This window comes from Urocitellus parryii, chromosome 11 (genome assembly GCF_045843805.1).
Source record: "Urocitellus parryii isolate mUroPar1 chromosome 11, mUroPar1.hap1, whole genome shotgun sequence".
In the NCBI taxonomy this organism is placed as follows: Eukaryota; Metazoa; Chordata; class Mammalia; order Rodentia; family Sciuridae; genus Urocitellus; species Urocitellus parryii.
In genome coordinates, this window is record NC_135541.1 from 123,926,429 (window position 1) to 124,070,607 (window position 144,179).

General features: G+C 41.5%; 3 protein-coding genes and 1 non-coding gene across 4 annotated transcripts; all 4 read left to right on the forward strand.

The window, feature by feature from the left end:
* The first annotated feature begins 30,960 nt into the window (after positions 1-30,960).
* Flg (filaggrin) lies at positions 30,961-65,049 on the forward strand. The gene is made up of 11 exons (XM_077791634.1): positions 30,961-31,098; positions 31,673-31,765; positions 32,189-32,689; positions 32,816-33,784; positions 33,911-34,902; positions 35,020-37,092; positions 37,210-38,208; positions 38,329-39,282; positions 39,400-40,377; positions 40,495-41,083; positions 65,041-65,049. The coding sequence occupies exons 1-11, from the start codon at positions 30,961-30,963 to the stop codon at positions 65,047-65,049; spliced, it is 8,295 nt and encodes a 2,764-aa protein (XP_077647760.1).
* LOC113193496 (U6 spliceosomal RNA) lies at positions 46,023-46,129 on the forward strand. The gene has a single exon (XR_003302155.1). It is a non-coding gene; the product is annotated as a U6 spliceosomal RNA (small nuclear RNA).
* A 608-nt stretch (positions 65,050-65,657) lies between the features above and the next one.
* Positions 65,658-93,776, forward strand: Hrnr (hornerin). Its single transcript, XM_077791635.1, has 3 exons — positions 65,658-65,795; positions 67,406-73,703; positions 93,526-93,776. The coding sequence occupies exons 1-3, from the start codon at positions 65,658-65,660 to the stop codon at positions 93,774-93,776; spliced, it is 6,687 nt and encodes a 2,228-aa protein (XP_077647761.1).
* Positions 93,777-124,858: 31,082 nt separating this feature from the next.
* Rptn (repetin) lies at positions 124,859-128,557 on the forward strand. The gene is made up of 3 exons (XM_077791346.1): positions 124,859-124,990; positions 125,777-126,380; positions 126,750-128,557. The coding sequence occupies exons 1-3, from the start codon at positions 124,859-124,861 to the stop codon at positions 128,555-128,557; spliced, it is 2,544 nt and encodes an 847-aa protein (XP_077647472.1).
* The last annotated feature ends 15,622 nt before the right edge of the window (positions 128,558-144,179 follow it).

A 144,179-nucleotide genomic window follows, 5' to 3' on the forward strand; every position in this document is an offset into this window, starting at 1 on the left:
AGCAGGGCGCACACGGGGACTGGCGGCCTTTTTAAAAATAAAGCTTTGTTTCCTGCTTGAGCGGCTTGTGTTTCTGTGCCCAGCCGGATTGCGGCATTTGGCGGCCCGGACGGGGAACGCCCGAAGCTTAGAGGTAATATCGCTCGCCGCTGAGGAAAGGCGAGAATGGGTATTCTTGTTTTGATTTATTTTGCTTTTATTTCAAGCTCCCTAGCCTTAGAATTTTTTCAGGCGAACTGGGAAAAATGGTTGGCTCAAGGTTTGAAGTTATTCGGCCCTGAGAAAGAGAAAATTGATATAACAATTCTCCTCTCCGTTTTTGTTTCATTCTGTTTTGGCTCTCTTCTATCCTATCTTATTGGGTTACATTACCTTTATAGTAGAATAGAATCTAGTAAAAAACAAACCGAAAAACTGTTAAGTAGATTGTTAGAGGTCCAGGCTATGGTAGAAAACATATTAGGTCAAGCAAAAGAAAAGGTCCCTCAAGCTAGTCAGACAGAGGAAGATTTGAAGAAAGCAAGCTCAGGGGAAAAACGGCCATCAGATAGGGAGACTGCTACTAACTCCGTTCTATCACCAGAGGGCGTAATTCAACCAACTGCTCTACCGGCAGCGGAGTGGCCCTCAGCTTCCATAGTTGATGGACAGAATCCTGAGGCAGGACCCCAAGAGTTAGCATGCCCTGTACTTGAGCGGGCAGAAGGACAACGAGTTTACCGTGCTCTAGATTTCAAAATAATAAAGTAATTAAAGGAAGCTGTAGCAACCTATGGTACTCAAGCCCCCTTTACAATTAGTATGGTCGAATCTATTACCAACTGGGACTTAACACCAGCAGATTGGGCTAACGTGTGTCGTTCTGTGCTAAATGGAGGACAATATTTATTATGGGAAATTGCCAATGAGGAATTTTGCATGGAGACAGCTAGGCGAAATGCAGCAGCCGGTTACCCTGAAAGAAATATGCAAATGCTATTAGGAAAAGGACCTTATGAGGGTCAGAGGCAACAAATTGGATATGACCCTGGTGTATACACACAAATTGCTATAGATGCAATTAGGGCATGGAAAACTTTGCAGAGACAAGGAGATTTACAAGGTCAACTATCTAAGGTAATACAAGGAACTAATGAACCCTATGCTGAATTTGTAGATAGACTTATTCAGACAGCCTCTAGGGTATTTGAAAATACAGAACAGGCAATGCCATTTATAAAACAACTGGCTTATGACCAAGCAAATCGTTGCTGCAGAGAGGTCATTAGACCATGGAAACATGAAGATTTAAACACATATATTAAATTATGTAGAGACATTAATGAACAAGGGCAAGTCTTAGCAGCAGTACAACAGGATTTAGATGCCAAGCCAAAAACATGCTATAATTGCAATCAAACAGGACATTTTAAAAGGAATTGCCCCATGGGAGGAGGGTTTAACAAAGCTAGGTATCAAAGGAATAGAATCCCGGGTATTTGCCCACGATGCCATAGAGGGAGACATTGGGCTAATGAATGCCGTTCTCAAACCACCATAGAGGGTATTCCATTATCAAAAAATGGGCAAGGATCAAGTGCTTACCCACGATATCGTGGAGAAAGGTATCAGGCTCCATTGCGAAAAAACGGATGGAGGGGCCAATGCCCCGGGGCCCAAAACCACAAATATACGGGGCAATGGAGGAACCCAACAGCACCATCAAGGTAGTGCCCAGGACACATTATACATTAAATCCCTCGTCAGACAAACTAGAGGGAATGCAGGGTTGGACATCTGTGCCTCTGCCAGAGCAGTATTAACTCCAGAGATGGGAGTTCAAATCATTCCCACAGGAGTAAAAGGACCTCTTCCCCAGGGAACAGTAGGCTTATTATTGGGACACAGTTCTTCTACACTAAAAGGACTTATGATAAGTCCTGGGGTAATTGATCCCGATTATGAGGGTGAAATAAAAATTATAGCTAGTTCTCCAAGAGGTATATCAGTAATTTCATCAGGAGATAGAATAGCAAAGTTATTAATAATACCCAGCCTACATGATAAATTTTCCAGTTGTAATGTAGAAAGAGGTTCCAAGGGATTGGGCTCCACAGGTGTAGATTGGGCTATGCTGTCTTTAAATTTAGATTCTCGCCCAATGCTAAAATTAAATATTCAAGAACATGACTTTAATGGGCTGCTGGACACAGGTGCTGACCTCAGCATCATATCTCGTCAGGAATGGCCAGAGCACTGGCCATTGCAACAAGCCATTCAAACACTTCGAGGCCTAGGAGTGGCAACAAATCCCCATAGAAGTGCAATGGTATTAGATTGGAGGGATCCTGAAGGATATGAAGGGACTATACAGCCCTATGTATTGGACCATCTTCCCATAAATTTATGGGGACGAGATGTCCTAGATCAATTAGGATTGACATTAACAAATAAAGTCAATCCTAACATGCCCACTACTAGGGCTAAACAAGGCTTTAGGAAAGAAAAGATATTAAGAGAACAAGAACAAGGTATGACAGCACCAATTCAAATAGATCAAGAAATAAATAAACATGGATTGGGTTTTCAAAAAGGGCCACTGAGACAATCAAAATTACTTGGAAATCAGAAAGACCAGTGTGGGTTCCTCAGTGGCCCCTACCTAAAGAAAAGATACAAGTAGCCCATGACCTGGTCAAACAGCAATTAGTGGAAGGACATATACAACCTTCCGTATCTCCCCATAATACTCCCATTTTTGTCATTAAAAAGAAATCTGGTAAATGGAGATTATTACAAGATTTAAGAGCCATTAATAATGAGATGGTTATTATGGGACCTGCTCAATCAGGGATTCCCCAATTGTCTGCTTTACCAAAAACCTGGCATGTTTTAGCTATAGATATTAAAGATTGCTTCTTTTCAATTCCAATTCATCCCGAGGATAGTCCACATTTTGCATTTACTATCCCTGCACTGAATCATGAAGGTCCTGATCAGAGATATGAATGGAAAGTACTCCCTCAAGGGATGGCTAACAGCCCAACTATGTGCCAAATTTATGTTAATAAAGCAATCCAGCCACTTAGAAATCAAAATCCTGAACTACAGATATTTCACTATATGGATGATGTGTTATTGGCACATAAAGATAAAAACACATTGCTAGAATGTTATGCCACGCTTACAAACTTATTAAAAAATTATAATCTAGAGATAGCAATAGATAAAGTACAATTAAATCTTCCAATTAATTATTTAGGAGTTCTATTATCCTCAACCATGGTCCGTCCACCTAAAATTCAAATACGAGTAGATCAACTCAAATCACTTAATGACTTTCAAAAGTTATTGGGAGACATAAATTGGATAAGGCCTTATCTAGGCATACCAACAGGAGAGTTAGGACCTTTATTTGATATTATAAAAGGTCCATCAGATCCAAATTCACCTCACATGTTAACGCCTGAAGCAAGAAAGGCATTAAAAATCATTGAGACATATATGGAAAATATGCATTTGGATAGAATTGATATAAGTTTGCCTTTATTATTTATTGTACTACCAACAAAAAATATTCCTACAGGAGTATTTTGGCAAGAAGGTCCATTATTGTGGATACATTTATCTTATTCTCCTAATACTATTCTTACTAGATATCCTGAAGCTGTAGGGCAATTAATACTGAAAGGAATAAAAGCAGCAAAGGGAGTGTTTGGGATTTCTCCCAATAAAATTATTATTCCATATACTATGGATCAAATTGATGAGTTAGCTAATGAGTTAAATACTTGGGCAATAATCATGTGTAAATCTAGTGTTTCATTTGATAATCACTTGCCATCTAATCCTTTGTTGTCTTTTTGGTCTAAGCATCCTGTAGTTTTCCAAAAATGACAAGAAAAACCCCTATCATGAATGCTCCAAATATATTCACTGATGGGTCAAACAATGGTACAGCAGCAGTAGTTACTCCTGATCAAACTTTTACATTTTTAGTACCCAAACAATCAGCTTAAAAGGTAGAGCTCAATGCAGTATTACAAGCTTTTATGATGTTCAAAGATTCTGTATTTAATTTATTTTCTGATAGTCAGTATGTAGTTAATGCTATAGTATCCCTTGAAGATGCTGGTAGGATTTCTCCTTCCTCTACTGTTTTCTCTTTGTTTTCTGCTATACAAAGTCTAATCTGGGACAGAAAGGATCCATTCTTTATAGGACATATCAGGGCACATACAGGATTGCCTGGAGCCCTTAGTTTGGGTAATGAACTAGCAGATAAATCTACACATGACATACATATTTTCTCCACAATAGAAGAAGCTATAAATTTTCATAAAAGGTTCCATGTCAATGCTAATACTTTACAAAAACGTTTTAAAATAACTAAAGAACAAGCCAGACATATAATAAAACAATGTCAAAATTGTGTGACATTTTACCACAAGTTAATCTTGGAGTCAATCCTAGAGGACTGATACCTAACCATATTTGGCAGATGGACGTCACACACTTGCCAAAATTTGGAAAATTAAAATATTCACATGTTACAGTTGATACTTCTTCTGGGTTTTTGATGGGCTCCCTTCATGCCGGAGAAAAAACTAAAGATGTTATAGCTCATTGCTTACAAAATTTTGCCACTGTGGGTGTTCCTAAACAGTTAAAAACTAATAACGGTCCTGGTTACACCTCGAAGTCTTTTAAACAATTTTGCTCATCATTTGGCATTACTCATATAACAGGAATCCCATACAATCCACAGGGACAAGGCATAGTTGAAAGAGCTCATCAAACTATTAAAATGCACTTATTAAAACAAAAGGAGGGAATTGGAAGGGGTATATATCCCCCAAAGATAAACTTAAAATAACCCTTTTTACTCTAAACTTTCTAAATTTAGATTCATCAGGACTTAGTGCTGCGGAAAGACATATGTATCCGAAAAATGTACATAAGCCTAAGGTACTTTGGAAAGATATTCTAACAGGACAATGGAAAGGTCCGGACCCAGTAATAGTCTGGAGTCAGGGCTCTGTCTGTGTTTTTCCACAGGAAGAACAGCAACAAATTTGGATTCCAGAGAGATTAACTAAAACAATTTCTACAGAAAAAGAAGATGATTTGACTCAAATCCATAACAGCTGATATCCAGAGTTCCAGCTTGGCTATTCTTACATCTGCGACAGTGATTTACCATGGTGCCTTTTTCAATATCTATTTTATTATTTGCATTTTTCCCACATCATAAAGTTCTATTTTATTTATTTTTTTTTGAGCTCATACAAACCTAGGTTAATGTTTTTCTGATCAGTTTTATTTTTTGACTGTGTCTTATTTTTTGACTGTGGAGTTTTTAAACATTGCAATGGAGATTTCACCTAGGTATAGCTACAAGGCCTTTATTTACTATTGTCTTATGTGTTGTATGTTATGTATGCACTGTTTTGTGTTGTATGTCTGTATGTGTGTATGTCCATATTTCATTTATGAGGAGCGCTCATGTATAAATGGATCCAAAAATTTTTTTTTATTCACGTGATTTAAATGGTTTAATTTAAATTAGGTAAACAACTGTTAAAAATTTGTTTTTATAGGTGGTTAACAGATCTATTTGTTTACTTTCACCTTTCCTTTTCATTATATTTAATAATTCTGTTCAGGATAATGTCTCTTTAGCATCATGGCCAGAACTCCCATCTCCATCCCAGTGCCGGTGAAGACTAAGATAAAACCAGACTACAGCTTCTATGATAACTATCGCAGTAAACTGTATAAACTGATACATCAATCAATATAACTCAACAAGTAATGCTCAATCAAGGACTTGATTTACTTTGGGAGGAAATGGACATATTGATAGACTCTTGAACTGCTTACACAACTAGCCTGGACTATGTATCACTTGTATGCATTGTGCTCTATTTGTTGATACAGCGAATTGGTAGTGCTGAAATATCTTAGCTGATATGTCACCAGTTACTATTTTTCCTAAGGAGCCATCAATTGACTTGATGTCGTGGCATTTCTGTATCCTCCTCCCTTCTACTAGTGATGGTCTAATTTTGGGGGCCAACTGAGGTGAGGCAAAGAACCTCACCCCCCCACCGGCACCAAGGCCAAATTTGGGGGCCAACAGAGGTGAGGCAAAGAACCTCACCCCCCCACTGGTGCATAGGCCTATTCCACAGGTATGGCTATATACTGGACCGGTAGTCAGTGACGGGTATGATTCGGTTGCAGTGGTATCAACCTAAGACAGGACGCTGACGCATAAAGGTCAGTTTTCCGATGACGGGTAAGAACCGTATGTTGAATTGGACATACCTAACAGACACGGTCCCTAGCCACATTGCCTGTTGCTTAATTAAACAGAAGGGGGCAGATGCTAGGAGCCACAGCAAAAGTATTATGATACATGGCACTTTTGGTTTAGGTGACTGCCAGCTAGCCATTGAGATGATATGATTATGTTAAGCTTTACATTCATATGGAAATTGGACTCCTGCTGTTCACCTCGGCCTGTTACGGGACTCATGTTACTCATGTTACTCATGTTACTCATGTAATGGGAGAGTTCCCATTGGTTGGGGAAGGATAGTAGGAGGGAATTTCCGGGGGAGGTCCGGGCCCCCGGTTCCGGTGGACACACAGGTGTGTCGACCGGCTTGTTAGCAGGGCGCACACGGGGACTGGCGGCCTTTTTAAAAATAAAGCTTTGTTTCCTGCTTGAGCGGCTTGTGTTTCTGTGCCCAGCCGGATTGCGGCACAATGAAAACTACAGAACCCTAAAAAGAGCAGTAGAAGAAGATCTTAGAAGATGGAAAACTATACCCTGTTCATGGATAGGCAGAACTAACATCATCAAAATGGCGACATTACCAAAAGTTCTCTATAGTTTTAATGCAATGCCAATCAAAATCCCAACAGCATTTCTTGTAGAAATAGAGAAAGCAATCATAAAATTCATATGGAAAAGTAAAAGACCCAGAATAGCAAAAACAATGCTAAGCAGGAAGTGTGAATCAGGTGGTATAGCGATACCAGACTTCAAACTATACTACAGAGCAATAGTAACAAAAACAGCATGGTACTGGTACCAAAACAGGCGGGTGGACCAATGGTACAGAATAGAGGACACAGAAACCAACCCACAAAACTACAACTTTCTTATATTTGATAAAGGGGCTAAAAGCATGCAATGGAGGAAGGATAGCATCTTCAACAAATGGTGCTGGGAAAACTGGAAATCCATATGCAACAAAATGAAACTGAATCCCTTTCTCTCGCCATGCACAAAAGTTAACTCAAAATGGATCAAGGAGCTTGATATCAAATCAGAGACACGGCATCTGATAGAAGAAAAAGTTGGCTACGACCTACATACTGGGGAGTCGGGCTCCAAATTCCTCAATAGGACACCCATAGCACAAGAGTTAATATCTAGAATCAACAAATGGGACTTACTCAAACTAAAAAGTTTTTTCTCAGCAAAAGAAATAATAAGAGAGGTAAATAGGGAGCCTACAACCTGGGAACAAATCTTTACTCCTCACACTTCAGATAGAGCCCTAATACCCAGAGTATACAAAGAACTGAAAAAATTAGACAATAAGATAATGAATAACCCATTCAACAAATGGGCCAAGGACCTGAACAGACACTTCTCAGAGGAGGACATACAATCAATTAACAAGTACATGGAAAAATGCTCACCATCTCTAGCAGTCAGAAAAATGCAAATCAAAACCACCCTAAGATACCATCTCACTCCAGTAAGATTGGCAGCCATTATGAAGTCAAACAACAACAAGTTCTGGCGAGGATGTGGGGAAAAGGGTACACTTGTACATTGTTGGTGGGACTGCAAATTGGTGCAGCCAATTTGGAAAGCAGTATGGAGATTTCTTGGAAAGCTGGGAATGGAACCACCATTTGACCCAGCTATTCCCCTTCTGGGTCTATCCCCTAAAGACCTAAAAAGAGCATGCTACAGGGACACTGCTACATCGATGTTCATAGCAGCACAATTCACAATAGCAAAACTGTGGAAGCAACCTAGATGCCCTTCAATAGACGAATGGATAAAAAAAAATGTGGCATTTATACACAATGGAGTATTACTCTGCATTAAAAAATGACAAAATCATAGAATTTGGAGGGAAATGGATGGCATTAGAACAGATTATGCTAAGTGAAGCTAGCCAATCCCTAAAAAACAAATGCCAAATGTCTTCTTTGATATAAGGAGAGTAACTAAGAACAGAGTAGGGAAGAAGAGCATGAGAAGAAGACTAACATTAAACAGGGATGAGAAGTGGGAGGGAAAGGGAGAGAAGGGAAATTGCATAGAAATGGAAGGAGACCCTCAGGGTTATACGAAATTACATACAAGAGGAAGTGAGGGGAAAGGGAATAATAATACAAGGGGGAGAAATGAATTACAGTAGAGGGGGTAGAGAGAGAAGAGGGGAGGGGAGGGGAGGGGGGATAGTAGAGGATAGGAAAGGCAGCAGAATACAATAGACATGAGTGTGGCAATATGTAAATCAATGGAAGTGTAACTGATGTGATTCTGCAATCTGTATACGGGGTAAAAATGGGAGTTCATAACCCACTTGAATCAAAGCGTGAAATATGATATATCAAGAACTATGTAATGTTTTGAACAACCAACAATAAAAAAAGAAAAAAAAATAAGATTATATAGTATTTGTCTTTCTGTGTCTCGCTTATTTCTCTTAACATCATGCACTCCAGTTTCATCCATGTTATAGTAAATCACAGAATTTCCTCTCTAAATAATTTATGGCATTCCCCTGTGCATATATACCACATTTTATTTATTTATCCATCCACTTATCACGCTTGGGTTGCTTACATATATTGGTTATTACGAATAATCCTGAAATGAAACTGGGAATGCAGATATCTCTTCAACATACTGATTTTGACTTCTTTGGGGTATATATCCAGAAGTGTGATTGTCAGTTCGTTCATAAGTCTATTTTTAGTTTTCTGAGGAATGTCCATGCTATTTTCCAAATTGGCTATACACTAATTTACATCATCACTCCCCTCTGCACCCCCTATCCCGTGCCAGGAATTGAACCCAGGGCCTCAGGCATGCTATGTAAGCATTCTAGCAATGAACTACATCCCTGGTCCCCAAACAGGTCATTTTAACGTGGTACATTTCCCAGTTTGTTAAGATTTTCTTTTATGTCCTCCTTTGTGTTTATTCACTAGGTCTATTTGGAGGAACTTCATCTTCGATGTTAATAAAAATGGAATTTTTCTATTGTATTTTAAATTGATGATTTATTTTTAATTTAAAAAAAATGTTTAGTTGTAGATGAACGAAGTAGTACCTTTATTTTATTTATTTATGTGATGCTGAGGATCAAGCCCAGTGCCCCACATATGGGAGACAAGTGCTCCGCCATTGAGCCACAACCACAGCTCCAAATTGATGATTTATATAAGAGGCTATGAATTTGTTTATGCTGGTCTTGGATTTGATTATTTTGCTGCATCTTCTTTGTTTTTTTAATGTTAGTCAATTTTCTTGGGCTCAATTTGTTGGAAACTAATAAATGAATTATCTTTCTTTACAATATTTTTACTTTATTTCTGAATTTTTACCATAAAATACATATAAAATTTACTGAAAATCATGTCATTTTTAGGCATACTATTCAGTGACATTAATGCATTCACACTGCTGTGTAACAATCACAACCCATCCATTTCCAGAACTCTCATTTTCCCAAACTGAAACTCTACACCCATTAGACATCAAGTCACCATACTCCTCAGCCCCTGAAAGCCATGGTTCTATTGTCTGTCTGTATGAATGTCACCATTGTAGGCACCTCATATAAGTGAAATCAGTCAATATTTGCCCTTTTGTGTCTGGCTTATTTCACTTAGCATAATGTCTCCAAGGTACATCCATGTTGTAGCATGTTTCAGAGCTTTGTTCCTTTTTAAGGCTGAATAATACTTTACTGTATGTACATACCACATTTTGTTTATGCATTAACAAAATGCATATTTGGATTATTTCCAACTTTTGACTATGGTGGATACTACTACTATGAAAATGAATGCACAAATATCTCTTTTTAAGTCCCGGCTTTCATTTCTTTTGTAAATCTACCCAGAAGTAGAATACTCATTTCTTATAGGTTAGGACATTGCATATATAAGTAATGATAGCAGGTATCCTTATCCTGACTTCAATGGTATATTCCCAGTGTTTCAACATTTGAAGCATAATGTTTGCTATAGGTTTTTGTTAGTCTATAAATGCCATCATTAAGGATGTTCTTCAATTCCTAGTTTGCTGAGAATTTTATCATAAATGATCCTTAATTTTGTCAGATGCCTTTTTCAGTTTAGTAAACCAATTATAGGTATTTTTCTACTTATTTTTATTAATTACATTAATTACCTTGATTTTCAAAGATTGAGCTGATCTTGCAATCTTATGGTAAGCTTTATTTAGAAAATAAATATGGCACACTCTTGAAGTTGGTATGTTCATATTTTATCATGATATTTGCACCTCTGTGTTCATAATTGACCTATAGTTTTATTTACTAGGGCTTTCATTATCTAATTTTCACATCAAGGCTATATTAATCTGAATTAGTTGAGAATTTTTATTCTTTTCTGTTGTTTTTTTTAAATACAACCTGGGTTAATATCTTTTAAAAGGATAACCATTCATTTTATCACAGAAAACAAAAAATCTATATAAAATCTAGAGCTAAGGGAAAGTATGACCCAGGATAGCAAAAGTAAGCCTTAACAATAATAGAATTTCAAAAAATTAAATGGCCTAAACTAATTAATGAAAAGACAGAGACTTCTGAATTTGAAAAAGTCATCAAATGGTTGAAAATAAACCAATGATGAATACTGCAATGGTTGCATTTGGTGCTGAAAATTAGGAGAACTGGAAGAAAAAAAACATAATTTATTTATCAAGTGTTGGAACTCTAACACATACTTGAAGATCTCTCTGCAAGAGTAGATAGTTAAGGAAGAAAATCTGAAGCTAAAACCAGAAAAAAACAAGTTTTTGGACAATATATAGATAATCTCATATCTGCTTGTTTTTTTCAAACAGATTACACAAAAAGCAAAAGAAAGTAAAGGATTGGTTTCCCTTCTGTTTTACGGAATTGCTGCTGATCTTTTTCATCTTTAAAACTTGCATACATTACAAAAGTTTCAGTACTTCTCTTTGTGGCATCACTGAATATTTATGAAAATAATGTCAGATCTAGGCAAAATTAATTGCATAACTTCCATGAGTTTGTGTACTACATTAGTTGATAAAGATATGCAAAAGTATTGTAGAGACTTCATAAAAGAATTGTATATGAAATTTGAAGATGGATGTTTTATTAAATTTGTGATGATATATAGATTAGCCCTGTCTTTTATTATAGGTTTAGTAAAATACATAAGAAAATAACCATCATGTTGTGAAAAAGTAACCAAAACCATATACTAAATGCACAGCTTTATGTACCCTGTCCACCATTTTGTACCTCTTCTCCATTTGCCTCTTCCTTCTTAATCCCCTTCCCCTAAGGAAAGAAATGTTTCATATTTGAAAAAATAATGTTAATAGTTAATCACTTATGAAAGTAACCTGAACCCTAATTTTTGAAACTTAACCAAAACAAGACACTTTATTAACTAGAATTTGTTGTTTTTGATACTTAATAAGATAGGATTGCTGATTTCTCTTTAATCGACTAAGAACAGAGTGAAGCTATAAAAATAACCTTGTACTGGGGAATTTTTTAAAAAACTTCCTTTTGCAAAAAATAACCCACTTGGCATTTGAAAGACTAGGAGTTCTGGCTGTGTGTGTGTTAAACATAGAAAATCTTGAGGAAAAATAGAAATTGGGCAGAAAGGAACTTGTTTTCATTCCATATCTGTGTTCTCCCTAGCAGAATAGATTCTTTGAGGAATAGATACAAAAGTGCATTAATTTTGAATAATCATATTATATACACTATATGTTAAGGGGACCATTTGTAGTTTGGTCTCAAGGTTTATTTTTAGTAGTCAGTAGACTGACTTTTGCACAATTCCTTAAGAGAGTATATTAGTATCAGAATCATGAATACATGAGAGACTTTTACATACATAATATCTGGTTATCTTAATCTTAGTACTTTAGTTCACTTGTTCTCCCAGAATTTTCTATAAATTCAATAATTTGGTTTGCAGAGTTTTAGTCATTTGTTAGCAATTTTTAAAAATTTGGTTGGTAGAATCTTCTAAGGGAATCAGTATCAAAAATAATATTAAGATGTTATAAAAGGAAAAAATGCTCTAATACAGCTTACAGTTATTAGATTTGGGCTACTTTTAATCATGGGAATAATCTTATGTATTAGTGTAAGATTTGATGAGTGACTTTGGCTGTATGAATATATAATATACTTCAAAAATTTTGCATCCCTTTTGTGACCTAATTTTACAAATATTTAAAATTGTGTTGCAGTTTTGCTGTTTAATAAAAAGCTGTTTGAGAGGGGAAAAAATCAATATACCCTCTCAGAACTGATAGTCAAGCCAAAAGTAAGCAGAGGTACAGATATCTAAAAAATAAAATATCAATCTCACATTATTACAAACATACAGAACTCTTTACCCACCAAAATGAGAATATGCATCCTCCATAATATATTATGCAATCAAAAATTACACTATTCGGGCCATAAAAGAATAAATTCCAGAAGAGCAGCATCATATAGCCTATGAATCTCTGACCACAATACAATAAATAATAACAAATGAATATAGCTTTAAGAAAAAAAGCTCATGTTCCAAAACACAAGCTTTAGGAGATGGGGTGGGGTGTCAAAAAGAAGTCATGAAGAGGATTGAGAAACACTTGGAAATACATAATTATTAAAATTTGGGGGGAAATGATCAAGCAATTCATAAAAGGAAAGTTTGGCATTAAATATATTTATCAGGAAACAAATAGGGTAAAAATAAATCAAGTAATAATAATAAATCCTAAGCATCCAGAGGAAGGCATGGGTACAGAACAAGAAGAAACAAAAGAATAAATACAAGATCAAAAAATCTATGAAATAAGGAACCAAAGTAGTAAGAATTAATAAAACGCTATTTCTTTTTTCATTTTTTTATTAACTTTTCTTTTTTGGGTACCAGAGATTGAACTCGGGGGCATTCAACCACTGAGCCACATCCCCAGCCCTCTTTTGTATTTTATTTAGAGATAGGGTCTCACTGAGTTGCTTAAAGCCTTGCTGTTGCTGAGGCTGGCTTTGAACTTGTGACCCTCCTGCCTCAGCCTCTCAAGCCGCTAGGATTACAGGCATTTGTGCAGCCCGGAAAAATACTATTTCTTTGAAATGATTAATGAAATACACCCACTTATGCCAAAACCTGAGATACAAATATAGCAATACAAATATAGTGATCCCTCAGTGTTCACAGGGTGAATAGCTCAGTCCCTTAAATACAAAGGTGTAATATTTGCATATGTCCTATACACATCCTCCCATATCCTTTAAATCATTTTTACTTATTACTCATAATACTTAATGCAATGTAAATGCTATGCACATAGTTATTATACAGTATTGCTTAGGAAATAATGTCAAGGAAAAAGCTTATATATTTTCAGTACTGATACAGTTTTTCCCCAAAATATTTCCAGACAGTGATTAGTTAAATCAGGGAATGCAAAACCCACAGGATATGGAGGTCCTGATATATAACAAAGCAAATGCATAATAATAAAGGAGACATGACCACTGAATGTATTAACACTTTTGAAAACTTAGATTAATGGAAGGTAGTCCTGGAAAAAATATAATTTGCCAAAACTGGTACAAAAAAAAAAAGTTCAATTCAACAAGCCAGTAAGTGTTGGAATTTTTAAATAATCAAATATTTTCTTTTCTCATCTTGAAAACAAACAAACAAAAGTCACACTCAAATCACTAAGGAGAAGATTTTAAGGAAAAATTATCATTTTACATAAGTTCTTCCAGAAAAGAGGAAGAATGACTACTCAGCTAGTTTTATGAAGTAGTATAAGCTTGATTCTAGAAGTGAACATGGAAATAAAAGAAAATAAAAGTATAGTTTCATTTTATTTATTAATGTATGCTTTTAAATCCTAAATAAGGACTATTAAATATGATTGGCTCCAACAGTGGATTTTAAAAGAACATTATATCATGATTAACTCAGTTTGATACAAAAATGTAAGTTATTCAAAATCAGATAATCTTTGTAATTTGTCTCTTTAATATAATAAAAGAGAAAAAATGTGTTTATCTCAATCAATGCAGAAAATATATTTTATATGTATCAGAACACATCAAAGACAAAAACTCAGACTAGAAAGAAATGGCAAGTTTATTAAAATGGTAAGTGTTATACATAAAAATCTTATAGTATACAACATAATAATTAAGAAACTTCAGAGGCATTCCCTTCAGAACTAAAATCAGGGACAATATTACTATGAGTGTTTAACCTAGCATAATATATTCTTCTCAATACTATAAAAGAAAGAACAAGCATATTGATTGAAAAAGAAAACATGACATTTTTTTCAGATGATATGACCTTACAGCTGGAAAAAAATAACAAAATCAGCAAATTATTGGAACTAATAATAACATTCAGCAAGTTTATAAGATGCAGTCAAGTGTAAAAATTTAAAACATTTCTCTTACCAATAATAATCACAAAGTTATTAAAAAACAAGATACCATTCAAAATAGCAACAAAAACTATAAGGTAACTAGAAATTGCTGATAATTTATATATCTTCATGGAGAAAAATTTAAAATCTAATAAAGGACATATGAATAAATAGACATTCTATCTTTTTGGGAGATGACTAAATATAATAAAAATACCAGTTCATATTAATTTACAAATTCAACAAAATCACAGATATCTTAAAATATTTTTGTTTACTTCTTTGAGAAAAGTGATAACCTTAATTTACACTTTTATGCAAAAATAAAATTCTATAAATAGGTAAGTCAACATTTCAAGAAAAGGGCAAAGTGGGAAAACTTGCCCTATCATGTATTAAAATATACTGCACAGAAACCATATGACATTACAGACACAAGAAAAAGATCAGTGAACTATAACAGCTTAAAAATATAGCCATGTTTATATGTTTATCTATATGACTATATGGAAATTTAATATGCAGTCAAAAGTGGGTACCACATATTAATGGAAAAAGGATAAATGTTAATAGAGTTGCAAACATAGCTAAAACCATAGATTTTTTTTAAAAAAGTGGATCTTTACCTAAAACCAAAGCAAAGGTAGACTCCAAACTGAATAAAGATCTAAATGTGAAACTTAAAACAACAAAGTAAAAAGGAGAAGATATAGGAAAACAGTAATCTCAGGGCAGGAAAGAATATTGTAGACAGAACTTCACATGTACACATAGTACAAAAATAGATGTGACATTTATTATATCATAATTAAATATTTCTGTTCAGTGAAAAGCAGTATGAACAAAGTGACAGGCAGATGACAGATTGGAAGAAATTATTTGCAATGTCTAAAACCAATAATGTACTAATTAATTAATATCTAGAATGTACAAGGAACACCTCTTAAGCAAAGAAAGAAAGAAAGAGAGAGAGAGAGAGAGAGAGAGAGAGAGAGAGAGAGAGAGAGAGAGAGAAAGAAAGAAAGAAAGAAAGAAAGAAAGAAAGAAAGAAAGAAAGAAAGAAAGAAAGAAAGAAAAGAGAAAAATGGACAAAGTATTTAAACCGGCAATTTACAAAACAGGTAATCAAAATGATTTAGGAATGTACATAGAGAGGCTCAAACTCACTAATTAGGTAAATAAAAACGGAAATACCAGTGATATTGGCTGGAAAATATTAGATAACTGGATAATTGTAAGAGTTGACAAGGATGCGGGTTTATGGAAACCTCATGCATTTCTAGTAGGAGAGTAAATCTATTCTGGAAAGCAATCTAACAGTATTTAGTCAAATCAAGTATACCATCTAGCAATTCTACTTCTTTGTTTATACCCATGAAACATCTCTCAGAGATCCATAATAGATAAATAAATAAATATGTGAGTGAGAGTGAGAGAGACAGAGTATGTTCATCACAACACTGTTTTAGTGCTGAGGAACTGGAAACACTCTATTACCAGGGAAGTGCATAGATACACTGAGTTTATGCACAACAATGGCACAGTAATAAGCAGTGGACCAGATATACACAGAGCCACATGGATGTTGAGTGAAAAAAAGTATGAAAAAGAATGAGATCTACCATATATTGCACTTAGTAAAAGTCAAACTATGTTAACATAAAAATAATAATGTATATTTTACATCAACTCATATAAATTAAGAGATATACAATAAACTTGTTAGAAGCATTGTCTAGTGGGGGAGGAGCAGAAGGATGGAATAAAGAATGAAGAAGTTTATTAATCAACTATTCCAAAGAAGAATCTGCAATAATTATAAAGTACCATGAAGTAAGATATATAACTCAAATCTCTACACCTAGAACTAAAACATATATTCAATGTATATGTATTATATTTATGTGTGTGTGTATAGCTGATGGTCTCGAGTCAGGAAAAAATGGGGCCCAAGCCTAGAAAGGGTTAATTTTTCAGGCTCTCAAAATTGTGAGTAGGGGAAAACATCTTTGGTGAGGGAATAAAGGAAATAAAAGAGCAGAGACCTAAGAAAACATGGGTTCTGGATCTCTGACTTTAGAAGATAAAGAGAAGAAAGGCAAGGAAATATTTAATCAATTTTTAAAGGAGAATGGTGCTCAGATTGCCAGATACTTTGCAATGCTGCACAGGGCTGGGCCAACAAGCACACACTCAACTTTACACAGAAGTTTCTAGGGCCAGACCCCTATTTTCCTCAGAGAGAACCCTGGCCTTGCCTCCAAAGGAATTTATCCTTAAAAATACATAATGTGACTGGTTTGGGTTCAGCCTTTGATTTGGAAGGCAAGAAGAAATCTGAAAGAACAGAGAAGAGGGCTTGTTAGTCCTCTTTCTCCCCTTTCTCTGTTACCACTCTTTTTTTAACATGCCCCAGGTGACCTTGCTATGTTTTTTTATACTTTGGAGAGTGCAGGAAAAGTAAATAGCAACTTTATGTTAGCTCTACTTCCACCTGATGTAACAGAAAAATTCAAACTTTAAAAGGGGAACTTATTGGTTGATGAAATTGAAAAGTATTAAAGTTGATTTACCAGACAGTGTTCAATTTGAAACTCAAAGGATATCATCAAGTTCAGGTGAGTTTCTCAGTCCCTCACCTCTGCTTTCCTCTCTGTTGACTTCATATTCAGATAGGCTGTTGACATATAGTTGTGAGATGGCTGCAACAAACTCTGCCTACATGTTCAAATATCAAGTCAAATCAAGTGTACCATCTAGCAATTCTACTTCTTTGTTAATGCCCATGAAACATCTCTCAGAGATCCAGGGGAAGAATCTCTTTACTGGTGATTCCCACAAGAGTCCTGAGATTCGCTCTGCTTTAGACATTCCACTCACCCCTGCCCACTAATATCCAAGCAACATTCTTCATCTTTAGGGTCAAAGGGAGATCCCACACACCAAACCAATCACAGAGTAAGAATGTGCAATTGGGGATTCCTAAGTGAAAATCAGGGACCATTGCCAGAATAAAGTGGAATGTATACAGTGGAGGCAAGAAATAAATAAATGTACCTAGAGCAATTTCCATCAACTTGAGTAGTATTTATATTCATCGTTTCCTATTCCCCTACTCTTTTCCTAAAACAGATGAAAACCTTCTCCCAGATATTCTAGAGTTAGCAAGGCATTCAACAGATCACACTACACCTTGAAGGACCTTCAAAAACTTCCATAATCTGGTGGAAAGGCAATTAACTCTTGAAGAAAAAGTTTTTGAAAGAGATGTACATTTCTTGCTCCTCCTTTTCAATGGACCACATGGACATGAAAAAAACTGATCAAAATAAGAGTGCCTCACATTGGGTATATCAGTTCTGTAAGAGTTTATAGTTATGTAATACTAATAATTGTCATTTGTTGAACATCTTCTACAATGCCAGGCAAAGTGCCAGATCATTGACATATAATTCATTTAATACCCTCAAGAATCATGCAAAGTAGGTATTATTGTGCTCACTTCAAAGATGAGGAAACAGACCAAGAGAGATTAAGAAATTTACTCAAAGTCATAGAGCTGGTAACTGGAGGAGCCAGTAATCAAAGACAAGTCTGAGAAGTTTGTGAAACTGTGCTGTTACCACTTGGCACTAATTAGGGTACCAATATTATGAGCATAGTGTTACATGACTTCAGCCATTTATGCACCTCATCTCAAAAGTTCTTATAATTAGGAATTTCATGAAAAAATTTTTAAAAAATGATTACTTGAGGATAACTAAGTCCATACTGTGGATAAAAATGTAAAGAGCTTTCTAGTAATTACTTTAAGCACAAGTAAATGAAATATTGTCACAGTATACTCTGCAGGGTTAACTAACTGATGGCCTGATTAGAAAAATGTTAGAATAAGATAAAGAGGTAGATTCTGGGAAATATGGATCAAAATGATTAAACAAAATTTGAGAACAACAACTGAACACCCTTAACCTCTCAAGTAATGCCACCCACAGAAGAGCAGAGAAGTCATCCTGAAAAGAGCCAAAAACTAAACCCTGGGCTCCAGACTAAAATGTTGGGTTTGATAAACATACTGTGAGTGCCATCAAAAAAGCTATTTAATTTAGCCCTTTCTTCCAAGTCGTCTGGATGTGAAAAGATATGAAACTGTGCTGTTAGCATTTGAAACAAATGCTTGAAGAAACTGGGAAAATCATACTTTAGGGGACACTGATAAACAAGTAGAAATATTAACAAACTGAGTCTGCCTATATCTCAACAAGATCACCATTAATGTGAGAATCTATGAGTTAACAAAAAGAGCATCATTCATCTCAAAAGTCACACTTGAAGGACTTTGGAGCCTTCACTCAGTGATTCTGTGGACATATAGTGGTTTAAGGTCCTCGATTGTTTTTTTTAACTTCTTGCTGTAATTATAACTAGCATGTCAATATAACTTCAGAGTGGTCATGATGCTCACCTTCTAAACTCATCTAGTTCCCAGACTATTAGACTGTGTAACCCTTCTGGCCCCATAGCTAAGCCACATACACTATTCTGGGGCCTCCCCTGACTACATCTGTGTAATAGGGGTGTGGTATAGTCAAAGTTTGGTTCTGGGCTATACCAATAATCATGGAGATTATCAATCAAACATCTGCCCAATCTACAAGGTGTAGGTGGTAAGTAGTGATGGATGAATAACCAACCACAAGATTTACAAGGGGGAATAAAATCCAAGTTGATTTAAAAAAAGAGTAAGAACTGAATAGATAAAGAGGCCTACAGGTACTAGAATTTTAGTGAGGGTCCCTATCATTTGTAACAAATACTGACCTACAGTAAAAGGAATTTAAAGATGTTACCTAAAACTCATGAATAAGCATCAAATCACCTATGCTGCTAATCTGGCTTTGATCCCTCTCAAATGATAACAAGACCTCTGCCTGGCTCCTTGTCCTTCAGTGATTCTTTGTTCTTCAGTCTCTCTTGTTAAAATCCTGGCCTAAGAAATGAGCCCTAAATTCCTGATACCCACCAATGTTCCCAGTGCCTGCCCATCTAAACCTCCTGTTTGTGGTTTTTCCATTACTAAATTTTGTCCACCTGTCAGACCCAATTTTACTGAGTTGACCCTCTCTAATCTGCACAACACAGTGGCTTGACAGAGTTCTCACCTACTGCCTCTTGTTCTTCACCATCCATCATTCCCCACATCTAGTGCATCACCAAGGTCGGCTTGTAGAAATGTCTCTTCCTATCAGTACCACTACTGATGCCTTAGTCTGAGACTTCAATATCTCTTCTCTTTTATTTCAATTGTCTATATCCAACTCAATCCATCACCATAGTCCTATCAGTTATTATTACTGAATATAAATCTGATTCTGTTATTTTTCCACTTGAAAAAAACTTCAGTTGCTATCCCTGTAAATAAGATAATATCCACATCACTTGTCATTGATTTTGAGGACTTTCTATACGGTCTTTAAGGTCCATCTCCCTCCCCTACACAATCCAATAAATACATTCCTTAAAGCTCAGCTCAAATATCACCTCTTCTTGACCGCTTTAAAAGAGAATGAGTTGTTTCCTCATCTGTCTTATATTAATTTACAGATACCTTCGTTATAACATATATCACATTGTTTACATGGCCACTTTCCTCATCAGATTATGAATTCTTTGAGGACAGGGAGCATACCTTCTTTATTTACAGGCCTGTGACAAGCACAGTGACTGATAAGTAATCAGTTGGCAACAAATGTTTATTGAATGAATGAATGATCCCTGAACACTGTGACATATCTTAATCTGAATTTCCCTTAGTCACCTGCAGAAATATATTTTCCCTTCAGAATATATTCTCTTATATATATATATATATATATATATATATATATATATATATGTTGTGGGTGGACACACAATATATTTCATTTTTATGTGGTGCTGAGGATCAAACCCAGTGCCTCAGACATGCTAGGAAAGCACTCTACCACAACCCCAGCCCTGAATATATTTTTATTTATCTGCCTGTCCTCTATCTATCTGTAATATACCTATACATAAAGGGGAAAGGTGAGAAAGGAGAGTAGGGGCATATTTTAAGTTCCAACCTCTCTTGATGTTCCACATTCTCCTGTAATTACTGACCTATGCTAGACCCTGTCTGAACATAATATTGGTAAAGCCTTCAGTCAGAAATCACTATAATGTCTCTTTCCTAGCTCACTTTGGAATTCTTTTTTCCAGTTTTCTGATGCTACATCACTCTGTGACCAATCCTTACTGTTTCCATGGGACCTGAACTGATGAATGATCCATCCTTTACTGCTTGAACTGGTTCTAGCTGATGATACAGCCACCCAAAGATCTGTTCATAATCATTCAAGAATTAATTCATGAAGCCTTTCCCCTTAACCATATGAAATGATTAATGGCTTTTCTATTATTTTGTTATATTTTTTGTCCTTAATTGTTAGAGAAAACATTCATATAACACATTTACTATACAGATATGCCTCCCTTCACACTCTCGAATACCCCGAGCCATCTCGGGAGTTGTAATTGAAGGATTTAATAAACCCACATGACTTTTGGAAAAAAATAACCTTACTGATACAAGCACTCCTGAAGAACATCTCTCCACTATTCAAAAAACTCACCTCTGAACATTGTTTTCTCTGTGTCTGCCTTTCTCTCACACACACTATGAATTTGTGTGTGTGTGTGTGTGTGTTTTTCAGAGACTTCTGCATCTATAGAAGCTAAAATAACATGTGTGTCATACATACAACCATCACCACCACCACCACCTATACTGCAGGCTTACTTCAGTTATATTCTCAATTTCTAATTTGTCAGCCATTCTGATTTCCTCTCTTCCATACCTCAATAAAACTACCTAAGTACCTACATGTTGGGCATGTAAAAAACAGATGATACATACTGGCATAAAATGGCTTGCTTATCTCTGGAAAAGTCTCTGTCTTTGTGTGTCTCTCTCTCTCTCATTTTCCTACATCACTTACCTGTCTCTCTCTCTGATTCTCTCTGTGATACAGAGAGAAGAGAGAAGAGAATGATGGGGAGAGATAAGAGGCTGAAGAAAATAAAGTCTGAGAGCACTGAAGGCAATTTGAAAAGTTTATGTGGAATCAACAATATTTTTCCCCACCACTGTCCTTGGAAATTCAAGCAGCAAATAAAGGCATTCTCACCAAACACTGCTCCACCACTGAATGGCTAAGGCAAGAATATCCACTTCAACTAGGCCCAGGAATCCAAGAGAATATTCAATCTGGAAGAATTCTAACCCCAAAAGAGTACCTCCCAGGAGATGACTACAGCTCCTATAGGAAATCACTTAACCACAAATTCCAACTCCCCTTCACTCCTACAGCCTCAGTCACACATCTCAAAGGGTTGATCCCTTGAATCGTGACAACCTGACCCACATCAGCAGCCCAGAGGCCATATGGCAACATAATGCCTTTCCAGCCCACTGGATAGGAAAAGGGAGGGACAACCAATTGAATGATTGTAATTGAAATCCTGTAATTTGTGATTTGTCAATAACTCCTGCCTTTGGGAAGTTCTCTTCACCCCTTAACAAATTCTGGCAGCTACAATATGTAACTAAAAACACCCAAAGCATTTCTGATAGCATTTTATTGTGTGGTACCAATAAGATGAAGAATAAGGTCTCTCTGGGGATTGACTGCCAAGGTCCCGACCAGTTCAACATTCTCTAGGCAGTGAAAAAGAACTCACTATCTCCACAGATAATCATTTTTATGTTTAAACAATTCTATTTAAAAATATACTCACTTATACAAGCCCCAAATATGATTTCACATGAGTTCTACCCATTTTTCTGAGTTCTACCTGCTGTGGAATTATGTGGCCTGAGTAGAATTCTTTTCTATATTACAGCCACTCACATGACTAGAGACAGATATTATATCCTGCATCCATCTATCATTTCACTTGGTTCTTCCTACCACTATCCATTCAATCTTCCCAATTGCATTACTCAAAACACATATCAAGTTGCCTATATTCTTATTGAAAAGTGATCATCAGAACAAAGAGGTATAGAAACAATCTGACAAATGCTGAACTAAGAACACTACCACTTGTTCTAGCTAATGTACTCCTTTATAGTCTACAATAGCACTCATTACCCTTTTGGCTATGACATCGCTGCTCTTGCGACAATATTACTTCTTTTATTCATATCTTTTAACCTGTCTTTATGAAGTTTAATTTAGAACCAAAGTCAGGATTTTATTTTGTTTTAGAAATATTCTTTTATTAAATGTGAATCATTGTTACAACATGCTAAAATCTTCTTGCATCCTTAGTCATAAAAATATTTGCCATCTGTCCACCCTTTCATTCAAGTTATTGATGAAATATAATGATTATGACATGATCAAAAGAACAGACCATTAATGACTATTCTCCAAATTGATATGAATTTGAAAGATTTGGGCCTTCTGGCCATTAAAATGTCAGAGTCCAGATTCCTCATCCTTGCCACTCTTGTACTCTATTAACTTAAGTTCTCTTACATTGGATAGTCTAGTCTCCTGCAATGATTTCCACAGGTAAGTTCACCTAGGACTTGGGGCACTCTGAGAGAAACCACTGTTTTAAAAATATCAAATATAAATAAAGCTAACAAAAGAAATGAAAAAAGCTCATACCGAGAGCAACCTGATATAGTGGAAATAATGTGAGAACAGGAGTCTGAATGACCTGGGATTGAATCCTAGTTGCTTACCTTATCACCATCAGTTCTCTCATCTTTAAATAAGAGATAATAATAATGACCTCACAGGATTGTTCTGAAGATTAGAATACATGCAAAATCTTACCACATTCTTGGCATATAATGAATACACAATATAGATTACTATTATTATTCTAGCAGGGTAGGAGACAATAACTATAATGGCACACAAAGACAATTAAACCCAAGAAGAAAAAATGAAAACATATATTTATTGAAAAGTGATCATCAGATCTCTATATGCTGTGAATGTTAACTGATATTCCAAAAAAGAAGACTTGATAGGCTAACAAGATTAGGAATGAGGGCATTAAAGCTTTTGAAATCTCAGACATATTTTTCTTTGAACCTAAACAAGATTGTCAACCCCTTTCTTAATTGCTCATGTCCCTGGTAATTTTTATAGGGTCTAAAAATGCTAAACATGATTCAGATCCAGTCAATGCCAGAGTAAGAAGAATACAAAATATGGGAGTTGGGGGTTTCAGACACATAAATAGATGATTGAAATATCATCAGCGCTATAAGAAAAGTATATCCAGAACATGTGAGGGAATATCAACCTAAATGAAGATGTAAGTTAAGGCTTTATGAACAAGGTGATGATTCAGGAGGGCATTAAAGGTGGAGATAAGTTAAGGAATGAGGAAAGTATGTAGGTAATGAGGAAAGTATGTAGAGATTGGGGGGCTCTCAGGCCAGTGAGGAGACCTTGTATAGACAAGAACTCTCTGGGCAGAGAGGAGAACACGTGGAGATATTTTTGAAGAGTGGACTACTACAAGATTATCCACAGAATATAGATCCTTCTAGACTGAGTTTTCCATAATAGTCTGGTAGTAAGAGAAATGGATTCATGTCTATTGTGAAGAGGCTTGTATGTCAAGTAAAAGTTTAGAACTCAGCCAGCAAATGGAATGACATTTTAAGATTAAAAGATGAATTTGGCAAACTAATAAAGAAAAAAAAGGCTAGTTATGATACTTTTTACAAATACCCAATTGAAAGCTAGTGAGGTCCAGAACTAAAATTGCAGCACTGAAGATAGAGTAAGCTGCATAAAGAATATTTTAAGTCTGGGAAGAAATGACATGGGCAGGGAAGTAAAGGAAAGGAAGAAATGAAAAATGACTTTGTCTAGTTTGAGATGTTCAGTGGATGGGGATGCTATTAATCAATATGTTGACTTCTAGTAGGGAACACAAAAATGAATTGTTTTGACCAATGTAGACTAAAGTAATAAGGGGCATCCAAGTGGAGATGCAATCTGTTCAACATAATGGTATGGATTATCGAGAGAGAGACTAGGGAGTTTGTTATTCTGGAATATCAGAAAACCAACTGTATAAAGAAGAACATGTCTCTGATCCCCAAACGTAATAACATTAAAAACAAGGTTAACTTAGACTAATAATTCTTGACTAATAAACTCAGGCTCTTCCTAATGACTACTTCTAACACATGAACTCACATTCTTGCTCTTTTGAAAAAATCAAAAGTAAACTGGCCGTATCTTCTTCACTCATCATAATTTCTAGAATATCAGCATTCATCTTGTGGCAAGTTCTCTCATTACCCAGAGATGGAATTCATAGATTAAAAAGGGAGAGGTAGGCACTGGTGATGTTTTTCTATCACAGATTGAACTTCAGTTTTTAAAAAGTTTATAGTGTACCCTTATAGAGACAAGGATCAAGAAGTACATTTATCAACAGGTATTTATCAAGGTCAAAGTAGGGATCACCAAAAAAAAAAAGTAGGTATGTGTCTTGCACACAAAGAATCTGCAATAAACAATCAGACCCTTCCATAAAATCTCCAATACATGGGGCTTATATAAATCCAAATTTGAAGCTTGCTAAAACAAGTACAGATGAGTACGTGAGGATGTTGGGAAGTAAACATGTCACTGGAGAAATAGAGGTGGAGATATGGGTGGATCTGGGTTTGGTTAAGAATGAATCAGATCATCCCACAGAGGGTGGCTCCTCCCTAAATGGACTTGCTATAAAAAGGCCATTAACCAGACTTCAGTACCCAGCAAGCTCCTTCAGCTGCATTCTATTTGCTCTTCTTGTGAACAGGTAAGAGGGAATACATTTAACTTTGCCTACTTAGTGTTAACCAAAGTGGAAATCTGGATGAATGTGTACTCTGAGGAAAAAAAAAGTACTGGTGTTTGGGGTTTTTCCTTTATCTTTGGTGTCACTATCACTAAAAGTTTATTTCTATGTAGAAAGAAAATGAGGGCAAAAATCTATTTTCCATGGGACGTTCAATAATCTCTTTGTGTTGTTAGACTGTCCTCTTATACATTCATATAACAAATATACATCATCTATCTTTGTATTTGCCAAGTGCTGCTCTTGGCACTGGTTTTTTCAGAAGTGAATTATATAAACTCCCTACTCTGAGAGGCTTACATTTAGTAGGGAGAGACATTCAGTAAACAATAAATAAATGAATAAGATAATTTCAAATTATGTCAAGAACAATGAAGAAAATAAAAGAGTGGTAGAGTAATAGGAGGAAGGGAGTATTTTAAATTGTAAGGCCAAGGAGGACCTTTCTAGGAAACTTTGTTTGCCTGTTGAATAAAGTTTCTTTTTTTTAAAATTGGCACATAATTGCACATATTTGGGGGTAGATATGATATTTTGATACATATATACAATGGGTCATGATCAAATCAAAGTAATTAGCATACCTATCACCTCAAACACTTATCATTTCTTTGTGTTGGGAACATTCAAAACCATTCTCTAGCTATTTTGAAACATAAAGCAAATTATTGTTAACTATGGTAACCCTATTGTGCTATAAAATATAAATACTCCTCCTATCTAACTGTATGTTTAGTTTCCACATATAAGTGAGAATATGTGGTCTTTTTATTTCTGTGACTGGCTTATTTCACAAACTACAATATCCTTGAGGCTCAATCCATGTTGCCATAAATGACAGGACTTCATTATTTTTTTATGACTAATACTCTATTGTGTATGTATGCCATATTTTCCATATCCATTATCCATCAATGGATACTTACTTTGGTTCCACAGCCTATCTATTATGAATAGTGCTGCAATAAACATGGGCAGGCAGATATCTCTTTGACACACTGATTCCATTACCTTTGGAATATATACTCAGTATTGGGACTGCTAGATTATATGGTAGTTCTACTTTTAGTTTTTTGAAGATACTCCATACTGTTTTCTCTAATAGCTATACCAACATTCCCAGGAACAGTGTATAAGAGTTCCCCTTTCTCTATATCCTTGCCAGCATTTGTTATTACTTTTTCTAACTGGGATGAGATGACACTCCATTGAGCTGAGATCTTAAAGATGAAAGACACTAACCAAGGCAAAGGGCTAGATTCTAAAGCAAAAACTTATTTCAAATTAGAAAAGGAGCCTACAGCAAATTTTAAAAGGGGAATAGTGGTATGTGGTGATATCAGAGAGCTAAACAGGTAGAGGCCAAGTAAAAAGGGGCATAATAGCCAGTGTGGTGGTACATGCCTATTATCTTAGCAACTCCAGAGGTAGGCAGGATGACCATAAATTCAAGGCTAGCCTCAGAAACTTATCAAGACCCTGTCTCAAAAAAATAAAAATGGCTAGGCATTCGACTCAGTGCTTAAGCATCCTTGGTTCAAACCCCAGTCCCAAATTAAGGTGGTGGGCATAATAGAGTGGATATATTATTTTATTTTTAAAAATATTTTTAGTTGCAGATGGACACAATACCTTTATTTTATTTATTCACTTCTATGTGGTGCTGAGGATCAAACCCAGTATCTCACACATGCTAGGCAAGCGCTCTACCACTGAGCTACAACCCCAGCCTCTGTACATTATTTTAAATACATGAAAAGTCACTAGAGGGTATTAATCAGGATGAGCAAAATAATGTAATGTTTCTAAAAGATCACTAAATTGCTATGTGGAAAACAGGGTTATAGGAATGCAAAAGTGGGATTAAGTTGATAGACTATAATAGTTTAGGTGAGAAATGGAAATAATAAAAAAATCATGAGAAATATCTGTTTGTAGAATCCAAAAACTTTTAACTTATCTTTGATACCCTGTCTTTACACCACACTGATTCATTACCATGTCCAGTCAGCTCTGCTTAAGCAACATGTTAAGTCCACTTCATTTGTCTCCTTTAGCACTATCATCCTAGTCCCACCTCTATTATATTACATGAAAATACCACAACTTAATTCATCATTTTTCTAATGATAATTATTTGGGTAGTTTCTATTTGAAGAGGTATTATAAATAACAGAGCTATAATCATTTTGTGTGAAACTTTTAGTTACATGTATATATGATTTGGGGGGAATATGATAGAAGTAACTGCTGGTTCTCAGATATTACCAAGAAATTTTTCAAAATGTTTCTTCCAGTTTATACTCTCTTTAGCTGAAAATAAAAGACCTCAGTTCTCCACATCCTAATATTTGCTGACGCCAAGTTTCCTTTTTATCTTTTTAGTCATTTTGGTGGTTATACTGTAGTTCCACAATATAATGTCAATTTGTATCTCCCTAGTGATTAACCAGGCTGAAAACTTTTATATATTTATTGGCCACTTGGATATTCTTTTCTGTAAAGTTCCTGTGGCAGAGACCCAATTTTCTGTTGGCTATCTGTATTTATTTATTTATTTATAGGAGTTATTTTTCAAGACAAAGCATTTTATTGGTTATATGTGTTATTTATGTCTTCCACTCTATGGCTTGTCCTTCTCTCCTTTAAAGGTAATTTTTAAATGAAAAGACAATCCTACTTTTAATGCAGTCCAACTTTCTAATCATTTTATGAATAGTACTTTGAGTTCTATTAAGAAGTATTTACCTACCCTGAGGTCTTGAAGGTAATTTATATCTTTTATGTAAGATCTATTTTTATTCCATATGGAAATTCTCTTAACTCAGAACAATCTACTCAGAAGTTACACTTTCCCTACTGACTGAACTACCATCTGTGTCATAAAACAAAAGCCCAGAGTGATACAGGTCTGATTTTGGACTACTAACTTACATTGTTCCTTTTGTTTAGCCATGGACCAATGCCATATTGTCTCCCTTTATAATACACATTACTATCTGGTATATCCTTCAACTTTTCCAAGATTGTTATATCTAATCTTAGTTCTCTTCATTTTCATATCAATTTTAGAAATCATCTTATCAATCTTTACTTTTAAAAACTTCAGGGATTTTGAATGTAATTTTATTGCCTCTGTAAATAAATTTCAGGAGATCTGATATTTTAACAATATTGAAGCTTTCAATGCACAAATAAGGTCTATTCTTCTATATTCATCATCTGTGTTCAGATCTTTCATTAGATTTCTAGAAATTTTCTATTTTTTATGTATATTTATCTTATAAATATACAAATATACAAACACTGATAATTTTACTTATTCTAAGAGTTTAGCTGTACATTCTTTTTGATTTTCCACATACAAAAATATCATTCTGTAATTAAGGAAAGTTTTATTACTTCTTTTCTAATTACTCTCTTTTTAATTGCTTTTGTTTATTGCTATGGCTAGGACCTTTATCCCAGGGCTGAATAGGATGAAAGCAGGTATATTAAGTCTCATTCCCAAACCTGGAGGTGAAATTTTCTACATTTTAACATTAAATATGATTTTTGCTATAACATTTTCAGACATAATTGATGTGTTTGGTTTATAAATCAGAATTAATGTTGAATTTAAAGGTTTATTTATTTATTTTTAAATCTCGAGAGGTTTATATAATTTCCCCATTACTTTAGCTCTGTAGTTGATTGGTTTTCCAATATTAAATCAAACTTGAATTTTTTGAAATAAAACTTACTTAGGAGTGTTGCAAATTCCTCTAATAAAACATTGAATGATGCTTACTATTATTTCCTTTCAGATTATTGTACCTATATTTTTGGGAAAAAATATACTGAAAATTTCATTTCTTTTAATATGGTTCTGAGATTTTTAATGAATTGAGAAATTAATGTTTCCTCTTTTTATTTTCTCTGAAACAATCTGTGTAATGTCTGTATTGTAATGATTTTTGGATATGGTCTTAAATACTATCATAAATAAGAAGGGCTGAAAAAATATTAAGTTTTACAAGGCACATAACTGTATTTTATTATATTTTATGCCTTAACATAACTGTATTTTAAAAATTCAGTATTTATAATCTTCCACAAAGCCAAGATCTGGTCTTCTTTAAATACATTAAAATTAATAATAAAAGTATATATAATTCTACTAATTTATTTCCTACTTTATATTAATCATGCTTCTTTTATGTTTTCTCGTTCTTTCTTTTCTTTTCTTCTTTCCTGACTTATATTGAATTACTGGAGCTTTTATTTCCTCTTCTCCTCTAAAATAGTTTAGAAGATGTAAATTCTATTCTTGTAGTGAACAAACTTACCAAAATGTACATTTGATTTAACCAGTTAAAATTGATCAATATCTATTTCCTCTTACCAAGAATCCAAGGCCCACAATTACTTTAATTATGATTACTACATATACATTTGTGTCTTTCACATTGCTTTCTATACTATTTTAGATTCACCTGTTTTTAATATAGTCATTGTAACTATTTCTTAAAATCAATGTCTATTTACACTTATTGAGACATTTATTAATTTTTTGACCATCAATGATATAACTGCACGTTATTTCTTAAATTGCAAAATAAAAACAAATCAAAACCAAATTTCTTTTAATATTAAAAAGCTACTGAAGTCACACTATCCAATTAAAAATAGTTTCAAATTTACAAAATGTTTTTTAAAAAGGTAAATTGAATATTCAGTTTTTGCCCTGACAGTGGGCAAACTGCATTTCTCAGCAACTTTACTGTTTATAAAAATCATCTTTTGGGGGCTGGTAACCAGGGCTTGAGCCCAGTGGCACTCAACCATCAAGTCACATCCCGAGTCTTTTTTATTTTTGAGATGGGGTCTTGCTAAGTTGCTAAGGGCCTCACTAAGTTGCAGGTAGCTGGCTTTGAACCTACAGTCTTCTTCAGCCTTCCATGCTGCTGGGATTAAAGGTGTATGCAAACATAACCAAGTGAAAATCAGCTTCTGATAATTGATTTTCAGCTAATTATTCTAGTAAATACTCTAGTTTTTCTAAATCTTGTATGAGCAACAGCCATTAATACAAGGGGATTATCTTACGTTGAGCATAAAAAGGTCTATAAAGCTACAAAACTACTGTTGCAAATGGGTTCAAGTCCCAGAAATTAGCAGTCTTAGGAAATCTGTCAAATACTTTCTTAATTCTACGTGGATGAAATTCTAGATGGACAGTAAAGAGATTTCATGGTCAGCATTTGTTTACAAAGATAGACTACATAATTAAAACAATTTTTTAAAAAATGAAGTATAAGTAAACTTTTATTTCTTCTTTCTAGGTTCACATATACTGCCTAAAGATGTCTACCATCATGGAAAACATCATTGCCATCATTGATCTATTCCAAAAATATTCAGAAACAGATAAAGAGACTGAAACTCTGACCAAAAAAGAGCTGAAGGAACTTCTGGAAACAGAGTTTCAGCAAATTCTAAAAGTAAGAGCTTTGTGATAGGACCATAATAGAGATTTCCTGATCTTCAGCAATGATCTAACGAAGTATTGTCCTGAATGTTTTTTGAATCATTTAATTTGGAAGTGAATCTGAGTAAGACTTATTCCAAAAGAAGTAGAAATTTTTTTCATTTACCTGTAAGTAAACTGCATGTACATGCACAAGCACACAAAGTGAAAGAAACATTGATGTTTCCTTCTAAAAAATGAATGCCAATGAGTTACTCTATATATTGTTCTTCCCAAATCAAGTTTAATAATAGGGTATAATTTAAAACATTAATTGTTATTTTAAATCATGACTCTTAAATAATAAAAACACGCATTTATCACATAAAAACTTTAAATTCTTTCATACTAACTCTTTAAAACTTACCTAAACACAGTATCTACAAAACTTATCTAAGTCAAGATGAGGTAAAAATATCACAGAAAAAAACGAAGGCTCTGGTATCATTTTTTTGTAAAAAGCGTTCATATAACGAAAATGCATGCTGATTTCCTTAGCTGACAATGGGAATAACAAGACAATCTCCTTCTATCATTTCTCCTTACAGAATCCAGATGACCCTGACATGGCAGATGTCTTCATGGAAATGCTAGATATAGACCACAACGAAAAAATAGATTTCACAGAATTTCTGCTGATGGTATTCAAGCTAGCTCAAGCATATTATGACTCCACAAAGAGTCAAAATTACCGAAAATCAAGTTCAAAAGGAAAAAGGCATAGTAATCTTGATGACAATGAAACAGAAGATGGTGAAGAAGATGTGGAAAATGAAAGAAAAAGAACATCAAGGCATTCAAGAACAGATAGAAAGTCAAGATCCAAAGGCACAACAGGAAAAGGAAAAAACAAACACAGGACGAGGACTGGAGAGCGGGGGAGAAGTGACTCAAGCAAAGGAACGAGAAGAGAACATACACAAAGACACCATGATACAAAGGTAAAGAACAAAAAAAGGTCTAACTCATCTGAAGTCAGAGAGATAAGAACAGGCCCCAGGGCAGGACAGGAAACCCACCGCGAGCACTCAGCGGACAGCTCCCGGCGCCACGGCACGGGGCAGGGGCAGTCCACCTCCCTGGGCGACAGACGCCGAGAACCCAGCTTCAGTCAGGCCAGCGACAGCGAGGGGCACTCAGAAGACTCGGCCAGGCAATCCCCATCCGCCCACGGAAGGTCCGGGTCCACGCCGAGGACCCAGCAGGGATCTACCCAGGGCCACGCAAGAGACAGCTCCAGGGACACCGGGTCGCGTCAGGGGCAGACTGCTAGACGACACACGCAGTCCGACACCGCTCACGGGCAGTCAGCCTCCAGCTCGAGGGGAGGACAGGGGAGCCGTCACCAGCAGGGGCCAGACAGCTCCAGGCACCCGCAAACCTCCTCTGAGGCCAGTGGCCGCGGACACAGCGAGGCCAGTGACAGCGAAGGCCAGTTGCAAGACTCAGACAGTCAGTCCGACGCAGGCCACGGCCGGTCCGGGTCCCGACAGGGCCACCGCCAGGAATCCACCACTGGCCGGTCCGGGGAGAGGGCCAGGCACTCCGGGTCTCGCCTGTACCGTGTAGACACTCAAGAACGGTCCGAGTCCGCCAGCAGACAGGGCCAGTCCGGTGCCAGGGCAACACAGAGCTCCCGCCAGGAGCAAGCACGGGACAGTTCCAGACACGGGGCCTCCCAGGACAGGCAGACGTCCACCGGCAGACACGTCGACTCCTCCCGTGGAAGGACCGGAACCAGCTCCGGCCGAACACAGGGATCCCGCCACGAGCAGGCCCGAGACAGCTCTGGGCACTCCGAGTCCGACGAGGGTGAGGTCACCGCTCAGGGGCACTCAGCATCCGGCAGTAGACGGGGAAGACAGGGATCCCGCCACGAGCAGGCACCGGACAGCACCGGGCACTCCGGGTCCCATCACCGCCAGGAGGGCTCCCAGGGACGGTCCGGGTCTTCCCGCGGCCAGTCAGGATCCACCAGTGCAAGCAGACAAGCCCACGGCCACCCGCAGGCAGCGGACAGCACCAGGCACTCAGGCACAGGCTCCTCTCGCAGGCAGGCTGAATCTTCCCACGGGCACGCAAGAACAGGCCCCAGGGCAGGACAGGAAACCCACCGCGAGCACTCGGCGGACAGCTCCCGGCGCCACGGCACGGGGCAGGGGCAGTCCACCTCCCGGGGCGACAGACGCCGAGAACCCAGCTTCAGTCAGGCCAGCGACAGCGAGGGGCACTCAGAAGACTCGGCCAGGCAATCCCCATCCGCCCACGGAAGGTCCGGGTCCACGCCGAGGACCCAGCAGGGATCTACCCAGGGCCACGCAAGAGACAGCTCCAGGGACACCGGGTCGCGTCAGGGGCAGACTGCTAGACGACACACGCAGTCCGACACCGCTCACGGGCAGTCAGCCTCCAGCTCGAGGGGAGGACAGGGGAGCCGTCACCAGCAGGGGCCAGACAGCTCCAGGCACCCGCAAACCTCCTCTGAGGCCAGTGGCCGCGGACACAGCGAGGCCAGTGACAGCGAAGGCCAGTTGCAAGACTCAGACAGTCAGTCCGACGCAGGCCACGGCCGGTCCGGGTCCCGACAGGGCCACCGCCAGGAATCCACCACTGGCCGGTCCGGGGAGAGGGCCAGGCACTCCGGGTCTCGCCTGTACCGTGTAGACACTCAAGAACGGTCCGAGTCCGCCAGCAGACAGGGCCAGTCCGGTGCCAGGGCAACACAGAGCTCCCGCCAGGAGCAAGCACGGGACAGTTCCAGACACGGGGCCTCCCAGGACAGGCAGACGTCCACCGGCAGACACGTCGACTCCTCCCGTGGAAGGACCGGAACCAGCTCCGGCCGAACACAGGGATCCCGCCACGAGCAGGCCCGAGACAGCTCTGGGCACTCCGAGTCCGACGAGGGTGAGGTCACCGCTCAGGGGCACTCAGCATCCGGCAGTAGACGGGGAAGACAGGGATCCCGCCACGAGCAGGCACCGGACAGCACCGGGCACTCCGGGTCCCATCACCGCCAGGAGGGCTCCCAGGGACGGTCCGGGTCTTCCCGCGGCCAGTCAGGATCCACCAGTGCAAGCAGACAAGCCCACGGCCACCCGCAGGCAGCGGACAGCACCAGGCACTCAGGCACAGGCTCCTCTCGCAGGCAGGCTGAATCTTCCCACGGGCACGCAAGAACAGGCCCCAGGGCAGGACAGGAAACCCACCGCGAGCACTCGGCGGACAGCTCCCGGCGCCACGGCACGGGGCAGGGGCAGTCCACCTCCCGGGGCGACAGACGCCGAGAACCCAGCTTCAGTCAGGCCAGCGACAGCGAGGGGCACTCAGAAGACTCGGCCAGGCAATCCCCATCCGCCCACGGAAGGTCCGGGTCCACGCCGAGGACCCAGCAGGGATCTACCCAGGGCCACGCAAGAGACAGCTCCAGGGACACCGGGTCGCGTCAGGGGCAGACTGCTAGACGACACACGCAGTCCGACACCGCTCACGGGCAGTCAGCCTCCAGCTCGAGGGGAGGACAGGGGAGCCGTCACCAGCAGGGGCCAGACAGCTCCAGGCACCCGCAAACCTCCTCTGAGGCCAGTGGCCGCGGACACAGCGAGGCCAGTGACAGCGAAGGCCAGTTGCAAGACTCAGACAGTCAGTCCGACGCAGGCCACGGCCGGTCCGGGTCCCGACAGGGCCACCGCCAGGAATCCACCACTGGCCGGTCCGGGGAGAGGGCCAGGCACTCCGGGTCTCGCCTGTACCGTGTAGACACTCAAGAACGGTCCGAGTCCGCCAGCAGACAGGGCCAGTCCGGTGCCAGGGCAACACAGAGCTCCCGCCAGGAGCAAGCACGGGACAGTTCCAGACACGGGGCCTCCCAGGACAGGCAGACGTCCACCGGCAGACACGTCGACTCCTCCCGTGGAAGGACCGGAACCAGCTCCGGCCGAACACAGGGATCCCGCCACGAGCAGGCCCGAGACAGCTCTGGGCACTCCGAGTCCGACGAGGGTGAGGTCACCGCTCAGGGGCACTCAGCATCCGGCAGTAGACGGGGAAGACAGGGATCCCGCCACGAGCAGGCACCGGACAGCACCGGGCACTCCGGGTCCCATCACCGCCAGGAGGGCTCCCAGGGACGGTCCGGGTCTTCCCGCGGCCAGTCAGGATCCACCAGTGCAAGCAGACAAGCCCACGGCCACCCGCAGGCAGCGGACAGCACCAGGCACTCAGGCACAGGCTCCTCTCGCAGGCAGGCTGAATCTTCCCACGGGCACGCAAGAACAGGCCCCAGGGCAGGACAGGAAACCCACCGCGAGCACTCGGCGGACAGCTCCCGGCGCCACGGCACGGGGCAGGGGCAGTCCACCTCCCGGGGCGACAGACGCCGAGAACCCAGCTTCAGTCAGGCCAGCGACAGCGAGGGGCACTCAGAAGACTCGGCCAGGCAATCCCCATCCGCCCACGGAAGGTCCGGGTCCACGCCGAGGACCCAGCAGGGATCTACCCAGGGCCACGCAAGAGACAGCTCCAGGGACACCGGGTCGCGTCAGGGGCAGACTGCTAGACGACACACGCAGTCCGACACCGCTCACGGGCAGTCAGCCTCCAGCTCGAGGGGAGGACAGGGGAGCCGTCACCAGCAGGGGCCAGACAGCTCCAGGCACCCGCAAACCTCCTCTGAGGCCAGTGGCCGCGGACACAGCGAGGCCAGTGACAGCGAAGGCCAGTTGCAAGACTCAGACAGTCAGTCCGACGCAGGCCACGGCCGGTCCGGGTCCCGACAGGGCCACCGCCAGGAATCCACCACTGGCCGGTCCGGGGAGAGGGCCAGGCACTCCGGGTCTCGCCTGTACCGTGTAGACACTCAAGAACGGTCCGAGTCCGCCAGCAGACAGGGCCAGTCCGGTGCCAGGGCAACACAGAGCTCCCGCCAGGAGCAAGCACGGGACAGTTCCAGACACGGGGCCTCCCAGGACAGGCAGACGTCCACCGGCAGACACGTCGACTCCTCCCGTGGAAGGACCGGAACCAGCTCCGGCCGAACACAGGGATCCCGCCACGAGCAGGCCCGAGACAGCTCTGGGCACTCCGAGTCCGACGAGGGTGAGGTCACCGCTCAGGGGCACTCAGCATCCGGCAGTAGACGGGGAAGACAGGGATCCCGCCACGAGCAGGCACCGGACAGCACCGGGCACTCCGGGTCCCATCACCGCCAGGAGGGCTCCCAGGGACGGTCCGGGTCTTCCCGCGGCCAGTCAGGATCCACCAGTGCAAGCAGACAAGCCCACGGCCACCCGCAGGCAGCGGACAGCACCAGGCACTCAGGCACAGGCTCCTCTCGCAGGCAGGCTGAATCTTCCCACGGGCACGCAAGAACAGGCCCCAGGGCAGGACAGGAAACCCACCGCGAGCACTCGGCGGACAGCTCCCGGCGCCACGGCACGGGGCAGGGGCAGTCCACCTCCCGGGGCGACAGACGCCGAGAACCCAGCTTCAGTCAGGCCAGCGACAGCGAGGGGCACTCAGAAGACTCGGCCAGGCAATCCCCATCCGCCCACGGAAGGTCCGGGTCCACGCCGAGGACCCAGCAGGGATCTACCCAGGGCCACGCAAGAGACAGCTCCAGGGACACCGGGTCGCGTCAGGGGCAGACTGCTAGACGACACACGCAGTCCGACACCGCTCACGGGCAGTCAGCCTCCAGCTCGAGGGGAGGACAGGGGAGCCGTCACCAGCAGGGGCCAGACAGCTCCAGGCACCCGCAAACCTCCTCTGAGGCCAGTGGCCGCGGACACAGCGAGGCCAGTGACAGCGAAGGCCAGTTGCAAGACTCAGACAGTCAGTCCGACGCAGGCCACGGCCGGTCCGGGTCCCGACAGGGCCACCGCCAGGAATCCACCACTGGCCGGTCCGGGGAGAGGGCCAGGCACTCCGGGTCTCGCCTGTACCGTGTAGACACTCAAGAACGGTCCGAGTCCGCCAGCAGACAGGGCCAGTCCGGTGCCAGGGCAACACAGAGCTCCCGCCAGGAGCAAGCACGGGACAGTTCCAGACACGGGGCCTCCCAGGACAGGCAGACGTCCACCGGCAGACACGTCGACTCCTCCCGTGGAAGGACCGGAACCAGCTCCGGCCGAACACAGGGATCCCGCCACGAGCAGGCCCGAGACAGCTCTGGGCACTCCGAGTCCGACGAGGGTGAGGTCACCGCTCAGGGGCACTCAGCATCCGGCAGTAGACGGGGAAGACAGGGATCCCGCCACGAGCAGGCACCGGACAGCACCGGGCACTCCGGGTCCCATCACCGCCAGGAGGGCTCCCAGGGACGGTCCGGGTCTTCCCGCGGCCAGTCAGGATCCACCAGTGCAAGCAGACAAGCCCACGGCCACCCGCAGGCAGCGGACAGCACCAGGCACTCAGGCACAGGCTCCTCTCGCAGGCAGGCTGAATCTTCCCACGGGCACGCAAGAACAGGCCCCAGGGCAGGACAGGAAACCCACCGCGAGCACTCGGCGGACAGCTCCCGGCGCCACGGCACGGGGCAGGGGCAGTCCACCTCCCGGGGCGACAGACGCCGAGAACCCAGCTTCAGTCAGGCCAGCGACAGCGAGGGGCACTCAGAAGACTCGGCCAGGCAATCCCCATCCGCCCACGGAAGGTCCGGGTCCACGCCGAGGACCCAGCAGGGATCTACCCAGGGCCACGCAAGAGACAGCTCCAGGGACACCGGGTCGCGTCAGGGGCAGACTGCTAGACGACACACGCAGTCCGACACCGCTCACGGGCAGTCAGCCTCCAGCTCGAGGGGAGGACAGGGGAGCCGTCACCAGCAGGGGCCAGACAGCTCCAGGCACCCGCAAACCTCCTCTGAGGCCAGTGGCCGCGGACACAGCGAGGCCAGTGACAGCGAAGGCCAGTTGCAAGACTCAGACAGTCAGTCCGACGCAGGCCACGGCCGGTCCGGGTCCCGACAGGGCCACCGCCAGGAATCCACCACTGGCCGGTCCGGGGAGAGGGCCAGGCACTCCGGGTCTCGCCTGTACCGTGTAGACACTCAAGAACGGTCCGAGTCCGCCAGCAGACAGGGCCAGTCCGGTGCCAGGGCAACACAGAGCTCCCGCCAGGAGCAAGCACGGGACAGTTCCAGACACGGGGCCTCCCAGGACAGGCAGACGTCCACCGGCAGACACGTCGACTCCTCCCGTGGAAGGACCGGAACCAGCTCCGGCCGAACACAGGGATCCCGCCACGAGCAGGCCCGAGACAGCTCTGGGCACTCCGAGTCCGACGAGGGTGAGGTCACCGCTCAGGGGCACTCAGCATCCGGCAGTAGACGGGGAAGACAGGGATCCCGCCACGAGCAGGCACCGGACAGCACCGGGCACTCCGGGTCCCATCACCGCCAGGAGGGCTCCCAGGGACGGTCCGGGTCTTCCCGCGGCCAGTCAGGATCCACCAGTGCAAGCAGACAAGCCCACGGCCACCCGCAGGCAGCGGACAGCACCAGGCACTCAGGCACAGGCTCCTCTCGCAGGCAGGCTGAATCTTCCCACGGGCACGCAAGAACAGGCCCCAGGGCAGGACAGGAAACCCACCGCGAGCACTCGGCGGACAGCTCCCGGCGCCACGGCACGGGGCAGGGGCAGTCCACCTCCCGGGGCGACAGACGCCGAGAACCCAGCTTCAGTCAGGCCAGCGACAGCGAGGGGCACTCAGAAGACTCGGCCAGGCAATCCCCATCCGCCCACGGAAGGTCCGGGTCCACGCCGAGGACCCAGCAGGGATCTACCCAGGGCCACGCAAGAGACAGCTCCAGGGACACCGGGTCGCGTCAGGGGCAGACTGCTAGACGACACACGCAGTCCGACACCGCTCACGGGCAGTCAGCCTCCAGCTCGAGGGGAGGACAGGGGAGCCGTCACCAGCAGGGGCCAGACAGCTCCAGGCACCCGCAAACCTCCTCTGAGGCCAGTGGCCGCGGACACAGCGAGGCCAGTGACAGCGAAGGCCAGTTGCAAGACTCAGACAGTCAGTCCGACGCAGGCCACGGCCGGTCCGGGTCCCGACAGGGCCACCGCCAGGAATCCACCACTGGCCGGTCCGGGGAGAGGGCCAGGCACTCCGGGTCTCGCCTGTACCGTGTAGACACTCAAGAACGGTCCGAGTCCGCCAGCAGACAGGGCCAGTCCGGTGCCAGGGCAACACAGAGCTCCCGCCAGGAGCAAGCACGGGACAGTTCCAGACACGGGGCCTCCCAGGACAGGCAGACGTCCACCGGCAGACACGTCGACTCCTCCCGTGGAAGGACCGGAACCAGCTCCGGCCGAACACAGGGATCCCGCCACGAGCAGGCCCGAGACAGCTCTGGGCACTCCGAGTCCGACGAGGGTGAGGTCACCGCTCAGGGGCACTCAGCATCCGGCAGTAGACGGGGAAGACAGGGATCCCGCCACGAGCAGGCACCGGACAGCACCGGGCACTCCGGGTCCCATCACCGCCAGGAGGGCTCCCAGGGACGGTCCGGGTCTTCCCGCGGCCAGTCAGGATCCACCAGTGCAAGCAGACAAGCCCACGGCCACCCGCAGGCAGCGGACAGCACCAGGCACTCAGGCACAGGCTCCTCTCGCAGGCAGGCTGAATCTTCCCACGGGCACGCAAGAACAGGCCCCAGGGCAGGACAGGAAACCCACCGCGAGCACTCGGCGGACAGCTCCCGGCGCCACGGCACGGGGCAGGGGCAGTCCACCTCCCGGGGCGACAGACGCCGAGAACCCAGCTTCAGTCAGGCCAGCGACAGCGAGGGGCACTCAGAAGACTCGGCCAGGCAATCCCCATCCGCCCACGGAAGGTCCGGGTCCACGCCGAGGACCCAGCAGGGATCTACCCAGGGCCACGCAAGAGACAGCTCCAGGGACACCGGGTCGCGTCAGGGGCAGACTGCTAGACGACACACGCAGTCCGACACCGCTCACGGGCAGTCAGCCTCCAGCTCGAGGGGAGGACAGGGGAGCCGTCACCAGCAGGGGCCAGACAGCTCCAGGCACCCGCAAACCTCCTCTGAGGCCAGTGGCCGCGGACACAGCGAGGCCAGTGACAGCGAAGGCCAGTTGCAAGACTCAGACAGTCAGTCCGACGCAGGCCACGGCCGGTCCGGGTCCCGACAGGGCCACCGCCAGGAATCCACCACTGGCCGGTCCGGGGAGAGGGCCAGGCACTCCGGGTCTCGCCTGTACCGTGTAGACACTCAAGAACGGTCCGAGTCCGCCAGCAGACAGGGCCAGTCCGGTGCCAGGGCAACACAGAGCTCCCGCCAGGAGCAAGCACGGGACAGTTCCAGACACGGGGCCTCCCAGGACAGGCAGACGTCCACCGGCAGACACGTCGACTCCTCCCGTGGAAGGACCGGAACCAGCTCCGGCCGAACACAGGGATCCCGCCACGAGCAGGCCCGAGACAGCTCTGGGCACTCCGAGTCCGACGAGGGTGAGGTCACCGCTCAGGGGCACTCAGCATCCGGCAGTAGACGGGGAAGACAGGGATCCCGCCACGAGCAGGCACCGGACAGCACCGGGCACTCCGGGTCCCATCACCGCCAGGAGGGCTCCCAGGGACGGTCCGGGTCTTCCCGCGGCCAGTCAGGATCCACCAGTGCAAGCAGACAAGCCCACGGCCACCCGCAGGCAGCGGACAGCACCAGGCACTCAGGCACAGGCTCCTCTCGCAGGCAGGCTGAATCTTCCCACGGGCACGCAAGAACAGGCCCCAGGGCAGGACAGGAAACCCACCTAGAGCACTCAGCGGACAGCTCCCGGCGCCACGGCACGGGGCAGGGGCAGTCCACCTCCCTGGGCGACAGACGCCGAGAACCCAGCTTCAGTCAGGCCAGCGACAGCGAGGGGCACTCAGAAGACTCGGCCAGGCAATCCCCATCTGCCCACGGAAGATCTGTTTCATCACATGAGTCTGTACCCATCCATTCAACTGATAGCCCCAGAGAGTCTCTCTATGATCAAAGAGTGATGCATGATCAGCAGGTTTCTGATTCTTCTCCTGAAATATCAGAATATGATACAGAAAATCAAGGTGATCATTTTCCTATTCATCCTAAATCAGATCATATTTCAGGAGTAGAATCTTGTGGTGATCATCACAGTTCCGAAGTTAATCATTTTCCCTCATTTATCAGTGAAAGTCGTCACTATGGATCAGGTATAGGTTGGAGGCATGGCAGTTATGGTAGTGGTGCATATGAATATGGTCAGTCAGGATTTGGGAAATCTCATGCTAGATTCATTAGTGAAAAATGCAGTCCTGTGGAATTAACAAAGAGATATGAAAATAGAAAATCACCTGGATATGGAATACAATATATGAGATCCAGTATATTAGGCAGTAATAGAGAGCCAGAAATGCATAACCGTTCAAGTGATATGTCAAGACAGCTGGGGTTCATTCAGTCCCCAGGATATTATTACTATGAATGAGAAATCAGTAAGCAATCAGTTTAAATAGAATTAAACCAAGTAGTAGGAGAAAGAACCTATTAACACTTTGTTCTAGAAAGTTTACCTATTACTTTCATAGAAGTTTCTTATCTATTTGAAATATGCTATACTCTTTCATTACTTTGGTGGTAGTTTCTTTTTATTCTCTAGACCTTTTAGACCTTATATTTAGAAAATATTAAGGAAATTAATATCATTCAAATCTAAATTTGCAGAACTATTAAGTATGTGTAGTTGAAATAAGGATTCTTTTTTTCAAAACTTTAAATGTGAGATCCTCTCTCAATTAATATATGAATTTTTCTGAAAAGTATCTAAGGAGGTAAATATGCTAAATCATTCTTTTGGAGGCCAAAGCCACTATATCACACCATGGCTCAGCACATCTTCTCATATTATTCTTCTAGTGGAAGTCTGTTTACTTAGCATTCAAAAAAATCACATTGGATTAAAAATTGTGCAAGGTATAAAACTCAATAAAAGTTGATCTTGTTACCTAGCTTGTCTCTTTTATGCTTTTTTTCCTTAAGTGCAAAAAGGGTTTTTTTTTCCATATGTAGGATTTAATCTCTTTTGTATACCATAGGAAATCTGAACATATAGGAATATTTACTTTGCAAAAGTAATAAATAAGAAGGAATTTAATCAAATCATATGTGTTCCCCAATATAATCATTGTCCCACATTATCACCTTTTCAAAGTTAAAACACTTTGTTGAATCATAAATATTCCTACCATTAATATGAAATCACTAATTCAAGTGTTTAACAGCCACATCAAAGCAAGAATTATTGACTGTGGGTCCTTCTGCCAAAGACGCTGGCAAATGCTTTCAAGGGAGTCTAATGAAAGTAAAGAACTTAGCTGAAATGTCTTGACAACACAAAAGCAATTTAAAAAATGCCTCTGGGTTGGGCAATAGCTCAGTGGTAGAGCATCTGCCTCGCTCGTGTGAGGCACTAGGTTCGATCCTCAGCACCACATAGAAATAAATAAAGATATTTTGTCCATCTACAACTAAAAAATATTTTTAATAAGTAAAAAGAAAGAAAATGCCTTCCTTTCCTGAAAGGACAACAGATGAACTTTTATGATTTAGGCAATTAGATAAAGAAAGGGCAGGGGGAAAAAAAAGAATAGTACAAATGTCAACAATTTTCTTCTACTAGAAGGAAAATCCTTCTGTGAGACCCCTACCAATGTTTACTTCCCATAATATCCAACTGGTGGTGGTATGTAGGCCAGTGTTCTCATTTTGCCGATGAGTCTATCACACAAATAACGCACACCAAAATATTAATTAGATTTCAAATCTTCAAGTTCAAGATTGACAATTTTATAATAGAATTTATAAAAGTTTCCTTTCTTGAACTTTTTTTTTTATAAATTAAACTGAATTAAAATTGTCAGTATTTAAATGATCTCAAAAGGGGACAGGAACTGAATGAAAAAGGAACAGGCTCACTTTTAAATTAGCCTCAAATAATAAAATGTCTATGTTTGCTCCCCACAAGCCACTTAAAGGTAGTACTTCTCTCCTACCAGTGTTTCCATGTACTTTGAAGTACAAACCCCATGTATCCTTACTAAGCAACAAATTTCATGAAATACCTGACCTGCAGGCCTCCCAGAGCTTTAACAGACATGGGTGCCCTAGTCTCAGTTTATTCAGCTCTCTCCTGTAGCCCCACTCTAAAGGAGTCTGGCCTAACTGACTGAAAAATACAAAAACTGTACTGAGGAAACAGTGCAGACCTGGCCCTCCTAAACTTGGGAGGTATTTATGGACACTAACAGGCATTACAAGAGAGACAGATATGTGTGCCCTATGAGAGCAAAACTTCTCCATAATGAAAACATATACAACTGAAATTGTCTTCTTTCACATCCCCCTACCCACTAAGGACAGAGTTACTTGAAATTCCCTTTTGTTACCTGACAGAAAATCAGTTTACCCAATAAATTGAAACAAGATTCACTGGAAACATGAATTTTCTCTGTTCTCTTCCCTTATAAAATTTCTTTTTGTCTTTATTCTTTACTCAGTTGACCAACTCTCTCAGTAAATTATGAATTTCCATGCAATATAACTAAATAAGTTTTTCTTTCACTGAAATAATCTCAAGGGACCAACTATGTCTTACGTCTCTCTTTTCTCTACACAAATATTTTCTCAATGCACATCAATCCATGACAACCTTATCTACTGGGTAAAGTCACTCACAGCAGAAGAACTGGAAGAAGACAAAGACCAGCACAAACTTAACACTCATAATCAGTTGTTGACTGCTCATTTGCAGTGTCCTGTGAGAGGGTTCCTATAAGTGCAGTCCACAAAAAACTGCACTGCTGGTCTGCAAACCTTATTAGTGGTACACAGCAAGATAAGCACAAAATCAAGGATAAGGATTTAGAAATATTTTATAACAATTTGGCATTGACACATTTGAGGGTGTGACCATTTTTTAAATTTTATAAAGTATCAGTTCCTAATAGATTAGAAATATTAACCCTGATCTTTCACCACAGATAGAATAACACTGTTCTATGGTTCTCACTACAAATGGATGAGTTTGAATTCTATCCAATAGAGAAGCTACTGAAGACTTATGAACAAGGGAACACTCTAATCAAATGTATACATTAAGGATCTGGGATGGTCTAGAAAAGGTAAAAGATAGGGAGGTCTGCCTGTAACAAGGCAATGGTCCAAGGTAAAGATAAAATGAGTATGAATGAGTCAGTGGTAGTATGATGTTTGAAAAATGAGGTCAACTAAATTTGATCATTAATTGAATCTGGAGAGTAAAAAAGAGAAAAACATTGAGGATTTTTCTAGATGCTTATATCTATATTTCAAAAAGGAGAATATGAGTCTTCAGCATATGTGTAGCTTACTGAACTGGTTAAAAGTACGGGCTTTGAACCTAGATGCTATCTAGGCAAAATCTCAGCCCTAGCAATTAACTAGGGCTGTGTGGATTTTGGAAAACTTACTGCAGATTTCTATTTCTTGGTTTCCTCTTCTGAAAAATTCCATGTAATAACAGTACCTACCTTGGCATCATTACAAAGATTGAGTTGATACATGAAAAGCACTTAATATGGGGTCTGGCACATGTTAAACACTCAATAAATGTTTGCCAATATGGATGAAGCTATAGGCATGACTGAAATGAGAAAGTGAAGAGTGAGAGCCAAAGATAGAATATTGAGAAAAATCCACCAAAGTTCTTCCCACAGTCAAATAACAAATATGTGATAGAAAGAAGATTTTCAGCCTGGTTCTGATTTCCAATCCCACGCTCTCATCACTAAAAAGGAGTGTTTTCAAAGTTTAAGTATGCCAAGAATAGTCAAGTAAAGTCAGAAATGAAATATGGTCTTAGCACAATGGTGCATGCCTATAATCCCAGAGGCTCGAGAGGCTGAGGTAGGATCGCGAGTTCAAGCGAACCTCATCAAAAGCAAGAAATTTAAGCAACTTTGTGGGAATCTGTCCCTAAATAAAATACAAAATAGGGCTGAGAATGTGGTTCAGTAGTCAAGTGTCCCAGAGTTCAATCCCTAGTACCCCAAAAAGAAATATGGTCTTTAATATCTTGACATTTGTGATCCTGGAAAAAGCCATTTCTGTGGAGAGAGAATGATATAAACAAACTGTTAGAAAACTTAAGGGTAACTGATTTTTGAGAAATTGGACACAATAAATACAGATTACTTCTGTGAGGAAGCAAAAAACTGCTTTCTAACCAAATCCTTTAGTTTTCTCCATTTCTAGCGTCCTTGGTTGTGGGGATTCTAGAGGTAACAGTCTGCAGGAGATAACTTCTGAAAATTAAGCAGAGACAAGAGAATGGGGCATGTAAGAAGCCACAGTAAGGAGGCTGAATTTTTGCCTCCCTCACTTTATTAAGGAATAATTGACAAACAAAAATTGTGTGTTTATTTATATACACACACACACACACACACACACATTGTGAAATGATTGCCACAATCTAGCTAATTAACATATCCATTACCTTTCATAGTTAACTTCTGTGGGTGTGTATATGGTGAGACTACAAGATCTACTTTCTTAGCAAATTTCAATATATAATTATTAGCTACAGTCAACAGACTGTATGTATATTAAGTCTCCAATAATTATTCATCTTAAAAATTAAGGTTTGTACCTTTTCTCAATATTTCTCCTTTTCTCCCATGCCTTTAGTCCCTGAAACCACCATTCTACTCTCTGCTTCTATGAGTTTGACTTTATATTGAACTTCAAAATTCTCAAAGTGAAAGTTTGTTTTAATCTAAGCTGGGATTTTCCTTTTGATTCCCAGGCACATTTGATTCCAGAAAAATGAAACAGTTTCTAAATAATGTGTAACAAGTATAAATATAATAGTGCTCCCTTCCAGAGCACATATAATAAAATTAGAACGATACAGAGAATATTATTATGGCCCCTGTGCAAGGATGACACGTAAATTCATGAAGAGTTCCATAAGTTTAAGGAAAAACTAATCAAAGGAGAAACCAAATCAAGTTAAATACCAAAAATAAACAACAATGGCTGGGAATACAAATCATGTCTCAATAATAACTCTGAATGTTAAACTAAACAATCAATCAATGTTAAACGAAACAATGCCTAAACTCAACAATCAAAAGACACAGACTGGCAGATTGGATTAAAAAAAAAAAAGACCCAACAATATGCTGCTTCCAAGAGACTCATCTCATAGAAAAAGATATCCACATACTGAAGGTGAAAGGTTGGGAAAAATCACACCGCTCACATGAACTATGGAAGCAAGCAGGGGTTTCCATCCCCGTATCAAATAAAGTAAACTTCAAGCCAAAGTCAATCAAAAGGGACAAAGAAAGATATTTCATACTGCTTAAGGGAACCATTCATCAGCAAGACATAACAAATATAAATATATATGTCCAAACCAATGGAGCATCTACATCCATCAAACAAACTTTTCTCAAGATCAAGAGTCAAATACACCACAACACAATAATTCTGGGTGACTTTACCACACCTCTTTCACCACTGGAAATGTTGTACAAAAAAAAGTTGAACAAAGAAACTACAGAATTCAATAATACAATTAATAACTTAGACCTAACTGACATATACAGAATATTTCATCCATTAATGAACGAATACACTTTCTTCTCAGCAGCAGATGGATCCTTCTCTAAAATAGACCATACATTATGCCACAAAGCAATTCTCAGCAAATATAAAAAAGTAGAGATACCACCCTGCATTCTATCAGATCATAATGGAACGAAATTAGAAATCAATGATAAAATAAAAAATAAAAGCTACTCCAACACCTGATGACGAAATAATATACCACTAGTTGCAAAAGACATCAAGGAGGAGATTAAAAAATTCTGAGAGGTGAATGAGAACACAGGTACAATGCATCGAAATCTCTGGAACATTATGAAGGCAGTACTAAGAGGAAAGTTCATTGCATGGAATTCATTCCTTAAAAGAAGAAAAAGTCAACAAATAAATGACTTAACATTACATCTCAAAGCCCTAGAAAAAGAAAGAACAAATCTACACTAAAAGCAGCAGAAGACAGGAAATAATTAAAATCAGTGCTGAAATCCATGAAATTGAAACAAAAGAAACAACTGAAAAAATTGACAAAACAAAAAGTTGGTTCTTTGAAAAAATAAATAAAATTGGCAAACCCTTAGCCATGCTAATGAAGAGAGAAAACTCAAATCACTAACATACATGATGAAAAAGGAACTATCACAACAGACACTACAGAAATACAGAAGATAATTAGAAATTATTTTGAAAACCTGTACTCCAATAAAATAGAAAGTATCGAAGGCATGGACAAATTTCTAAAGTCATATAATTTGCCCAAGTTGAATCAGGATTTAAACAGATGAATTTCAAGCAATGAAATAGAAGACGCCATCAAAAGCCTACCAACCAAGAAAACTCCAGGTCTGAATGGAACACAGCTGAGTTCTACAAGACCTTTAAGGAAGAAATAATACCAATATTCTTCAATTTATTTCAAAAAATAGAAAAAGGGGCAGCACTTCCAAACTCATTCTATGAGGCCAATATCACTCTGATTCCAAAACCAGGCAAAAACACATCAAAAAAAAAAAAAAAAAAGAAAGAAAGAAACTTCAGACCAATACCTCTAATGAACATAGATGCAAAAATTCTCAATAAAATTCTGGCAAATCAAATACAAAAACATTTCAAAAAGATCATGCACCACGATCAACTGGGATTCATCCCAGGGATGCAAGGTTGGTTCAACATACGGAAATTGATAAATGTAATTCATCACATCAATAGACTTAAAGATAAGAACCCTATGATCATCTCAATAGAAGCAGAAAAAGCATTTGACAAAATATAGCACCCCTTTATGTTCAAAACACTAGAAAAACTTGGGATAACAGGAACGTATCTCAACATCAAGAAGCCTATCTATGCTAAGCCCCAGGCTAACATCATTCTAAATGGAGAAAAATTGAAGGCATTTCCTCTAAAAACTGGAACAAGAAAGGGATGCCCTCTTTCTCCCCTTCTATTTTACATAGTTCTCAAAACACTGGCCATAGCAATTAGACAGATGAAAGAAATTAAAGGGATACACATAGGAAAAGAAGAACTCAAATTGGCACTTGCTGATGATGATTCTATACCTGAAGACCCTAAAAGTACCACCAGAAAACTCTTAGAACTAGAAAATGAATTCAGCAAAGTAGCAGGATATAAAATCAACACCCATAAATCAAAGGCATTTCTGCATATCAGTGAAAAATCCTCAGAAAGGGAAATGAAGAAAATTACCCAATTCTTAATAGCCTCCAAAAAAATAAAATAAAATACTTAGGAATCAAATTAATGAAAGAAGTGAAAGATCCATATAATGAAAATTACAGAATCCTAAAGAAAGAAATCAAAGAAGACCTTAGAAGATGGAAAGATCTAGCTTGCTCTTCAATAGGCAGAATTAATATTATCAAAATGACCATATTTCCGAAAGCACTATATAGGTTTAATGCATTCCAATCAAAATTCCAATGACATTCCTCATAGAAATAGAAAAAGCAATCATGAAATTCATCTGGGAAAAATAAGAGACACAGAATAGCTAAAGTAATCCTTAACAGGAAGAGTGAAGCAGGTGGCATCACTATACCAGACCTTAAACTATACTACAGAACAACAGTAACAAAAACAGCATGGTATTGGCACCAAAACAGACTGATAGACCAATGGTTCAGAATAGAGGACACAGAGACTAACCCACATAATTACAGTTTTCTTATATTAGACAAAGGTGCCAAAAACATGCATTGGAGAAAAGATAGCCTCTTTCTGGGAAAACTGGAAATCCAAATGCAACAAAATGAAATTAAACCCCTATCTCTCACCATGCACAAAACTCAACGTGGATCAAGGACCTAGAAATTTAACCAGAGACTCTCCATCTAACAGAAGAAAAAGTAGGCCCGAATCTCCATCATGTGGGATTAGGCCCCAACCTCCTTAATAAGACTCCTGTGGCCAAGAATTAAAATCAAGAATAAATGAGATGGACTCAAACTACAAAGTTTATTCTGAGCAAAAGAAACAATCTGTGAGGTGAATAGAGAGCCTACCACAAATATTGGCCCAACTGTAACTCTATCTTGGGAGCAAATCTTTGCCCCTCACACATCAGATAGAGCACTAATCTCTAGGGTATATAAAAAAAAATAAATAACCGAATCAATAAATTGGCCAAGGACCTGAAAAGAAACTTCTCAGAGGAGGATATACAATCAGTCAACAAACATATGAAAAAATGTTCATCATCATTAGCAACTAGAGAAATGCAAATCAAAACTCCTCTAAGATTTCATCTCTCTCCAGTCAGAATGCCAGCTATTATGAAGACAAGCAACAATAAGTGTTGGTGAGGATGTGGGGGAAAGGTACACTCACACATTGCTGGTGAGACTGCAAATTAGTGCAGCCAATACAGAAAGCAATATGAAGATTTCTTGGAAAACTGGGAATGGAACCACCATTTGACCCAGTTATTCCTCTCCTCAGTCTACACCCAAAGGACTTAAAAACAAAATACAACAGGAACACAGCTCCATCAATGTTTAAAGCAGCACAATTCACAATAGCTAAACTGAGGAACCAACCTAGATGCCCTTCAGTAAATGAATGGATAAAAAAAAATGTGGCATATATATATACAATGGAATATTACTCAGTGATAAAAGAGAATAAAATCATGGCATATGCAGGTAAATGGATGGAGTTAGAGAAGATAATGATAAATGAAGTTAGTCAATCCCAAAAAACCAAATGCTAAATGTTTTCTTTGATATAAGGAGGCTGATTCATAATGGGACAGGGAGAGGGAGCATGGGAAGAATAGATGAACTCTAGATAGGGCAGAGAGGTTGTAGGGGAAGGGATGGGGCAATGGTTATTAATGATAGTGGAATCTGATGATCATTATTATCCAAAGTTCAGGTATGAAGACATGAATTGGTGTGAATATACTATGTATACAATCAGGGATATGAAAAATTGTGCTCTATATATAAGAATTATAATGCATTCTGATGTCATATATAAATAAAAAAAAGAAATAAATAAATGAAGACCAACGGAATGAGAAAAAGCAAATGCTATTTAAACCACAAATACTAGCTCAACTGTAACTCCATGCCAGGCCAGGGACTACAACAAATACAAACATATTAGAGAAAATACATGGGGGAAAAGGTGGGGAAAGGAGCTTAGTATGAATGGACAAAAAAGAAAAACAGAAAACAACCCAAGTAAATATTTCTGTTAACTGCCACAGAAGAATTTTAATAAGAATAAAAATTCAGTAACATAACATATTCAAGAAGAGATTAATTTAAAAAGAGAGAGAATGAAAGGGAAATTGGAAGTTAAGGAAACCAAAAATAAATACATTTGTAAATCTAAAACATGAATTACTGAAAAATCAAGTTACTAGCAGTGTGGAAAAGGCTTGAAATACTCCTAATGAACGCACAAGAAAATGACAAAGATTAAACTCATTAATGAGAAGTTGACAGACATGAAACAGTTAATGAACCTTCATCAAGCACCAAATATATGGAGTAGAAAAAGTATAACCAAATATATAATATAGAAAAATTCCCTGAAATGAAAAAATAGCTTAATACAAAGAAAAAGCTTGCCATATACCCAGAAAAAAATGAATATAAAATGACCGATACATAGTCATATCCTAATAACTTTATAAAATTTAAAAGATGAAGAATTTTGAGCCTGTAATCCCAGTAGCTTGGGAGGCTGAGGCAGGAAGATTGCAAGTTCTAAGCCAGCCTCAGCAAAAGTGAGGCACCAAGCAACTCAGTGAGACCCTGTCTCTAAATAAAATACAAAATAGGGCCGGGGATGTGGCTCAGTGACTGAGTGCTCCTGAGTTTAATCTCCGGTACCAAAAAAAAAAAAAAAATGGATTTTGAGAGGAAAGCTGCATTCCAAGCTGTGCTGTAGCTTGGGACAAAAGTAGCAGGTACACAGCTTCTCAGCAAGTTGGCTGAAAGAGGGGCTTCTCTAGAATTTAATATTGGACAATCAAAATGGCTTGGAGACTCAGAAATTTGGGTACAATAAACAAAGAATTTATCAGTGTTGACCCAGCAGTACCCGTGGGCCACCAGCATGGATTCACCACAGGAGTGAATCAAATTCACCACAGAGGGTGGAAAAATACAGTTTGGGTACCCAGAAAAAAACTGAGATCAAAAATGCTGCCTAATCTTAGCTGATCCAGAGACTACACTGTATGCTGTTGCCTGAAAAGCACGCTTTGTACCTCAACTGCCACACAGAGCTGAGGAGGCAGCATCTTGGGGCAAGCAAACAATCACAGCAACTGTGGGACCCTGGAGATCAAGAAGAAAGAAATGACAAGGCCACAATACCCTGGCAGGCGCCTATCAAGTGACCAAGGCTAGTTCTGGTGGAACATGAGTGAAACAGGCACAGAGTAGACTGTACCCTGGGGGATTTAAGTTGGAAGGGCAAAGGAATGCCCTCATCACTTCTTCTTTGAGTCTGGCAGCTCACGGGCCAGGAGTCTGAGCAGGCAAGGGTGAATATACTCAAGGACTAAGCCCAGAAAGGCTGTGCTCATGGAGCATTAGCTCCCCTGCACCAAGATTGGATTTCTTGGGAGGCTCCTGAGAACTAGGATCACATCAGAGATCAGCTTGTGGATCTAATCTCTCCCAAGCAGATACCACCCAACAAAGTCTGTAAGGCCTGATTAGACCTAAGCCCCACCTATTGGAACTCCCCTCACAGAATGCTACAGAAACTATACTCTAAAAATGCACTAAACTGGTCTTAGTGGAAAAAACACCAACTGACAGTACTTCTTAACCCAACCCACCTCATACTACTGAGAAGGGAAACTAAGTGTTAATACCAAATGGTTTTAATCTTAAGCTGCTCCAACTGGCAGCTCAGAGATCAATACAAAAACAAAGTTCTCTCAGACCTTTACAGAAGAACTAACACCAGTCTTTCTCAATTCCATGAAACTGAAAGAGCGGGAACACTCTCAAATACACTCTATGAAGCCAGTATAACCCTGATAGCAAATCCAGACAAAGATGAATCAAGGAAACTACAGACCAATATCCTGATGAACATAGATGCAAAAATTCTTAATATTAGCAAACCGCATTCAGAAACACATCAAGGGCTGGGGTTGTAGCTCAGAGATAGAGCACTCACCTAGCATGTGTGAGGCCCTGGGTTTGATCCTCAGCACCACATAAAAATAAATTAATTAATTAAAGATATCATATTCAACTACAACTAAAAAATAAATATTAAAAAAAAGGACTAACCTGTATTCCTCCCTACCTTTCCTGTTCCTCAAACCATTGAGGACTCCTTGGAAATTGCTTCCCAATTCGGCCTTCACTCCCACATGTCAAAATTAGATTTCAGTGCCCCGAATGCTGAAGACCTCAAAATGCCAGAAAGTTTAAGATAAAGAGAGTTTATCAAGATAAAGAAAGTTAATCAAGCAAGATAATGAAATGATCACAGGAGTTAAGGGGAACACTCTAGTATAGTGGGAAAGCTTAAGAGAAGAAAAGCAACCTGGGAATTAGACTTGGGAACCCTGATAATTGAAGGGCTTAATGGAAAAGAAGAAAATAACCACAGGCTATAACTAAGAAAAAGGGGGGAAAAATATTAGGGCTTAAGCTGCAAAGCAAGGTCCACATCCTGGGCTCTGCAGCTAGGAAAAAATATGGGCCACAAATATACAATCCTCTCTGCTGAAAAGTTTCCGTAAGTAGGCCTCCAAAATCCCAGAGAAGTCTCCAAGTATGTCTCCCAAATGAAGCCACACGAAATATTTATGAAGTGATTTAGATGGCAGATCACATTAATTTGAAAGAATGAAAGCACAGAACACATTATGGCTGAAGTCAGCCAGGGACAAAAAAAGAAAAAGATGAATACAACTTTTTAGATTTTAACTACTGAGTTGCTACTTTCATCCTCAAGTTTCTTCTTATAAAGTGCCTAATTCTTTTGCTGTTTTTCCTGTAAGGTTTTCATCCATAAGGTTTGAAAATACAGAAGAAATCAAAAAGCAAATGGCAATATTTAGAGGTATTAATCTCACAAGTCATAATTATCTGAAATTGTGCTCTATCTTTTAAAAGACATGAAAAGGGCCAGGCGCAGTGGCACACACCTGTAATCCCAGCCTATCAGGAGTAGGCTAAGGGAGGAGGATCACTCAAAGCCAATCTCAACAATTTAGCAAAGCATTAAGCAACTCAATGAGACTCTGACTCTAAATAAAATACGAAATAGGGCTGGAGTTCAATCCCCATACCAAAAAAAAAAAAAAAAAAAAGACATGAAAATGTATCATGGTATTAAGTAGTTTAGAAAGGAGTCCTACTCCATAGGACCCTCATCCAGAAAGACATTTACACTCACAAACATTTCCTTATTAGAAAGAGAAACAAGTATAGAAATTCACCCAATTAAGACAACCAAATTAGGATAACAAACTTGGAGAAGTATAAAATAATAATAGATATACATTTCAATATAACTAAAATTTTAGGTACATGCCAGATAATTAACACAATTAGCTTATCTAATAGGTTAATAGCCTTTAAAATAGGCATTATTATCCTCACTTGAAGCATAAGAAATCAGAGTCAGAGCTCCAAGTCAGTGACTGGAAATGAAAGGGCCAGAGGCAAATTCAAATGGTTAGTGAGCCAAATTCCAAAGCCTTTACAGGTGACATTGTTCCAAGATGGTTTATGACCTAATAAGTTATGATGGTGTTATGATGGTGTTATGGTCTGAGTTAAGATTAAGTTATAGGTTACCGATTAGAAAATACAGATGAATAAAATAGTAAGTATAGCCATAGTGACTCCATCTTTATGGGTCCTATGTGAAACTGTTATATAAGCTGTTGTTGTTGTTAAGATTTCTTTTTTTAAGGTAAAAGAAAGATGGCAGGAATGAATCTCATGAAAATCAAAGGGTAGATCAACAGAATAGTGGAAAGATACCCAAGGAGGGAGGAGGGAAGGGAATGGGGAAATATTGGAGAATGATATTTGGTCAAATTATATTGTTATATTGTACATGTACGAATATGTAACAATGAATCCCACCATTATGTACAACTATAAGGAAATAATAAAAAATATGGAAAAAAAATTTCTTTTTTTAGTTGTAGATGGATACATTTTTATGTATCCATCTGAAGATTGAACACAGTGCCTCACACATGGTAGATGAGCACTCTACCACTGAGCCACAGCCTCAGCTCCAATAAAAGCTATTTTTAAGAAGTACTAAAAAATTGTTTTTCTGTGCTTCATATACCTGCAAATGTACTCGAACCCAGGCTGTACAACCTCAACTGTGCTTGAACCCAGGATGTGGTTGTCTGATTCTACTCTGCTAACTGCTTTTTTTCAATCCTTGTAACCTGCTTGCTTGGAATTCACACATTCTATAGGTTTGGTTTTCTTCCTTAAATACTGGAACCACAGACAGCCTGGCACACTTCTATCAGAAGGTCACTTGGGCTCAGCAGAAGCATCCCCAGCCAGGAAAAGATAGAAAAAATAAAATTCTTTAATTTGTTTCAAAATTGGTCTTTGTGTGTTTTCTAAGCAGTCACCCTATAACAATGGTTTTATTTAAGTCAATCCCATCATATAAATTTACCTCAAAAATACTTTTATTAAGAATTATAAAATAAAAATTCAAGTATCAGTGGAAACATACCCACACTACCAATTAATTCAGTGCTACTTATTTTGAGTGATAATATACTCTGCATGAGTACTAATGGGTCTCAACAAAGAAACAGTGAAAAGTAGAAGAAGAGTCAAATTCCAGGGAATATGGATTAAAAGTTTTGAAGAGCACAAACAATACTCCTAACCCTTTGTGAAGAATTCCAGGGGAGAAGGGAATTCACCCTGAAATAATTAAGACTCAAAGGGTCTATTATACATAATTTTGCTGCTGTGCTTACCACTACTGGGGATAATCTTAAGAAATACATGACCCAGCCTTGGGAGATTGTTCCAAGTTGTTTGGTAAATTTTAAAATAGAGACAATCCCTGGGAAACTACAAGAAACTATGAAAGCTAGTCACTATTCAGGGATGCTAAGAAGCAAAATACTGATGAAGAGACCCAGCAGGTTTTCATGACCAGAAGATTAGAATTAATCAAGGAATCTATGGCTTCAACATAAAAGTACATCATTGGTGACATAAGGCCATACTTGAAGGAATTCTGAAGCTGTATGTATCTCAGTGATTATTCTGGTTATATAGAAGTTCTCGGCTCTAAAATATTTTTTTCTACTGTTAAATTATCTCCTATTGCTTAACTATCCTCCCCCAGGCTATACCAAGGCAAGAAATACAAATACAAAACACAAATAAGCTGGTGATTATGTGTAACTACAATTAACTAATTCTCTTGTCTCCACAAAAAAGCCACTGGCCAAACAAATTTATTTCAGGCCCTCAGACTAATGATCTTCAGTCTTTCCAAGTGATTTGCCTTAAACAGGATATTTCTCACATCAAAGGACTATAACTTTGATTGCAGACTCAATCTCTTTACTTTGCCAACTGAGGTTTGTCCACTCCCAAACCCTTCATAAATACTGTATAGAGCAGTCAACTCCCCTCCTAAACTATAAGCAATAGTGCATCCAGCTGTGCCTGACCAAGGCCAACCTTTTCACTAGTACAGGAATCTGGGACTATATGTATCTTGCATTCTTAACTCTTATATATTTCTTCTCTGTACCTGCTAGGTAATCCATGGTATTTATTCTCACTTTTTTGATATCCACAGTAAGCATGCTTCAAATTGTCTACAACCCTCTTTCAAAGTAGCAACCAGCATTGAACACATAATTCAAGTAAGGTTTTAACTAGTATAGATATAAAAAGAATACCACAGACCACCCCTTCATCTAGATGCCATACTTTTATAAATGCAGTAAAAAATTACATGGACTTTTTGGATATCATATAATATGGCTGGCTCATTTAAACTATTCTGTCTCTCTCTCTGTCTTTCTCTCTCTCTCTACACCACAAATCTTCATTCATTCTGGATCTCATAATACAACCTATTTGTCATTTATTCACATTGTCATTCAAGTCACTGGTTAAAATGGTAATTTACATACAATCAAGGAAAACAGCCTTTCAAAATAATAACTAACTACCCTGTAAACTGTTAATAACCTATGAATTAACAACATTCAAAAACTTATTTGTTGTAAGGGTTAAATCCTGAGTTATCAGTCCCTTGAGGGTCATTACCATAAATTTCCAACAAGATTGCTAGTCTCATTAAATAGTAAAAGTCTCTGAAGAGATAAATAGGGAGAAGTGAAATGTAAGAGAAGCTAATGATGCTGACAAGAAAGCAAAAACATGGATTTATGTTCATCCTTTTGTGCATGTGTGTGTTCAGGCAATATCTGATACACAGCAGCATTTCCCCTACTGAGTTCCTTAACTAAAAACTAATGTTCTTCAAAAAGAAGAGTTCCAAGGGAAATTCTGGGGAACAATATTGAGCAAATTATATTGTTATGTGGCATGCATGTATGAATATGTAACAACAAATCCCACTATTATGTATAATTATAATGTATTATCGGGGTGACCAACACCTGGACAGGGTAGATTCCTGCTCAGGAGGTGTGAGTCATCTGGGAAATAAAAAGTCTGAAATAATCAGTAAGAAATAAAGTCAGAGCCAAAAATTAGACATAAAAGGGGAGCATCTGATGGGTCTTCCAGTCCTGACAGGAGCTGGAACTGAACAACTGAAAAAGGGCCCCTGATTCTTTATTTAAGGGGGAATAAATCAAAGGCAGAGATAATGTTTCAGCGGGAAGAGTCTTGGTTCAGTGCTTGGTTCTCAGTGTGGCAGAGGTCTTGCAGTAAACAGATTGACTGGCATTTTAGCAAGCCACACCCATCTCCGAGAGGCTGTGTGGCTGAAGCGGGTCACTCCATCTCTGGTGCTGTGCTGAACTTGAGATGGAGCTAGGCAGGACACTACATGAAACAGACATTCTCAAACCAGCAGGGTTGCTACTGGGAGTTCCTGAGGAGACTTTCCGGCCTAATGATTTCAACATCGCTTTTGTTCACACACAGTTCATGGATGGCTCCAGGCAATGTATTAATAAAATTATGGAAAAAGGATTCCAGCGTTTAAAACATTTAAGAAACTCCAGTAAGACACAGAGTCTCAGATATTACAGAGCTTTTCAGAGTCAGAGCCTTTAATAGGCTATCATACATTGTGGATCCAATAAGATAGTCTATTACTTCCCTACAGTTCCCAAACCATTATAAATTATTTCTCATAGAATATCTATTAACCATATCTTACTGGAATGGATATGAGGGTCTGGGGATGGGGACTGTTGACTGACAGACATATGATCAAACAATTATAATGTATGACAAGTGCTACAGGAGAACCCTACGTTGATGCAAGTTGATTTCACTAGAGGGAATGACTTGAATTGCAGGAGAAGTCAGAGAGAGTATTATAAAAGAGAAGACATTTCCAGCCAGATCTTACAAATATATAAGAGAATTTGTCTAGTGGAGAAGAAAATTATAGAGAAAATAGCATTTACAAAGATATTAGGCCATAAGTGATCAAGGATGGTTGGTACCATTCAAAGGAACAAATCCCATAAGAGACAAGTAGTAGGGAAGGAGGCTTTAAAAAAAAAAAAAAGATTCATGCCTGATTTTGAGGTTTTTATGCCAACTTAAGAAATTTGGAATATATTCTATAGGCAAAGGAGATTTAAGGCAGGTGAGATAATAATACTTGTTTATTGGAAAATGAATCCAGCAGGGGTGTAGGAAAAAGACTGGTGTGGAGAGACCTTAGATGTAGGAAAAAGCTAATTATAAACCTTCTAGAAATAATCCAGGTGTAAGATGGCTAGGATCAGAATAAAATCAGCAGTAGCGTAGACAGCAGAAATCTAATTGTACTCAGTTTAATGATAAAGGGCAATCAGGAGACTAAGATAGCTAGTCACTCTTTTCTCATGGACAAGCTCTATATGAACATGGGCAGTATGGATCCAGCATAATAAAAAAGATGGTTCTAGCCACAAACAGTCAAAACAAGCCAGGTACGCATAAGGATTGTCACTTACTCAGAGGCAACCCAGATATTCCAATGAATAGCCTGTATTAGACACAAGGGAAAGAAATGGGTCCACTTATAGACAATCAAAAGGCAGTACTGAATCTTAAGGGTAAAGTTACAGACAAGTATTATTAACACATTCTGGATTCACTATAAGCACATGTCAAGGATTCAGTTATAATCAGGACAATGATGACAAAATATAAACTGTGGACAGAGGGAGAGAGTCAGAATCAACCAACGGGCAGTCTGAGTATGAACAAAGACAGATGGGCTCTAGCACAAGAGGGGGAAAAAAAGAAAAAAATCCACTTACAGAAACTTAAGAAAATCTCTATCACTTTCAATTCTAGGTCTTTTTAGAGCCAGATATCCACTAATGGTCAGTCTGAATCTATACACAGCTGATCAGAACCCAACACCAGAAAGAAAGAGCCAGCCATGAACAGATAGAAGATAGCTCTGGATGATTAGTTCTGTCTTAAAATGGTCAGACATAAATTCATGGATCATTTGGGTCTAATCATGGAGAATCTGAGTCCAGTAAAACACTAAGACACAGAAGATAACTACAGATGCTTGGAGTCTGCTCCTAGACAGTCATTACCAACACAGTCTCAAGCCAGTACAAGTAGACAAGAATCCACTTATAGCAGGCTGATGAAGGACAATCAGGAAACTCAGATGAAGAATCAGTATTAACCCATGAAAAGTCTGTTCCAGCAGAAAAGAGAGATAGGATCTAACCATGGATAGGAGATAGCAGTGAACATTCAGGATCTACATCCACATAATCTGTTACTGGAGTAAGCAGCAAACAGGCATTCAGTTGTAGTCAGTATAGTGATGGTGAATGACAATCAGGAAGACTGGCATAGACTGACACCTTTCACCAATGATCATCTGAACATTATCATAAGCAACCATGGTTCAACACAGGAGGAAGTCAGGATGATAACCATAGAAAGTGAGAAGCCTTTTCTAGGCAGTCAGGATGTTAACATAGCCAGACAATAATTCATGGATATTATGGATCCAGTCAAGGAGAATCTGAGTCCAAAATAACATGTAACTTTTATGAACAACCAGGAAATTGTTCTAGGTATTCCATATCTTCTTGGAGATAATCTGTATCTATAAGTTTTGGATAAAGTATATACACACACTGAAGATCCAATTATAGTAGTGATAGTAGTATAGGAAATTTGTGTAGAAATTCACCATCCATGGATAGACTGAGTCAGAGTATAGAGAGCAGAGACACAAGATTCAGAAGATGGGTCTAGACATTCAGACTCTTATCAAGAACAGATATTAGAAGGTAATCTGGACCTACACATGGATAGCCAAAATCCAGCACCAAAAGTATACAATTTAGCCATGGGCAAATAAGAGACAGCTATGAATACTCACAGTCTACTCACACACAATCATTTACACAGACTGAGACCAACATAAGTAGACAAAGAGGATCTAGTTATAGTCAGTTCAGACCCAGAAGGAAAATCAAAAGACAGAGAAACAGAGTCATTTTCTTCCCTGATAAGTCTAGGCATGGCATGGCCATAGGGAGTTTGATCTAGCACAAGAGAAAGAGATTACTTCAGCATGGGAAATCAGAAGACAGCCCAGGATTCTATCAAGGGTAGACATCTACTCATAGGCAATCTGGGTCTATTCATAGAGAATATAATCCCAATACAAGAGAAATATGAGTCTATTTATGGACAATCTAGGTCATCTCATAGACAATCATCTATACAGACTGAATCCACAACAAGAAAACATCAGAAACCCAGTATTAGTCAAGACAGTGGTAGTGAAAGACAATGGGAAGATCAGAGTCAGAACCAACACATGGATGACACAAGTCCAATTCAAGAAAACAATATGAATCTACTTATGGCTAGTCAATAAACAGGTTCAGACATCTGGGGCCTCATATAGGTCACAGAACTACCAATCAACATTATGAATCTGCCCAGTGATCCTCAGAACCCAATACAGAAGAAAATCAAGGATCCTGCCATGAGAATCTCTGTCTCTAACTCCCCTTCTTCCATTTACACTTCAAACCTTTACAATATGATTTTGTACCCTTTCAGGCTTTTGGGGGGGGTTCCTCTACTACAGCCTGCACATGGATGTTTTGTTCTCCAATGCTCCATCCTTAATTCTCTGCCTGTTTGGTTCATTTTCCAGTCTTATCATTCATAAAGTTGGGTAATTGAACAGAAAAAGTAAAATGCATTTATAAAAATTTATAGATTGTTATTAGCAATTTCTATGTCTGAAACAAGAGCCTTAGAAGTTCTATCTATAAATCTAAGATATTTTAATTGGTCACAGTGATCTGATGATACTATCAAACCTAATATATATCTATAACAGTGATATGTAAGATCAAATTGGGTAGAAACTTCAAAATTGAAGTTTCATATAGCTTAACACTGTAATTGATCCCCAAACAATAAAAAATTTGATATAATATTATTAAAATTTAAATGTAACACATGAGAATGCCAAGGAAGACAAGTATACACTGTCTTTTAATCATAACCATCATAGTAAGTGTGTGTGTGTGTGTGTGTGTGTGTCTGTGTGTCTGTGTTTTCATAGGGCCTAAGCTACAAAGAACTCTCAGAAGTTCTTTGAGATGGAAGATGTGGGGGAAAGGACAGAAAGAGCAAAGAAGAAAAAATATATGTAGAATTTCCCTTAGACTCAGCAGATGGTGCTATAGGCACATCCTTCTGCCATGCACACAATCAGGAAACAGTGAGTATTCAAAGATGGCATGAGAACCTGGATATTCCTAGAAAGAAGCAGATAAGTTTGAATCTTCTCTTCTCCACTCAAAACCTAAGTGATAGGAAACAAGTTATACATTTTCTCTGAGCCTCAGTTTTCTCATCTGCGAAATGGAGGTAATAATACCTAAGTCATGAAATTGTTATGAAGATTAATGAAATGATGTACATCAGCACACAGAGCGCTGTGGATGGCAAAAAAGAGAGCATAATTTCCCTTCTTCTGCCAACACATGGAAAGGAGGCACTGAAAAATCTTGAGCCTCAAACATACCAAAGAAATATTTTCTCATAAAGCCAAATGTTTTGAGAGGGAAAAACCACTAACCAAACTTATGATGGGAAACTCTTCATGCCAACCCTGTAAACTGTGGAATACATACCAGAGAAATCATAAACCTACTACCCCACATGCCAATATTCACAGATATGTGCCCTTTTACCTCTCAAAAAAAAAAATGAGTGTCTTTGATGTTCCACACTTTCCAGTCCTTCTCTTACCCGTGAGATTCTCATCTCCTGAAGAATCTTCCTGAAAAGTAAATAAAGGAGCAGAAAGTAATAAGCTATCTCAAACTTATCATCAACTTTAGGCCATAGCTAAGAATGTTCTCTACATCTGTAGCTGGTTGAAAAATATGACATGTTAAATTGTATAAAATTCAAAGATCAATTTCCATAAATAAGTTTTATTGAAACACAATCACACTCATATATGGTCTATGGCTGTTTTCATGCTGTAACAGCAGAGTTAGTTGAATAGTTGCAAGAAACACCATCTGGCCCACAAATCCTATCAATATTTATTAGCTAGTCTCTATAGAAAAAGGTTGTTAATCTCCTCATTTAGGAGAATGCTGATATCAAGGGCATGTTCACCTGGCAGTCTTTACTTGCAACCCCTTTCCTCTCTCTAAGACAACAGCTCACTCCTCCAGGAAATTAGTCTTTGCTCAGCAAATTCCACCTCCCCTTCACTCCTACAGTCTTGGTCACACCTTTAAAAAGGTCATTGCTCTGATGAAGCACCACAACCTGGCCCAAATCAAGCATCCAAAGGAAACAGACTACAGAATGAATACTGACTCTACCTCCCTCTGGGTAGTTCTTAGAAGAAAACACATAGCCTAATGATGACAGAATTTGAAATCCTGTAATTATCATTTGCCAATAGTTTCTTCCACTCCTTCTCAAACTCTGATGACCATATTGCACAAATAAGTTTTAAATCTATGTAACTTCACTCATCTTTAGTTAAAATTTGTGTTATACATTCACAATGGATAAAATGCAGAGCATTGCCTTCAGGGATAAGCAAAGAGCCATTCATTGATTACAAAGGCTAAGATTCCATTTATATTCAGGTGAAATCATGTCTTCTGAGATAAATATGGAAAGAGCAGGCTGTGAAAAAGTAGAAATTGGTCAACATAGAGGACTATTAGTCAAGAAATTACTCCTCTTCCAGTTCAACACAAACTGACATTAATTGGACACCTTTATGTACCAAGTAATACATTGGGTCTCTAAGTAATACTAGGATAAATAATGCCCATTCCCTATTCTCAAGAAGCACATAGTCTGGAAGGTACATAAGCACATAAACAAATATGTATGTGTGAAAAAATAATTAATCAAATAATTAAAAGTGAGCCAAATAATTAACAGTAGCTATTTCTGGCTAGTACATTTACAGATATTTTAATTTTTCTTCACTTATCAAAATGTTTTCTAATTTTTATAATATATATCAACTGCATAATAATTTTAAAGATTACAATATAGTGTAACTAATATAACTACAAAATTATGAACAAATTTATCATTTATACCTCTTTCTTGAGTAACCCAAGAAAAATTTCCTACAGGGTAGGGGCTAAAGTAGATTGAAGAATTAATATTTCATTAGGTAGATAATGAGAAAAGGTATTCTAAGAAAAAATATTAAGTAATATAGTACATTCAGGAAAGTGGAAATAGTTAATTACAAGTGGAACAAAAAGGGGAATCTGGAGAAAAGAAAATGGAGGTTGGAGAGAAGACACAACCCAGATCATGAGGGATTTTGAACACTGTGCTTGAGAACATGCCTTTCTTCCTAAGGTTATATGGCTGTTCAAATGAAAGCTACAATGATGAATGGTCACTAATGTCAAATAAACTGAGTCAGTTAAACAGATGAAAAGGAGAGCCTCTACAGCCATTATCCATTCCAAGAGGTAATAATAAAATCATGGATAACACCCTGACTGAGAATCTCATATAAGAAAATTTAGCTTTCCCTTCTCTCTTTCTCTCCCCCCACTCGTCTCTGTATAATGTTAATCTTTTCCTCATGCTCTTCCTCCCTGTTCTGTTCTTAGTTGCTCTCTTTATATCAAAGAAGACATTTGGCATTTGTTTTTTAAGGATTGGCTATGGAAATGGTAGGAGACCCTCAATGTTACACAAAATTACATATAAGAGGTTGTGAGGGGAAAGGGGGGGGGGAAAGGGAGAGAATTGAACAACAGCAGATGAGGTAGAGAGGGAAGATGGGAGGGGAGGGGAGGGGGATAGTAGGGGATAGGAAAGGCAGCAGAACACAACAGTCACTAATATGGCATTATGTAAAAATTGTGAATGTATAACTGATGTGATTTGTATTTGGGGTAAAAATGGGAGTTCATAACTCACTTGAATCAAATGTATGAAAGACGATATGTCATGAGCTTTGTAATGTTTTGAACAACCAATAAAAAAAAGAAAAAAGAAAACTTAGCTTAGAATGGGAGTATGACTAGATGATATTTTTAAATATTTTTTTAGCTATAGATGGACATAATATCTTTATTTTTGTTTATTTATTTTTATGTGATGCTGAGGATCAAACCCAGTGCCTCACACATCGAAGGCAAGTGCTTTGCCACTAAACTACAACCCCAGCCCCTAGATGATCTTTAAGGTTCCTTTTGAACATTTAATTCCATGATTCTTTGACATTTGGTCCCTGATGTACCTGCACATACTCCATCCAACTTCCATTAAAGTCCACACAATTTTTTGTTGTTGTCAATGCACTGTGCTACATAGTTGGGTGAATATACAGAGGCCTTTCTGCAAAGTGTCCTGACATTTTGGTAGGTGGGGCTGATACTAGCCCAGATTTGGGAACTGCTATTGCAATCTCAGGTGAACATGTAAGGAAGTAAGAAGGTAATCATCTGGGAGGTGGAGATGGAGAAGGAGCAGGACTTGTTTAGGAGTGAATTAGGACATCTCAAAGAGTGCAGCTCCTCCCTAAGATGACCATTATTTTCATTATAAAAGGGCCTCTATCCCCAAACTAGAAGCACCCTGCAAGCTACTTCAATCTCCATCCTATTGTTCCTCTGGTGCACTAGGTAAGTGAGCAGGGATTAAGTTCTTCTACTCACGGGTACTTAGGACTATAAATTATGAAAGTCTAGGATATACTTTAAGGCAAAGAGGCACTGGATACCAGTCTTCTTTTTAGTATACTATTAGGAACTTTGGTATAAGTTAACTTTATTGAGAAGGAAAATGAAGCAACATCTAAACTCTATATAATAGTATCTCATTTCTTTGACATCTTCCATTAAGATCATGGGAATCTAGTTATCCATTAGATTGGTTGTTTCTTTTACTACTGAGCTTTTTCTCTCTGCTGTACAACCAGTATGGCCTAAAGGTCAGTGACTGCTTGAAGAATAAAAACAAAAGCTAAATCTGACAGCAGACACCCCAGCTACGTATTACCTAGGCCTGTGGTTGGCATTGCCCACTATGTCTACTTTCCTTTGTCTAGATGTCTTGAGGGTCCAGTTCAGCTACAGAAGCTCCTTAGCTGTAGTTAGGTACACCATATAGATGATAGACTTGTTTCTTAAAGTGTGATGACTAAGACCTATTTTTAAAAAAAAGGGATTGGGATATAGCTCAGTTGATATAGCTTATTTTTAAAAAATAAGGGATTGGGATATAGCTCAGTTGGTAGAGTGCTTGCCTCATATGCACAAGACCCAAGGTTCAATCCCCAGCACCACACACACACACACACACACACACACACAAAAAAAAAAAAAACTAGTAAGTGAAAGAATTGGCACACAGAATTTCTATAGCTCCAGAACAAAGCTCATATTCTTTACTAAAAGTAGAGAGTCCAAAACAGAAAGTCTTTGCTCCTACATTCATTCAGGAAGGGAAATAAGATATGGATTGTGTTCCTGATTTCATCACTCTCTTGCTTCGTGGCTTGAACAAGTTGCTCAATTCTGGATTAGTTCTTGATTACAACAGGATAAAATTAATCACAGCTGATAATTACTAAAATAATTGGACCTATTTATATGTTTAAGAAAGAATAATAATAATATTTTTCCTCCCTTAGGTTAACTTAAATTTGAAAAAAAAAAAAAAAAGATGTCTAAACTCCTACAAGGCATTGTCACTGTCATTGATGTTTTCTACCAATATACCACCCAACATGGGGACTGTGACACGTTAAACAAGGCAGAGCTGAAAGAACTCTTGGAAAATGAGTTTCACCAAATTCTGAAGGTAAGAACTCCATGCTAGGACTGAATTTTCTAGCAGTTCTCTTCTTCATCACTTTCTGCCTTTTTGTCATATATGCCAAACACCCTAGAGAATTCACCCTACGTGGTAATAATGAACTAGGTTTGGTAGGATTGAGGTACCATCAAAAGTTGAACCATATGCTTTCCATAACATGACCAAAGTCAAACAATAGAAAACATACATAGATTTTTAGATGTCCTATCTATGGTGTAATATCCTATATTAAAATGTCCTACCTATGGTTCTCAGAAAAATTGCAAAGTAGTTGACATGCATCTCCTTCCCTTTGTCTTTTCATTTTGAAATGTCTAGACCACTGCTCATTTCTAAGATTCTGGTACCATAAGGCCTCTAAATTCAGAACATTTGTACTCATAAATCACTAAAAAGAATGTGCACCACTTTAAAATTGTCAGTTTTAGAAATAAGTTGTTTGGGAACTTAAATTTAGCTCTTCAGTTTCAACTCCTTAAATTTAACTGCCTACTGAATATTGTTATTTGGAATTCTTTAGATGTTTTAAATTACAGGTGTCAGATATGAATCTCATCGTCTTCTGTTCTAAACTCATTCCTCCTTCTTTTTGTCCAAGGTAGAAACCTGGTGCCATTCTTCATTTCCTCATCCTCAGCAGGCAGCACCACCTTCCATCTAGTTCATCTACAGATTTTAAAACAGCCCATTTCTCTCCATCACTATTCTTAGTCCCCTAGTTCAAGCCATTTCCTACTTCCAAATCTCAACATTTGATACTCAAAATCCTCCAACAGCTCCCATCTGCTCATAATCTAAAGTCCTAAACTTCTTAACATGGCTTAAAAGTTATAAACTAGACCTGATATCTCTCTAGTCACATCTCTTGAGTCCTCAAACTCTAAACCTAGAAATCTGGATTTCCTTTCAGTTCTTTGAATGAGCCATACCTTCTCTCACCTCTAGCCCTTTGTTCAAATCATTCCCTCTGCCTGGAAGAATCTATTGCACCCTCTTCTTTCCTTTCTATCCCTTCATTTGGCTTATTTTAATTCTTCCTTCAAAAGGCAACACATCCTCTCATTAACCTTTCTTGGATTCTTAGTGGTTACCCTCTGATAACCACTCATAGAAATTTTATTACAATAAATTATAAGTTGGTGTATCTGACCCATTTAACTTTAAATTTCATTTTGTCAGATCCAAACTTGTTCACTGCTTTATTTCCTCATATAACACAATGCTAGGCAGATAAGAGTAAACAATAAATCTTTCTTGAATGAATAAATTAATTAGTTAACTATTAAATTTGACATATAAAGAAAAGCCACATATGATTAATATGGGAATCCAAAATGTTCCTATTTGACCATTCTTCTACCAACAATAATTGTTTCCCTTTCATCTTTCAGTTGTAATCCCTTCTAACTATTTCTCTCTGCATTATTCATTGCATATTCCTTTCTCTTTGGGAGTAATCTAGCCCAAAGGACTACATGGTTGAGCTCCACTTAAATATGCCAACCACTCACATTTCTACAGTTTTCCTTCAATTGGTTATCTGAGTGTGTAGTCCATACTGACAGAGATGCTCTCTGTACCTTGTTCCTATACAGAATCCAAATGATCCAGACACTGTAGATATCATCATGCAAAGTCTGGATCAAGACCACAACAACAAAGTGGATTTTACTGAATATCTTCTGATGATATTCAAGCTGACTAAGGCTTGTAATAAAATCATTGGCAAAGATTACTGCCAAGCTTCAGGGTCAAAGCAGAGAGATCACAGTCACCAGCACCAAGAGGAACAGAGTGAAACAGAAGAAGAGAAAGACAAATGGCAAGAATCCTCTTCCAATTATTCAAGTTCAAGTGCAGAAGAGAATGATTCCTATTCCAAAAGCTCCAGAGGAAACATTAAACACAGGCCTAGGTTCACATCCAGAAAAATGAAGGAACAAGGAATTTTGTCTAATTCTGGGCACTGGCAAAGCTCTGGGGAAAGGCAAGAGTCAAGTTCAATCCACTTTGAGCACAATAAGCATGGTACTCATCAGCAAGAAAGAGCCAACCCAAAAGAATTTTTAGGGAATAAACAACATAATAAGAAATCAGGCCTGTGCTCTGGTAGGAAGCATCATGAATTCAGCTCAGGGAGTTATGAAGGACAAGACGACGGGTCAAACTCAAATGACCATTCTGGTTATGCTAATAAGTCTAGCTCAGGCCAGCCTTCTCAACAGAGATGGCATGAACCAAATGTAGAATCTCAATCAGGAAACTGTGAAGAACAAGGATACTATTCCAGTTCAAGTGAGTCTTCCAGTTATGGAAAATATACGTCAAGCTCAGGTCATCCCCCTACTAAAAGAAGACATACATCCAGCTCAAGTGAGTCAAGGAGTTGGGAAAAACAAAATCAGGGATCTAGCTCAGGCAAGTCATCAAGTTGTGAACAAGATGGATCTGATTTAGATCAGTCATCACAATATGAAAAACAGGGCTCTAGCTTTAGTCATTCTTCTAGTCAAAGGCAACCTAGATCAAGCTCAAGTGGTATATCAGAATACAGGCAGCAACAAAAATATGGTTCTGGATCAAGACAGTCCTCAAGCAATGAAGAATATAGGTCTGCATCAGGCAAGTCCATACGCAGTGACAAAAATCGATCAAGCTCCTATCGGTCCTCTACTCAAAGAAAACACAGAAGCACCTATACTCATTCATCAGAAAGTGACAGAAGTCAAAAGCATGGCTCTGGCACAGGTCAGACCTCTGTCTTTGGTCATGAGAGGTCTTGCATGGGAAAGCATACTAGCCATGGTCACCAAGAGACTGGATCTGGAGAGTCTTCTGACTATGAACAATGTGGGTATGGATCCAGCATTTCTTCCAGGGAAAAATACCATGAATCCAATTCAGGCTGTCAGTCGGGGAGTTCTACAAGACAAACGCATAGCTCTGGATCAGGCCAATCCTCTAATTATGGAAAATATGGAAGTGGCTCAAGCCTATGTTCTAGTCAGAAACACCATGAATCTATCTCAGGTCAATCTGCTAGTTACGGTCAGCATGGTTGTGGGTCAAGTGAGTCTTCTGGTTCTGCTCAACAAGAGTCTGCATCTGGAGAGTCTTCTGCATTTAATCAAAATGGAATTGGCTTAGGCCAGTCCTCCAGTAGTGGACAACATGGCTCATACTCAGGTCAGTCATCAAGCTATGAACAACATGGGTCCAGCTCAGCTCAGTCTCCCAGCTATGGCCAGCACAGATCTGGATCAAGACAATCTTCCAGGCAGAGGCACCACAGTTCTGGTTCAGGAGGGTATTCAAGTTTTGGACAAGGATCTGGTTCAGGAGAGTCTTCTAGCTTCAGTCACCATGGAACTGGCTTAGAGCAGTCCTCCAGTAGTGGACAACATGGGTCCAACTCAGGTCAGTCTGCCAGCTATGGACAGCATGGGTCTGGGTTAAGTCAGTCTTCCAGCTATGGCCAGCACAGATCTGGATCAAGTCAAACTTCTAGGCAGAGGCACCACAGTTCTGGTTCAAGAGGGTCTTCACATTTTGGACAAGGGTCTGGCTCAGGAGAGTCTTCTGGCTTTAATCAACATGGATCTGGCTTAGGTCAATCCTCTGGTAGTGGACAACATGGCTCATACTCAGGTCAGTCATCCACCTATGGCCAACATGGGTCCAGCTCAGGTCAGTCTGCCAGCTATGGACAGCAGGGGTCTGGGTTGAGTCAGTCTTCCAGCTGTGGCCAGCACAGATCTGGATCAAGACAATCTTCTAGGCAGAGGCACCACAGTTCTGCTTCAGGAGGGTCTTCAAGTGTTGGACAAGGGTCTGGCTCAGGAGAGTCTTATGGCTTTAGTCACCATGGAACTGGCTTAGGCCAGTCCTCTACTAGTGGACAACATGGCTCATACTCAGGACAGTCATCCAGCTGTGGCCAACATGGGTCCAGCTCAGGTCAGTCTGCCAGCTATGGACAGCATGGGTCTGGGTTAAGTCAGTCTTCCAGCTATGGCCAGCACAGATCTGGATCAAGCCAAAGTTCTAGGCAGAGGCACCACAGTTCTGCTTCAGGAGGGTCTTCAAGTGTTGGACAACGGTCGGGTTCAGGAGAGTCTTCTAGCTTTAATCAACATGGAACTGGCTTAGGCCAGTCCTCTAGTACTGGACAACATGGCTCATACTCGGGACAGTCATCAAGCTGTGAACAACATGGGTCCAGCTCAGCTAAGTCTCCCAGATATGGCCAGCACAGATCTGGATCAAGTGAAACTTCTATGCAGAGGCACCACAGTTCTGGTTCAAGAGGGTCTTCAAATTTTGGACAAGGGTCTGGTTCAGGAGAGTCCTCTAGCTTTACTCACCATGGAACTGGCTTAGGCCAGTCCTCTAGTAGTGGACAGCATGGCTCATACTCGGGACAGTCATCCAGCTGTGGCCAACATGGGTCCAGCTCAGGTCAGTCTGCCAGCTATGGACAGCATGGGTCTGGGTTAAGTCAGTCTTCCAGCTGTGGCCAGCACAGATCTGGGTCAAGCCAAACTTCTAGGCAGAGGCACCACAGTTCTGGTTCAGGAGGGTCTTCAAGTGTTGGACAAGGGACTGGTTCAGGAGAGTCTTCTGGCTTTAGTCACCATGGAACTGGCTTAGGCCAGTCCTCTACTAGTGGACAACATGGCTCATACTCAGGACAGTCATCCAGCTGTGGCCAACATGGGTCCGGCTCAGGTCAGTCTGCCAGCTATGGACAGCATGGGTCTGGGTTAAGTCAGTCTTCCAGCTATGGCCAGCACAGATCTGGATCAAGTCAAACTTCTAGGCAGAGGCACCACAGTTCTGGTTCAAGAGGGTCTTCACATTTTGGACAAGGGTCTGGCTCAGGAGAGTCTTCTGGCTTTAATCAACATGGATCTGGCTTAGGTCAATCCTCTGGTAGTGGACAACATGGCTCATACTCAGGTCAGTCATCCACCTATGGCCAACATGGGTCCAGCTCAGGTCAGTCTGCCAGCTATGGACAGCAGGGGTCTGGGTTGAGTCAGTCTTCCAGCTGTGGCCAGCACAGATCTGGATCAAGACAATCTTCTAGGCAGAGGCACCACAGTTCTGCTTCAGGAGGGTCTTCAAGTGTTGGACAACGGTCGGGTTCAGGAGAGTCTTCTAGCTTTAATCAACATGGAACTGGCTTAGGCCAGTCCTCTACTAGTGGACAACATGGCTCATACTCAGGACAGTCATCAAGCTGTGAACAACATGGGTCCAGCTCAGCTAAGTCTCCCAGATATGGCCAGCACAGATCTGGATCAAGTCAAACTTCTATGCAGAGGCACCACAGTTCTGGTTCAAGAGGGTCTTCAAATTTTGGACAAGGGTCTGGTTCAGGAGAGTCCTCTAGCTTTACTCACCATGGAACTGACTTAGGCCAGTCCTCTAGTAGTGGACAGCATGGCTCATACTCAGGACAGTCATCCAGCTGTGGCCAACATGGGTCCAGCTCAGGTCAGTCTGCCAGCTATGGACAGCATGGGTCTGGGTTAAGTCAGTCTTCCAGCTGTGGCCAGCACAGATCTGGGTCAAGCCAAACTTCTAGGCAGAGGCACCACAGTTCTGGTTCAGGAGGGTCTTCAAGTGTTGGACAAGGGACTGGTTCAGGAGAGTCCTCTGGCTTTAGTCACCATGGAACTGGCTTAGGTCAGTCCTCTACTAGTGGACAACATGGCTCATACTCAGGACAGTCATCCAGCTGTGGCCAATATGGGTCCAGCTCAGGTCAGTCTGCCAGCTATGGACAGCATGGGTCTGGGTTAAGTCAGTCTTCTAGCTGTGGCCAGCACAGATCTGGATCAAGCCAAACTTCTAGGCAGAGGCAACACAGTTCTGCTTCAGGAGGGTCTTCAAGTGTTGGACAAGGGTCTGGCTCAGGAGAGTCTTCTGGCTTTAGTCACCATGGAACTGGCTTAGGCCAGTCCTCTACTAGTGGACAACATGGCTCATACTCAGGTCAGTCATCCAGCTGTGGCCAACATGGGTCCAGCTCAGGTCAGTCTGCCAGCTATGGACAGCATGGGTCTGGGTTGAGTCAGTCTTCTAGCTGTGGCCAGCACAGATCTGGATCAAGCCAAACTTCTAGGCAGAGGCACCACAGTTCTGCTTCAGGAGGGTCTTCAAGTGTTGGACAAGGGTCAGGCTCAGGAGAGTCTTCTGGCTTTAGTCACCATGGAACTGGCTTAGGCCAGTCCTCTACTAGTGGACAACATGGCTCATACTCAGGTCAGTCATCCACCTATGGCCAACATGGGTCCAACTCAGGTCAGTCTGCCAGCTATGGACAGCATGGGTCTGGGTTAAGTCAGTCTTCCAGCTATGGCCAGCACAGATCTGGATCAAGACAATCTTCTAGGCAGAGGCACCACAGTTCTGGTTCAGGAGGGTCTTCACATTTTGGACAAGGGTCTGGTTCAGGAGAGTCTTCTGGCTTTAGTCACAATGGAACTGGCTTAGGTCAGTCCTCTAGTAGTGGACAGCATGGCTCATACTCAGGACAGTCATCCAGCTGTGGCCAACATGGGTCCAGCTCAGGTCAGTCTGCCAGCTATGGACAGCATGGGTCTGGGTTAAGTCAGTCTTCCAGCTATGGCCAGCACAGATCTGGATCAAGACAATCTTCTAGGCAGAGGCACCACAGTTCTGGTTCAGGAGGGTCTTCAATTTTTGGACAAGAGTCTGGCTCAGGAGAGTCTTCTGGCTTTAATCAACATGGAACTGGCTTAGGCCAGTCCTCTACTAGTGGACAGCATGGCTCATACTCAGGACAGTCATCTAGCTGTGGCCAACATGGGTCCAGCTCAGGTCAGTCTGCCAGCTATGGACAGCATGGGTCTGGGTTAAGTCAGTCTTCCAGCTGTGGCCAGCACAGATCTGGGTCAAGCCAAACTTCTAGGCAGAGGCACCACAGTTCTGGTTCAGGAGGATCTTCAAGTGTTGGACAAGGGACTGGTTCAGGAGAGTCCTCTAGCTTTAGTCACCATGGAACTGGCTTAGGTCAGTCCTCTAGTAGTGGACAACATGGCTCATACCCAGAACAGTCATCCAGCTGTGGCCAATATGGGTCCAGCTCAGGTCAGTCTGCCAGCTATGGACAGCATGGGTCTGGGTTAAGTCAGTCTTCTAGCTATGGCCAGCACAGATCTGGATCAAGCCAAACTTCTAGGCAGAGGCAACACAGTTCTGCTTCAGGAGGGTCTTCAAGTTTTGGACAAGGGTCTGGTTCAGGAGAGTCCTCTGGCTTTAGTCACCATGGAAGTGGCTTAGGCCAGTCCTCTAGTAGTGGACAGCATGGCTCATACTCAGGACAGTCATCCAGCTGTGGCCAACATGGGTCCAGCTCAGGACAGTCTTCCAGTTATGGTCAGCATAGATCTGGTTTAAGTCAGTCTTCTAGCTATGGACAACACACATCTGGATCTGGCCAGTCTTCTATTCATAGGCAACATGGGCCTGGTTCAATAGAGTCTTCTGGTTTTGGTCAACCCAGGTCTGGCTCAGGTCAGTCTTCTAGCTTTCAGCATGGGACTGGATCAAGTCAATCTTCCAGTTTGGGCCAACAAAGATCTGGCTCAGGAGAATTTTCTGGCTTTGGTCAACATGAATCTTGTGCAGGAGGTTCTTCTGGCTTTAGTCAGAATAGATCTGGATTAGATCAAACTTCTGGCTATGGACAACAGGGTTCAATATCAGGACAGTCATCATGCCATGACCAACCTTGGTCCAGCTCAAGTCAATCTTCCCACTATGGTCAACATGGGTATGGTTCAAATCAGTCTTCTAACTCTGGCCAGCAGAGATCTGCCTCAAGTCATTATTCTAGCCATAGCCAACTTGGATCTGGCTCAGGTCAGAGTTGTAGCTCTCAACAATACGGGTCTGGTTCATGTCCTTCCTCTATATCTGCACAACCTTATTCTGGATCTGGTGAGTGTTCTAGTTCTAAACCGTATGTGTCTGGTTCTTGTCCCTCATCTATCTCTGGACAATGTCGTTCTGGATCTGGTCTGTGCTCTAGCTCTCAACAATATGAGTATGGCTCATGTCACTCATCTAGATCTGGATCATGTAGCGCTGGACCCAGTCAGTGTTCTACTTATGAGCAACATGAATTACAAGGGGGATGTGGAAACCAGTGTGAATCAAACTGTAACCATTCAAATTATAATGAAAGACAATCAAGAAGCAGTTACAGACCAGCAGAAAGTTCCTCAGGTTGTACCTTTGAACAATTTACACCCTGTTATGGACAGTCTAGGTCCAATACTACCAATACGCTGCCATTATACAATGAGGACAATAGACAAGGTGGCTGCTGCTATCAAAGAGGAAGAGTAAGTAACTATGGAGGGGGAAGTTTAGGTTCAAATTCTCATAGTTTTAATAGTAGCACTCCACTTTATGAATATGTCCAAGAGCAGAGGTGCCAATTCTAAGAATGAATAATAAACAGAAGTTAAAATAACTCAAATAGCAATTTAAGAAATGAAAACTTTGCAGATAAGCAACTCATCATGAAATTTCTTTCTCAAAGTAGATATATCTTTTTCTATTCTTTTCTCTTAAAGCTATAATGTACTCTATTCCTTATTATGCATTCCTTCCAAAGAATGTAGGATATTTAGGCTAACTCTGTTAGGAAATATTAGGTTGAATAAATGATTAGTGTTGCGGGTTAAATTCAGAATAAAGCAAAAGTATTTAAGAGTATGGGATTTAGTTAAGGTATCTTTGAGAGGTCATTGTATAATTAGAGATGATTCCAAAACAAAGCTTGTAGCTTTATAATGCTATATAGTATAAAAGCATTGCTAGTCCTGGAGCCAAATCTTTCTATTAAAGCAATACATACTCTAATTTTTGGTGTGACCTACACTGAACAGTAGCAGAAACACAAAAACAAAGATGCAGCCTTGGTAGCTTCTTTGTTTCTCAAAACCACCATACCCCTATTTTGGGGTATACCAGTACTAAACAGTGGCATTAAAAAGTTGCCCCAAATGTTTCTCCCTAGCCAACAATCAAGATTATGATTTGTTTTGTTTTGTTTGTTTTAACATACTAGGGATTGAACACAGGGATTCACACATGCAATGCAAGCACTCTATCACTGAACTACATCCCCAAATGCCCTTCCACCCCAACTTTTTAAATTTTATTTTGAGACAGGGTCTTCACTAAGCCAGCCTCAAACTTGTGATTCTCCAGCCTCAGCCTCCCCAGTAGCTGGAATTACAGGCATGGGCCACTGTGCCCAGAAAGATTATTTCTTAAAGTGCAGAGATGGATCAGTTCAGGATCAAATGATCCAAATGTGGGCTTAAGTTTGGGTCAGCAAGAATGATCTTGGCTCCTATTTCTGTGAAATTGTTCTGAACTGGAAAACTTTAGAGGTGCTAAAAAATAGAAATATAATTCCTCCTGTCATTTACTATCCTTTCCATGTAGGGAAATATCATCAATACCCAACTAGAAAGGAAGACTGTCACAGTTATATATATATATATATATATATATATATATATATATATATATATATATATATATTTCTTTGGTTTGATTGTAATGTGTTTGTTTTAAGTCTTTGGATTCAAATGACTGTATTACATTAAAATTAACAATACATACATGGTGATCAAATACTGAGTTTTGTCTCATCTCTGCTTCATTCCATTTCTCTCACATAGGTGGTCAAACTAAAAACTAACAAGAATAACCTATTTCCTGAAGTCCTATTCTTCACAAACAACTCAGAATATCTGAAAAGTTTTTAAATCTTATAAGACAATTTAATTTGAAAATGGGAAAAATGTCCACTTTCACCACTCCTATTTAATACAGTGCTAGAAATTCTAGCCAGAACAATTAGGTAAGAGAAGTAAATAAAAGGGATAAAAATAGAAAAGGAAAAAGCCAAATTAGCATTATTTGTAGATGACATTATCCTAAACAGAGACAATAAAAAAAAAATCCACCATAAGACTGCTAGAGCTAATAAAAATTCAGCAAAATAGGGTTACAAAATCAACATACAATAGCTTTCCTATATACCAACAATGAATCTGATGAGAAAGAAATCTCATTATAATTCCATTCATAATAGCTTGAAAAATAAAAATACCTAGGAATAAATCTAACCAAGGAGGTAAAAAAACTCTACAATACTATGGAACATTGAAGAAAGAAATCGAAGAAGATACAAGAAGATGGAAAGACCTCCCATGCTCATGGATAAGCAGAATTAATATTGTTTAAATGGCCATACTACCAAAGGCACTATACAGATTTGGTGCAATCCCTATCAAAATATCAATGATATTCATCACATAACTAGAAAAAAAAAGTCCTAAAATTCACTTGGAAAAATAAAAGACCCAGAATAGCCAAAGCAATTCCAAAAAAAACAAAGAAATGCTGGAGACATAGTAACCAAAACTGCATTGTACTAGCATAAAAACAGACACATAGCAGCAATGATACAAAAATAGAATACACAGGGCTGGGGATGTGGCTCAAGTGGTGGCGCGCTCGCCTGGCATGCGTGCGGCCCGGGTTCGATCCTCAGCACCACATACCAACAAAAGATGTTGTGTCCGCCGAGAACTAAAAAATGAATATTAAAAAGTCTCTCTCTCTCTCTCTCTCTCTCTCTCTCTCTCTCTCTCTCCTCTCTCACTCTCTCTTTATTAAAAAAAAAAATAGAATACACAGAGAGGAACCCACACATCTCCAGTCATCTGACCCTTGACAAAGGTGCCAAAGACATACACTTGAGAAAAAACAGCCTCTTGAACAGATGGCGCTGGGAAAATTGGTTATCCATATGTGGAAGAATGAGACTATACCCTTATCTCTCACCCTGCACAAAAATCAACTCAAAATGGATCAAAGACCTAAAAATTAGACCAGAAACAATGCAACTCTTAGAAGAAAACGTAGGCTCAACAATCCGGTATATGGGCACAAGCAATGACCTTCTCAATAGGACCCCTAGAGCTTAGGAAATAATGCCAAAAGTTAATAAATGGGGTGACATCAAATTAAAAAGCTTCTGCAAAGCAACGGAAACAAAAATGTAAAGGGAAAACCCAAAGAACAGGAGAAAATCTTTGCTAGCTACTCCTCTGACAGATTAATACCTATAATACATAAAGAACTCAAAAAACTTAGAACCACAAAATAAAAACAATTAATAAATGAGTGAATGAATTGAACAGACACTTCTCAGAAGAAGAAATACAACTAGCCAACAAATATATAAAGAAAAATAGTAAACATTATTGGCAATTAGGGAAATGCAAATCAAAACTACACTGAGATTTCATCTCATACCAGTCAGAATGGCAGTCCTTAAGAATACAAACAGTAATAAGTGCCACAGAGGATGTGGAGAAAAAGGAACACTTTTATACTGCTGGTGGGTCTGTGAATTATTACAACACTATGGAAATCAGTATGCAGGTTCCTCAAAAGACTAGGCATGGAACCACTACATGACCCATCTCAGTATTTAGCCTAAAAAAGTTAAAGTCAGCATACTATAGCAATACATGCATAACCATGTATAACAACAGCAAAATTCACAACAGCCAAACTATGGAAACAGCCTAGTTGTCCATCAACGGATGAATGGATAAAGAAAATGTGGTATATATACACAATGGAGGTTTACTCAATCATAAAGAAATATGAAATTAAGTCATTTGCAGGAAAATGGGTGGAACTTAAGACCATTATGTTAAGTGAAATAAGTCAAATTCAGAAGGTCAAGGATCATGTCTTTTTTCTCAAGTTCGAAAGGAAAAAGCGAAAGAACAGTTGGGCAGGGGGAAGGTAATCACATGAAAAGCAAAGAGAGATCAATAGAATAGAGGAAGGGAACCAGTCGGGGGAGAAAGTTCTGGGGAGGTATGTTGGCCAAATTATACTGTTATATTGTATGCATGTTCTAATATGTAACAACAAATCCCACCATTATGTACAACAATAATGCTCCGGATCAAAAAATGTGAAGAAAAACATTTTTTGAAAAACCAGGAGGATATGAAGAAAGGGTTTTCACAGGCAAATGTCTATTAGTAACTATCACAAAGATTCTACCAAGACCACAACCTTCCACAAAAAATACTTCTACAAGGACATCTGCCCAGCAATTTTCTGTTCAACCTTGTACTGGCACCATTCTTATTAATCCTGTGGCCAAACACGGTTGTTCCAAAATATCTTACATAATCCTCCTCATTTTTGCCTCTAAAATATTCTCCTTGCCTCAGTCTCCTTGAATACACCAATAGATTATTGTGGCGTGTATATTCCTATTACAATGCTCTGCTATCCCCGAAATAAATAACATTATTCTTTGGAAAATTTCTCTTTTATTTAGGTTGACAGTTTACTATAGGACCTAGAAATTCTATTCCTAGATAAAATAACAGCATATGTCCACATGAAGATTTTTACATAAATATTAATAGCAGCTTTAATAATAACAGCCCCCAAAATGGTGCTGGGAAAACAGAAAACCCATATGTAATAAAATGAAGTTAAACCCTATCTCTCATCCTGCACAAAACGAAACTCAAAGTGGATCAAAGACCTAGGTAGTAGACCAGAGACCCTGTGCCTCATAGAAGAAAATGTAGGCCTAACTTTCCATCAGGTTGGCTTAGGAACTGACTTCCAACAAGACTCCTAAAGCACAAGTAAAATCAAGAATCAATAAATGGGATGGTAACAAACTAAAAAGCTTCTTCACAGCAAAGGAAACAATCAATAATGTGAAGACAGAGCCTACAGAATGGGAGAAAAATCTTTGCCACCTGCACCTCAGATACAGCATTAATCTCCAGCATGTATAAAGAACTCAAGAAACTTAATACCAAAAAAAAAAAAAAACCGCAAATAACCCAATCAATAAATGGACAAAGGAACTAAATAGGCACTTCACAGAAGGAAAAATACAATCAATCGACCAATACATGAAAAAATGTTCAACATCTCTAGCAATTAGAGAAATGCAAATTAAAACTACACTGAGATTCCATCTCACTCCAGTCAGAATGGCAGTTATCAACAATACAAGTAACAATAAATGTTGATGAGGTTGTAGAGAGAAAGGCAAACTCATACATTGCTGGTGGGACTGAAAATTGGTGCAACCACTCTGGGAAAGCAATATACAGATTCCTCAGAAAACTTGGAATGGAACCTCCATTTGACCCAGTTATCTCACTCCTCAGTATATACCCAGAGGACTTAAAATTAGCATACTGATGCAGCTACATCAATGTTTAATAACAGCTCAATTCACAACAGCGAAGCTATGAAACCAACAGAGGTGCCCTTCAACAAATAAATGGGTAAAGAAAATTATACACACAAACACACACACAAAATGGAATATTACTCAACCATAAAGAAAAATAAAATTATGGCATTTGCCAGTAAATGAATAGAACTGGACGCTATCATGCTAAGTGAAATAAGCCAAGTCCAGAAAAACAAAGGCCAAATGTTCTCTTTGATATGGGAATGATAACACACAATAAGGGTGGGAGAGAACAGAAGTTCAATGGATTAGACAAAAGGGGAATGAAGGGAAGCAGGAAGGGAGTGGGGATGGGGGAAGAAAAGGAAGTAGAATGAATTAAACATAACTTTCCTATGTTCATATATGAATACACCACCATGTGTAACTCCACATCATCATGTACAACCACAAGAATGGGAAATTATACTCCATGTATGTGTATGTCAAAATACACTCTATTGTCATGTATATTTTAAAAAGAGCAAATAAAAGTTTTTATTAAATAAACAAATAACTATAAATAAATAAATAACTCATTCTCAATTAATTTCACTGTCTCACACTGACTTCACCTATTCAGAACAACTAGGCTACAAAGAGAAAAGGAAAACGGCATCATACAAGGAAAACCAGATTTCTAGTAAAACAAGGGGTTGCAGGGAATACGCTAAGAAAGAATAAAGGACATAGGGACATTTCTTGAAACAGAACTAAAAAGAATGAGAGAAAGATAATGTGGTTAGAAGGCAGCAAATAGTAAGCAATAAGTAGCTATAAATATTTTGTCTGTCGGTTAAAGGAATGTGTGCATGGGAATAGTACAGGTGAAGGGAAAAGCTGGGTGGAGAAGGAAGAAGAAAATGAGATTAGCCCATTCACCATCATTGTCTTGTGACATCTCCAAAGCAGACAGAGTGGGAAGCAAAACACCTTACAAGCTGTGCCTAGATAAAAAGAGCCTTGTGCCTGGCATAAAGAAGCTACTCTCACTGCATCCTTAATCCAATCTGCCTGCCTTGGGGGAATGAATGATCTACACAACTAGATTTGCTCTTCTTCTTTGACATGCTTACACATTACTGACACAACAATCACAAAGCACTACAATTGAGGTCCACAATATTAAAAATGTGCTAACAGAATCCTAGATAGATATGAAAGAAGCAGAGGGGGGGGGGAGATTGACAGCCTAAAGAAAATAGAGACAAAATAAAGAACAGGTTTGTTTTTAAAATGCATATCTTACCTAACAGCAGTTCTACTCCTAATCTTATATCTCAGAGGAATTTGTACATTTATGATAATAGTATTTATAATATCTGTATTTATATAAAGCTTACTGTGTTGCCAAGCACTACTATATATATAAAACCCTCTTGATTATGAGACAGATCCTTCCATATCCCCATCTTACTGATGAGGAAATGAGACAAGAGCTTAACCAATTTGCCATAGTTACATAGCTAGCATTTAAAAACAAGGAGCATAACTCAGAAGATGGTATTCATAACTAAGGGTACCACATATGGCTATGGTTTGTCCATTGTCCAGAAATGCTCAGAGGGAGCCAGTGGTGCAGAAATCAAATCCACTTAATAACCCATGCATCTCTAGTTCAAAGCTACATCCACCTGAGTATAGTCATCCCTTGGTATCCTTGAGGAATTAGTTCCAGGACTCCTTATCTCCATCACAGGTATCTAAATCCATAGATGTTCAAGTCCCTTATATAAAATGGTATAGTACTTGCATATAACCTACATGCATCCTCCTGTATACTTTAAATCATCTCTAGGTTACTTATAATACCTAAGCTAAGTAGAATGGAGGGAGAAATCAATTAAGTGTAAGAAATTAAGTGTAAGGATACAGATACATCACCATGGTTGCTCAGTTTTCTAGGATGATAACAATAGCCAGGGTAGAAAGGAAGAGAATTGCCAAAGTCCTCACTGAATATAGTTATAGAGCAAAGAGATTAACCAAGGCAGGGAAATGAGGATGGAAAGAAGGTGGGATGTATGTGTATTAATGAAGGAGTGGCCATTGAAAGAAATCACAATGGTAAGCAAAAAAAGCTTGCTCAGACCATTTCCATGCTATAACACAATGGAGGAAGAATGAATACTCTGCCCTTGAAACTGCTGAAAGGATTATCACTCAGGGAAAATATGATTTCAGTTAAGATAAAGAGGTAGTTACATTAAAAATCCTATTGAAATTCTTTGTAATTCACTGACATAAAACTACATGTGCAATCAGAAAAGAGAAGATGATTTAGCAACACACAAAAAAGAAGAGAAGCAAGAGGAGGGAGAGAAAGTGGAGAAGAGGAAGAATAAGAACAAGAACAACCACCAAGGGCATATTACACTGGAAATAAAACAGACAATTGTGCCAAAAAGGAGGGAATGCTGAAGGATACCGTCACAATGCCAAAATTCAGATGATAAGTAAAATATTCAATCTTGGGAAATCAAGTTGGCACAGAGTAAAATGACCTAAGGGAGCAAATAAAAGAAATTTCAAATATCTTAAATAAAGAGATGACTATGATTCAAGAAATGGTTTTGATTCTGGAAAACAGCTCTGAAGGAATCAATAGAGAGCAAGTCATATAGGAAGATACCCAAAGTTTATAGAATCCAAAATGGACTTAGGCAACAAGGAAAACACAATATACTGAGACTTAACTCCTTTTAAAGATAGAATTAGGGGGCTGGGGTTGTGGCTCAGCAGTAGAGCACTTGCCTAGCACATCTGAGGCCCTGGGTTTGATCCTCAGCACCACATAAAAATAATTAAATAAAAGAAAAGATATTGTGTCCAACTACAACTAAAAAATAAATATTAAAAAAAGATAGAATTAGAAAAAATAAAGATAGGATTAGAAAAGTAACTAGATCAGAATGTGAAAAAGGAAACACAAGAATCCAAGATGAGAACAAGGATAATTTTTGGTGCTTTCTGATGTTCTCTTATCCCACTGTAAGGCTGGGAGAAACTCAGCCCTTTGAATTTTCTCTAACACTCATGACAAGACCACATTTTCTACTCCATACCACCGAAGGTCCTCTCTACAAAGCCTGCAGTCATCTTAGTGACACTAGGAAAAAGAGGCACATGTCCTCTCAGTTCTGAGATCTCCACAATTACAAAGAGGTTTGCTATGTACCCATTCACCACTCTTCACCTTAGTCTGGGGTAGGACAGCCACACAAACATCCCACTCCACTTTTTCTCTAAACTCCCCTCCACTCCCATTTAAGTGATACTTTTCCTATTCTGGATAGAGGTGGAATAGAAAAAAAATGTTCTGCCCAATAGCATCTTTTTTCAAATTTTAATGTCTCGTACCTGCACTTTGCCTTTTGAATTTAAAAAGAGGAATGCTGACATCTTTGTTCTTGGGTCACCCACTTTGGACTGAGACTCTCAAAGTACACCCTGTAAGCCCAGATAGAGGCTGGGAAGGACTTCATTCATAGTAGGACTTTATTCATAGTACACAAATCTGGCCACAGTTGTTTTTGTAGCTCTAAAATATTTCACTTCCAAGTATCTCAATATTCAGTAAAACAAAATCATTCTAAGGTATAAAATAATTGCCATCAAATTCATCTTTGTTCAGTTGGCAGGAAAGAGATAGCAAGAATGCCAACTGACTGAAATGACAAAAGGACATGGGAGTAAAAAGTGACTCTTTATGATTAACCAGTTGATAAAATCACCAAATATTCGTGTTCTACCTCAATAACACACTACTCTTAGAATGAAAGTCCCACTGTGTTCAGAGAGTGAGAGAGAAACAGAGAGTGAGAAGAGAATGGGAAAGAAGAGGGCTTTGTTAAGGCAATAACAACATTCATAATTTTTCCAGGCTTCAGACTTGGTTATCCTCTCCTATAAAAGGGTAGAAGCAGAATTCTTTCAGATTTCTGTGCAGGCCTGAAAACACTGATACTTCCTTACTGAATCAGGGAATTCACATGTATATTCTACCAAAAATAATCCCACCTGCACCTGGCACCTCCCTCTGTAGAAACTGACATCTCCTGCAAGGAAGTCAGTCCTCACTCAACAAATTTGAACTTCCCTTCAAACCAATAGCCTCAAATCACACTTTGCAAAGATCATTCCCTAATGAAACATGGTTGCCTATCTGATTAGCAGCCTAAAATGGCAACTATTAAGTACTAATAGTTAATAACATTTATTAAGCAAATACTATGTATTAGCATTGCTCTATGGACTTCCTGTGTATTAATCCCCACACAAGCCTGTGAGGTATTATTCCTACCCTTTTATTTCAGATGAAAAAACTGAAAACCAGAGAAGTTAGCAGCTTTCCCAAAGATATATAGCTAGTAAGTGACAGAGCCAGGATTTGAACCCTAGTAGTCTTAACTCCAGGGGCCTATCCTCTTAACCATTATGTGACTCTCCCCCTTAGAAAGAGACCTAATATGATGGTATCATTTAGAAATATATAATTTACAATTTGCCTATGGCCTTGCCTCCCAACGACTTCTTACTCCCTAAATCTCACTGTTTATATTAGCTGTTTTCAGTCTTTACATCTAAAATGCAACAGGGTACATTGTGTCATCTTGACATAATGGAATACAGAACAAATCTTCAGCAGGAATATAATCTTCATGTAAAATTCAGAAACAGGCAGGTCCTGCGCTCATACGATCATCAAGGTTTACTTCCAAGTTTCCAGTGACATTACCACTAACAGAATTCAAGCACTTGGAAGGTAGAATAAAGCAGGTTTGGAGAAATAAACTTAGTTTAGGGCATTCATTCATTCATTCTCAAACACTTTTAGAGCATTAGACACTTACTTGATACTGTGCTGGATTCTGGGCATTCAATAGAGAACCAGTCTAAGTTGTTGCCCTCTGGCAATATTCATGCTAGAGAAGATTGAGAATAAAAAGAGAAACAATAAGTAAGAAACAGGATTCTGAGACCGGAGGAGGAAGCCCGGCGCCAAGCCAGACCGGAGGAGGAAGCTCAACCCAGCCATGCGCGCTAGTCCGGAGGAAACCCATCAACCCTTAAAACCCATCAAAGGGGATTCAAGCTCCGGTTCGCCTGCTTCTCGTGACTCAGCACCAACGATCCCGCTGAAATAACTGGTCGGCCCTTCTGAACTTACAAAGGTAAAAGCCAACCGAGCCTTCATAGGCAGTGGCCACAGGATTGAAACGGGGCTTGGGAGAAACAGTCAGGACCCACCGTTGCATTGGTCACCCAGCAAAGGGAATGAACGGTCACCATTTGCATGGGATACCACCATGGCAGAGAACTGACGTCACTCGGCGGAGGAGATAACTTCATTGAAATCAGTGGCGACAGCATCAAATAAATTTATAAGAGTAAACAGTAACTCAGCAGTCAAACAGAACAAGAAGTAACATGAGCAGCATAAAAAAGCAAGGAAGAAAAGGAGTACAAACAATGAAGGACAGCCTAAATATTCAGGAGGACCTACAGTGATCAGAAAAATGGTCATATAAAGAACTCAAGGAATACCTTAGACAGATGGAATGGAACCTTAAAGAGGATACAAGACAGCAAATCCAAACAGTGAAAGAATACATTGAAAATGAATTACATAAACAGATAAAAGAAGAAGTTAAGCATCTTTATCAGGAGATAGAGATTATAAAAAAATCAAAAAATAATTCTAGAAATGAAGGAAATGATAAACCAAATTAAAAACTCAATTGAGAGTATCACTAACAGAGTGGAGCAAGTAGAAGCCAGAACGTCAGATAATGAAGACAAAATATATCATCTTGAAAAGAGTCTAGCCAACTCAGAAAGGCTGGTAAAAAAAATCACGAGAAAAACATCCAAGAGATATGGGATAACATAAAAAAACCGGGGCTGGAGATGTGGCTCAGCGGTAGCGCGCTCGCCTGGCATGCGTGCGGCCCGGGTTCGATCCCCAGCACCACATACCAACAAAGATGTTGTGTCCGCCGAGAACTAAAAAATAAATATTAAAAATTCTCTCTCTCTCTCTCTCCTCTCTCACTCTCTCTTTAAAAAAAAAAAAAAAAAAACAAACTTACGAGTCATCGGGATAGAGGAAGGTACAGAGATTCAAACCAAGGGAATGAGTAATCTGCTGAATGAAATAATTACAGAAAACTTTCCAGAAATAAAAAAGGAAACAGATATACAAATTGTAGATGCATACAGGACACCGAGCACACAAAATCACAGTAGACCAACGCCAAGACACATTGTTATGAAGATATCCAATATACAGAACAAAGAGAAAATATTAAAACCTACAAGAGAAAGGAGGCAGATTACATTCAGGGGTAAACCAATAAGGTTAACAACGGATTTTTCATCACAGACGCTGAAAGCGAGAAGATCCTGGAACAATGGTATTTCAAACACTGAAAGACAATGGATGCCAACCAAGAATTCTGTATCCAGCAAAATTAAGCTTCAGGTACGACAACGAAATAAAAATCTTTCATGATAAACAAAAGCTAAAAGAATTTGCAGCCAGAAAACCAGCATTGCAAAGCGTCTTGAGCAAAACACTACACGAGGAAGAAATGAAAAACAACCAAAACCATCAGTGGGAAGTGCCTCGGTAATGACAGAGGGCGGGGGAAAAGCTAATCATGGAGAAACAAACTAAATTAAAAAAAAAAAAGATAAATAATCAAACATGGCTAGCAGTACAAACCATATATCAATAGTAACTCTAAACGTTAATGGCTTAAACTCTCCAATAAAGCGACATAGGCTGGTAACATGGATTAAAAAAACAAATCCAACAATATGCTGCCTCCAGGAGACACATCTGACTGGAAAAGACATACACAGGCTGAAGGTGAAAGGTTGGGAAAAAATATACCATGCACACGGTCTCGTAAGCAAGCAGGGGTGGCCATTCTCATATCGAATAAAATCGACTTCAAGACTAAGTTAATCAAAAGGGATAAAGAAGGACATTATATACTGTTAAAAGGAACCATTCACCAACAAGACATAACAATTATCAATATTTATGCACCAAATAATGGTGCTTCGATGTTCATAAAACAAATTCTCCTCAAGTTCAAGAATCAAATAGACCACAACACAATAATTATGGGTGACTTCAACACACCTCTCTCACCATTGGACAGATCCTCCAAACAAAAGCTGAATAAAGAAACTATAGAACTCAATATCACAATCAATAACCTAGACTTAACTGACATATATAGAATATATCAATCATCATCAAGTGGATATACTTTTTTCTCAGCAGCACATGGATCCTTCTCAAAAATAGACCATATATTATGCCATAGGGCAACCCTCAGTAAATATAAGGGGGTGGAGATAATACCATGCATTTTATCTGACCATAATGGAATGAAACTGGAAATCAATGTTAAAAGAAGGAAGGAAAAATCCTACATCACATGGAAAATGAACAATATGTTACTGAATGATCAATGGGTTTCAGAAGACATAAAGGTGGAAATCAAAAAATTCTTAGAGATAAATGAAAATACACACACAACATATCGGAATCTATGGGACACAATGAAAGCAGTTTTAAGAGGGAAATTCATCACCCGGAGGTCATTCCTCAAAAAAAGGAAAAACCAACAAATAAATGAGCTCACACTTCATCTCAAAGCCCTAGAAAAGGAAGAGCAAAACAACAGCAAATGTAGCAGGAGGCAAGAAATAATTAAAATCAGAGCGGAAATCAATGAAATTGAAACAAAAGAAACTATTGAAAAAATTAACAAAACTAAAAGTTGGTTCTCCGAAAAAATAAATAAGATCGACAGACCCTTAGCCATGCTAACGAAGAGAAGAAGAGAACTCAAATTACTAACATATGGGATGAAAAAGGCAATATCACAACAGATGCTACAGAAATACAGAAGACAATTAGAAATTATTTTGAAAACCTATATTCCAATAAAATAGAAGATAGTGAACACATCGATAAATTTCTTAAGTTATATGATTTGCCCAGACTGAGTCAGGAGGATACACACAATTTGAACAGACCAATATCAGTGGATGAAATAGAAGAAGCAATCAAAAGACTACCAACCAAGAAAAGCCCAGGACCAGATGGGTATACAGTGGAGTTTTACAAAACCTTTAAAGAAGAATTAATACCAACACTTTTCAAGTTATTTCAGGAAATAGAAAAAGAGGGAGCTCTGCCAAATTCATTCTATGAGGCCAACATCACTCTGATTCCGAAACCAGACAAAGACACCTCAAAGAAAGAAAACTACAGACCAATATCTCTGATGAACCTAGATGCAAAAATACTCAATAAAATTCTGGCGAATCGGATACAAAGGCACATCAAAAAAATTGTGCACCGTGATCAAGTAGGATTCATCCCTGGGATGCAAGGATGGTTCAACATACGGAAATCAATAAATGTTATTCACCACATCAATAGACTTAAAGATAAGAACCATATGATCATCTCGATAGACGCAGAAAAAGCATTTGACAAAGTACAGCATCCCTTTATGTTCAAAACATTAGAAAAACTAGGGATAACAGGAACTTACCTCGACATTGTAAAAGATATCTATGCTAAGCCCCAGGCTAGCATCATTCTGAATGGAGAAAAATTGAAGGCATTCCCTCTAAAATCTGGAACAAGACAGGGATGCCCTCTCTCACCACTTCTATTCAATATAGTTCTCGAAACACTGGCCAGAGCAATTAGACAGACGAAAGAAATTAAAGGCATAAAAATAGGAAAAGAAGAACTTAAATTATCACTATTTGCAGAAGATTCTATACCTAGCAGACCCAAAAGGGTCTACAAAAAAACTACTAGAACAAATAAATGAATTCAGCAAAGTGGCAGGATATAAAATCAACACACATAAATCAAAGGCATTTCTGTATATCAGTGACAAAACTTCTGAAACGGAAATGAGGAAAAACACTCCATTCACAATATCCTCAAAAAAAATAAAATACTTGGGAATCAACCTAACAAAAGAGGTGAAAGATTTATACAATGAAAACTACAGAACCCTAAAAAGAGCAGTAGAAGAAGATCTTAGAAGATGGAAAACTATACCCTGTTCATGGATAGGCAGAACTAACATCATCAAAATGGCGATATTACCAAAAGTGCTCTACAGGTTTAATGCAATGCCAATCAAAATCCCAACGGCATTTCTTGTAGAAATAGATAAAGCAATCATGAAATTCATATGGAAAAATAAAAGACCCAGAATAGCAAAAGCAATTCTAAGCAGGAAGTGTGAATCAGGCGGTATAGCGATACCAGACTTCAAACTATATTACAGAGCAATAGTAACAAAAACAGCATGGTACTGGTACCAAAACAGGCGGGTGGACCAATGGTACAGAATAGAGGACACAGAGACTAATCCACAAAGCTACAACTATCTTATATTTGATAAAGGAGCTAAAAGCATGCAATGGAGGAAGGATAGCATCTTCAACAAATGGTGCTGGGAAAACTGGAAATCCATATGCAACAAAATGAAACTGGACCCCCTCCTCTCGCCATGCACAAAAGTTACCTCAAAGTGGATCAAGGAGCTAGATATCAAATCAGAGACTCTGCGTCTGATAGAAGAAAAAGTTGGCTCTGATCTACATATTGTGGGGTCGGGCTCCAAATTCCTTAATAGGACACCCATAGCACAAGAGTTAATAACAAGAATCAATAAATGGGACTTACTTAAACTGAAAAGTTTTTTCTCAGCAAGAGAAATAATAAGAGAGGTAAATAAGGAGCCTACATCATGGGAACAAATTTTTACTCCTCACACTTCAGATAGAGCCCTAATATCCAGAGTATACAAAGAACTCAAAAAATTACACAATAAGATAACAAATAACCCAATCAACAAATGGGCCAAGGACCTGAACAGACACTTCTCAGAGGAGGACATACAATCAATCAACAAGTATATGAAAAAATGCTCACCATCTCTAGCAGTCAGAGAAATGCAAATCAAAACCTCCCTAAGATACCATCTCACTCCAGTAAGATTGGCAGTCATTATGAAGTCAAACAACAACAAGTGCTGGCGAGGATGTGGGGAAAAGGGTACTCATGTACATTGCTGGTGGGACTGCAAACTGGTGTGGCCAATTTGGAAAGCAGTATGGAGATTCCTGGGAAAGCTTGGAATGGAACCACCATTTGACCCAGCTATTGCCCTTCTCGGACTATTCCCTGAAGACCTTAAAAGAGCATACTACAGGGATACTGCCACATCGATGTTCATAGCAGCACAATTCACAATTGCTAGACTGTGGAACCAACCCGGATGCCCTTCAATTTAGATGAATGGATAAAAAAAAATGTGGCATTTATACACCATGGAGTATTACACAGCACTAAAAAATGACAAAATCATGGAATTTGCAGGGAAATGGATGGCACTAGAGCAGATTATGCTTAGTGAAGCTAGCCAATCCCTAAAAAACAAATACCAAATGTCTTATTTGATATAATAAGAGCAACTAAGAACAGAGCAGGGAGGAAAAGCAGGAAGAAAAGATTAACATTAAACAGAGACATGAGGTGGGAGGGAAAGGGAGACAAAAGGGAAATTGCACGGAAATGGAGGGAGACCCTCATTGTTATACAAAATTACATATAAGAGGTTGTGAGGGGAATGGGAAAATAAACAAGGAGAGAAATGAATTACAGTAGATGGGGTAGAGAGAGAAGATTGGAGGGGAGGGGAGGGGAGGGGGGATAGTAGAGGATAGGAAAGGTAGCAGAATACAACAGTTACTAATAGGGCATTATGTAAAAATGTGGATGTGTAACTGATGTGATTCTGCAATCTGTATTTGGGGTAAAAATGGGAGTGCATAACCCATTTAAATCTAATGTATGTAATATGATATGTCAAGAGCTTTGTAATGTTTTGAACAACCAATAAAAAAAAAGAAAATTACTAGCAAGAGAACTTGGGCTGGATTTAAATCCAGAACGATCAGGTCTCAGCCCATTCTAATGTACCATTACTTCCCACATGTATTTCTAAAGAAATAAAGATCTGGAACACCCCCCAAAAAAAAAAATCAAAGGGGGCATGGCTACCAGCATGGTTCTGCGGCTGATCCAGGTACCCAGTTTCCAACTCCCCCACACTTAGCTGCAACAACTCAAAATATTTCCCACAAGCTTTTTGGGGGTGTAGCTATCAACACAAAACAACAACTGTACAGGCACCTGGTTTCCATCTCAGAGACTAGAGTAGGGAGGATACAGGTAGAAGCTCATATCCTTTCACACTGGCTATATCCAGAAACAGGATGCTGGGACAAAATTACCAAGGGAATCTCTTTTTTGTGGGACATTTTGGGATATAATAAATTTGAGATGCTCAAAGATATGCCGGTGCATATACAGGTCCTAATGACACGCTGTCATTATGCCTTGTGTCAGATTCCCAGGAACATCCAGTTAAAAATATCTCATGATGCTACAATGCAAACTTCTCAACCAGATGCTCCAGGCCCTGCTCCAGCGAGCCCTGCCCCTCTATTCTCTTACCACTGCCATTCCCAAACACACCCTCTCCATTTCATTTAGGCTAATTTTCTCATTGGCCCATATTAAGATTACTCCCACCCTTTTCTCTCCCTTACACCTATCTTTCCTTCTACTTATCCTTCCAGACCAAGTAGCCCCCACCTTCCTCATTCTCTTCTACTGAGAATTACCAAGCTTCCCTCTCCTCTAAACTACTAGTTCCCAGATAATAAATTACCTAAAAATATTCTGACCTTTGCTGCCATTTTACCTGTGCGATAACCCAAGACTTTAACACATAGCATCATAATCTCACAGCACCTGAGGGCAGTAAGAGAAAGGGATATGGCACAATTCCAGAATCCTCAGAGACAAAGGTGGAGAGAAATTACACAGGCTCAAAGAGGCAGCTTGAAGGTAAGGGGCACAATTCCCAAGTAGAGGAGTACAGAGTCTCCAATCAAGTAAAAAGACCCCAACAATGGAGAATACAGGTGACAATACAGCTTAAGAAGGGAACTAAGAATCCAGGTGAGATTGTTAATTGAGGAGTAGAGAGAAAAGCACAAGGCCAGTCTCATAAACTGGTCCAAGACAGGGTAAACTGGTCTGAGACAGAGTACAGGTAATAGAGACTTGTGACTTGGGGATAACTATTTGGACCAGATATTGACTGGAAGCAAAAGGAACCTGGGAAAAAATTCAGGAATTTAGGAACCAAGAATGGATGACCAAGTTTAAGAACATGCCTTAATTCTAAGTTAACTTTTGGACTTATTTTGAGAAAAGTGAGAATAGATGAAAGAGATGAAAGTCAAAAAATGTTTATGTACAGACCATTAGACCTTTAAGGGAATTGGCCATGTCTTATGCCTCACTTCTACCCTCCATAGCACTTAGCAAAATAAATATTTGCTGATTACATTTTAAAAAAAGATCACAGTTTGTGTATTACCCAATGGAGGGTAAGTATGCCAAGATAACATGAGTTATCACTTAGCAGGCATGCATTGTGTAGGTTTACGAGAAAGTTCTATCTCTTTGGCAATCAGAGTGGTAGTATTATCTGGTGAATGAACACAGGACTAAAAATGAAAACATAAAACTAGATCAGCTTTATTAACAATCTCTTAAAAGACCTTAAACAAGTCCCTTCACTTCCCTGAGCTTCAATTACTTCATCTATAAAGAGGTAAATATAACTGCTCCAACTTTTTCAAAGTATTTGGAACACTTTTCCTCTAGATTTCTGCTTAACCAACTTCATTCCCTTTTTGAATCCTAGTTTAAATCTTGCCTTCCTACTGAGGCCTATCCTAACTAACCTATCTAAAACTGTAACCTGCCCATCTCAATATGCCCACCAACCCACTCTGATCTTTTTTATTTTTTCTTAACACTTATGACCTACTACCTAATTTGTTATCTTTATTTATGCTTGCTAGAATGTAAGCTCCATAAAGGCAAAGACCTCTGTCCTATTTGCTGATGTACTTCAAATCTCTGAATGATGTCTCAAACAGAATAAACAACCAATAAATATTTGTTGAATATACAAATTAATCTAATAATGGGTAAAATCTTATGAAAGAAAGATTAGGATAATAAACCACTTAAATTCTCCTTGAGGCCAAGATTTCCTGTTCACACCATCAAGCATTCTAATAATATCTCCGGGTACCCTGTACCATAATGTGGGATTGGTGTTCAAAATTAGAGGAACCAAAGGGCAAGTACAATCACAGTGCTCTGGGGCCCCCTGCTGACAACTCTTAGTCACTACCCAAACAATTAAACTGACAGGACTTTTCATAGGTAAATGGGATTATCTAAACTTTCCTGGAAGAGATAGAGATAGCTAGAAGCACTAACCTCTTCTGAAGGACCATACAGCTAGTGTTTCCTAGAACTTATTGTCCACTTACCATGATAAATTAAGCTCATGCACCTCATGAGCTCTTTTCATGGGTCAGATACTATTTTTTTTTGGGGGGGGGGGGGCTCACTGGGAATTGAACTCAGTGACACTCGACCCCTGAGCCACATTTTGTTTTTTCAGACAGGGTCTCACTGAAGTGCTTAGCACCTCCCTAGCCGCTGACCTGACAGGTGTGCCACGCACCCGGCACCAGATACCATTTTAAGCAATTTCGTGGTGGGTGCCTTGTTTGGCGGTAGTGGGGTCTGAGGGTGGGGGGCGTTTCACCATGGGGAACTATGTGTCCCCAGCCCTTTTTTTTTTTTTTTTTTTTTTTTTTTTGAGACAAGATCTCGCGCTGAATTGTGCAGGCTGGCCTTGACCGTGGGGCCCTGCTGCCCCCGCCGCGTGAGGGGGCCCCAACCCGGCCACAGGTCGCGCTCGCTGCCCCCCTCCCCTCCCACGGACGGAGAAGCTCCCAGACCACCCTTTTACCTTCCGACACTTCTTTGGGAAATAACCTATTTAAATAGATAAATCACTGAGGCGATCTTAACCCAAATGTTCACAAGAATCCTCGAGGCGCGGTGGGAACGCTGTCCGGGGAGCCCGGGCCTGGCGCGGGGAGACCCCCGAAACCCCCCTCAGGAGACTCCGCCAGGCTTCAGCCTACTGACCTCCCCTCCAGCCAGGAACGACCTCGCTCCTGGGCTCGGGGTCCCGAAGTCCACCCCGTTTCATTTGGATGACTTCAGAAAATGGAGGATGCGGCCTGTCCCCACAGAGGGCCACCACCGAGCCCAGTGAGAAGCGCCTCGCTCCAGGCCGCTCCAGGGGGAGTCCGTCTGCGGGCAGCGCGCGTCCCGGAAGTAGCGCTCTCTACTTCCTCCAGCACGGCGCGAGAACGTGCACCGCGGCCTGCGGCCCGGCGGGAAGCCGGGGAACCTCCTGCTCACGTGTCCCGTGCGCACTGCCTCGAGGGGCCCAGGGGATGAGAGGAAGACTGCCGGGCGGATCCTTTCTTCCTTCCCGCAGCCGCACGGCCTCCGTCGCGGAAAGGCCTGTACGGAGGAGGCCGTGGTGCTGAGGGAAGACGCTCGCGTGCTGCGTGGCCCCGAACGGGCGGCCGTCCAGTGCGGCTAACGGAGAATGCGACACAGCCCCTGCGGGGACCTCTCTTGGTGGGCCAGCGCCCTGGAGGCCCTTCTCCGGCCTTTGCCGGGGTTAGGCATAGAAAAGGGCTTCCCTCGCGCTCCACGTGTCCGTCCGTCCTCTCCAGGCCTCGGGCGACTGCGCCCCCCGGTGGCCAGGTGGCGCCTCAGGCGCCTTGGTGCTCTGGACAGCCTTGATGAATGGAGTCCCGACCCGGGCTCAGGTGCTGGATGCGCTTTGTAAAAACGGTTAAGAATTCTTTGTCCTTTCTTTCTTCGTTTCTTTTCTTTTTTTCTTTCCTTCCTTCCCATTGAACCCAGGGGCGCTTAAGCACTGAGACATCTGCAGCCCTTTTTTATATTTTATTTACAGACAGGGTCTCCCTAAATTGCTTAGGCTGGCTTTTGAGCTTGCAGTCCTTCTGGGATTATAGGCGCAGTGCCACAATGCCTGGCTCGGAATGATCTAGTCTTATATCTGTTTTATTTAAAAAAAAAAAAAAAAAAACTACAGCAAACAAAACAAACCCATAACTTCGAATATTATTTGAATATAAGGCTAAGTTTTTGAGTAGTTGACATGGGTTTAAAGAAAATGTTAAATTCAGAATACAAAGATATTGCAAAATTTATGTAGGTGGTACTCAAAGGAATAACAGCAAACAGTTTAGCTATTGTGAATTGTGCTGCTTAAACATTGATGTGACTGTGTCGCTGTAGTATGCTGTTTTTAAGTCCTTTGGGTATAGTCTGAGAGAGGGATAGCTGGGTCAAATGATGGTTCCATTCAAACTGTGGAGCCAACCTAGATGCCCTTCAGTGGATGAATGGATAAAAAAAAAATGTGGCATATATACACAATGGAATTTTACTCAGCATTAAAAGAGAATAAAATCATGACATTTGCAGGTAAATGGATGGCGTTGGAGAAGGTAATGCTAAGTGAAGTTAGCCAATAACCAAAAAAACAAAAATGCCTAATGTTTTCTCTGATATAAGGAGGATGACTCATAGTGGGATAGGGAGGGACAGCATGGGAGGATTAGATGGATTCTAGATAGGGAAGAAGGGTGGGAGGGAAAGGGAGGGGGCAGGGGATTAGCAAGGATGGTGGAATGTGATGGTCATCATTATCCAAAGTACCTGTATGAAGAATCAAATTAGGTGTCAACATACTTTATATATAAACAGAGATATGAAAAACTGTGGTATATTTGTGTAATAAGAATTGTAATGCAAGAAAAGTACATGTATAAAGGCATGAATTGGCATGAACATACTCTATATACAAAGATATAAAAAATTGTACTCTGTGTGTAATAAGAATTGAAATGCATTCCACTGTCGTGTATTTAAAAAAATAAAATCGATAAAACTAAAAAAAAAAAGGAATAACAGCAAACAAAACTGACAGTCTCACAAAGTCAATAGAAGGAATAGGTGGACATGATGGTTAATTTTTGTGTGTGAAATGTTAAACGTTTTTGAATGAGATTAATATTTGAATTTGTGAAATAGGTGAAAGCAAATTGCCCTCAGTGTGGATGGGCCTCATTCAATTAGTTGAAAGCCTGAATAGAACAAAACGACTAGCCTCCCTGGGCAATAGGAGAATCTCCAACACACTCCCCTCGGATTTCATCTGCACCATTATTTCTCCTGGTTCTCTCGCCTGCTGGTGCACCATTATTTCTCCTGGTTCTCTCGCCTGCTGGTCTCCAGTGCAGATTTTGGACACACCAGTTTCCATAATCACATGAGCCAGTTCCTTTTAATAAATCTCTTTGTAGATAAACACATCCTATTGATTTGGTTTCTGTGGGAAATCCTGGCCTGAATACAAAGGGTAATTTCAAAGAGTCCTTTGTTTGACATTAAGTGTTTAGGAGAAGACTTGACTAAAACACGAAGCTCTGAAATGCTGAAGGTGCTACCCCATCACCTATCCACTGGGCAAACTCACCCTAGCTTGGGTGCTCATCTCTTCCTTCCCCTTCCCACCAGGTCCTAACAGCTGCTCACTTTGCCTGGACGGGAACAGTGCAATGTTATATAGATGGAGCTCTGGACCTAAATCAGGATATCTAGTGTCCTGGTTCAGTCTCCTCACAGTTTGCAACATTAGTTTATCAAAGTTCCTCCCCACTCTCAAATTCTGTTACATCTATGTGATGAGAGGGTTCGTAGATGATATCAGAAATCTTTTTTGGAGGTGAGCATCTTTTCCTCATTCCTGGTCTCTCTCGGCCATTTTCTTCATTTTGCCCCTGAAATGGTAGGATGACTTAACTGATTTTGTAAAAATAATTGGCTAGGCCCTGCCCTGCTTCTACTTGAGAACTGAGAGATGATCTGTATCTTGATAGGGGCCTATCCCTATTCACTGAACCTTCCCCAGGGAGCATGCCTTAGCCCAGGCCTACCGTGATTGGGTGGGTAAGTCCCCATGATTCTAGGGTCTAAAATGAACAAGCTCTAGCTAATAGGCCTAGATTCACTGCCTGTTATTTAACCACTATTGTGGAAAAAGGTGGCATTTTGGCTGCCATATTTTCTGTTTTATGTTTAAACTTGTTCAGAACAAAAGCAGGAAAATAAAGTAATGCTTTTTATTGAGCTCCTTTTCTAGCACCTTTCAATTCTTACATTAAATAAGACGATGAAAACATAATGAATAAATACATATTAATGGGCCAATTTAACTCTTTTTAGGATATGCACATCTTAGGAACACTGTAAGGCTGGGGATATAGCTTAGAGTGGTTGCCTAGCATGTACAAGCCATGGGTTTGGTCCCCAGAACTTAAAAAAGAAAAAAGAAAAAAAAAACACTATAACTGCTCTGAGAAAATGAAAAATGGCAATGTTTTATGGTAAACATCATACAACTAAACTCCCCAATGGAAAGTATATTTTGAAGACCTTTTTAAAGATGTATCAAGTAACACAAATGTCTGTCAATCAGTCAACAGTTTTTTAAAGTTAAAAACAGATTATGAAGTTGAACTGTCTGGATTCAAATCCTGTCCATGTCCCTTACTAGCTGAGTGACCTTGAGTGGTTTTGAGTTTTTCCATCTACAAAATAAAGGTGATAGTAAGAACTTGAAAAACCTTGGTAAGCACCGTAACTTCTGTTATGTGTCAGGCACTGTGTTAGTCCTAGATCTGAGGAATTTTGCCTCTAGATTAAAAATCTATGAAACCAAGAAAAAATTGATTGAAGAGTTTGTGGGAATAGTAAAATTAAATCAAATGTGAACATTTGGTCCCGTAACAAGGATAAATTCCTGGACAAACCTGACCTAGAAAACAGGATCAAGATCATCTTCCCAGGATGAATGCCTAAGATTGACACCAGTTAGACGATCAACTTCCAAACCCAGGAAGTTTTTTGGACACCTAAAACAAGGTAAACAATGTACCCGGGGCTTTGCTTCTGATGATACTGAATGCAATTCCTCCACCCTGCCACCAGGTGTCTGTAGACACACTTCCCCTCTAATACTATAAGCAACAAATATGGGAGCTGAACTGAGACAAAAGTAACTGGCCACAGGGCACCGTTTGTTAGTGATGGACTCTGCCCTGGCACCAGGTTCAGGTGACTGGTGAGTACTCAGCCCCAGAGTCTCGGTCGAGGAGAAGAAACAGATGTCATTACAGCTAAAGAGGAATCTTCTACTCCACCAGCAGAGGGGTTTAAATCCCGCCCCAGTCTCCTGAGCCTCCTCCCCAAGGTCTGACACTTTTCACTGTTGAAAAGTCATGTGTGACTGTGTCTTCAGATGTCAGTGCGGAAATTCTCAGCTTCTATTGCAAGCCCAGATACACTTCTTCCTTGTGCCTTCGATGTCCCTCTCCCTGTGAATGCAGAAGCACCTTAGCACTGTTCAGTGCCAGCAGAGGTGTCATGTCACCAACTGCAAGCATTCACCTCTCTCCCCCTTCTTAGTTCCAGCTGTCGACAAACCTAAAGGTAACTACATGCACCTTTTTTCCCCATAAGCACACTGTTCTTGTAGCTCAGGCTCCACCATTAGCTACCAATCAAGCTTTGGTTTGCCCTACCACTGCATATGTGTTTGTCTTGCTTCTGTGAATGTACTCCACCACCACGACTAAGTGGTAAGTTCCTGGAGGAAAGGGATTCTGCTTTCTATTCCTCCTAGCGCTACCAGGGGCAGCTTACACAAGGAATGCTTAACACACTGACCTCAGTGGTGACAAACATCAGAAGTTTGTGTGCATTCTGGATGATGGGGTTTATGTCCATGTTTCTTCTCTACCTACAAAACTGCTTTCTGGGAAATGGCATGTCACCCTAGTGGCAACACTGACTCTGGCTTTAGACATGTCAGCAGTATGATACATGGCACAGGACCCTAGATACTGGGTCAATATCAGGCTGAACAAATCTGAGGAAACAAAGGGAGACATGGGCACAGAAACTTCTAGAGCTTGAACATCCCCTGAGTCCCTACAGTGGTCCAGGAATGTCAAAAGCTGCCCTGGTCATGTTATCCAATCAGTCACTTGCCACCTAGATTCTGGCGTTCATTGTTCTCTGCACCAAGTCTCCCAAAATAAAGCCATCCCATCTTGTTCCATGGGAGCCCACCTCGTCATTTGCAGGCCAGTCCCGCCAAATCCTGAAGCCCCCACTTCTATGGAGGGCAGTCAGAATAGCGTCAGGACCCAGGACCACATTAGAAGCTAATAAGTGCCTGCTCCATACGTGTTCTGTGTGTTCTGCAGCAGTATGGTAGCTGAAAAGAGATCTCTTTAGAACCTGGTGAGTTTTCATTTACACTCTTGATCATAATAGCAGAAAAGAAAGACCACAGAGGAGGGGTTCAGAACAAAACACATAAAAATGCCAAATTTCGGGGCAACTCCATGAGCTGGTACCAGTGATTAATGTAGAGACATGGGTAATCCACCTCGGCTCCCGATATTCTGCCAAGATCATGCCTGGAGTATCTTAGATCCAAGATGATAGCATTGGATGGGACCAATACCCTCTTGTCTCCTTGCCACTTTCAGCCACTTTGCACATAATAAAAGTGAGAGGCAGAGCGGGAAAGACATCTTCCCCACGTCACATGGCTGATCAATGAAAGAACTGGGATGTGAGCCCAGTTTTTCTGACTCTCAGTACAAGGCGTTTCCACAGGTGCCTAGTGTCTTAGAGAGGCTCCGAGGCCAAAGAAACTTGTGAGATTTCAGCCAGGGGTTGCTTCAGAGAGAAAGCTGCAAAACTAGCATAAAATATCTAGCTCCAGGAAATAATCTGACTGAGATATTCCACTGGTAAGCTGATTGCTAAAGGAGTCAGTTCATGGGTTCACCCAGGGGTCCCGAGGCTCCAGGGAGCTGATTCACACTAGCCACCATCAATATTCCCTGACTGGTAAGCCAGACACTAACATTCACGTGTAAAGACTTTAGGCCTCATCACCAGGCCGGGACACTGGGACGTGTCTGTCACGGTGCAAAAGATCACTCTGACGCCCACACCATGTATCAGAAGTTTATAGGGGGGACAGAGAGTCGGGACAGGTAGTATTTTTCACTTTGAGAGATATTTAAAAATAAAGAATCAGAATGTCCTTTCCCTCAGTATTACTGGTGGAAATTTTAGACCCAAACTTCTCTCACTCTTCCCCCCCCCCCCACTATGGTACTGGGGTTGAACCCAAGGACACTCTCCCACTGAGCTACATCCCCAGCCCTTTTTTAATTGTATTTATTTATTTATTTATAATTTCCAGACATGGTCTCATTAAGTTGCCCAGGATGGCCTCAAATTTGGCAATCCTCCTGCCTCAGCTTTCCGGGTCCCTGTGCTACAGGTGTGAGCCACACCTTCAGCTCATTCTCCTTAACCACATGTTAAGACATCAAGTTTGTTGGCCCTTTTCACTCCAACATTCCCCAAACCACGTTACCAAAATTCTATACAACAGTTTCCAAGCCTGCGGACTGGTCTACCCTGATTTCAGACCAGGAGGACTGTTTCTAGGTGTTTCCTTACAGAGCCACTGTGAACTCACCCAACAAAGCATAGCTCAATAAATTCCCTCTGAGAAGGCTTCTCAATAAGTCAAGCAGCTAATCCTCCTCCAAAATATGTGACTTTTCATTAGCCTTAAAGAAGATTGCTGTGGGTCTTGTGTTCTCTTCCACACTTTTTCCTCTATTATTTTTAGCCTAGATCTTGAGCTTTTGCGACCCAGTTCTTTAGTGCCTGGAGAGGGACTGAACATTGAGGGGGCCCCCTTGCTCCCTGACCCCCCACCAAGGTTAAGATTAAGCTCTGTTCAAATCCCTGCCTGAAGCCATTCAGCCTTCTCATCCCAAAGTGTCTCAATTTTGCCACTGGCTTCAGCTCTGTCACAGGCCTTACTCTCCAGAACCTTTTAGCAATGCTCTCAGGCCCAAGGACCTGGGTAAGATAAAGCTCCTCTTCAGGTTTTGCAGGGACCAGAACAAACAGGGCACAGTAATAACAGTAATGATAATGTAAATAATAAGATAGCAACAAGAGTACTACTGGATGGTCTCCTGTCATTTATGAGCCAAGGGGAGGAGACAAGCCTTCTTCAGAGCAGGGTCTCCTTCCACTACTGTATGTGCCAAGCGCTCTGTGCCTAAGGCTTTTGCTGCTCTGAGGGTAGCAGGAAGAGCCAGAGTGACCTCTGTTAACTACACCCAGAGTGGACGTCTAGAGCTCAGAGGCACAGCCAGAGGGCCTGCCAGGTACAGCTGAGCCATACTGGGCCCAAACTGGGTTTCCAGGGCCAGGAAAGACAACAGAATGAACTGTAACCTGTGCTGAGTGGTGGCCCTTGAAATCTATACAGAACAAAGGCCTTCCCAGATACAGTGCTCCCCAGAACTGACTGAGGCGGGGGGGGGGGGGCTCAAAACTGTGGCAAAACTCCAGAGCCCCTCCCAGGGCTCTTTTTTGTGCAACTTTGGCCCATCTCTGTCTATGTCTTCCCCAGAAGAACAAAGTAGGATCAGACAGACAGACAAGAGATGAGACAGAGTATCTGACTTCAGCCCACCAGGTCAGAAGTAACTGAAAGTCTTCCCTCTTTGGAAGAAAGTAGTCTAAAAAGTACGCTTAAGACCCTCTGGAAAGCCCAGGATTTGCCACCCTAAGTCTCCTGAAGGGCCTGTGAGGCTCTGGGTCTGTCTCCGCAGGCCAAAGCTAACAACAAGCAAAGAAGAACCTTCTCACAATGCACCACTCTTCTTCATATCACTTATCACAGCTTGTGATCATTGTGTGTGTGTGTGTGTGTGTGTGTGTGTGTGTGTGGTGATTTTGATTATTAAATTAATCAAACAACACAGAGTCAGGAACAGAACCTGACCATGTATCCCCCAGGTACTTGGCCGAGAGTAAGTTCACACAAATATTTGTTGCATAAACAAACACAGGAATGAGCGAGTGCAGCTCTGAGGGCTACGTTTTAGAAGAGGAGTTGACACACAGCATATCCAGAGGTGGCAGCCAGGACTGTGAACGTCCAGGAGATCTTGTCCTAGAAAAAAAGTTGAAAGAACAGAAGCCACCGAGACAGAGACGAGCAGAGAGAGAGGAAAGCCTGGCCAGCTATCTGCTTCTGTCACGTGGACGAAGGACCTCTAAGCCTCCATTCACATCGTTCCCGAAGGCCAAGTGGACGTCTGGGAGCAGAGAGCTCAGGCATATTGTAGCTCCACGAAGATGAATATTCCCCATAGCCCGGACTACCCCGGGATGGGTCAAGATCCTCCTGAGGGGGGCCTTGTCCACCAGAGGGAATGTCCAGGCAGAGGCTGGATGCTTCCCTTGGTGTGTGGGGTGGGCGAGGATGGGCCTCCTCCTTGTAAAAGGCTGACCACTGAGATTATTCCAAGTTTATTTTCCCTGGGCCCAGGAGAACAAAAGGACAAGTGTTCTGTGATGTGAGACCCCAACCAAAATTATGAGAAAGGGAACATCTTCGTCACAATACTTTTCATTAATGAAACCTCTAAGAAGAAAAGAGAGGGAAAATCTAACTTTCGCCTCCCTCGCTAGCCTTTTCAGAAGATTTATTCCTAATGCTAATGCTTATCTTGGATACAAGAAAACTAAGAACTCACTCGAGGATGTTAATGCCTTGACGTGTCAATATATATTTTGAAAGAGGGTGCATCAAGAAAGCCATAGGCAAGTCTTATGGTAGGGCTTGCAACACAGAGGCATTAGAGTGGGAAAATCTCCTTAGACATCAGTTGATCAACCACAAGGGCCCTGAACTTACCCTGTGTTCATCGTAGTGTTAGGCAGAGGGAAAGGGCAGTGGATTCAGAGACAGAAATCCTGGGTTCAAGTCCTAACTTAACTTATACTACGTGATCTTGATTAGTTACTTGCCTTCTCTGAACCCCATTATCTTCATTTGTAAAAATAGAGTTACTCATAATATGTATCTCACAGCATCGAATCAGATACTACGTAGGAAAGTGCTTTATAAAAATGCAAAGTTCTATGTAGGTAGCATTATGGTGATGATGATTATTAGACATCTGGGGGAATACAAAGCAGTATAAACTAACCTTTCTGTCTTTAGATAGCTCCTCACACGGCAGACCTAACTCAGCTACTCTTATTCCTCGCTCTCCTTTTTGGAAACTACCATAGCAGGGCAGGAGTGGGGCACAGGGAAGGAGACACAGGAGCTCTGGCTCAGAGAAAGGAACCTGCTGAGTCTGGTCATGGCCATTTCAGGAACAGAGCTTGTCCTCTGCTTCTGCTCTCTCCATCCCTGCTTCAGAGACAGGCAGCTCCCAGGGAAACACAACCACCCCTGGACCAACTCAGGAAGCTGACCTCTGGAGTTTCTTTATTACCAATATAGTGTTTCACAATCATATTGCATAGAACTGACTCAGAGCAATTTAAAACTGATTTTCACAATGACCTGGTGACCTCACTCTTCCCTAGTAACGAGGCAGTACAAAAGGAGATCAGCTGAACTGCGGGACTGAGGTTTAGCTGAGATTCAAAATTACATTTCATGATTTAAAAAAATATATAAAAGTGGAATCCGATAGTTATTGACTGACGGTCTGTATGTCTGTCTGCATACTGATTTGTTTGTTGTTCTGGTATAAATTAAATCAGGCAAACTTGTTGTAAAAAACAGCTAATGAAAATCTGAGGTATTTGTGAGTCAAGGATATCACATAGGCACTTATATATCATAGGAAATTATATATTTGACAAAATCCAAAATATACAGATAATAATAATCAAATTATTATTTTTATTTGATTGTTATTGTAATAATCAAATAAAATTTGATGATTATTATTATTATTGTAATACAGATCTAACAATAAGAAAAATAGAATTTTTTTTGAAGGGGAGGGTAACATTTCAACTAATTGGAGTCCAATGTTATCCTCTATCACAAAAATCTATTACAAGGGCTGGGGTTGTGGCTCAGAGGTAGAGAGGTCGCCTAGCATGTTATGAGGCACTGGTTTTGATCCTCAGCACCACATAAAGTAAAATAAAGACAATGTGTCCACCTATAACTAAAAAATAAGTATTAGAAAATCTATTTTACAAATATTCATCTATTGATGCTGATGTATAATGAGATTTTTGTACATTCCTTTTCTTAAATGCCTTTTCACACAGATACTGCTAAATACTGATATCCAAGACATGATTCTAATTGAACATGTTCATCATGTGGAAGATACTGAATAGGATTCTACTAAATTCTACACTTCTTGATGCTTGCCTTATAACATTACATTAAAGACTAATCATTCCCAGTGGAAGGTTAGGGGAAAACTCTTTAATTCCATGGTTAAGTAGATTTTGGAATATGGAAATTTCCTCTGTACTTGTACTGTTATCCAAATAATGCTGTTGGAACTGTAGTTTGATTTCAGAAAATACATGAATTACAAATATGTGTGGGAATATATATTCCGCTTCCTACTAATATAACTTTTGACAGCACAGGAGTTTTGACATTGCTTGTGATTTAAACAATATTAGTCATCCTTGAAACAACAGGAGCTTCACATTTAGGCACTGTTATGCCTTGTAATTATAGATTAAATTCATTAAACACTGTCAAGTCGGCCACAAAAAAAATTAACTTCCAAAGCCATTCAGTGTTCAAACATAGTCAATGGGGGTGATTCATCTTATTAAAAAAAAACATTCAATCTCAATCATGAGCTCCAAACAATAACAATAAAACTTTACCACGGTAAGCCATTAAGCCGTGGTGTGGAAGAGGAAGTGAAGATATATAACTTCTAGTTCTGGTTGGACTAAAAAGTCATAAAACTGACACTCATAAAATCACAAGAACCAAAGAAGTTCCACATTACCACCAATGAAAGATCTAATTGTTTTCTTCAAGTACTTGGCTACTTGGGCTAAGAGCAGTGACTCTCCCTTTTGGCCTGCAGATACCCTGTGGGTAACTGCAAGCAGGATAAAGCTTGGCTTATCTGTCTTTGTTTTAGATCTGTCCCTGCTATCACCTTAAATTCCGTGACCTGCTAGCTAAACATGTAGGCACGTTAATCATTTAAGGAGCGTTCACCTAAAAACAGATGGTACAAGTTTACTAGTCCTTAATTTACTTCCCCTATCTCATCCCCCTTCAAGACTGAGGCAAGATTTGCAGCATCCTGTGTCGGACCCCCTTGGAAAGGGTTCAGTTGTCCTACACCTTACAGGAAGAGCGAGAGTCAGGCACATAGTCCCACAGAGGTACTGCCCCTAAGAGGAGCAACCAGCTCACGGAAACCTAATCGCCCCCTTCCAGGGTCACATTCTCATAGATAAACACCCAACATTCAAAGTGTATGGAAAGTGGGGAAATATGACAGTGGTCCACTTTATGCTTTGAATATATAGCCCTTGCTTCTCTGTCAAAAAGAAAAAGGGATAAGGACTTCTCCAGAGCTACATCACAGAATCAGAATTGAGAAAATGATCATCCCAGATCACAATTTGACCTAGACTGCCTAATTATGCATACCTCCTTCCCCCAATTTTACTTCTGTTTAAACCTAAAGCTCATTTGAGCATCCCTGAAACAGGGCTGAGATTCTGGGTCTCACTTTGTCTTCCTCATATGGCCATATTGATTCAAAGTTTCTCTTCTGCTTTGCTGTATTTCTTTTTCAGTTTGGTAAGCCCTAGTGGTCAGACCTAGTTTACCGGGACTCCCAGAGCCAGGCCTCTGGTCTAGCTAGGACTCTGATAACCACCTACTAGTGAATAACGCAATGAAGAATCAGAGGCTTTAAACAATACATTTTCACAAGCTTTGAAAACTTTTCCATTTAGACTTTTTCCTTTTCACGTGTATTTTAGTAATTGTTATAATAGATCTTAACGGATCTTACTTCAGAAAAGTAGCATTTTCTCTACTTTGAAAATATTTTTGCATGCAGTTGTTCCACACAGACTATCTATAGAAGCTATTTCTTTGGTCACTTCAAATTTAGCATTAACTACTTGAAAAAACAATGAGTAGTATCAGAAACATCTGTAAACTTGCCAAGAAGAAAATAAAATCACCCCAAACCATTTGCCTTATTAATCAATTGACAATTGATGGTGCTCCCAATGTCCCTTCTTACCCTTTGTCAGTGGTCAAAAACAAGTTTATTTTCTGTGAACCCACTTCTTCAGTGGCTGCAATAGAGTATGATTTAATAAATTCACCATTGGCAAACAGCTTTCTTTGCTTGGCTAACAAATGAACAAACCAGAAACTTATTTTGATTGATTGCAGTCTTGTTTTGACTTTTTTGTATAGAAATTCTGCTGTGATTTCATTGTAAATTTCTTATTTTTTCTGATCATTGTTTCCTGTGAACTGGGAACTTTGTAACAAGGGCTTACACTTGTCTGGCAATGTCAGAATATTATATTGTAGTATACATTGTTTTAGCACAGCTTTAGTATCATTGCATAATAAACATAAGGCTTTTCTACCTAATCTGTAACAACAGAAGTACTTTTCTGTGTCTTAAAAGTAAGACATTTGAAGTCCACTTTCTTCTTTTTTTGTTTTGACGTGATGGGCATGCGCTGGTAATAAAAAAAAAATGTATGGTACAGCAGTAAATGTGACACTCTCAACAATATGAAGCTAAAACCTCAGCATTGCAGTTTATATCACATTCCACTGCAATGTGAAGCCATTGTCACAGGGGGCCTGCCATAGGCTATAGAGTACATAATGAATGAGCATGGCTATGTCCCAGCAAAACTTTAATGCACACTAAAATTTGAATTTCATATGACTTTTATGAGTCACAGAATATTGTTCTTCTTTTGATTTTCTGACAAACAGTAAAAATGTAAAATCATTCTTAGCTTGTAGACTTTATAAAAGCAGCCAGCAAAAATGTGGGGAAAATGTTTAATTTTTTAAAAAAATAAAGACTGAAGTTAAATTTTTTTTTTTTACAAAGTGGTCAATGGGCTTGACAGGGTCCACAGGCCATAGTTTCCCAACCTGTGAATTAGATGGTTGCATTTCCTTAAATGTTTTAGTTGTAGTTGAGACTTGGAGTCAGGGAAATGGGCCAGATGACTTCTAACTTCCCCACTGACCAGAGAATCTGCTGCACGTGTCACAGACCATGGGCACAGTGATGCAATCAAGATCGTCACTGGCTGAGCACTGGTATCCAGCGTGCTGGGGCAGCGCAGGAGGGCAGGAGCTGGTAGATGCAAGAAAGAAAACAAAGGATCTGCCCTCCAGCAGCTTGCGTTCAAGATTAGAAGATTAGACTTCCATGTGGTGACATTAAGAGAATAGGCAGTTTTAAAATACACCTTTAACATTGTCTAATGTCTACTGAATATAGTTGGCAGCAAATAAATATTCAATGAAGGAAGCAGCAAGTAAATAATAAAAAAAAAATGTCGCTCTCTCTAAACGTAATAGAAGCTCAGTATGGCAGCAACAATTAAGCCCCTATTTTCTGGGCTCTGATTGCCTGACTCAAATCTGACTACTGTTATTTATTGTCTTGATGACAAATTATTTTATAACTTTTAGCCTTCATTTTCTCATCTATAAATTATGAGTGAATAATATCCATCTCATAAGCACTTTATAGGCATCAGATGAGATAATAGGTGTAAAGCAAGAAGCCTAGAGTCTAAAAAGCTCCATAAACATTAACTGAAAGTGTTGTTATTAAAGAAAGGGAGATCTGTGGGAGCCCGGGGAATTGGAGAAGGTTTCATGGAGGAACTAGAGCTTCAAAGAACATGGGTAAGGAAGAATAGAAAGGAGAGTGCAGCCAGCAGACCAGACACAAATGTGGGAACTTTGTTAGAGGGGATTAGGTTTCCCGGTGAACCAGCTTCGAGACCAATGCTGGAGAGACCAGGGAGTAAGGGAAGGGCTGGTTCGTGGTAACCTTGCAGGTAACCAAAAGGAACCCTCTAAACTGATGGCCCAGCTACTGCCCTGGGCATGTCCACGGAGGGCCACAGAACCAAGGAGACAACCCTGGAGGCCTCTGGGGGGCTTGCTAGATGTACAAGTCACCCTTATCATTGCCATCGGTGGCAGCGGCCAACGTATATTGAGCAGGGCATCGTGCCACAGTTTACTTGAGATAGTAAATTATGCAACATACACAACTCCATAGGTCTCAGGGGACTGGGATCCTGATCTCAACACTGCCTAGCCATGTGTCATATACACTGTGGGCCTCCTTTTCCGTGTTACAAACAAATCAAACTTGATACTGTTATTTTCAAGCGGTTTAACTGCAGAAATCTTTCCTCAAAGTCAAGCTTAAAATGTTTTACAGATTAAAAACCAATAGTTGAATGGGTATAAGCAGCAGAGTTCTACCACCAGGTCCCTTCCCTCAGTCCCTGACAGTTGCCAAGGAACATAGTTTGAAAACCATTTGGTTAGAGATAGGCAGAACTGGTTTGTCCCAGCTTGAGGATTCTCTATAGAGGTAAATATTTCTCTAAACCCAAGAAGCCTATGAAAGGTAGGATGTGCCCTGTAAGGGAGAGAAATCACCTCTAGATCACTACTTTCCCCTTAGTTCATTGGGTTTTTTTGTTTGTTTGGGGTTTTTTTTGGTACTGGGGATTGAATTTAGGGGCACTCAACCACTGAGCCACATCCCCAGCCCTATTTGTATTTTATTTAGAGACAAGGTCTCACTGAGTTGCTTAATGCCTCGCCATTGCTGAGGCTGGCTTTGAACTTGTGATCCTTCTGCCTTAGCCTCCAAAGCCCCTGGGATTATAGGTATGCACCACTGTAACCAGTTCCTTAGTTCTTATGTGGGTTCTTCAACTGGATCTAGGAATCAAATTAATGTAGGAGCTGATTAACAAGAGAAAAACATTAAAATGGTATTAATTTTACATGTACATGGTGTCTTTACAATGTTGTGAAAGTCCCAAGAGGTGTTTAAGGTATAATGCTTTTACACTTTTTACATTAAAATATATATACATACTTTTAGCCTGGCATGGTAGCTCATTCCTGTAATCCCAGGGACTCAGGAGGCTGAGACAAGAGAATCACAAGTTCAAGGGCCTCAGCAACTTAGCAAGGCCCTAGGCAACTTAGAGCTGTCTCAAAATAAAAAACTGGGGGCTGGGGATGTGGCTCAGTGGTTAAGTGCCCCCAGCCCCCAGTACGAAAACAAAAACAATACTGTTGTGAAAGAGTGACAGGGACCTATAGACTTCCAGACTAGGGCAGTCAATTGTAGGGATGTTACTAAGAGAATGGGAATGGAGTAGAAACTAGTGGAAGATAAAGGTCATTTACTCAGGTTTGTTGCAGCCCGAATTACCAGTGTCTGGTGATCAGGGCTGTTACCGGGCTTTGACATGCACTGGACATCCCTTCCCAAAGAGTCTTTATGGTTTGCTGCATGTCGGGAAATACAGGTCAAATGGCCTTTTCCGAAGCCCCTCAAGTGATTAAAATAACGAAGACATCAACACCCCCATTAGTAATGTTCCATATTATAAGATGGCCCATCTTTAACTCACCCCCAAGTTCAGTTCCAGGAGAGATCCAAGAATAGCTGCAGACATGTGGTTGTTGTGGACACTGAGGGGTGGGTAGATTTAAAGAAACTGGGAGGAGAATGGAACATTTTAGAGAGGACTACCACCGGAGTAGAGGTGTGGAAGTGGTCCCAGGGCTCGGCATAGAGACCATTTTAACCAGAGCTGGGAGTCTGGGAGGGAAGATGGAATTAGAGGATGAAGACCCAGACAAGCCCAGGCCCCTGGTGCCCATCCGGATCAGTGAGGTGGTGCAGGCCCCTTTGTGACAAGGAACCAGAGGGATCTTGAAGAGTCTCTGGCTGTGGTGGACATCAGCAAACTTTCTTGACACCTGTGATACCCCTTACAAGTTCATCAGGTGCCAGGCGCCTGAGCTCTGTTGTCGGGAGACCCATCAGGGAGAGAGGTGGGCTCCAAAAAGTGTTTGCAGGCCCAAGGAGAAACAGAGCCATGGCCACAGGGAAATCGGAGGCTTAGCAATGCATTGTGTCGGGTAATTTAGGAGGAGCTAAAAGCCTTGAAACTACATCCTATCCTTCATTCCAAAACGCCACTCATCCTCTGTAACATTCCGGCATTCTTGAGAACGTGTGGGCGGCAGCAGCTATTATCCTCATTAAACTGGGAAGTGAAGGCCAAGGAGGACTCAGTCACGATGCCTAACACAACCAGAAATGTGAGATGAGGAAGGAGTGGAAATGTGGAGAGACACTCAACAAAGGAAGGAATGCATAGAAGCCAAACAGCAAAGAACTTCAAAGGAAGACAGCCACAAGCTCAGGCGTCCTTCCCAGCCAGCAAGATGCCCGGGAGCCCCTCTAGGTAGGACGGCACCCAGTTCTGAACCGCCACCCACCTAACCATCCCAGCACAGCGTTCCACGTCCGGTTGGGTTTCCACTTACCTATTTCCTTTCTCACCTTGAAAGGTCCACAGAGGTATGGATCCTTGTCTGTCTTGTTCATAGTGTGTCCCCTCATGTTTACTCAGTGAGTGAGAGAGCTGGGACAGGAAAGAAAATGAGGATCAGAAGCACTCGCTAAATGTCAATACCAGGCTAAATGTCAAACCCACGGGGCCTCTGGTTGGGGCCAGAGAGAGAACGTCACCCCTTCAGGCCATCGTTGGATCTCACCTTCCCTGGCCACCCAGTTACAGTCACAATCCGTCCCTGCGCCCCATTCCACCATCCCAGCCCTTCTCTTCTCCTGCCTTCTAAGTTTCTCTCCAAAGCACACGGCACTGACATATCAGGCACATAAGTGACGGCACTGACATATCAGGCACATAAGTGACGGCACTGACATATCAGGCACATAAGTGACGGCACTGACATATCAGGCACATAAGTGACGGCACTGACATATCAGGCACATAAGTGACGGCACTGACATATCAGGCACATAAGTGACGGCACTGACATATCAGGCACATAAGTGACGTGTCTCCCTACCCTAGAATATGAAAGTGGATGAGGGCATTCCAAAGCAGTGCCTGATGCAAAGTAGATATTAGTAAACACCGTTGACTGAATGAACTGTGAAATGAATGAGCCTCTTCAACCCAAGGCCTATGAGAGTCTCCCAATTTTTCAAATGTAAACACTCCCTTCTGCGTTTCTTCCCTGTGTCTCCCACTCGTGAACACCCCAGTGAGAGGTAGACCCCTTGTTCCCCACTCTTCCTCTTCCCAACACCCCTCCCTCCTGCTTGCTGTGAACAACCCTTACTCTTTGCCTTCTTCCTTCTTTCTCTCATTACATCTGAAATGGCCAACTGGAAGCCAGCCCTTTGTGCACTGATCCGAGAGTCTGCCTGTAACAAAGGCCGGGGCACTACTGAGACAGACAGACAGACAGACAGACAGGAAAGGCACCCGGGCTATCAACAGATTCTTTTTTAAAGAAGTTATACAAATTGATATTGTATTATATCATATAAGTGTATTGTATTATTCTATGTTATTTTTTACACGTACGCGTTTTATTTTTATTGACATACGGTGATCATACACATTTCTGGGGTGTGGTGTGGCATTTCAGTACACACATGCAGTAATGTAATGGCAGATCAGGGCGACTGGGATGCCCATCACCTCAAATGCTGATCATCTCTTTGTGCTGGGAATGGATTCTTACTGTTCAGCTGGTCCCACATCTTGGAGAAGGGAGTTCTACCAAATTATGACCTGTTGTTAAAATGAAACTTCATTTTGTTTGTCCTAAACTTCCCTGTCTCACCTTAAGGCATAGGGACTTTCTCATTCTAGTGTTTCAGTACTTTCGAGCATAGCACATCCCATAAGCCTTTCCTATCTCACAGTCTTCCTCTGTACCCCTTCCCTGGTGTCATCCTCTCCAAATGAAGAGACCATTTTGCCTCAACAAGCTTTTACCCACCCGGTCAGGCCCTGTTCTAGGCACTGAGGCTGCAAGTTCTTACCCTCCAATAGCTAAGAGGGGAATGATAAATGAGCAAACGTGGACTCCACAAGGTGATGGTGGGAAGTGCTAAAAGAGAAGCAAAGCAGAGGAGGGAAGAGAGCGTTAGAAAGTGGTGAGAGGTGGGAGAGCTTCGGTTCTCTCTACTGAGTGCCCAGGGAAGCCTTTTCTAATACGATAACGTTCAGTAGAAATGAGGAATTGAACCGTGGGACTCCGAGGTGACAGCCTTCCACACAGTGGAAGTACCTAGGCCTTGAGGTAGGAGATCCCTTATCTCCACCTCCTACTCGCCTTTACCTGAAACTTTCTGATCATGTTTTACTGAAGGATGTGGAGATGAAACCCTTAGGAGACTCACAGTCTGGCGAGGAGGGTTGTCAGGCCAGAAGACAGAGCCCAGAAAGCGTGCTGATGGAAGGTGGCAACACAGCGTCAGAAGACACAGCTAGGAGGCGTGCAAACACATGCCCGCACACAGCCACGTCCTCGAGAGGCAGTACAGATTCCTGGGGTCCCTTTCCTGGGTCAGAGACTGCCATTCTATACGGATAATTTGGCTGGTGTTAGTAATGATAACTACAATAGCCACTATGCATTCAGCAACCACACGTCAAGAGGCATGCTAAGACTTGATATACAGCAATAGTGCTAAGGGCACCTAATATGCTCCAGTGCCTCCTAGGTGCCAGCAGAGTTCTAAGCACTTTGTTGTCATGACAGCTCCATGCTGCCGTAAGGAAAAGAGACTCTGCAGAGGCCAGGATCTTGTATGTTCACAGTCTAGAGGTGGTGTCTGCTAAGTGACAGGAAGATACTGCGTCTATTGAGATCAGCCTAAAGCAAAAAGACTGCATTCTTTCATGCATTCTGAAAAGACTGAGGCAGAGGGACACCAACATGAGAACAAGGTCCTATAACAAAATCAAGCCGAAGCTGGCTTTTCAAAGGAAGGACACCACCTGAAGCTGAAGCTGCTGATCTGGTGTCTGGGACTGAGCCACCCAGGCAGGAAGGCACTGCTTGGAGACCGGGGGAAATGTGAGCATGTAATGACTGAGCGACAGCTGAGTCAGCAAATGCAGCTTGCAGCGTCGGCAAACGTCTACTGGAGCACACCACATCTGCAGAACTCCCCTCAGTCCTCCCTCTCCATCTCCGAATGAGTCCTTCAAGTTTAGTGGGAGTTCGCAGAGCCAGGAACGGAGATCAACTCTTCAGACTCCAGCTCTAACTTTTCTCCCCCACAGTGCAGTTCCACACAAGAAATAGTCCTCCCTAAATGTCTTATTTTATATTTGGCCACAATCGAAATTCATGTCACTTTCCTGCTGACTTTCTGAACCAAAGAGATGGTGGCCCAAAACCTTAATCACCACGGAACAAAGGATGGAAACAATCTGAATTTCTTCTCTCTGTCTTCTCCTCATCCTATTGGTGGTCCTTCCTTTGTGAGCATCCCCCCTCCTCTTCTGTAAGATGCACTCCTGTCTCACAAGCCTTTGGTGAGAGCCTTACCCATGACGCTAGGCGGCCACGGGGATGGATTACGAAGGGCCAGGTTATAACAAAAGTGAGAGGGCAACAAATTCTATAAAATGGTATTCTCTCAAATTAAAGGCACAGATCTTGTTAGCCTCTCAAATTCCCTCCATAGCTTCTCAGATAGGGTGGTGCAGGCAGCATCTCAACACTGTGGATGATTAATGTATGGAATAAAAGTAGCAAGCTCTGCTCATAAAGTACTTGAATTCCTAACACACTGTATACAGGGAGCCCTAATGGATGCAGCGGTGTGCCCTAGGGGGTCAGCTCTGATGCCCAGAGAGTATCTAGAAAAGTGACAATGGCCAAGCCACCTCTGGAAGGAAGGAGAGCATCCTGTGACTGACTGCACCATCTCCTGTGCCAAACACTAGGCCAAACTCTCCCTACACGAGCCTGTTGAATCTCTACCACAATCCTGGGCACCTAGGATCTCCACACCAATCTGCCTGACCCTCGAACCTGTGCTCTGTCTGCCTTGCATTGGATTAGTAAATGTAACCACACAAAAAAGCAGAACGTAAACTCTCAGGACAAGAAAGGGCCCACAACACATGTTAGAAAATCTGGATTCTAACTCTAAGTTTACAGTTGACCTCTTGTGTGATCCTGTATACCCTGTAAAAATCCCATCTTCTCTCCTGAGACTAAATGTTTTCCTTTTCAAAGGCAAGAAAACTGGGAGTACTTGAAAATGTTGTTTGGAAAGTTTTAAGGGGCAGAGTCTCTGGTCCCTCAAGATGACAGGGAACCTCCTTGCACTCACCTTCCATAGCCTACATTCCCATGGTACCGAGATGGGCTCTGAGAGGCCTGCCAAGGTGTGCCTCTCCCCTTGCACACCAGCACACAGGTGCTCAGATAGAGAGCCGGCCTCCTGCTGAGTTTGACCTGCCTTGGTACCAGGAGCCCACCTGGGTGTCCCCTCTGCCGCCACTTCTCCTTCCTTATCCCTTATCCCTTATTCCTCCTTCCTTATCCTCCCCTCTGCTCTTGGAACTGGAACGTGCTGCTGTTTCTGCTGCAAGAAGCATGATTTCTTTCTTGCAAGGTGACTGGGGTCAGATGGAGCATTTGTGACCACAATAAAGAGGATGGAGATTAAAGGAGGATGCGTAGGCAGGACCCCAAGGCCAAGTGGTTCAGTAATTAAGCCAAGTCATGATAGAGGCACACAGAAGGGTGTGAGGCTGCTGGAGCCCAGGCACTGGGGGTAGGAGCTATGGGAGAGAAAGTGCATGTCTGGACTAGTCCCACTGACGGGGGAAAAATGAGTGATGATGCAATTTTGCTTTTACCCCAAACCTGACCCCCAACTCTGCCATAACCTCTCTTAAAATCCTTTGCAGCCCAGCACGGTGGCACATGCCTGTAATTCTAGCATCTTGGGAGGCTGAGGCAGGAGGATTGAGAGTTCAAAGCCAGCCCCAGCAAAAGCAAGGCACTAAGCAACTCAGTGAGACCCTGTCTCTAAATAAAATACAAAATAGGGCTGGGGGTGTGACTCAGTGGTCGGGTGCCCCAAAGTCCAGTCCCCAGTACAAAAAAACAAAAAAATAATCCTTTGCTAATAGGTCTGTCTTCCTCACCAAACATTTGTTAAGAGAATAAATGAGGGAATGAACCAGACAACCAATGAAGAAAGCTCTTGCTTGTCCTCTAATTCTTCACTCCTTCCTTCTTATTTCTCACCTGGGCCAAGAGTTTGTTAGGAGGACATGACAAGGAGGTGTATCATTCAAGCATTAACTGCCCTCATTTAGGGGACCAGGCAACAAATCACAGAGGATTGGCGACAGCATTCCTCCTCAGTTCCAGATAGTCTCCACCAAAGCCCCTAGGCCATCCCTGGGCCTCTAACACTCTAGCTGAGTTTTTCTGGCAAAGACTTCAGAAGGATTAATATCCTGACTCAGCAATGGAAGCTTTGCCATAGGTCCCTGCATTCACCCTGAATCAAGCATCCTACTGTGCCCAAATGAGACACAGGGAATGGGACACAGGCATTAGCTTCTCAGGGACAGAGGACATCTGTCCCTCTGGGCAGTCTTAGAATTGACAGCTGTCAAGAATGGCCCGGGCATCAACCTACCTGGGTGAGATGCAGGGCAAGAGGAGGGCCTCTGGAGCCCTGATGAGTCAGTTTCTCACACACACTAAATTCAGCTTGTCCACTCCAAAAACTGCCTGTACACAGACTGGCCAGCACCACAGAAGCACTCAGCGCCCTACTGACCAGAGCGGTGTGGCTCCTGGGCTGTGACTCAGGTCCCACCTCTCAGCTGGGCCCGGAAACATCAGCATCCAGCTATTTCTGAGAAAACTGAATTCTTCCCGTGTATAAACCTTTTACTACTCATTCCTTAGACCTTTTGAAATTATGATGGCCCAGCCTTGGTCCAACTTCCAACCCTACCTTTCTTCCGCATGCTATATAAGATTTTTCAATGTTCACACATTATTCTCTTTATTCCCAAGAATCAACAAATTACAATTGGGGTTCTTCTGCAGAGGCAAAAAGTCAATCCCATTCAGCCCCCTACCAACAGGGTTCAGGGGAGAATCCAAAGAAGGGGAATTGAGGTTTCTGCCCTCCGGGAATTCATCCTTTTATTCAGAGGCAAGAGTTACACCTGGGGAACAACACAAAGTGCTAAAGACACATGAAATAAGAGCTTGCATGTTTTAGAACCCTGACTCTTCTAGAGTTACAAGAGCTGGAGAAAGTCAGCTGATCTCACATTTAAATCACTCACCTGTGGATGATGAAGAGAGAATGTAGGAGACAGCAATATTAGGAGAAATCTCCCTTCCTAGAGCTCAAGGTCTAGTGAGACAGGCAGACATGAACAGACACCTGTCCAATAGTAAAGAGAACCTTATCAACATGGAGAGAGGACACAGAGTGCAGAGTAAGGACAGAGAACAAAGAGGCGAGTTCCCGCCAAGACATGGAAATTTTTGCATAGGAAAGTATCTAAATGTGTTTCAAATGGGGGAATTTTAATAGACTGAGATCAGGAGTATAGGGTCCAGGAGGAAAAAGCAGTATGAATAAAAAGAAAGAAAAGAGCTAGGGATAGTGTGCACACCTGTGATTCCAGGTACCTGAAGCAAGAGGATCGCAAGTTCAAGACCCACCTTGGCAACTTAGTGAGACCCTGTCTCAAAATTAAAAAATAAAAAATAGAAAGGGGCAATATAGGGTTTTGTTAAAGAACATAAACAAGTCCCACGTGTTTGGAAGAAGTAAGAATACATCACACTGAATAGATCTGCTTTTCATGAAAGGCTTTGAATCGTATGTTAAGAATTTTGGACTTCTGGAAAACAATAACCTTCTATTCATATTAAAAATGGTAGCACTTCTTGAGAAAAGAGAATTGTTCTGCTAGTGTAAAAAAATAAATAAATTTGAAAGGAAGATTGCAGACAGAAAGACCTCTTGAAAGTTACACAGTAGTCCTAGCAAACAGAAATGTGAACCTCTTCTGAGCAGTAGCAGAAACAGAAAGAAGAGAGAGACAAGAAACAAGTCCATACAGAATCTCAGCGTGCACAGGGACCTCAGGAGCACAGACTTGAAGGGGTGGGAATCGTCCAGTTCAGCCAGCTGTCACTTCAAACTCCTCCTGGTTTTATAGATAAGGAGGGAAATCAAGTCACAAAGCTGAAATCTCTTTCCAAAGTTCACAATGAAAGTGCGCCTAGGGCTCTGATGAGAACCAGGGATTCCAATTCTCAATCCAAGTGCTCTCTGGTGCCACAGGCTGGGGGTCCAGGAAAGGTAAGAGGAAAATCAGGACACTTGACCGTTCTTAAAGGGAAGCAGGCACACGCCTGAACATGCTTCCACATACTAGATTTTCCAAATTCACCCGTTCCCATCCTAATGTAGTTGACCTAGGGGTGGCAGGTGGGAGTGGGACAATTGAAGTTTGTGATCTAATGAATCAGCAAATAATACCTAAATGCAATGAAAACTTCACAGATTACAGGCATATTCACCTATCTCCACCACCCCATTTTCTCCACTCCCACCTTCCCTCAGGACATATCCATTCCTCTGGTCAACAAATCTTTATCAGTTGCCTACTACTGCAGTGCTTTGGTAGCTTCTGGGTTAGGAGATTGTGCAAGACCTCTGGAAAGTGCAGAACAGCAGCTCTAACTCCATATCTCTTACCTCTGCCTAGCTGCATCTTAGCCAGGCAGACTGAGCCTGTTGGCATTCTCAAGTCAGTGTTTTTGAATCACTGTTCCTCTCCATTGTTTTGTGGTTTTTTTTGTTTGTTTGTTTGTTTTTTTTGGTCAGGGGGATTAAACTTCAGGGGCATTCGACCACTGAGCCCCATCCCAAGTCCTATTTTGTATTTTATTTAGAGACAGGGGGTCTCACTGAATTGCTTAGTGCCTCACTTTTGCTAGCTTTGAACTTGCAGTCCTCCTGCCTCAGCCTTCCAAGCTGCTGGGATTACCATGCCTGACCCCTCTCCATCTTAACTCAAAACAATGTGGCAGGGCTGGGATTGTGGCTCAGGGATGGAACACTTGCCTAACCTGTGTGATGCACTGAGTTAGATTCTCAGGACCACATATAATAAATGAATAAAACAAATGTTCATGAACATCAAAAAAAATAATTAAAAAAAAAATTTGGCAGTTCTTCAAAAAGTTCGAGTTCCCATGTGACCCAGCAACTCCATTTCTAAGTGAAGAGAACTTAAAACATAACCACACACACACAAAAAAAAAAAAACCTTGTACAACAGTGTTCATAGCATCATTATTCATAATAGTCAAAAGGTGGATCTGGGCACCTCTGTAATCCCAGTGATTTGGTAGGCTGAGGCAGGAGGATCTGGAAGTTCAAGGCCAGTCTTGTCAACCTAGCAAGGCCCTCAGCAATTTAGCAAGACCCTGTCTCAAAATAAATACATAAATAAAAAGGGCTGGGGATGTGGCTCAGTGGTTAGGTGCTAGTGGGTTCAATGTCCAGTACCAAAAAAAAAGAACATGACAAATGCCCATCAGTGGATGAAGGGATAAGCAAAGTGGGGTATATTCATACAATAAAACACTATGTAGACATAAAAAGGAATGAAGTACTACTACATGCTACAATGTAGATGAACCTCCAAAACATTATCTGGAGTAAAAGAAGTCTGTCAAAAAACACTACAAATTGTGTGATTCCATTCCTGTGAAATGATCAGAATAGGTGACTCCACAGAGACCAAAAGTAGACTAGTGTCTGACAGGGACTGAAAGAGGGCGGGGTGGGGGATGACTTCTAGTGGGCACAGGATCCCTTTTAGAAGGACAAAAGTGTCCTAAAATAGATTTTGGTGATGGTTGCACAATGCTAAAAGTGTTAAATCTCACACTTTACAAGGGTGAATCATACGGTGTGTGAATCAACTCAATAAAGCCCTTTAGCAAAAAGGAAGTGGAAAAAAACCTCATAAACCTGATCAGAATGATTCAAATCTGTCACTTTCTTTCTTACTTACTTTATTTATTTACTGGTGCTGGGGATTAAACCCAGGGTCTGGTGCGTGCTAGGTCAGTGTTCCACCAATGAGCCACATCCCAGCCCTCACCCCCTTTAAAGACGTCTCTTATTGGTCTGTGGTACTATTAACCATGCTCTAAAATCCCATCAGCAATGACTTCTGACTTTTTAACTCATTTCATTTGGGAGAAAGATGTGGACTGAGACATTAGGAAGGGAGAGATAGTGGACTCCGGTATCCAAAAACAGAATCCCATGACAGAAGAGACTTGGTCATGTAGTGGACTCCAGGACCACAAACCCAGACTAAAAACCATGCACTAGACACCCCCCTCCCCAGCAAAAACCCTAGGCCTTCTTCATTTGGCTCAGAACACTTTCTCTGACAAGGCTAAAATATCGCTGAGGCCGGTGTTACCTTCAAAAACCACTGACGCCTACAGATGTCATTAATAGAGAAATGGCCTGTAATTAAGAGGAGGGAGCTTGACCTGCAAGGAAAGATTTTAAAGTGAGAAGTTATCTATGTAGATGATAATAAATGACCTTTCAATCTCGAGAAATCTGAGGGAGTTTTTATGTCTATTAATTCGTCCCACTCCTCTCCAGGGGAAGGTGTTGTTCATTTGCCTGATCTGCAATTTATCCACCTGCTGAATTCCAAAGGGCTAGCAGAAATGAGGTGTCTGCCCCAGCACGACACGGGAGGGGGGGGGGGCTTCCCTTGTAGCACAAACAGCCATCTGCTGGACCCTGTGGGTTTCTTTGCACTGGAGAGGCACTGGATACCCCAGTAGAAGGAAAAAGGAAGTCTGAGAGTTCCCTGATAATTATTCATAATGATTGGACCAAAATACAACAAGGAAGCATTCTGCAACCTCTATAAGCTCAAAATTGCACCTGTCACCAAGGTCTGCAATGGAGATCAAACTATAGGGACTAAGCAGTGCATCTTCAGTCTCGCTCCAAACCAATCTCCAGAGCCATCAATTGTAAAAACAGAGGGGTACATTTTCTATGTAGGTTTTTTTAATATATATAAATAAAAGCATCTGTCCTCTCTCACCGAATGAATAGATCACAAGGTTTGTCAGTATTGGGACCGTTGAGGTATGGAGATGCCCAGGAAAATAATAAATATCTGACTAGCTAAGTGCAGGAAATCCTCGTTTCCAGGATGGATTCCTTCACAGCATGTCATTAGGACATCACTTCTGTCTATGTGGAAAGCTATTTCTCTGGTTGAGGAATAGGCAATTACCAGTTGTGTTCCAGAAGAGGCCAGGGACTGTGGATAAGGGCTTTGGAATGAGGAAAAGATGGATTCAAACCTCATCAGACAGTTGTAAGCTGTGTAACTTGAATAAATTATTTATCTGACCCTCAGTTTCCTTCTTTGGAAAACAAAGTTAATGCTTTCTTCTTCACGGGTTGTTCTGCAAATTAAATAGGATAACATATATATAAAACGCTTGGCATATAAAAAACATAGAGCCTAGCACACAAGACTTCAATAAAATGTAGCTTAGAAACCTCTTGCCTTGGAGACCAAAAGACCACACTCCAACATGACTGTATGCAAAGTATCAAAACACACTGGAAAACAATGAAGAAAAAGAGTGTGTGTTTACAGATGCTAATGAGGTAACACAGCAGCCATATTGGCTTTCTCCATTTCCCACAGAGAAAGATAGAGAAGCACAAAGTCCTGAGGCCTCCATCAAATTTGTGAATTGAGCAAAATTAAAAATATTACATCTAAGGCCCCAACTAACCTTGATTGGAATCACAGAATCTTAGAATGTTGTCGCCAAAAGAAAGCTCCAAACCTCTCCTTTTACAGATGAAGACACTCAAGGCCAGGGGGTTAAGTGATTTGCCCCAAATCATCCAGCTCATTCCCCAATTCCTTCAATACAATACACATAAGAAAAATCTACATTATTTCTATCCACTGCAGCTTCTCCTTCTTCCTTGTAATCAATGTCCTCCTACCCTAACAATGACAATCAGATTTGGGAAGCAATTTGAACCACAGACAATGATCTTGTGTGTATTCAATCACCCAGTGAGATTGAAAACTCTTTAAGAACAGTTTGTCTCTTATCTCAGGGCCTACAAAAGGGCCTCTTATATGCTCACAAATACCCATTTATTAACTGATTGGCTGATCAACACAGTTCTCTGCCCATCCTTAAGAACTTATTAAGTGTTAAATGACTGCATACACAGAAAATCCTACTGTTAAGAACATATTCTCTCTCTCTCTCTCTCTCTCTCTCTCTCTCTCTCTCTCTCTCTCTCTCCACTGCAGCATCACTGCCCGTCTAACCAAAAGAAATAGTTGCTGGGGAGCCCTGGAACATAGCAACATAAAGGAGCATTGCTGCTCTCTCTCATGACGCACACACCCCAAACATACTGTCCACCAACTTCAAAGAAAGAACTTGGAGACATTTTATCACTTACTCTTTGGTGGCTGCAGGCTGAGACACCATGGAGGGGTGCCCCACACGGACAAGCAGGGGCACAGTATAGGGTAGACTGCATGCCCACTAAATCCGTGCAGGAGGATTCCCTTAGATGCTTTATGAGGACATTCCTTTACCTTGCCATCAGGCCACTCTGTTTGGATCCTCTCCTAAAGACTGGAGATAAGGAAAGTTGCCAGTTCCCCCTCTTCATTGTCTTCATTATCACATTTTTAGAGACCTTGTTGTCTCACTGCAAGCTTCCCTCAGCCCTGATTACTGTTTAACCCAACACAGGATGGTATTGTCTTTAGCCCCTACCTGCCCTGCCTCCACACCCCTTATTTGCCTCTAGGATTAATCAAACATTCACAAGAGAAATAAATGAAGAACACTAAGGAGAGGTACAAAAGCATAAAGAGAATCTTCATGTGACCTAGTTCTCAAGATTTATAAACAGATTTAAGCAAGTCCTGACCGGTACTGGAAGACTTCCAAGAACAAAGGACGTAGGCTCCTACAGGGAGCATAACCAGACTCTGAAAAGCAGAAATCCTGGTGAACGTCGGTCAGGAGGGGCGCGGAGCATTCCGTGCTATCAGGTGCCGTGTAGAAATCACGTTTCCTCAGTGTGCCACAGTTCCTGCGGTCATCAAAACTTGAAGACTTTGAGTTACTCCTGACATTGACGCGTTCTCTGCCCCTCATCTCATCTGCCCCCACACCGTCTTTTTTTTTCCTCCTATTATCTATCCACCTCCCGAAAGTTTTGACCTGCTGAATCCAGGTCAAAGCCCTCATTTCATTTCTCACCCACACCATATAAAGGACTCCTAACTGGTATCCCTATTCTGAAATTCCTCTTTCCAATCTGTCTTATGCATCCCAGTCTAAGGTGACAAATTTGTCCCACGCTTCCCAGAACTCTCCCAATTTTAACACTGAAAATCTCACGTGCTGGGAAATCTCTTAGTCCCAGACAAACTGAGGCAGCTGGCTACCTACTGCAGTCAGGTTAAAATCTTCCCCCAACAATGCCTGGATCAGGTCACTTTTCTGATCAAAATGGTCCCTGATTCACATTTCTCATTAAAATAAACCCTAGAGTCAGTCCCAGGTCTATACCAGAGAGTGTATAAGAAAGCAGATTGGACTGGGGTTAGAAGATAAGTGTGCTGGGCCTGGCTTCTGTCACAGTCCTGGGGGCCCTTGGAACATCACTCGGTCCAACTGAACTCAGCTTCCTGATCTGTAAAAAAGGAGTCTAAGACTAGATTTCCTTTTCAGCTCAAAAATCCCCTAACTCTAGTTTTCTATGTACCCTCTCTTTGTTCAGACTTAGTTCATCCTAATTCAAACACATGTGTATTCTCACCTTTATGCCTTTGGTCCTTCCCTTCTCCCCACCCAGAATTTCTTTGCTTTCTTTTCTGCCTACCTGAAGCCCAAGCCCAGGCCATCAGAACACCACACGCACCTAATACTCAACACCGACCATGTCCCACCCCTGTTGTTCAATTTTTTTTTCAATATGAAACCTCATTATTCCAGGTGGACGAAAATCTTCCTGTACTTTTGTGATTCCTATGTAGAATTCTGAACATATCATAAATAATAACAAGTGACTTCTACTAATAACTGATTGGTTGATAGATATATAGGAAAGGTATAACCAGAGACCTAGATGTGAGACAAAAACTGAAATACAGATAACTGTAGAATTCTTTGTACCTTACACAAAACTCTGCAATGCAATAATTAATTTACCCCAAGAACATTTACTAAGAATCTGCACTGAAGACACCCTGCTGGCAAACACAGATGTAGAGACGAGGAATAACTGGAGACCTAGGTCTCGGACAGTGTCTACCTCACAGATACGACAAGCTTGCAACACGTCCCTCACCTCTAACATTTTAGTAAGAATTAAAAGTCTCAAGTGGTGGCCGTTTCACCATCATAATCCCCCATAACGTGTCCCCAAATTGATCATGTATCTACTTCTCCCCTAGCTTATTAACAGTGGGGCTGTTAAATGAAAAAAAAAAAAAAAAAAAAGCAATTCAAGGGCTGGGGCTGTAACTCAGTGTGCCTAGCATGTGTGAGGCACTGGGTTCAATTCTCAGCACCACATATAAATAAATAAAGATCCATTGACAACGAAACAATATTTTAAAAAAATAGCAACTCAAAATAGATCAATATGGTAAAAACAAATATCTGCTTATTTGAAATAGAAGAGTCTAAGATAAATCTCTTCCAGGAACAATATCTTGGCCAAACACATAAAACCTCCTAATCCTTGCTTTGACAGGTTTTCATCATGTAACCAGGTAGATACCCTTCTCTGTTATAATTTGACTGTTGCCTCCCATTAGTCTTGACAACTGACATTTATTAAGGATGAACTCAGCGTGCACCTGTCTTTTGGGACCCCTACAGCATACATGTATGCACACTCCCCTAATTAAGTAGGGCTGAGACTTGAAGAGTGTCAATCTTCTGCAATGACAAACAGGTTCATGAGCAACTGGGGGAAGTAAATAAACCAAACAGTTTACAGAGAGAGAGGTTAAGCTGGGTTGAGCTGGGTTGGACCCAGAGTGATTCAGGCTTTACCACAGTAGGGTGTCTCCTATGACGACCTAGAAGGACAATTAGAACCCCTTATAAATAAGTCGAGTTTGCGGGTCTCCAGTATCCTTCCTGACTTCTGAATCTTCTGCTCACTCCTCTTCAAGAAGGTAAGACATTCACGGGGGAGCAATGGCAGTATCTGCAATGTTCTTGCTGTCGTACGCTGGGCTGGGGAGGCCTGAGACTATTCCCTGTGGGTGATAGCCAGGGGTACCTTCCATTTCTGGGCTCTAAGAATATGATGATAGCTAGGGTGGCCTATATCTGAGCTTGTAAAATACATGGGCCATTACTTCAATATATACTAGGCATCCCAGAACTAAGGGTTAAGATTATTCATGGATAGCTGAGTCTCCCATAGTGGAGCATTTACCTTCTGTGCCTGTTAGGCAAGACCCAAGAGTTTGGGGTTCCTGAAGGTCAAGCCCCTGGACCATGGAGCCTTAACAATACTCAAGTGTCATTGCAAGAAATCTCTACAAAGGACTCTGTTTGTCCCGTGCAATTCATTATTTACTACTCATCCTCATCGGCTTCACTGTCTGCTGTTGGAAGTACAATGTGTTCTGCAGTCAGGGCTTTAGTTTGGAAGCCCATAAACCCAGTAACTGGAAATTTTATACCACAAGAGGAAATGCCATTGACCTACAGATCCCAAAAGACCCGACCTCCCAGCATAGCCCGTATGGACTTAACTGACAATATATACTTCCTGTCGTCTATGCAGTGAATTTGGCTACGTACCCACTTGGTATTTTTATCCGTAACAGATCTGTGTTTACTGATTCCGTTTTATACACAGGTCCCCAGATGACTATTTAGGCCAGAAGCACTTGCTGGAATTTAGCCTTCTAGAGAGCTTACTTAGATCATTGCGAGAGACCCTTAGCCTTCCCCTTTGCTTAAGAAAAATCCATTAGAAGACTGAGACCTGTTGGATGGGGTCTAATCAGTGTCCCCTCCAGTATGCTAACTGTTGGTAGAAAACAATATTCTACTACGCTGCTTCGGGCCATGCCTCTATGGGCTTCCCGACTGCCTTCCTTTTTGTTCTGATATGAAAGTTTAATCTTGCAAGTTCTGCCCAGGATATAGCATGTAAAGCACCTACCATACATTTTTTTGTTTTTTAGTAAGTTTTCTCTTTTCTAGCAGGAAAACCAGTTTGTACCACTTCTACCTTCGCACATGATATTTGGAGCTTGACTTTGGGTATAGCTAAGAGGGGGCTCCATTATTTCTTAAGCTTCTTTTCCAAACCAAAAGAGGTTACATTCTCTCTGGAAATGGTATCTCCTGGTCCTTATCTCAAACACAGACAAAATCTTTTTTTTTCTTTTTCTTTTAGTTTACCTGCATTTTCCAAAATGGCTGAACTCCTGAACAGCATACTCAATGTGATCAAAGCTTTCCATATGTATGCCAAAGAGAACTGCACTTCACTATCCAAGAAGGAGTTGAAACAGCTGCTCTTAACTGAATTTGGAGACATCCTCCAGGTAAAATACATAGGCACTTGGCCATACAGAGTCAAGTGTGAATGATTCTGACATTTGCAACCAGAGTTTAATGTTTTATTTCATTTGATTTCATGCTCCACCCTGGAACAAAAAGAATTCAGGCAGCTCCTTAGTAGTTTTCTCCCAGCAAACACCACACACACACACACACACACACACACACACACACACCTCCCTCCTTGTGTCTGAGCTTGAATGAGAGACAGTACAACTTCAAAGTAATAAGCAATAACTATTCAGAAGAAAGTCTGAGATTCATATTTTGATTTCTATATTTAATGCTGTCCATACATGTTCTCAAGTATGGTTTCTTTCTTTCGGTAAAGATCATTGCATACCTACTCTATGCCAGCACAAGCCTAGTCACTAGGGATATGAACATGGATAAAACTAGCTTCTCCTTGCAGGATTTTACAGTGTGGTGAGAAAGAAGTTGGTGAACAAACATTCAGGATATGGAACATTAAGGGATGGAATAACTTCCTCAAATGATTCTAATTAATTATTAATAGAACTGATATTAAATAAGTCTTTCTACTCCCTAGAGTCATTTTCCTGCTAGTCCAGCAAGGGATGAGGTTCTGAGAACCAACTGACCATAGACTAGAACAAAGCCCAAGCTACTTCAGATTAATCCATTTGTCAATAAGCAAAAGCCCTTGTGTGAAATGAATGGATTAGGATGTGAGCATTGATATGCATCTCAGTATCCATAAGAGAATATCTGATTTGGTTCTTTGTTGTTGTTTTTTTATCTTCTCACAGAGACCAAATGACCCAAAGACTGTGGAAAACATACTGACCCTCTTAGACCTAGACTTAAATGGACAGGTTGATTTTCAAGAATACCTCTTGTTGGTGTTCCAGTTGGTCCAAGCCTGCCACCGAAAGCTAGGTAAGAAGTCATGTGGTCACAGAACCTCCCAGCAGGAAGAGGGGCAAGAAGTAACCCAAGACACGGGCAGAACACACAGGCAGAAGCACGAGGGAGAGAGGCAGAACCCCTTCCACCCACAGTCTGAGAGACAAAGTCAGGATGCCCAACACGATCAGTCTGAGAGAAAAGATAGGGATTTCCATCATGGTCCAACTGAGAGACAGGGCCAGGACTTCAGCTATGATCAGTCAGAGAAACAAAATAGGGATTCGGACCATGGTCAGTCAGAGGGACAAGACAGGGATTCCTATCATGGCCAATCAGATCAATATGAAAGACAAGGTCAAGATTCTGACTGTGGTCAAACACTGAGTCATGAGTCTAGCACTGGCCTGCCAAAAGAGCAAGAATACATTTTTGCTTGCAATCTATCTGAGAAACCAGTTCAGTATTCTCACTACGGTCAGTCTGAAAGGCATGAACAACAATCAAGCTGTGGCCAGTCTGGGAGACTCAGACAAGACTCTCACTCTAGCCAGAGCAACCAACAGGAATCCGATTCTCAAAGTAGACAATCTGGGGAGCTGACTGAGGAATCAAGCTATGGTTGGACAGACAGACAAGGACAGAGTTGTCACTATGGCCAGACAGACAGACAAAGACAAAGTTCTCACTATGGTCAGACAGACAGACAGGGTCAGGGTACCCACTATGGTCAGACAGACAGACAAGGACAGAGTTCCCACTATGGTCAGACAGACAGACAAGCACAGAGTTCTCACTATGGCCAGACAGACAAACAAGGACAGAGTACTCACTATGGCCAGATAGATAGACAGAGTTCTCACTATGGTCAGACAGACAGACAGGGTCAGGATTCCCACTATGGTCAGACAGACAGACAAGGACAGAGTTCCCACTATGGTCAGACAGACAGACAGGGTCAGGGTACCCACTATGGTCAGACAGACAGACAAGCACAGAGTTCTCACTATGGCCAGACAGACAGACAAGGACAGAGTACTCACTATGGCCAGACAGACAGACAAGGACAGAGTTCTCACTATGGTCAGACAGACAGACAGGGTCAGGGTACCCACTATGGTCAGACAGACAGACAAGGACAGAGTTCTCACTATGGTCAGACAGACAGACAGGGTCAGGGTACCCACCATGGTCAGACAGACAGACAGGGACAGAGTTCTCACTATGGTCAGACAGACAGACAGGGTCAGGGTACCCACCATGGTCAGACAGACAGACAAGGACAGAGTTCCCACTATGGTCAGACAGACAGACAGGGTCAGGGTACCCACCATGGCCAGACAGACAGACAAGGACAGAGTTCCCACTATGGTCAGACAGACAGACCGGGTCAGGGTACCCACCATGGTCAGACAGACAGACAGGGACAGAGTTCTCACTATGGTCAGACAGACAGACAGGGTCAGGGTACCCACCATGGTCAGACAGACAGACAAGCACAGAGTTCTCACTATGGTCAGACAGACAGACAGGGTCAGGGTACCCACCATGGCCAGACAGACAGACAAGGACAGAGTTTCCACTATGGTCAGACAGACAGACAGGGTCAGGGTACCCACCATGGCCAGACAGACAGACAAGGACAGAGTTCCCACTATGGCCAGACAGACAGACAAGGACAGAGTTCCCACTATGGTCAGACAGACAGACAAGGACAGAGTTCCCACTATGGCCAGACAGACAGACAAGGACAGAGTTCCCACTATGGTCAGACAGACAGACAAGGACAGAGTTCCCACTATGGCCAGACAGCCAGACAGGGACAGAGTTCCCACTATGGCCAGACAGACAGACAGGGTCAGGGTTCCCACTGTGGTCAGTCACAGACTGGGGAAACTGAAATACTAGGACAAAACAGATGCTCCCAAGGGACTCGGGGAACAGGAAGAAGCTCAGATGGTGAACAGTCAGGAAAGTCGGGGAGAGGCAATCAGCAGAAGCAAAACCAGAGACAGGAGTTCCAGCCCAGGGAGGAGCAAAAGCAGAACCTGCAGCCTTGGAAGCCTGAGGCAGACAGCCAACACCACCAACACAAACTCCTAGGGCAAATCCAGCAAGAAAGGCCGCTTTGTCATGAAGGGCAATCAGGCAGGAGTGAGCAGAGCCACAGGCAGGTCCAGACCAGGCAAAGCCAGGACGAGGAGCAGAGCCACAGAGCAGAGGAACAGCGCCATCAACGCTGGGATAGACACAGCCGTGAGGGTCAGGAGGGCCCATGTGAGGCCCAGGATGGAAGGAGCCACAAAGAGGAAAAGCACCATCAGACAGAGGACAGACAGACCTCTGCAGACGAACAGAAGCGCCAGAGACAAAATAGACCAACTCACAAAGAGGATCACCACCAACAACAACAGGATAAACAGAACCATGAGAAGACAGACAGGTACAAGGGGTCCCCAGGTCAACAATCCCAAGGACCCCAGCAAAGGTTTCCCAACAGAGAGAAATTCCACATGAACGAGGAGGACCACAGCCAAAGCTCCCAAGGGGGACGATTTCATCCAGCCCAAAGCCGTGGAAGGCTCCAGAAAAGTGAACAGGGTGGAGGTCACCCCACCAAGACTGCTAATGTCCCCAACCCCTTTTACGCCTACGTTCAAGAGCTGAAACGACACAACTACTAGGCTATGTGCAAAGTCAAAGAAGGCACCCCCAAGAAGGTCATCTTTGTTCTGTTTAAAAGTTGAAAAAGTCTATCTTCCTTCCATCTACCTGCAGGGATGCTTTTGAGAACTAGGATTCACTTTTTAGGCATTTCAGGCTTTTAAGCAGCAATCCTAGGATTTTCTGGTTGGGTGAAATCTAAGTAGTAAATGGGGTGAAAGAATCAACTCTTAATTTTGATCAATTTAGGGATTTAAATCATTTCTTGGTTGGCCCTCTGAACAAGTGAGACTTGGTTGGATCACTGAAAGATGGAACACTTCTCCGTAAAGTTCAGAAACAGGAAAACTACGCCAAAGATTTACATTACAACTAAAGAGAAGAAACTTGGGCTTGGGAGGGCTTGGGCTCGGGTGCATAAAACATCAGAAACTGCAAGCATCGCAGTCTAGACTAGAATGAACACCGTGAGAGGCTGCCAGGAGACCATCCAACGACACTGACATCCCCCACGCCCAGGCCCTACCCCTCACCAGAGGGAGTATCCATCAAGTGCCTGTCACAAGAACTGACTGAACCCATTCCAACTCAATGCCTTTCTAGTTTCCAATCACATAAAAATAGAAAGCCTATGTCATCTGTTTGCAGATCCCCAAAGGCTATGGATCCCCATGATCCATAGCTTCCAAGTCCCGAAAACCCTTCCCAACAAAATCGATGTGCAGACCCCAGACTTGTATTCAAATACTCAATAAATGATCGGTGAGCAATGACTTTGATGGCTTTTCCTTCTTCTCTGTGGAACCATGTTATCTTTAATTGTGGGCCCTTTTCCAAGAATAAGACCTCATTTCCTGACTTCTGACTTTCTGGGCTGTGATAAAAATAAGGATCAACATGAAACAAATAAAAAAGAGTCAAAAATGGAACTTATCTAAACATAGCTTTTGGCCCCCTCCCCCAGCAAGGAGTTACATTTGACTCTTACCCCTCATTCACGGCCACATTCAAAGGGTCACTGATTCTTGCCCATTCTGCATCCTCCATGACTTCTGAGTATCTTCTCACATCTCCATCTCCTCTTGCCTTAATCTTCTTTTTTCAGAGAAGCTCCCTGGTAACTCTATTAACTTATTAGCATGGCTCATGGACCCTTTACTCTCTGACCCAAGATGACCTTACTCAGCCCAATCTAATGAGAGGCCATTCCCAGGAGTATCCAGTGCTCCACTCATGCCAAGGACTTGGCCTTTTCTTAGTTCACTGCGGTCTTTCATGAATCCGTATCTTTAAATACAACATTCCATCATCCTGAGAAACCCCTCCCTGTTTTCAGCCTGGTCAAAACCCAGACATTCCTTGGGTACCCGTGAAGACATCACCTCTTTTGAGCAGCCTTCTTAGACACTCCAAGCAGTGATTTCTCCTCATTCCCACTCACTTCAGTTATAGCGTTTGGCCCATCTGTAAATTATCCTCCCTGCCAAACTGGGGATAAGACCACACCAGCTCAGCGTGGTACGGCTCAGCTCTTAGTGTAGCCACTGATGTTCAGTGGCCCTCAGTAACTGTTTAGAAATAGAGAAAATGATTCTGGCCTCAGAATAAATTGAACTGGATATTTATTGAGCATCCTCTGTACATAAAACACAGGATCAGACAAGAGAGACTAAATGAACCTCTTACAAAATTAGAGCTCAATAAATAAATCAGTAACCTTTTTAAGTAATTTCAACAAAAAGGATATTATGCGTAGAATAATGAGGGCTGGATTATTAGAAATCTGCAAGAAACTCCTGGGACTATTGAGTTCAATATATCACCTGAGCTATAATTCAGGATTCAGAAACCTAGGATCCTGAAGCTGCTGGCATTGCTACCAAAATTGCCTGCCAACAACCACACCTCTATAAAATTGCTTTCCAAAACAAACAGCCAAAATCATAGAATGATGACCTCTGACTCATTCTTACCTTTCAAATCTCATGCAAGCACATCTAATTGGAAAAAAAAACATTAATTTGCATCCACAACTTGAGTTGTGAAGGAGCCTAGGAAATATGGAAGGAGAAAGGAGATGCTGAGAGCCACTGGGTCATACTCTCTACAGAGAGAATATAACAATTTATCACAACAGTCCCCTCCCTCCAGGAAATCAAAATATAGTACGAGATACATGCATAGAAAACAACCTTTGTGCAAGGCACAACAACATCCTAGATTCAGGAAAATCACCTTGTGACACCAGGAAGAAAGAAGCAGCTACCCCTGGAAGGATTGAAAAGGACAGTCAAGGAGAAGGACCAGGATCCTGGAGAAAAGGTCTGTCCGGGACCTCAAGATCAATGGGAATTCCTGTGTCGGCTGCTGCTTCAAGGGCACATTTGTTAAGGAGTAAGATAAGTCTTCCTCTAGAATGTTCTCTACAGCTCAAACCCTCCCCAGCAAACTAAACCAAAGGGTGAAAATACAGTGAAAGGCCTCAAAATCTGGCAGTTGCTCAGGGCTCAGGAAGGCACCTGGTGGGTTACCACAGAGCTCAAGCAAACACCCAGGAGATATCCTTTCCTGTAACCATTCATTGTCCTCAAATCAAACTCATCAGGGCTAGGGATGTGACTCAATGATTAAGTACCCCTGGACTCAATTGCTGGTAAAAAAAAAAAAAAAAAAAAAAAAAGATGAGGAGTAGAACCCTAGTTTACTACCTATGACCCAGTTATTTCATACCAATGCAGCGCAATTCAAAATAGCCAAGTTATGGGAACCAACCTAATTGTTCATTAACAGACAAATAGTGATAGATCCAACCTGATTTTCTCTTAAAATTAGGAGCCATCTCGCCACAAAGCCATGAAAAGCTAATTTTGGCTTTACTATAAATGACTGCAAATTCTGAACCTGCTTCGACTGCCTGCCCGTGCCTTGAACTCACCCATGCCTGGCTCTCTGACCAGATGGCAGCCCTCTCTGAAACTTTAGTGAGGCCTCACAAATCTTGGCCTTCCCTGGCCAGATACCGACCCTCTCTGAGGCTCTAGTGACCTTCATAAATTCTGATGCCAGAGCCAGCAAAAATGTTATGCTTGTCAGAGTTTTGTTATCTGTAACCCCCCTTTGTGTAACTTTCTGGCCTATAAAGCTGGGCTGCAGGAAAGCTGCGGCTGCTGTCTTGTTCCCGCGGTTTTGGGTGGGAGAGGCAGCCCGGCCGGTCGAAATAATCAGCTTGCTTTAATTTGATTTTAATTGGAGTCAGTGGTCTTTTCTTGCTTCCTGGTCTAACAATAGTTAAAGAAATTGTGATACACACACACACACACACACACACACACACAATGGAGTTGTATTCAGTCCTAAAGAAGAATAAAATCACGTCATTTGCTGCTAAGTGGATGGAACTGGAGAACATCACGATAAGTGAAATAAAGCAGATTCAGAAAGTCAAGGGTTGAATGTTTCATCTCATATGTGGTATCTAGAGAGGAAAAAAAAAGAAATAAACGTGGGATCTCATGAAAACAGAAGGAAGACCAACAGAGTAAGGGAAGGGGGAGGGCAAAGGGAGGTCCTAGGGAATAAAACCATCCAAATTATGTTTTGTCCACGTATGACTATACCACAGTGAATCCGACTTTGATAGATAATTATCATGCACTATTTTTAAAAATCATTAGAAGGAAGCCAACAGAGTAGAGGAAGAAGATCAGGCAAAAGAGGAGGAGAAGGAAAGGGAAAGTACGGGGGAACTAGATTGATTAAATTATGGTTTGTACATGTATAAATCTCTCATAATGAATCTCACTGTAATGTGTAATTATAATGCACCAATAAAAACCAGGAAAAAATTAAAATGTAAGCCACATCACATGACTCCCTGCTAAAAATTCTGAGTAGTTTCCCTCTCTACTGAGAATAAATTCCAGTATCATTCCAGTATGTCTTCCTACGGTAAGGGGCCCTACCTACCAGACCTCACCTTTCACCACTCTCTTTTACAGTACTGTTTTCCTACCACTCGGGCCTTTTTCCATGATTCTAGCAAGACTTGCTAGTTCTTACTTGGAAGCCTTTGAACCAGGTATTTCTTTGTTCAGAAGAGTCCTCTCCATGACCATATGTGTTTGGCTCCTCATTTTATTCAGACCCTAACTAAAAAGGTTACCTCATCCAAGGAACTTTTTCTGATACTTGATCTAAAAGATCATCCCCCAATCACTCTTTATTTCATAACCCTCTTTCCTGATGTTGTTGTCCTTAGCATTTTCCACGGCTTATGTCTTGCTTTTGTGTCACTCATCTGTTGTCTTTTCCCCCATCTAGAATACAAAGTCCATAAGCATAAGGATCTTGTCTTGTTCGCTACTGTATCCCTGCATCCATGACAGCAGCTTGCCATGATGCATGTCCAATAAATACATGTTGATGGAATGCTCATAGAAGCCTTCCATGTTCTGGCTTCAGTGTACGCTTGCAACTCAGTTTCCCACAACGTCTATAGAATCCCACTTAATCAGACACCTTTCCAGCTTCCATATCTTTGCTTGTACCATTTCCTCCATTCAAATGGTCTCCTGATCTTCTAAATCCTACCCTGCTAAAATCCTACCCATTGCACTGATCGGCATACCTTCCAGGTCTATCACCAGTATAGAGCTCATCACATTGCACCAAAGTCAAGTCTAAACCCATCTGTTTCTGACCAAACTGTGAGATCCTAGAAAACAGAGATTGCATCTTATTCACCGCTGTATCTTTGGTACCAAGCACTGTGACTGGCCAATTATATGGGAAGAGACTGGGACTTAAATAAAAAGACCTGTTTATATTTAAGACCTTGCTCTATCACTTACCAATGTTATGATCTTAGAAAAATTTATCTCAATATATATTTTGAGATAATAAATACAAAAATGATTTATGATCTGATAGCTTTTGCTTATTTATCTGTACAAAGAATTTGTTTCTTCTTTACATATTTTTAATAGGAACTTAATCAGGAAGCTCTTCAAGGAATCAAATTCAGGGGAATGGGCCAGGCTGGCAGCACATATTTATAATCCCAGCTATTCTGTAATCCCAGTGACTAGGGAAGCTAAAACAGGAGGATGGCAAGTTTGAGGCCAGCCATAGCAATTTAGCAAGACACTATCTCCAAATAAAAAATAAAAAGGGCTGGGGGAATAGCCAAAGCAATCTCTTACCCTGCACAAAAGCCATTTAAAGTGGATCAAAGACTTAGAAATTAGACCAGAAATGTATCAACTGCCAGTAGAAAACATAGCTTGTCAATACTTCAACATGTTGGCTCAGCACCTACTTCCAAAGCTCAAGAAATAAAACCAAGAATCAGTAAGTACGATGCCATCAAATTAAAAGGCTTCTGCACAGCAAAGAAAATAATAAAGAGCATGAAAAGAGAGCCCACAGAATGGGATAAAATCTTTGCCAGCTACTCCTCTGACAGGGATTAATATCCAGAATATATAAGGAACTCCAAAAGCTGAACACCAGAAAGCCAAATAACCCAGTTAATAAATGGGCAAAAGAACTGCAGAAACTTCTCAGAAGAAGAAACACAAATGGCCAACACATGTATGAAAAAGTGTTCAACGTCCCTAGCCACCAGGGAAATGCAAATCAAAACTACACTGAGACCTCATCTCACTCCAGTCAGAATGACGACGATCAAGAATAAAAATAATATAATAAGTGCCGGCAAGCTTGTGGGAGAAAGATATATTCATACACCGTTGGTGGGAGTGCAAATGAGCACAACCACTGTAGGAAGCAGTCTGGGGGGAGAACTGTTAAGGTGTAGATGTGAGGTGTCCCCCAAAAGCTCATGTGTCAGACAATGCAAGAAAGTTTAGAAGTGAAATGATTGGGTTATGGGAGCCTGAACCTAATCAGGGAATTAATCTCCCAATGGGATTGATTGGGTGGTAGCTGCGGCAAGTAGGGTGTGGTTGGAGGAGGTGGGTCACTAGGGGGCAGGCTTTGGAGGTATATATTTTGTCTGTGGTAAAGGGAGAGTCTCTCTCTCTCTCTCTCTCTCTCTCTCTCTCTCTCTCTCTGAATTTGCTCCACGGGTGCCATGTTCCCAGGTGCTTTCTTCCACCTCCCTCTTCTGCCCTGATGTCCTGGCTCACCTCAGGCCCTGAGGAATGGAGTAAGCCATCTCTGGATTGAGACCCCTGAAACTGGGAGCCCCCAAATAACCTTTTTCTCTTTAAAAATTGTTCTTGTCAGATATATTGGTCACAGTAGTAAAAAAAAAAAATCTGACTAAAACAGGAACCATGATATTGAAAGGGTAAAGTTTCTAAGCTGCAAAGCCTGAGTTAAAATGTAAAGGACCAGGTATTGTTAAGTTCCTCTGCTACACCCAGAACCTGAAATTCCTGAGGCAGTTAAGACAACGCCCTACTGGCCATTTAGCCTAGGGCCCTGTGCAGCTTGTCACATAGGCATACAGGGCCCGAACCAATCAGTTTGAATGTGTACCCCGCTTAGGAGTGACCAATCACCCCTGCCCGACCTGTTCCCGCCAATGAATGTGCTAATCATGTATGAGAGTTGTTGTTCAATTTTCCCGCGCCTCATGCTGATTTGTTCTGATGTATACAAAGCCCCCGCCCTCCCCAAAAAGTGTACTTAAGCTCTGCTTAACCTCTGCTCTGGGCTCTGGGCTGCTCTCCCTTCTTGAGTGAGCCTGGAGCCTCAGTGCGCTGAATTGGATCCTCAATAAATCCCCTTCTGCAATTGCATGAGTCAGTCTCTTGGTGGTCTCTTCCTCCGCAGACCCTTACAATATGACTCATTTATCCCACTCCTTGGTATTTATTGTTGAACCACAAGGCAAGAAAAGACCACCGACTTCAATTTTACATCAAATTAAAGCAAGCTTGTATTGTGTACACAAAAGCTGGCCAGCCACTGTCTCACCCAAAACCCAGGCCAGAGAACAGCACCCCCAGCCCTCCAGGAACAAGGTTTTCTAGCACACAAAGTTGCAAAGAGGGGTGTCTTGAGAACTTACAGCTGAAAGGATTTTGACAAGCATAATACAAAGGCAGACAGCAGGGTAATGATCTACGTGGAATGATATTTTAAGGTAGGGAGTAAATTCAGATCCCAATGTCAGAATTTATGAGGCACCGCTAAGGTTTCAGAGAGGGTTGTTATCTGGTCAAGGGGAGCCAGGATTTATGAGGCACCACTGAGGTTTTAGAGAGGGTTGTTATCTGTTCAAGGAGAGCCAGGCTTGGGTGAGTTCAGAGCTTGGGCAGGAATTCCAAACAAGTTTAGAAATCTCAGTAATTTATAGTAAAACAGAAATTGACTTTTTATGACTTTGTGACGAGATGGCTCCCAATCTTCAGATGGAATTAGGCTGGGTTCATCATTATCCAGAAGAACCAAAACCAGCATACAATAGTGATATAGGCTCATCGATGTTTATGGTAACACAATTCACAATAGTCAAAATATGGAACCAGCCCAGGTGCCCATTACCAGATGAATGTATTAAGAAAATGTAGTATATATATATGCACAATGGAGTTGGGGTTTGTTGGTTTGTTTGTTTGAGGTGCTGGGGATTGGTACCTTGTGCATGTGAGGAAAGCACTCTACCCACTAAGCTATATCCCCAGCCCCTGCACAATGAAGTTTTATTCAGCCATAGAGAAGAATAAAATCACGCATTGCCAGTAAGCGGATAGAACCTGAGAACACCACGCCAAGTGAAATAAGCCAAACTCAGAAAGTCAAAGATTGAATGTTTTCTTTCATATGAGGAAGCTGAGCAAAGTAAGGGGGTGGAGAACAAGGGAGGTCAGATATCATGAAGATAGAGGGGAGATCAGTGGAGTGGAAGAAGGAGATTGAGGGGCAAGAAAAGAGGGACAGGAAAGGGAGCAAATGTGGAGTGAATCTGACAACATTACCAGATGTGCACGTGTGGATGTATCACAGCGAAGGCCACCTTTATGGATATCACCAATTAAAAATAAATAAATGAGTGGAAGGAACACGGGTAGAGCAGAGGAAGGAGAATAGGAAGAGTGAGGAGGGGAAGGATAGGGGGTGGGCACTGGGAACTGAAATGGACTAAATTAAATCCCATGCCTGTGTGATTATGCCACATGAATATTATTTTGACTATATTATGTATGACCATCATGCACTAATAAAAACAAAAAGTAAAATGTCTGGGACATCAGGCACACTGGCTCACACCTGTAATCCCAAAGACTCCTGAGGCTCAGGCAGGAAGATTGCAGATTCAAGGCCAACCTCAGCAATTTAGCAAAACCCTAAGCAACTTAGTGAGACCCTGTCTCAAAAGAAAAATGGCTAGGGAGGTATCTCCGTGGTAAAGCACCCCTGGATTTAATTCCTAGTACCAAAATAAAAAGAGGAAGGAGAGTGATCCCAATTGTAGTGGATGCTCCCATCCCACCCAACTTCAAATCACCACCTGAAAAAAATTTCAACTGAACAGACTCTCCATCCCACCACCCCTCCTTCCTCCACCCTGCACCAACAGTCAGTACCCGTTGTCTGTTCTCCTGTTCACTTTGCTTTCACCCACCCCACCTTCTTCTGCCACCCCTTCAGATGTCCTGTGCCCCACTAAAACATTGCTGAACTTCCTCACTCTGAGAGCAAGAAACGTCCTCACGCGAGGACGGATGCCCAGGAAGCTGACCACAGGTCCTCTGGCTACCTAACGCTGCACATGTGTATTCCTGCCTGCGGGGCCACTTCAGTCCTCTTATCAAGGCTCTCCAGGCCCCAAACACCTCCCCACCAAGATGAAGATTTGAAACAGAAATTCTCCTGTTTTTCTGAAAGCTGGTATTGAATACAACCACTCCCCACAAACCCCATTTAAATAGGACCCCGGAGATGTGGTAAATTCCCCCAACACCAAACAACTTCTTGACTTGCAGGACCCCAGATTGTGAGCTTTCTATTTTCTTGGTCTTTAGATACTTTCCTCCTTCTTCTCCCTTGGAGTTCAAACCCAACATTTCCTATCTCTTAATTCCTTGAAATTTAAGTTTACAATGTGTCTCCTCCAATGCTCAGTCAGCGACAAACCCTTCTTTGTGTTAACAGAGCACCTCTCCTTTTGAATGTGGCTCTTGAGTCTTATTTTTTGTAAAGGAACCATTTCTTTTTCCTATTCTTCTCCTTCCTAACCTGGAGGCAGGGAACAAGATTCCCTTGAGTTATGCGAGCTCCACAGGATGGAGAGGTCTGCCAGAGGACCTAGGAAGTGAAGAACTCCCAGATAACAAGTGAATTCTAACACACCACCCGGGCGCCCTGGGACCCCCCACCCTCGGGTACACCTGGAATGTAGCCTTGGAAAGAGGCTTTCTGCTCCATGCCCGATACTGGAAGGACAGGGAAAGAAAAGTCCAAGGACATTTCCCCTAAGCTTTTGCCATTTAAAATCCCAGGCCTCAGCCAGAGTGAAGGAACACAAAAGGAACTGGAACCTGACCGGCACCCCACCCCCACCCTAATAGGTCAGCTGGACCCCACCACCACCCTAATGGGTCAGCTGGACCCCCACCCTAATGGGTCAGCTGATCCCAATATAATAAGCCCCAGGAAATTTCCTATTCACATTCCTGTCCCACCCTAAAGAATCAGCAGACCCCAATACAACAAAACCTATATAACCCTGACCCTTGTTTAGCCCGCTCCCATTTTCTGCCCCAAATGAGCCATGCCAGGTGTTCTCAGCAGCTGAGCTAATCAATCCAAGGGTTGCTTTCTGTCTTCGCGGTTAGGTCGGTGGTGGCGACTTGGTGGCGACTTGGTGGCGACTTAGAACAAAGCAGCCCATGGGGGAAAGGAACATCAACCAGGCGCCAGCGGAAACACCTGTCAATCAGCAAGATCTCCTGACTTAAGCCTGTCCATCAGCAGGACCCCCTGGCCAATCCTGGAGTTCAGCCAACTCCCCTGACCAACTCTAACGGGACAAGGCGCCCTAAAAACCCCTTTTCCTGTCCCAAGCCCTTCCTTTCCTGCTGTAAGCCCCATAAAAGTCCAGTCCAGTCAAGCTTCCGTGTGGTTTCTCCTCAGACCCTTCTCCTGTCCACTCTGTGGGTCTGATCGAGTTCTGCCCGGGAGGAGTGATATCTCAATAAAGCCTTGTTTGGCAGCCTTTTAGAATCTGCCTCCTTTGGTTGCTGCCCGCCTCGCCTGATCCGACATCCACCTCATCCTGTGTGCATCATCTGGGCTAAGACCACTCACAAAAATTCACTCAAAATGGATTAAAGACTTCAGTGTAAAACCAGCCTCAGAAACTTAGCAAGGCCATAAACAATTCAGTGAGACTCTGTCTCTAAATAAAATATGAAACAGGGCTGGGATGTGGCTCAGTGGTTGAGCCCCCCTGGGCTTAATCCCTGGTACCCCCCAAAAAAAACTTGGGGGAAAAACTCCTCTTCCTCCTTCTACTGGGAATTGAACCCAAGGGTGCCTACCACTGAACTACATCCTCCCCTTACGGTTTTTGAGGGGAGGAGTATCACTGAATTGCCCAGGCTGGCCTCTAACTTGGAATCCTTACCCAGGCCTAGCCTCAACCTCCCAAACTGCTAGGATTAGGTGTGTGCCACCTCGTCCATTGATTGCAGGATGATTGCCATTGCCTGCAGGATGATTTTGGGATATGACGCCAAGAGTAAAACAACAAAAGCAAAAATGAAGAAATGGGACTACATCAAACTAAAAAACTCATGCATAGCAAAGGAAACCATGATAAGGCCACCTGTAGATGGGGAGAAAATATTTGTGAACCATGTATCTTATAGAGGATTAATATCCAAAATACATAAGAATGTGAACAACTCAATTTTCAGCAAGAAAATAGCCCAACTGAAAGAAGGGAAAAGAACCTAAATAGACATTTCTTCAAAAGGGGATATATGAATGGCCAACAGGTGCGTGTAAAGGTGGTGACATTGGTAATCATCAAGGAAATGCAAATCAAAATCATACTGAGCTATCACCCACACCTGTTGGAATGGCTATTCTCAAAAAGACCAGAGAGAACTGCCGCAGCCCGGCTGGCTGGACAAAATAACTGGGGGGTGACAAGCAACTTGTGTACCTTGATACAGCAGGAGTGGGAGCCGTTTATTGTAGGACAGGAGGGGTATATACACATTCCACACAGCTTCTCTTAATTAACATAAACTAGATACAGCAGTCAGCCAATAAGGAATCTCCACACTTCATGGCTGGCGTTACTTCACAAACCACTCCCTCTGCAAAATGCCAGGCGCCATCTTGACTTGTTTATAGACCCTAACAATTCTCCCTTTTGTTTAATTTAAATAATGACCATAGTGGTTTTTACATAAACACCATAAATAATCTGCTACAAGCAGAAGGGGAGGATACAAAATGCCACGATACCAAGCCAATTGATGGCTCCAAGTAAGAAGCCTTTGGAAAAATTATACCAGCAATGACACCATTAGCAAAGATACTGAGTTACAATTTGTTGTAGATTACAGTTTGTTGTCTCAGTCCAGGTAAAGCAATGTCTCAATAGATTAACTCACAGTCCACGTAAATCATAGTCCAGGTAAGTTCTGCAGGCAGCTAGCTTGATCCGAAGTCTCTTCTGTTTCTCAGCTGAAGTCTCTTCTGGTTTTCAGCAACACTGGAAATTCTTCCACCCTCGTCCTCACCGGCACTGGGATGAAGGCAGGAACTCTGGCAATGATGTTAAAGAAAATCCTGTAGTATTCCAGCAGGCGCTAAGAAAACAACCTTCTGAACAATTTAGTACATTATCTCAAGGTTTTTTACATTTGAAATAGGCCTTAATAGTGCTCATTACTCATTAGCTTCCAGGTGTGGGAGAACCATTGTAGTTACTGGCCTTGGAAATGATCAAACTTCAGGGACAAGGGCTGTCTTCTGCCTACAGCGTCCAGGGCAGCCCCAGATGGTCCTGGGGAGAGTCCCGGACTCAAATTGCTTCCTGGCACAGGGAGCAAGAGCCTGTGTTGGGGAATAAGTAGAGAAAAGAGAACCCCTGTAGGCTGTTGGTGGAAATGTAAATCGGTATAACCATTTTGAAAAACAGTGTAGATTTTCCTCAAAAATTAAAAATAGAAGTACCCTATGATCCAGCAAATCCACTTCTTGTTGTATATCTAAAGGGAACAAAATCAGTTTCTTGAAGGCATATTTGCACTCTTATATCCATTGAAGCGTTATTCCCACTAGCAAAATATGGAAACCCGAGTGTCTATCAGCAGATGAATGAACAAAAAAAAAAGGGGGTGATTTGTGCATGTGTGTTTGTGTATGAGTAATGGACTATTATTCAGTGACAAAATCCTGTTGAGAAATTGACGTGACTCCATTTTTGAGAAACCAGCTTCTACCTCAGAGTAAAGCCCATCCAAGGAAGGGGGTGTGACCCTTGTCCATGGAAAAACCCACAGAGCACTCCTAGGCCCTACCCACCCTGCTGAGTTGTTTTATCTACAAATAACAGGAGAGATCTGCTGCGCCAGGTGTCCCTGACTCAGTCAGGCTAGGTGGGGACCCATAGCAACCCCCTAGCAGCCACCCATCAGCAGGAGACAGGGAAATACCTGGGATGCCAGATGACCCTCCCAGTAGTTTATGGTGGTTGATAACATGTTGGGAAACCATGTAGTTCAGCACGTACACCCCTCGTGGCCTAAACCAATCAGTTCAAAGGAATCCCCCTCTTGTACTGACCAATCACCCCTCCCCAACTTGTTCCCTCCAGTGAATGTGCTAATCAATGTTAAGAGTTGTTGTTTGACTTTCCTGAGGTATGGAATGATTTGCTGTGTGACATTGTGACACATAGAGTATCCCCCCAAAACCTATAAAATCTCACTGAACAAAGGACCAGGACTCACTCCCTGGGACCGCTGTGTCGGGAACGGTTGTGAGTCCAGGCTCGAGCTTGCAATAAAGACTCTTGTGTGATTGCATCGGATTCGGATTCGACTCCTGGAGGTCTAACGGGGTCCCACAAATCTGGCATTACACTGTCACTCTTGACAACATGGATGAAACAGCTAAGGGAAATAAATCAGACAAAGAAAGACCATATGAGCTCACTTCTAAAAAGTTGAACTCATAGAAGCAGAGGATAGAATTGCGGCTGCCAGAGGCTGAAGGTTTAGGGAAAGAGGAGATGCTGGGCAAAAACTTTCAGTAATATATGAATACGTTAGGGAGAGCTAACACACAGCAGGGTTATGATAGTTCATGATTCTGAATTGTATACTTGAAATTTGCTAATGGTATAGATCTTAAATGTCTTCATCACAAAAAAATGGTAACTCTGAGGTGATAAATGCGCTAATCAGCTTTGTAGTGAGAGGCATTTTATAACACATCTATATATCAAGTCATCACAGAGCACACCTCAAGTTTTTATGAGTTTATTTGTCAATATACTTTAATAAAGGAAATTTTATTAAAATAAAATAAATTAAAACCTAGTAGCAACAGTCAGAGAGAGAGAGAGAGAGAGAGAGAGAGAGAGAGAGAGAGAGAGAGAAAGAGAGAGAGAGAGAGCACCCACTCAGGCACTAGACTAGAACCTCAAAAAAACTTGAGATTCATTCCTGCTGCTGTTACTAATGCCACATTTGACCTTGGGTCATCTATGTCCTCGACTGTGCTCCAGTTTTCTCAACCTTAAAATGAGGAGTTGGCATATTACAATGTACAACGTTTGGAAAAGTAAATATTCTGGAGGCTGAAAAACACCATGAATGCAAACTGGAGAAAAGTATCCCGTGGGGTTCTAGTGCCACCTGCTGGTCACCAGAGTCCTAAGTCCTTAAGAAATGCCTAGACAAAAGGACAAGCAGGTTGGGAAAGGGTTGGTCACAGTATGGCGCTCTCTGCCCAGTGAATAAGCAAGACTTCTGTCCTACAGGCTGTCACCAGTTTCTGCAGAAACCACTCCTGATGTGAAAAGGGACACGTGCTGGTTCCTGCCTGATTGGATGTCCCTGGCGACTGCTTTTGTGTGTGTGTGATTTTTTTGCTTTGGTTTTGCTTTTTGTTCTATATCACTGTCCCCAAACCAATACGGCTGAACCTTGCTCTAGCCTTGATTGTCCCTGAATGAGACACATATGTTTCAAGTTTGCTCAGTAAATTCAGTCTATTTAATAGTTGTTAAGCCTTGCACGAGATTCCCTGTGGAGTATGCTGTGGAGTTTGGAGCAGCAGATTAGAGTACAAAAGAAATGAGTTCCAGGGCTGGGCTGAGGCTCAGTGGGAGAGCACTCACCTAGCTCATGTGAGGCCCTGGGGTCGATCCTCGGCACCACATAAAAATAAATAAATAAAATAAAGGTATTGTGCCCAACTACAACTAAAAAAAGAAAAGACATGAGTTCCAATCTGCCCAATTTCCTGCACAACTTGAGCCATGGTTTCCTTATTTTAAAATTTAGATAAGTTTAGATTTTTTTTAAAAAATAAAAATTTTTTTAAATAAAACTCAGATTTTTTAAAAAAAAATTATACGTAATATCTTCTTCCTCAGGTGTCTGTAAGGATTTGTGGGATGCCGGGCATGGTACCTGGTGCATTCTGTGTGCTACAGAACTGCAAAGACACAGCTCATGCCCTAACAGAGCCCGACAGGGGTAGTGGCAGGGGCTAAACTGTGCGTGTGACGGTGATTCGATATGACAATATTTGTTGATCACCCCTGAACACTGAGGGCTATAAAGGGCTGTAACAGACGGTATTAAGGCCCTAAAAAGAATGTACATGGAGGTTCAAAGGAAGGGTGGATCACATTGTGTGGGGCAAGAGAAGTGTCTTCACAGTAAAGGAGACATTACTGAATGATAAGAATTTAAATCACAGATGAGGCTCTTCCCTCAGTACTGTGTTCATCCTAAATGTGGTCTTGAGTTTTTGTCTCCGTAAAGCCATCCCCCACGCCTGCCTTGGTCACTTATGTCCTCTCTCCACCTCTTTGCTTCTACCCTCCTCAATCCTTTACTGGGACATTGCAATTCATTCTGTTTATTTTAAAATTCATAAGTTGAAAGTGTGCCTTTCATACTGGTTCACACTCTCTAAAGCCAAGGAAATCATTGATCTTACTCGTGTTTAAAGCCCAGCAGTGCAATGCCTACCAACAGCAGCAGCACCTTACACATGTAGAACAACACTAGGCTACAGTTAAAAGGTCTCAGATTCATTCATTCAATCAACAAACACTGATGGTAATTTTCTGGTTACTTTGCTGGGCACTGGGGGTACAGAGGCAGGTGGCCACCATCAGAGACTCACAAGCCATGAGGCAAGAAAACAATCCCAATCCCATGTGATCAGTCTAAAAGAAGAAAAAAAAAAGTGTTTGCACATAGGAGTAAAAAAACAACCAATGCTACCTTCCTCTGAGCACCATGTGTGAGCCGGGTACAGTATTAAACTGTCCCATGATGCTGCCTTACTCCATGTGAACCTCATAAACCCTCACAAGTTATGGTGGGTTTTTTTTAATCATCTCCCATTCTTCAGATGGGAGATGAAGGGGGACAGAGAGATTAAATAATTTACGAAAAGTCATATGTC

Excerpts from the sequence above, each read along its gene's own strand:
- Flg (XM_077791634.1), top strand. The coding sequence starts at position 30,961 with ATGTCTACCATCATGGAAAACATCATTGCCATCATTGATCTATTCCAA. Across the intron at positions 38,209-38,328 it reads TCCGCCAGCAGACAGGGCCA|GACCGGAACCAGCTCCGGCC; the intron begins GTCCGGTGCCAG and ends CTCCCGTGGAAG. Across the intron at positions 39,283-39,399 it reads GACACTCAAGAACGGTCCGA|ACACGTCGACTCCTCCCGTG; the intron begins GTCCGCCAGCAG and ends GTCCACCGGCAG.
- Rptn (XM_077791346.1), top strand. The coding sequence starts at position 124,859 with ATGGCTGAACTCCTGAACAGCATACTCAATGTGATCAAAGCTTTCCAT. Across the intron at positions 124,991-125,776 it reads AATTTGGAGACATCCTCCAG|AGACCAAATGACCCAAAGAC; the intron begins GTAAAATACATA and ends ATCTTCTCACAG. Across the intron at positions 126,381-126,749 it reads AAGGCATGAACAACAATCAA|ACAGACAGGGTCAGGATTCC; the intron begins GCTGTGGCCAGT and ends ATGGTCAGACAG.
- Hrnr (XM_077791635.1), top strand. The coding sequence starts at position 65,658 with ATGTCTAAACTCCTACAAGGCATTGTCACTGTCATTGATGTTTTCTAC. Across the intron at positions 65,796-67,405 it reads AGTTTCACCAAATTCTGAAG|AATCCAAATGATCCAGACAC; the intron begins GTAAGAACTCCA and ends GTTCCTATACAG. Across the intron at positions 73,704-93,525 it reads CCAACTTGGATCTGGCTCAG|CACGGCGCGAGAACGTGCAC; the intron begins GTCAGAGTTGTA and ends TACTTCCTCCAG.